At 34.6% G+C, this 144179-nt stretch overlaps 2 protein-coding genes, 3 non-coding genes and 1 pseudogene across 5 annotated transcripts; 3 read left to right on the top strand and 3 right to left on the bottom strand.

Moving 5' to 3' along the window:
- The first annotated feature begins 3065 nt into the window (after positions 1-3065).
- Positions 3066-4127, top strand: LOC127899351 (zinc finger BED domain-containing protein RICESLEEPER 2-like). The gene has a single exon (XM_052432707.1). It carries the CDS (start codon positions 3066-3068, stop codon positions 4125-4127), a length of 1062 nt encoding a protein of 353 aa, XP_052288667.1.
- Positions 4128-55304: 51177 nt separating this feature from the next.
- LOC127899350 (uncharacterized) lies at positions 55305-124273 on the bottom strand (annotated as a pseudogene).
- On the bottom strand, positions 62073-62178 carry LOC112495955 (small nucleolar RNA R71). The gene has a single exon (XR_003062371.2). It is a non-coding gene; the product is annotated as a small nucleolar RNA R71 (small nucleolar RNA).
- On the top strand, positions 102963-103066 carry LOC127899546 (small nucleolar RNA R71). Its single transcript, XR_008051424.1, has one exon. It is a non-coding gene; the product is annotated as a small nucleolar RNA R71 (small nucleolar RNA).
- LOC127899541 (small nucleolar RNA R71) lies at positions 113918-114021 on the top strand. The gene has a single exon (XR_008051418.1). It is a non-coding gene; the product is annotated as a small nucleolar RNA R71 (small nucleolar RNA).
- Positions 124274-129695: 5422 nt separating the features above from the next.
- On the bottom strand, positions 129696-130640 carry LOC127899349 (uncharacterized). Its single transcript, XM_052432706.1, has one exon. It carries the CDS (start codon positions 130638-130640, stop codon positions 129696-129698), a length of 945 nt encoding a protein of 314 aa, XP_052288666.1.
- Positions 130641-144179: the final 13539 nt, after the last annotated feature.

The raw sequence follows: 144179 nt of genomic DNA, 5'->3' as shown, positions 1-144179 counted from the left end.
TTTCTTCTAGTGTCTCCCACAATTTCTTTGCCGATATCTCCCTTATGACAGAGTATTTTTTATCTTTAGCCAAACATAGGCGAATAGTACCACATGTCTGTCTATTGATCTTTATCCATTCCTTGTGATCCATCATGTTAGGTTTTTCTTCAAGAGCAACGTCCAACTCTTGCTGACATAAGACATCCAACACCTCACATTGCCACCTACCAAATTATTGGTACCATCAAATTTCTCCATTTCAAACTTTGTATTAGTCACAGTAGTCCTCGCTGATGAAGACGACGACGATGCCTCTGCCATCCTCTTTATCTTAAATGATCAGTTTCTTCAACAACTATTTACACTTGAATAATAGCCTCTGTGATGTTTATTTCACGTGAATAAATGCATTAGGAAAGTTCCCAGGAGAATGGAGGGGTCACAACAGTCCCACTTAAAACCCAGACTCCTTAGGCTCTTATCGCCTTGTTAATAGAACTTTCCTAAACATGGAAAAATACATACTACTTACAATAGACTGTCTCCCAAGTATAAATGATCGTCTCTATCGTATCAATGAACAGTACCATATACGTGAACAGTACCATATACGTGAACAATACCATATCTGCGAACAATTCTGTATACGTAAATAGTGTCGTATACGTGAATAGTAATGTTTACCCCAAGCACAAACCTTATCCTCTAATATCAATTGTTACGGAAGCGCGAGGTTGAGCAATTACCAATATTAAGATGACAGTAACTTTTGGAGAAATATAAATGTGACAAACAAATGCAAAGAAAATAGGACACAATAATTTACGTGGTTCGGCGTAATGCTTACGCCACGGGCAAAGACTGGAAGATAATTTTACTAATAATGAGTAGGAGTGGGCAAAAAATGTTGATTAATCCAAAAACCAAACCGAACGGTTCGGTTCGATTTTTATGTGGTTTTTTTACATCCAAAAAATCGAAGGAGAAATATAATAAAAATAGTAAAACCATTCGGTTTGGTTTTCGATTTAAAAAAAAACTGAAAAACCGAACCGGAATTCAAACAAACCGAATGTCAAATAACAATCCCTAAAGTCTAAACTAAACACTTCTTCTGATCTTCAGCCGCTGGAATCTCATCCCCGCTGCTCGTTGCCGCCGCTGCAATCTCGTCGTCGCCACTGCTCGTCAGTCGTCACCGCTGCTCGTCAGTCGTCACCGCTGCTCGTCCTTCACGAATATGATTTGCCGCTGCTGCTCGTCGCTGAGTCTCCACAGCCGCTACCACCTGTTGCAGTCCCTGTCATCTGCTGCTGCTGCCACTGTCATAAAAAACTCTTTGCTGAACAAAAAATCGAACAAAAAATGTTCCATTTTTTATTTCTTTCTTGATGATTGTAATCCATGTCGTTTTTCTTGTTTTATGTTGATGATTAAAGTTGTGTGTGTATATATATATGCTGATGATTGAAGTTGTGTGTGTATATATAGAGAGTCCAATTAGTCCGGGTTTAATGGCCAATGATGGAGTTTTAGGGCACACGATCCTTTTTTTTTTTTGATGATTTAAGAGCAAATTATGCTCAATGTGTTTTAAGAAATTTAAGTTGTAAATCAATTCGTGTTGACATTGCTTACGTTGAGAATCACTATTGTAAAGTGTAAATTATTGGCATTCTTCTGAAATTGCAGTGGAAATCACATTGAGCTTGCCAACAGTTTCAATGTTTTGGTTTTCATTTATCAACAGTGAGATGGGTCAGAGCTCGAGTAAAGGACTTATATTAAACATCTAAATATTTTGTTCAAGTTAATTTCCATTCAAATTCTAGATAAAACTTCAAAAATTATTTCCTGTTACTAGTTATAGCTGCAGGCATGAACATGTTAGTGAAACTCAATTTGCAGACTCTAGACATTAAGCAGATACTCAATGACATTAAGAAACTACTCAAGTATTAATTATCATAAATGAAACAATTATAAAAGAATCCCGCAACATTTTGAAAGCTTGAAATCGAAAAGGAAATGAAATAAGAATGACCAAATAAATACAGGAGCCTGGATAGAACTATAGGTGAAAAAGATAAAACAAAAGAGAAACCTATACAATTTAATTGTATTCGACAAGCTAGTGGGTGCCAATCCAGAAGAGATAAGGAAAAGGATTGATAGTTTTGTTCAATCCATTCGTGTATATGTATCCTAGTAACATCAGATTGCCTTGTGGTTTTTGTACATAGCTTGAACCTGTGAAATATGTGGTTGTGCTTCAGTGCTTCTGTTTTGCATTAAACATGTTTGTTAAGTTGTTTGATTCTGGCTTTCAAGCATTTCAATTACAATCTGGAATTATGTAATGAACCTGCTTTTGTTTTCATGTTTTACCCTACCCTGATTTTTTATTTGTTGCTGCTGAGTGCTGATTTTTTATTTGCCACAATTTTGTACGAATGATTTTATCTTCTTTTGTTCTAATATGTCTATGTTATTGCATGTGTTTGTGTAGAACGGAAAATTATGATGAGGAGGAAGTGCAAGAGGTGGAGGTTGATGATGGGAAAAAAAGAAAAATACCTTTGAGATAAAATGTTTGGGCTCATTTTACCAAAGTACCTTGTGGAAACAAAGGAAAATGTCATCATTGCCGTGAAACCTTTGCAGCTAATAGAGGAAATACCACTAATTTGAAGAATCATTTGGATAGATGTAAGTCATATCAAGATGAGAAGGTTGAAGGGGATTCGAAGCAATAAGTACTTTTCCGTCAAAAGGGAAAAGATAAAGATGATGGAGTTGTTAAAGCTAGTGGCGGGTTTAGTCAAGAGGCTTGTAGAATGGCACTTGTGAAGATGATTGTCAAGGATGAATTACCTTTTAGCTTGGTGGAGGTCGAAGGGTTTTTAGAGTTTATGCAAACTTGTTGTCCAAGATTTGATGTGCCATCGCGAAGAACAATTACAAGGGATATTCTTGAATTGTATTAGCATGAAAAAGGGTTGTTAAAAAGTGTTTTGGGTGCAAGCAAGCAGAGGGTGTGTATTACCACAGATACGTGGACATTAATTCAAATGCCTAACTACATGGTCATTACTACTCATTTTATTGATGCAGAGTGGGTGTTGCACAAAAGGATTCTTAGTTTCACACTTATAGCTAATCATCAAGGAGATGGTATTAGGAAGCTAATTGAGGCATGTTTGATTGATTGGGGGATTGAGAGGTTGTTCACAATTACAGTGGACAATACAAGTGTCAATAAAGTTGCAATAACTTATGTGAAGAAGAAGTTAGCAAATTGGAGTGTGAATTCAATGGTTTTGAATGGTTTATATATGCATGTGAGGTGTTCGGCACACATAATAAATTTGATTGTGCAATATGGGTTTGAGGAGGTGAATCATTCAATAGCTAGTATTCACAATGTAGTAAAGTACGTTAGATCCTCTCCAGCAAGATTGCAAAAGTTTAAAATATGTGTTGATAGGGAGAAAATCTCATATGGAGCGCTTATGGTGTTGGATGTGCCTACTAGATGGAATTCAACATATTTGATGTTGCACAAAGCGGTTGTGTTTGAAAAAACATTTGATATGATGAAGGAAGATGATGGACATTATGTTAATTGGTTTGTTGAGGATAAGGGTGAAAAGAAGAGGGAGAGGCCACCGAGCGATGACGATTGGGCAAATGCAAGGAGGTTAGTCAACTTTTTATCGGTTTTTTATTATGTGACCTTGAAATTTAGTAGCTCTCTTGATGTCACTTCCAATGATTACTTAAATGAAATGGCAAAAGTTCTAATTCATTTGAAGTCACTTGCTACTTCTAGTGATGATTTGTTGAGGAAAACCGAAAAAATGGAGCAAAAGTTTGCTAAATATTGGGGTGATTCTTTTGATTACGTTAACATGTTATTATTTGTAGCAAATGTGCTTGATCCTAGATGTAAATTGGAGTTTGTTACATTTTGTTTTAGTAGCATGTATGAATCTAGGAAGGTTGAAGAATTGAAATCTAACATTAAGGAGTTGTTGATGAAGCTATATAATAGCTATATTGGTGAGAGTGAAGTGAGGAATAGTGGTGGTGTTTGTTTTGGTCAAATCCATGATGGTAGTAGTGGTGGTGGTGGTGGTTGTTGAGTGTTAGAAAATGTATATTTATATAGGAGAAAATCATCATTTTACACTTCAAGTTTTACTAACACCCTTACTTTTATATATTTAAGCTTCTTGTCATTTAAATATGTGTGTTGTATTACAATTAAGTATTTTATGTATCTTAGGGGCATCATAGTCATTTCACAATGAACGAGAGATCAGACGGCAAAACGGACATCACTTTTGAACTCAGGACGGTCGAAAACCTTAGAAGGAGCATAAAAGGCAAAATGACACTGTTCACATGTACGGTACTATTCACGACACTGTTTACGTAGACGGATCGATGACATGGCATTGATCGATGATGTGACATTGACTGATGAGGTGTCACGATCTTATTGGATTAAAATTCTTATGCATTGTTGATTGGTGACGTGGCAGTATGTTAATGGACCAAAAATTACACGTACGGTACATGCATATACACAAGATTATTTTCAACCAAACCGCGTTACTGTTCAAGCCGGGTCAAACCGTGTCACTGTTTAAACCACGTGGTCAAACCGCGTACTGTTGACTGATGACGTGGCGCAATCCTGAGCGTCCAAACTGTTTTTAATCCGATGGTCATGATTTACTCAATGTATCTATAAAAGAGGGCCTCCCCCCTAATTTGGCATCTCTGAATCTATTTTTGGGCTCCATTTTCTGTAATTTCTTCTCCATCTTGTATTTTCTACGTATTTTAATAAATTCCCATTTTGCCCCTAGTTCAATTATGAGTAGATAATTTTTTTTCAAGCTTGGGTTGAAGGTGAAGTCTCAACATGTGTCATGGGCTTTATTTGGTAAATTTATTTTCTTTTGCCCTCTAATTTTTGTGGATGATTTGACTTTTCGTCGACAAATAATAATAATCTTGTCTAGATATCGCCCTGGTTTCACCGGCTCCCTAGTACAAGGTTATTATTATTTGTCACGATAAGCCCTTAGCACCATATTGATTAGAGCATGGTTCATGAGGTGTGGAAACCCCTCTCATGATTTAATTGGCATTAATAAGGAGTATTTAGCTCATCGTGCATGTTGATACGGATCCAGATACCCAAGTACGTCATTTCAATAGATTTATCTTCAATTTATTCTCGTCATTTCAATTCTAATTTTAGAATAATCTAAGTCACTTTCACCAAAAATCCAAACATCCATTTAGAAAAATTAATTCTACACACAATTAGAATCAACTTCCTCGTGAGATCGACACTCGTCACCATTGATCTATTCTACAATAGATTCGTGCACTTGCGAGTTCAATAAACAAGTTTTTTTAATCTTATTAATTTAATTTTTAGTGAATTTATTTCACGAATTTTTTTTAGTGTGTTTTTTATAGAAAGGTTTTAACAGTGTAATAAGGTTAGTATTGTAATTTCTCCTTCTTCTTTATCTTTATTTGTTTTGTTCCTATTTATTTTGTGTTCTTTGCATGCATGGTCGAATGTCACTATTACCTAATCTTGAGCCTATAGACCTTAAATTAGAAAAAATACTGTGCACACACAAACACGTTAAAAATAAAATGGATTTGCAGCAATAAGCACCACCACAGGAGAGGCCATTTAAGGACTACCTCAGTCATTTAGCTAATTTGAACACATCATGCATAAGATACCCAAATGTAGCTGCTAGGAGTTTTGAACTAAAACCTAGTGTGCTAAATTATCTCCCAACATTCTATGGCCTAGAAAATGAGGACCCATATAATCATTTGAATGATTTTCATGCTGTTTGTCAAACATTTAAATATGAGAATTTTTCAGATGATGATGTTAAACTTAGACTATTCCCATTTTTTTTAAAGGATAGAGCTCGTTCATGGCTTAATACATTGCTTGCTAATAGTAACAAAATTTTTAAATAAATATTTCCCAGTGCATAAAACCAATGCTATTCGTAGGGAATTTTCAAAGTTTACCCAGAGAGAAGACGAGCAGTTTTTCGAAACATGGGAGCGATTCAATGGGCTACTCTTGAAGTGTCCACATCATGGGTACGAGAAATGGCACCAATGCTAATACTTTTTGGAGGGATTATTGCCGAATGTGCAAGAATGTCTAATGGCAACAAGTGGAGGAGAGCTAATTTCAAAAAGTGCATCATAGATTTGGGAATTCTTCCAGCGACAAGAGGATAATTCCCAACAACGGAGTCGATCACTCAGGAATACTAAAAGAGTTAAAGGAGTGAATGAGGTTCACATTGGCGAGTCAACTTCGGGAATCAAAGAAGTCAAGGAGATGGTTGAAGGTCTTTCTCGACAAATAGCATCATTAACGACTGCTAAATCAATAGAGCCACATGACCATAACTCATACTCAAATCAAGCCAATGCCATAGGTGTAATGAGAAAACTATCAAATTACAACCCATACTCCAACACATATAACTCTAGATGGAGAGACCACCCTAATTTTTCATGGTCTCAAGGATTCCAACAGAATGGACCAGCAGCTCCAGCTCCACCAATGCAACCAATTCCTCAAATTCCTCAATCCTCTCAGCCCCCATTTAGACCATTCAATCAGAACCAGAACTACTCTCAACCCAGACCATGGGAGGATTCACTCCAGAATTTCAAGAATATTACTCACTCCACGATCGAGCAACAGAACCACACCATTGATGAAATATGAAATTAGATGAGAGCAGGCTTCAACTCACAAGCCCAATCAGTTTCAAGCCTCGAGAAGATGGTGGGACAACTTGCTTCTTCAGTTCAGACCTTGGCAATGACTGTTGAGAAAGGTAAATTTCCAAGTCAACCAGTGCCTAATCCTAAAGGAGTGCATGAAGTAAGTACCAGTTCACCACAGTAGTATGGAGAGGTCAAAGCAGTCATGACCTTGCGAAAAAGAAAAGAAGTCGACAACAAGTGGAGATGCCGGTGACAAAAGCAAATCAAATTGTACTTGTAAATGCTGAGGACTCATCACCGGAGGAGAAAGAAGAAACCAACCCACGATAATACGTTCCCAAAGCTCCATTTCCTTAGAGGTTAGCTAAAGGAAAGAAAGAAAAGTCCACAGGTGAGATTCTTGAAATCTTCAAACAGGTAAGTGTTAACATCCCTTTGTTTGATGCTATAAAACAAGTTCCATTTTATGCCAAGTTTCTTAAAGACCTTTGTACTAAAAAGAGAAACATTCACGTTCAAAAGAAGGCATTTTTAACAGAAAATGTTAGTTCTATACTCCAACACAAAATTCCTCTAAAATACAAAGACCCAGGCTCCCCCACTATCTCATGTAGTATAGGGAACCACACATTTGAGAATGCTTTATTGGATTTAGGAGCAAGTGTAAATCTATTACCTTACTCAGTTTTCGTGAAACTTAGACTGGGAGAATTACACCCAACTCCAGTGGTGTTACAGCTTGCAGATCGGTCCACGAAAATACCTCGTGGTATTGTAGAGGACGTGCTTATCCAGGTAGACAAATTTTATTTTCCTGTTGATTTCATTGTAATTGACACTCAACCAATACAGGATTCAAGGAAGCATATTCCCATTATTCTAGGCCGACCTTTCTTGGCAACTGCGGATGCTCACATTTAATGCAGGACTGGAAATATACAGTTGTCCTTCGGCATCATGACTATGGAGCTGAACATTTTCAACATTGCCAAACAACCTCACAATGCAGATGATGAAATTGTTGATGTGGATTTAATTGAAGCATTAGTTGACGACACTTTTCTTTCAAACCTTAATGATGACCCTTTACAAACATGCTTAACTCACTTTGATTTGGATTTTGATATTGACAGATCAATCGATGAGGTCAACGCCCTACTTGACTCAGCACCATCCATGGACACTAATAAATGGAAGTCAAGAGTTGAACAACTAGCACCATCAGAGAAGAAACTCATCCCATCATCAGAATCACCACCGAAACTCGAGCTCAAACCATTACCCAACACATTGGAATATGCGTTTTTGGGAGAAGAAAGTACTCTGCCGGTAATCATCTCATTATCCCTATATGAAGAACAAAAAGGTAAGTTGTTGGATGTTTTAAAAGAGCGCAAAGAAGCATTAGGATGGACCATAGCAGACATAAAAGGTATAAACCCAGTGGACTGCATGCATTACATTCACCTTGATGAAAATGCTATAACTATTAGGGAAATGCAACGTCGGTTAAATCCTAACATGAAAGAAGTTATTAGAACTGAAGTCCTTAAGCTATTAGATGAAGGTATCATTTACCCCATTTATGATAGTTCATGGGTCAGTCCTGTACAAGTTGTCTCCAAAAAGTCAGGAATCACAGTAGTTACTAATAATGATAATGAATTGATACCTACTAAAGTAACTACAGGATGGCGTGTATGCATTGATTATAGAAAGTTGAATTCTTTCACACATAAAGACCATTTTCCTTTACCATTTATCGATCAAATGCTTGATAGATTAGCGGGCCATGAATTTTATTGCTTTCTAGATGGCTACTCAGGATACAATCAGATCCCCATAGTACCAAAAGATCAGGAGAAAACTACTTTCCTTGCCCCTTTGGCACATTTACATATAGAAGGATGCCATTTGGATTATGTAATGCACCTGCTACATTTCAACGATGCATGTTAAGTATTTTTTCTAATATGATTAAACGATTCCTTGAAGTTTTTATGGATGACTTTTCTATTTTTGGTGACTCATTTGATCAATGTTTACATCATTTAACACTAGTTCTGCAGAGATGTATCGAGAAGAACTTAGTCTTAAATTGGGAGAAGTGTCATTTTATGGTAAAACAAGGTATTGTTCTCGGTCACATCATTTCGAGCAAATGTATTAAGGTTGACAAAGCAAAGGTGGATCTCATTTCTAATCTTCCTCCACCTAAAATAGTCAGAGAAGTAAGATCTTTCCTTAGGCATGCCGGTTTTTATAGACGTTTCATTAAAGATTTTAGTAAAGTTTCTAGACCCTTATACAATTTACTTGCTAAGGATATACCTTTTGTCTTTGATGATTCATGTCTTGTGGCATTTGAAAAATTAAAGCAGTTGTTGACATCATCACCCATCATTCAGCCCCCAAATTGGAGCATCCATTCGAGCTCATGTGTGATGCATCTGATTATGCAGTAGGAGCAGTATTAGGACAAAGAGTTGATCGAATTCCCCATGTTATTTACTATGTTGGTATGACATTGAATGATGCATAGTTGAACTATTCAACTACTGAAAAAGAAATGCTAGTAGTAGTGTTTGCATTAGAAAAATTTCAATCTTATCTCATTGATTGTAAAATAATTGTATTCACAGATCATGCTACTCTTAAATATCTTCTCACAAAGAAATATGCAAAAGCTAGACTAATTCGTTGGGTGTTACTTTTGCAGGAATTCGACTTGGAATTTAAAGATAAGAAAGGCACAAAAAATGTTGTGGCAAACCATCTCTCTCGTCTCCATTTTGACACAATTATAGAGCCATTAAAATTGAATGAGTCATTTCCAGATGAACAATTAATGACTGTGGAAGTATTACATTGATATGCTGATATCGTTAATTATCTTGTTACAGGTCAACTTCCAGAGCATTGGACCAAGCAAGACAAGGCTAAATTTTTTACAGAAATAAAGAATTTCTTTTGGGATGACCCTTATTTGTGCAGATCAAATTGTTAGAAGATGTGTTCCCAGAAAATAAAATTCAGAATATTCTTTCATTCTGCTATGAACAAGCTTGTGGAGGTCATTTTAGTGATAAAAAAACAGCAACTAAAGTTTTACAATGTGGTTTTTATTGGCCAACTATATTTTAAGATGCTTACACTTTCTGTTCTTCATATGATAGGTGTCAACGAATGGGGAGCATTATACGAAGGAATATGATCCCACTAAATCCAATTTTAGTGGTTGAGATTTTTGATGTATGGGGTATCGACTTCATGGGACCATTTTCCCCTTCTTTTGGCCATCAATACATATTGGTTGTTGTTGATTACGTATCAAAATGGGTAGAAGCAATTCCATGCAGAACCAATAATCACAAGGTGGTGATAGTATTTTTGAAAAGCAACATTGTTTCGCGCTTTGGATTCCCTCGAACAATAATCAGTGATGGTAGTGCCCACTTTTGTAACAAAGCATTCAAAGCTCTTTTGACAAAGTATTCCATCACTCACAAAGTGGCGACCCTATATTATCCACAAACCAGTGGCCAAGTTGAGATCTCCAATCGAGAAATAAAGCACATATTAGAAAAGACGGTGAAGCCAGACAGAAAAGATTGGTCATTAAGACTTAATGATGCATTATGGGCATATAGAACGACTTTCAAGATCCCGATTGGGATGTCACCCTACAGGCTAGTGTATGTAAAAGCTTGCCACCTATCTGTAGAACTCGAGCATCGTGCATATTAGGCCATCAAGAAATTCAACTTTGACATGCAGTAGGCCAGCTTAGAAAGAATATTACAGCTGGCAGAACTTGAAGAAATTCGCAATGATGCATACAAAAATGCTAAGATTCACAAGCAATTAATGAAAGTCTTTCACGACAAGCAAATTATGAGAAAATCTTTCACTCCAGGTCAAAAAGTACTTTTATTCAACTCTCGCTTGCACCTAATCCCAGGTAAGTTACGCTCTCGATGGTCTGGCCCCTTTATTGTTCATACTGTTTTTCCACATGGGGAAATTGAAATTAAGGACCCAAAGAACGGTGTCACGTTTAAAGTTAACAGTCAAAGACTAAAGCCATATCTAGAGTACCAACCATATGGAGAGGACACCGATATAAATTTGAGTGACCCACCAGATTTGAATTGAGTTTTTTTTTTCTTTCTTTTTATTATTCTTTTGCTAATTGAAATTATTTTTGCATAAGTGTGTTTGTTTAACCATTAAGTTTTCTCTTATCATTGTTAATCATGAGTACCATAGCCAAACAGTTCCTCCTGAACATTCTTAAACCACTTCAACGTGTAAAATCTCATCTCAAAAGGCAGATTCGATTTTGTAAAACACATCGTATTTGGGCATTGCAACCACCAGAGTTAGCATCCTATGTTGAGGATTTAAAAAGCCAACTCAGAGACATTAAGAGAAGTGTCTACAACATCCAGTTGGAGCTTGAGGTAAATTTAATAAGAGGACGATTTTAATTTTCTTTGTGTGTTTTAATTTGTTTTTCTATTTGTGTGCTTTAGTTTGTTACCCCGGTGAACTGACGGATAATGGTACTCCGTGACAATCAAGTCGGTTACTTCAGTTTCCCATAATAACTTATATTTTGAGGCGAAGGTATGGACAGAAACGAGATTCTAGCAAAGCTTCGCAATCGATTCCCTTCACTTCCTCAGAATGCCCTCCTTACAATCTATAAAGCTCGGTCTGAATGCATGTGTTGGTTATTTTTTATAAGCAATTACTACCAATGCCAATGTGCAAGTATACACAACAAGTAATAAAGTGATAATTATTCAAGATCGTCTCCATAGGGATTGATGTTACTCGAAATACTAAAGCAATCACAATAGTGCAAATCAACTTAAGACCGAAACAATCAATTGTCAAGTAATACCTATCGTAATTAATGATTGTGAGAGATTTAAATAAAACAATACTGTAATGAAATAAACTAGGTTAAATGTGTCTAAGATTCAATTGAGATTATAGTAGTTGAATGATCAAACTCTCTTTATAGGGTGACTGTTGTTTATCAAGTTAGCACCAGTTGTTACAACAACTATTGCAACACTAGGCAAAATAAATCAGCATCCTCAACTATCGTATATTGGAAGTCTTATACCTTTAAATCTATTAACAATGACCAGTTGCTAATATATTTATGGTACGGCATTATAACCTTTAATCTCTCCACCCTACAAGGTGAACACCTATGTCTAGTGTGTCACAAATCTTAACTTCAAGTATTGCCCTTATGGGATTCAAGATAACTTAATCCAGGAAACTCGACTTAAGATCAAGTAGTACTCTAATAATATCCGCTAAGACATGCCCTTTTGCTGCTCTATCTTAACTGAAGCTATTAAATGGGTGGTCAACTGAAATAACAGTTATATTCATAAAAACTAGTAGAATAAAATGCTACAGCAAGGCTATAACAACATATAAGAATAGTCAAAACCCATTGGATTATTTGTCACTCAACTACAAGTAAATTTAGTTCATATTATGAATGAGAAAAATAAACATAAATATATGAATCACGGGATACATCAAAACAATTAAAGGAAGAAGAGAAATATAAGTTGAGCACGGTGAAAGACAAATCCAAATAAGTCTGCACGATTCTTCAATGTTGCCGAAACAGCACTCTCCAATTCTGATCTTCTTCTTTTTTCCTTGGAATTATTATGATGATAATTCCTTGCCGCCCTTCTATATGGTGCACGCCTCCCTTTTATATTGCAGGGTAAATGAAAGTCCATAAGCGTGCATGCGTTAAATTAGGAAACATGCAAATTACACTTCTGTGGCTGACCTGCGCCTAAGTTCTCTCCCCGCATTGTTCCCAGATTGCTACAGCACTGGTTGCTCTAACATCCGCAACAACACTGCATTATTCCCGATTGTGCTTTACTTCTTTTGTGGCCATCTTCTTTCCTCCTCTTGCTCTTCTAATGTCTCAACATCCCCTCATGAATTTAGACTTTCTGAAAACCTACGATTATGCACCTGTTTTTAGCACAAATGACTTTGATTCAAGCAAAACTTATTAAGACTCAACTAAAATGAATGTTTATTCAAAATGTAACCAAAATGTAATAAAAACACCTTATTTGTTCTCTAAGTGATCTTGATTCAAGTCTAGAATTGCTCATGAGGAATAACATACCTGCTGACATCCGTTGGTTAATCAAGGCTAAAGTACGATTGGCAGGTGAGTTACCTCCAAAATTTATTCCATACATGTCTGGTTGTGGTAAACAAAATTATGCAAAAAAACGAAGAGCTCGAAGAATTTTTGTTGCTTGTCATAAGTGTGCCAAAATGAGATGCGATAAAAAACCATGTTCTTTAGGAATGGTGTCTGATAACAGGGAAGATAAGATTTAATTCATTAGGGATGGCTTGAATGAGGAGTCATTGGATGATATCCTTTTGTCTCTTGAAACGCATCCAAGTGGATATGTGCAAGGAGCGATTCTCCAGTTATAGCCATTATTCCAGAAAGAGCATGCACGATATAGTTTCGGAAATTTGACTATAAACGACCATGTTTGTCAGTTTATAAGAAAACTGGACGGGAAGCTTATCCTCGACCCATAGAGGGCGTTCAAGCTGTTTCTGGACATAAAACCAGAGGAAGATGTGAACCACAGTCGCAACTTCCTATAAATATCCTTTTACTTCACTGTTATTTTATTTCACTGTTGTTTTATCATTTGCATTATTGTCTTTAATAATTTTATTTTGTCATTGTTTCTTTTTCTTTTTACTGTTTCCTTTTTGACTCGCGAGCCATGTGCTTTATGCGTTATTTGACACTGACATGCTACCTCATACACAGCTATGACCGACTGTCACCAAGATTATTAAATATAATTTTTTGTCAAGCACTCACAATTTGTTTTTGAGAAGTATCCCAATGGCAGCTACTCCCAATAGACAATTCAAGAACATTTGTGTGCTTTCCGGATTTAACTATGGTAAACATAAAGAGTTCGTTGAGGCAGCCATAAATCTTGGTCGAAGCATAGCAGAGAGAAAATTACACTTGGTGTATGGAGGAAGTAACCGAGGGTTATCAAAATTGGTCTCAGAAGCTACTTTTGTTAGAGGAAGTCAAGTGTTAGGCATCATCCCAAGAGCCCTAAAAACTTTGAGCAGTTTGTCTAACTCACCGACTGGAGAAGAGTTAGTTGTCTCAGGTATGCAAGAAATAATAACGGAAATGCTTAATAATGCTGATGCTTTTATTTTCCTTCCAGGAGATCTTGAAACACTAGAGGCACTTATCACACTAGCATCTTGGGCCCATCTGCACATTCACCAGAAACCCATCGGTTTGTTAAATGTCAATAACTTTTATGATGGCTTTATCGCATTTCTTAACCATGCAATAAAAAACTATTTCATTCCTCCCACAGCAAAAAAAGCTTTTTATTTGTGCTCACACTGCTAATTAGCTACTTGATCTGTTACAAGCTTATAAACCGGAGCCAGACCCCTAGACCTTTGTGTTGGAGTGTCCAAATAATGACGGTAACAATAGTCGCAGCAAGAAGTACAAATTAGATTTAACTCTCCGCTTGTAAATATTTTCTTCTGTGTTGCACCACCTAGGTAATGTCTTCTAAACTATACTTCTTTCCTTTAAAACATTGAGGACAATGTTTCATTCTGGTTGGGGGGAGGGAATAGTCGATAATTGTAGAATCTTGGTTAAGTTTTTACTAATTTTTTGTTGTAGAAACTAACTGTTGCTAACTTTTTTTGTTGAAGATGGCTGAATATGGAGTGTAGTTACTCTAGAAACGCATCTTCTTTGTTAAAAAAAAAATTCAGATATTTTCTTTTTCTTTATTAATTTTTTTTACAATCATTTTTCTTCTTCTTTCTAATTTCTCCTTTATAAATATACACTTTCAAATATTTTTGAGTCAAAGATGGCTGAATATGGAGCGTAGTGCCTCTAGAAATGCATCTTCTTAGTTAAAAAAAAACTATTTTTTTTCTATCATTTTAAGTGTAACTTTTCTAATTAGTTTTTCTGCATCATTTTTCACATTTCTGCATGCATATTTTCCTTTCATATTTAGAATAGGTTGGGGGGTAGAATGTTGTTTGAAAGAAAAAAAAATTGTGTGATTTGTTTTAACATTGGATGATATGATAAATTTCAAAATTTAGTATTTGTATTATCTTTGGTCTTAAGTGATATTACGCCATGTTTGCTACCCTACATGTTGATGTCGGAGACAAATACGAGTTGCTTGAAGGAATGAACATGTCATAATAAGTACCAAGTGAGTTTTTGAGCCTATCATTTTTCTTGGAGAGTAACCCTTTTGCCCATTCTTCATACAGCTTAGCAGTTTATTATCTTATACACGATCTCTAGATTTCTTTTGAGTTAACCCTCTAAAAAAAGGTTGTAAAAAAAAAGAAGAAAAAAATGTGTGTTGCTACATCTGGAGACCCATCTAACTAGTAGATATGGAAGATTATTTAGAGCCCTAAAAGACGATGGAAAGGCCATCTTTGATCAGTTTGAGCCTTTCTAGCCATCCCTTTTGTGAAATATCCATAGTTAACCCTTTTGAGCCTTAAAAAAAAAACATTGTCTTTGTCAAACTTATCATCTTGACCCACTCCGATTTGGAGTATTAACCGATATCTTACAAGTTCCATCACCTATTTATGTTTGAGAAAAATGTAAATAATTATTTTGTTCAGTGAAGTTGTGCCAAACAAAAGCAAAAAAAAAATGTTAAAAAAAACAATAATAGATGAAATCCACTTTGCAACTTCCAAAAAAAAAATCTCTACATTTTTTCTCAAACATACACTTTGTTTTCCTTATTTCCCCTCCTTTGTTAGCCATGTCCCTAACCTATGTTACGTCCTAATAAAAGTCCTTCTTGATTTTAGGGAACTATAGTCTGAAGTAGAAACTAGTTATATGGGCTAAAACGATGTAGTGGTGCATAAAAAATAAATAAATAAATTGGGTTAACTAGTATTTTTATTTGACTTGATATCGTATTATTTCTAAGTTGAGGGCATATTTCTTTCATCTTGGTGAGAGCATGTGATATCACTTCTTTATTATTTTCTCTCAATTACCATTCATTGGAGTGACTATTTTTATTGGGTTTATTTTCTTTGTGAGAGTGTCACTATTTCCAGTGAGATTTTGGGGTTTAACATATCATTTTTTAAAGTAGCTATAACAAACTCTACTGGGCTGATTCATGTGGATGGTTGATGTGGGTGTAATGTTTCTTTAGACTAGAGATAATGCTTATACTTTTATTTGATTTGAATAAACATAATTGTTAAAAAAAAAATCATTTTGGATTTGAATTTTGTTTTCACTTTATTTGCTAGGTACTAGCAATAAGCTGGTTGGGGGGTGTGTTGAGTGTTAGAAAATGTATGTTTATAAAGGAGAAAATCATCAGTTTACACTTCAAGTTTTACTAACACCCTTACTTTTATATATTTAAGTTTCTTGTCATTTAATTATGTGTGTTGTATTATAATTAAGTATTTTATGTATTTTGGGGGCATCATAGTCATTTCACAATGAACGAGAGATCAGACGGCAAAACGGACATCACTTTTGAACTCAGGATGGTCGAAAACCTTAGGAGGAGCATAAAAGGAAAAATGGCACTGTTCACATGTACGGTACTGTCTATGTTACTGTTCACGACACTATTCACATAGACGGATCGATGACGTGGCATTGACTGATGAGGTGTCACAATCTTGTTGAATTAAAATTCTTATGCATTGTTGATTGGTGACGTGGTAGCATGTTAATGGACCAAAAATTGCGCGTACGGTACATGCATATACACAGGATTATTTTAAAGCAAATCGCGTTACTGTTCAAGCCGGATCAAACTGTGCACTGTTCAAACTGTATGGTCAAACCATGTACTGTTGACTGATGACGTGGCGCAAACCTGAGCGTCCAAACTGTTTTTAATCCGTTGGCCATGATTTACTTAATGTATCTATAAAAAGGGGGCCTCCCCCCCTAATTTGGCATCTTTGAATCCATTTTTGGGCTCTATTTTCTGTAATTCCTTCTCCATCTTGTATTTTCTACGTATTTTAATAAATTTTTATTTTGCCCCTAGTTCAATTATGAGTAGCTAATTTTCTTTCAACCTTGGGTTGAAAGTGAAGTCTCAACATGTGTCATGGAATTTATTTGGTAAATTTATTTTCTTTTCCCCTCTAATTTTTGTGGATGACTTGACTTTTCGTCGACAAATAATAAAATCTTATCTAGATACCACCCTGGTTTCATCGGCTCCCTAGTACAAGGTTATTATTATTTGGCGCGATAAGCCCTTAGCACCATATTGATTAGAGCGTGGTTCATGAGGTGTGGAAACCTCTCTCATGATTTAATTGGCATTAATAAGGAATATTTAGCCCATGGTGCATGTTGATACGGATCCAGATACCCAAGTACGCCATTTCAATATATTTATCTTCAATTTATTCTCGTCATTTCAATTCCAATTTTAGAATAATCTAAGTCACTTTCACCACAAATCCAAACATCCATTTAGAAAAATTAATTCTACGCACAATTAGAATCAACCTGCTCGTGGGATCGACACTCGTCACCATTGATCTATTCTACAATAGATTCGTGCACTTGCGAGTTCAATAAAATTTGCACAACAGCGGTGGTGGTGGTGGTGCTAGTAGTAGTATAATGTCAATTGATCTTTTTTCATCTTTCAAAATGATGAAGCAAAGTTCAAATGATGACATTAGTTCGAAAAATGATGTTGAAAAGTACTTGACGAATGCTAATAAGAGTACTAGTAATGCCCATTTTGATATTTGGACTTGGTGGAAGTTGAATGGGCATAGGTATCCGATTTTGTCTCAGATTGCTAAGGATGTTTTGGCAATTCTAGTGTCTACTGTAGCTTAGGAATCGGCATTTAGCACAGGAGGGCGTGTTCTTGATCCTTTTAGAAGTTTGTTGACTCATAAAACTGTTGAGTCATTGATTTGCACTCAAAATTGGTTTCACTCAACTCTATTAGGAGAATGAATAATACAACCCACTCCTGAGGAAACTGAATTCTATGAAGTTATTAAAGCAGGTGATATGTTACTGTTGAGTGTTAGAAAATGTATATTTATAAAGGAGAAAATCGTCATTTTACACTTCAAGTTCCACTAACATTCCTACTTTTATGTATTTAAGTCTCTTGTCATTTAATTATGTGTGCTTTATTTTAATTAAGTATTTTATATATTTTAGGGGCATTATGGTCATTTCACAATGAACGAGAGATCAGACGGCAAAACGGACATCACTTTTGAACTCAAGACAGTCGAAAACCTTAGGAAGAGAATAAAAGGAAAAATGTCATTGTTCACATCATATCAGTGGACCAAAAATCACGCGTACGGTACATGTATATACACAGGATTATTTTTAACCAAACCGCGTCACTGTTCAAACCAGTTGACTGTTCAAACTGCGTGGTCAAACCGTGTCACTGTTCAAACCGTGTGGTAAAAGTGTGTACTGTTGACTGATGACGTGACGCAATCTTCAGCGTCCAAACTGTTTTTAATTCGATTGCCATGATTTACTCAATGTATCTATAAAAAAGGGAGCTCTCCCCCCTAATTTGGCATCTCTGAATCCATTTTTGGGCTCCATTTTCTGTAATTCCTTCTCCATCTTGTATTTTCTACGTATTTTAATAAATTCTCATTTTGCCCCTAGTTCAATTATGAGTAGCTAATTTTCTTTCAAGTTTGGGTTGAAGGTGAAGTCTCAACATGTGTCATGGGCTTTATTTGGTAATTTATTTTCTCTTCCCTTCTAATTTTTGTGGATGTTTTGACTTTTCGTCGACAAATAATAATAATCTTGTCTAGATACCGCCTTGGTTTCACCGGCTCCCTAGTACAAGGTTATTATTATTTGGCACGATAAACCTTTAGCACCATATTGATTAGAGCATGGTTCATGAAGTGTGGGATCCCCCCTCATGATTTAATTGGCATTAATAAGAAATATTTAGCCCATGGTGCATGTTGAGACGGATCCAGATACCCAAGTACATCATTTCAATAGATTTTTCTTCAATTTATTCTCGCCATTTCAATTTCAAATTTAGGATAATCTAAGTCACTTTCACCACAAATCCAACCACCCTCATACAAAATTAATTCTACATATAATTAAAATCCACCTCCTCATGGGATCGACACTCGTCACCATTAATCTATTCTACAATAGATTCGTGCACTTGCGAGTTCAATAAAATTTGCACAACAGTTACTACTATATTTTGATATGTTGTTTTGGTTATTTCACTCTTAACTAATCATTCTAATATTTTTGTTTAATTTGTTAATGTAGAATTTGGTAGGCCAATAGTAGCTCAACAAGAACAAGCAGTTGAGGAGTAATTGGGATTTGAGAGTTGATTGATGTTTATTGCTTTTGTAGTTTTGTTTAAGTTTAAAAGACTTTTTGCTTATTTATTTTGATTGAACTTGTTATTTGAACATGTTATGTGTTCTTAAACATACTTTGAGGCATATTTTGATTTTGTGTTTGTTAACTTTTTATGTTTGTGGTAGATTTATTAATTTAAAGTTTTAAATCTAAAAAAGCCCAAAATAGGTCCAATAGGCCCATAATCGAAATAATCAAACTGAATCGAATCGAATTATTTCAATTAATCGAGTATTTGATTATTTCGGTAATTTGATTAATCGCGATTATGATTTTAAAATAATCGTAATCGAAAGATTATAAAAAATTTAGTAAAAAACCAAACCGAACTGCACCCATCCCTAATAATGAGAATTTACAAAAGTGAGAAAAACTCACAAAACTCACAACCCCAATACACCCCCAAATGGAACCTCACTAGAATACTCAAGTGGAAGCTCTCTCAAAGAGCTCACTTGCAATTGCTCTCTACTTCTCTTAAATTGGGATGCATTCAAATGAACAAATGACTTGGTATTTATAGCCAAAGATCATGCGTGCATTTAATCTTTTGTTCCCAAAAGTCTTTAAAAAATGGCAACCAAAATTAACAATTTTAAAAAAATGGATTGGCTTCTAGAAAACCATCACATTTTTCTCCATGCAACTTTAAAAAAAATCGTGCCACCAACTTTGCCTTTTGAAATTGGCAAACCATTATTTGACCTTTCAACAACAACAAGGATAAAACTAAAATCTGATATGATACTTTCATATTATTCTCATTGTAGTTAGCCTTGTAATTATATTGTAGCTAATCTTTATCATATGTATTCTTTAGCTTGTATATAAGTGAAGTGTATATGATAGATCCTCATCAAACTAAGGCTTACAAAATTTGCCTTTTAAAGCTTTACTGTTTTACCTTTGAGTACCTTGCTTGGTATGTGCGTTTCAGTTATTAGTGTTATAGAAAATGCTAGCCTTGTTACACATAGTAGAGGTTTGTCAACGAGCTTTACATAATTCATATTATAATTATTTTTATACAGCATGCTTTTAGGTTTATTAAGTTATGATTTAATTATTTTACAGCTCCTAACTTACGTTTTTCTTGCAATTATATATTTACGTATATGTGTATGTAGAATATTTTGTAATATGAACTCCACTCATTGAGTGATTGCACATCCCTATTTTTTTTTAATATTTTCCCTTTGCACACCCCTTTTTTTAATATTTTCCCGCAGGTGGATCCGGGTTCAAGTAAATTGGTGCTGGTTATTTCGTAAGGTCGAGTGCAAAGGTTTTCATTAATTGATTTCCATTAAACGATTCATTTATGCTTTTGGGACGTCTAATTTGTTAAGTCCTATGTAGTAGTTTCCCAGAAATGTGATAAGTGGAATTTAGATAACTTGTTCGAATTGTTATAATTTTCCCTTAAATAAAGTGTTGAGGCACTATTCAGCAAGATTAGAGTACAGGACCTTCCTAGAGTTTTTGGGTCGGAAAAGCAACTGCTTGCCTAAGTCTCTCTCTCTCTCTCTCTCTCTCTCTCTATATATATATGCATATACAATGGTGTCTATAATTTCTAAATATTTGTAGATTTTCACAATTCAACGGGCAAGTCTTATGACAAAAGAGCTATTTTAATTACGTTGCCCATTGCCATATACTTTGAACTTTTGTAGTTAATTCCTTCATCATTAATCCTAAACACAGAAAATGTTTTATATAAATTTGGGAATAGGTTTGAAATTAGTTAATCTTGGTTTTAGTACCAATTACTGTATAATTTTTAATAGATTAACACGGTCAATTAAAATAAGAACAAATAACTTTAATTAATTAAAGCATGGCGGTGCGAGTTTTTGTGAATAAATGTATGGTCTTGTTGCATTTTTTTAAAATATATTTTCTATATAATGAACATATTTCGTGTAGATAGATCTGCTAACCTGAAAAATTTCACGATGAAATACTTTGTCCCTGTTGTGCAGTGGCAGAATCAAGTAGAAAAGGCGGTTTTTTTTTTCTTTCATTGCTGTTTTTGAGATTGTTCTTCATGGTTAATATTTTTTTTCTTTTTCTTTTCCTTGATTTCTTTGAATAAAATAGCTATTTACATGTCGGATCTTCATGTTTGTTCGTCATCTCAGCTCTAATCATGACCAAATTAAAGTTCTTTATTGGTTCAGTAGTTAAAATTATCTAAAACTAGTGTCTGGATGATTAGGTAGTGGAGATATATTGCACTCCATAATGAGGCTATGAGAATTTTAATGGCATTTTTAATTGGTTATTTGCTTATATGCTGATGATTGTGAATCTGGTGGAGTTGGCTAATTTTTAGGATGTTTCTCTATGTTTCTAAAGTAATGTTCACTTTGTTTTAGCTTTTTGTAATTTCTAAATAATGTTTGAGTGATTGGGGTCAAAATATTGTTTTGGTTTGAAGTTTGTAGTATATACTAACTTGTTAGCATTTGGATTATATTTGAAGTTCAACGGAAGTGATTAACACACTATGCATGAACTTTCACAACTTGATCATGATTGGGTCACATATGTTGTTAAGATACTTGTAGCATACAATAATCCGATTTATGTAACTGTGCTTGCTTCTAAATGTCCAAGACTTGGTATGTGTAGCATATTAATTGATTCAATATAGTGCGCTTGTAGGTGGGAAATCAATGACGTTCAAATGTAGAGGCACTGAGGATAATTTTGTTGCAAACATAGTGGTTGTGTTTGAGTTTCTTCTATTTAAGCCTTTGAGATACTTGAGTCTTTCAAACTATTTTGAGATATACTGAATTTTTATTTCTTTTAGCTCTTGTTTAAATGATGTATTTTGTTTAGATGATTATATTTGGGATGTCAGATTTGAGATATAAAATTAGTATTCAGTTTAATTTTGTCTTTGAATGACATCATTTGTTGATAATAACATAATAGCAATCTAAAATTAAAAGTTTGATGAAAATATGTAATCCGTGAGAGAATGGTTGACATAAAAAAATGTACCAAGAATTGCTAACACTACGGAATCATGATTCTTGTGATACTATAATAATAGTAATCACTGACATCATAATCATCACACTATAGATTGTATCAGTAGATTTTAACTATCAGATCAGTGACAGAATTAGCAAGTGACGTTAAAATTATTGGGATTATGTGCTCTTTTAAAGCATATTAATTTATTTTCTTATTAATAAAATATTTGAGACAATTTTCAGTTGCATAAATATTTTGAATAAGGTCCGTTTAATCATATTATATGTATTTATGTGATCATCATATGGATTCATAGAAGACATAAATACAAGTTATCTTATGATTAAATAAATTAAGTTCGCAGTTGATAAATAGAATTGGGCGCTCTATTTATGTTTAAACTATAATAAATTCATTGAATGATTTGTCTTAATCATGTATGAATTTATTGATGTAGTATGACTACATTGAACATGATTACATATGAGATTTAATTAACTTTATAATAACTATCAGACTTATTAAATCTTATAGGCATTGATTTTGCTGTAATCTTAATCTTGAGTTAGTTATGATTTCATGATTGTAATTATTATTCCATTTGAGTTACCAATGGGCACGACACACACTTGTAGTCAAGATTACATGGTATCTTGGTGGGAGCAATTATGAGTATTGTAGTTATAAATTAACAATATAGAATTTGTACAACACATCTCTTGATGGGTTTTCGGCACTTGATCATAAAATTCTCTGGCCAGAGTGTGTTAACATATTTAGTATGTTGAAAATGATCATTAGAGAAAACCAGTAAGTATCAAGGAACAAGATGTAATTAAATTAATTGGACAGTTGAGATATCGATTTAATTAACGATGTGATACAAATGATTATGCAGTAGAGAAATCAATGTGGTATGGGTCGAATTATTATTCGAGTACACTATCCTAGATAGCATACAATTATGGAGGTCAATTTCAATCTTTTAGTGGAGTAGATTTTGAATTAAATAATTGGGCTAGTTTAATTTCAGGTCTAATTATTGTAGCCACTATTGTATGTACCCATATGATCCCTAGGTTAGCTCATTTAATTGACTGCACCGCTACTGGATTAATAAGCAATATAACTAGTTATTTGGGTTAAAAGGCTAAATATATTATTTAGTGGGAGACTCTATATAATGTGCTTGTGTCTAAGGGATCTTGTGTTATTTTACAAGGTGGGCCCCTATGACAAGAAAAAGTAACGTTATTTTTTATTTTATTTTTTTTAATTTAAATCAAATTTGATTTAATAGAATTAAAAATATAAAATATGGAGTCTAGGGTTTCCATCAAGATAGAGATATAAAAGGGCTTATTTTCTCCGAAAAAGAAGACGAGAGCCACATTATACAAATGAGAGAAAAAAAAAATTTTCTCTCTTATTTTCAGAGAAATATTTTCTCTTGCTAGTTGCTTTTAGTAGTGATAAAGACGTCCACACGTCAAATACAGATCAAACTTGAGTCATAATCCGGAAGATTATTTGGTAACGGATCATGATCTAACCGGCTAGTGATCACAGATCATGATCTAACAGTGCGGTGGTGACAGATCGTGATCTAACAGGCATGGTGGTGATGAATCGTGATCTGGGTAGCCTTGATTAATTTCAATTGTTCATCTTCTCAGATTGTCAATGTATGATTTCTAGATTACGCATTTCTATATATTGTATAAGATTGGTCCTAAAAGTTTTTATAAAAATTTAAAAAAACTGATTTTTCTCCAACAAAAAGTACATAGATACCATTTTCAAATCAAAGATCAATCTTCTTGTAGTGATGTTGTAAAGAATAATCCACTCACTGAATAAATATACAAATAAAATAAACAATACAGTGATGTATCATCACCATGATATTATCAAAGAGAAGCTGAGTATCCCACAATTGAATGTAAACCCTATCAACTAATAACTTGGAAGTTTTTGCTCAATGGTTAAGTTTTTAGCTATTAAAATTTAAAACATGTAAGACATATAGAACAAAATGAAACTAGCTAGTTTCATAAGCCCAAAGGATCTGTATGTAAAGTGTTTTGACCATAGGAAGCCATGGGATCTTCTACGACCAGAAATTCTGCTGGGCAAACAATGTCCCAACTTGGTTTTAGGTCCGAAACTTAAACTTCAAAGGTTCTGTGGTTCGTTTATGGTTCTAGTAAGTTTTTCTTGGGGTTTATAAATCTCATATTGGTCCATAAAAGATGTTTCAAAATATAATGGTCCAATCTATTGTTTATTCTCCTTACATGCATACAGCAAAAATTATAACTTCGGTAAGATTTCGTGATATATCTCGATATCTCAATAGTATTCTAAGCTTACAACTTCTGTCTTCAATACAATTAAGTGTGTTAAGGGCCCTTAATAAGATTCGGGTGGAGTCATTTGAACTCTAAAATTTACTTTAAACACTCATAATTTAATTATTTTTTATATTACTAAATTAACATTAATGTAATTTACTATTAAGGATAATTTAATAAAACACAATTTAATAAATTTTTATCCAATAAATAGTCATATTTTATCTATTGTAAATCATAACAACAATGAAAAATTAAGTCAAGATCTTCACAACATCTTAGTTTCGTTGGAGGTGATGGCTCTTAAACAACCAAATACTAGTCTATTTGTTGGATTAAACAAGGGTCATGTTGTGACCAAGAAGGAACTACCGTGATGCCCAGCAGATGGGAAAGGGAAAACAAGCAAAATGGTCCACTTTGAGAGGAACGTGATAAGGCAAGGTACTGGCTTGCACTCTATGAGAAAATGATCACTAAGCTGTTGGGATTATGTGCTCTTTAAAGCATATTGATTTATTTATTTATTTTCTGATTTAATAAAATATTTTAGATATTTTTCAAAAATCTTAATTGCATAAATATTTTGAAAACAGTCCATTTAATCATATTATATGTATTTATGTGATCATTATATGGATTCACTGAAAACATAAATACAAGTTATCTTATGATTAAATAAATTAAATTCATAGTTGATAAATAGAGTTTGGCGCTTTATTTATGTTTAGATTGTAGTAAATTCATTAAATGATTTGTCTTAATCATGTATGAATTTACTAATGTAGTTTGACTATATTGAATTGGATCTCATATGAGATTTATTTAACCTTGAAATGACTGTCAAACTTATTAAATCTCATAGGCATTGATTTTATTGAATCTCAATCTTAAGTTAGTTATATTTTCATGTTTGTGATTGTCATTTCATTTGAGTTACAATGGGTGCGACATACATTTGTAGTCAAGATTACACGGTATCTTGGTGGAAGCAATTGTGAGCAGTGAGATTATAGATTAACAATATAGAATTTGTACAACACATCTCTTGATGGGTTTTCAGTACTTGATCATAGAATTCTCTAGCTAGAGTGTGTTAACATAATCAGTATGTTGACAATGATCATTAGAAAAAACTAGTAAGTGTCAAGGAACAAGATGTAATTAAATTGATTGGATGGTTGAGATTTAAATTTAATTAATGATGTGGTACAAAGAATTATTCAATAAAGAAATCAATGTAAAGAATTATTCAATAAAGAAATCAATGTGGCATGGGTCAAATTATTTTTCGAGAACACTATCCTAAATATCATTCAATTACGGAGGCCAGTTCCAATCTTTTAATGGAGTAGATTTGAAATTAAATAATTGGACTAGTTTAATTACAAGCCTAATTATTGTAGCCACTGTTATATGTACGTATATGATCCCGGGTTAGCTCATTTAATTGATTGCACTACTACTGGATTAATAAGTAAGATAACTAGCTATTTGGGTTAAAAGCCTAAATATATTATTTAGTGGGAGACTCCATTTAATATGCTTGTGTGTAAGGGGCCTTGTATTATTTTACAAGGTGAGCCCCTGATAACTCTATGAAATGAGAGTTACCATGATATTTTTTGGCTTAAATCAAGATTACTTATAGAGTAATTAATGTGTTTTAGTGCATTTTAATGATAGTTTGCTTTAACATCCATTTTAGTTTAAGTTTAATAAAAGTTTGTTTGATTTCGAATAAGCGTGTGCTTAAAACATATGCATAATTGCATGTAACCAAAAGTTCAAATTTCATGGGAAGGATGATGTAGCAATAAGCCTGCAAAAAGATGGAAAAGAACTTGGCTATAGAAGAAATGAAGTAAGTCTGAAACAATACAGATGCTGTAGCTGTTGCTGTAGCATCCATTGCTGTAGCAATCTTGGAACAACGACAGAAAAGATTCTGCGCGGGGCACTTATCAGATTGCGATCTGTAGTTTCCTCATCTAAAAGATGCGCGCCATAAACTTCCGTTTACCCTAATTTTCAGCTATAAAAGAAGGACACACGCAAAGGAAAAAATGAGGCCATCAACTAAGATAAAAAACTGAAAAGAAACAATGGAAAAATAGAATTCAAGAGCAAGAATCAAGGCTGCATCAGTGGAGAATTTGCGGGAATCAATTGGAATTCAGTCTTTCTTATTCTTTTCTTTTTTTTATTCTTTGATCATGAAGATGTATTTAATGGCTGAAACTTTTGATTACATTCCTTTCACAAACTATGAACTAAATTTACTCGTGGTTGAGTGATAAACAATCTTAATAGGTTCTTAACTGAGTTATATATTGCTGCATGTTTGCCATAGCATTTTGTTTTGGTAAAGCTTATTTCTATTTATTATTTCGGCTGACCACCAATTTAATGATATAAAGTAAGAAAGAGCTACAAAAGGGTCTATCTTAGTGGAACATATCAGAATAATACTTGGTTTTAGATTGGGTTTCCTGGATTGAATTTAACTTGATTCCAAAAAGGTCATGCTTAATCTAAAATTAGTGATGAACTGGACATAGGGATTCACTTTATAAGATAAATAGAACCTAAATGTGTAATGTTATATCTTATGTTGGCATAACAATTGGTCATTGTTAGGTTGCATAAATATATAAGATATCCAATATGCGACAATTGATGATACATAAGAATTCTGTCTAATATTGTAACAACTGAACTTAGAATTAGAAGAAATAGTCAAAATCATTAAGAGAGTTTAATTACTCAACTACGTCATTCCTATTGATTTTATCCTTTTGTGTGACGTGAAAGTTTGCATTCTACATATTCATTTATTGCATTTTATTACGTAGTTTATTAGTTTAATTGTTAACCTATTTTCATTTAAGGCAAATTGCGCTGTTAAGATTGCCATAGCAAGTTCAGTAAGATCATTCCCGGTAGAGACAATCTTGAATACTTATCATTATATTACTTATTGTGTACACTTGCACATTGACACCAATAGTATTTGAATTTATACCAACAGCCCTTATAATAAGAACAAGTAAGGCCACTTTTGGTTTTATTTTTTGAATTTAAATGAAATTTGATTTAATAGAATTAAACAAATATATAAATATGGAGCCTAGGGTTTCCACCAAATAGAGAAATAAAATGGTTTGCTTTCTCTACAAATAGATATAGGAGTCACAATATACAGATTAGAGAAAAAGAGTTTTTATCTCTAACTTTGAGAGGAATATTTTCTCTTGCTAGCTACTTTTAGTAGTGATAAAGGTGCCCACACGTCAAGTACAAATCAAACTTGATTCATAACCTAGAAGATCAATGGTGAAGGATTGTGATATAACAAGATTGGTGGCGACAGATCGTGATTTGGGAGTCTAAATTACTTTTACGAAACAATAAAGGTATGATTTCTAGATTATAGTAATTCTATATGTTGTATGAGAAATGCAATGCAAATATTTTCGTTGCAAAATATTTTTTAACCAACATGAGCTTCTTAAAGTCAGCAAGTACAAGAGCGCGCTGAAACTTGCAAAGCGAAAGCTCAGCACTCACAAGAGGGCAAAGATGAAGTCTGAGGAGATGTCTAGTGTCCTTCGAAGGATGAGGGCCACCTGAGGTGGAGAGAAGAAGAAGTGATGCATTATTTTGCTACATATCTTGTTCACCTGAACTCGGGTTATTAAATTAGTAGAGTATGTTTTAGCCTATGTTATTTGTTTTTTTTTCCAATTTAAAAACTTGTTATAAAAGGAAAATAAAAGGTAATAAAAATGGAAGAAAATTAGATATTTTGTTTGTGATGGTAAATACTTTATTGGGTGTAAAGAGGAAATAAGGTAATTAAATAAATGGGTAATGAGGATAATATAAGAATTTGGAAAAGTATTTCAAATAAAATTAATATTTTAAAATTATTAATTTTAGAGTGCAAATAGACCCAACCATATGATTAACATGATCTAATATTGTAATCAACTTAATTGCAAGTAATATAAAATTGGAGAAATATTTTTTTATTTAAAATGATAGTATATGTCTAGTTGTAATGTTTGCTAATTAAACAGGTTTCTCCACTCAATAATTCATTCTCATGATCCATTTCTTTTCAACAAAGAAAATTCATGTTCATATAACATTAAAGCATAAGTACATAAAACATAATTATAAATATATAAATAGCCTTATTTTTTTAATTTGGAAAGTTCAATTTAATGATAACTACAAAGCATACTTGTATGGATTATTTTATTAAATAAACTAAAAAAAGAGTACAAGGGAATCATATATATACTTCCTGTAATAGAGTTTCATTGTACGGATAATGTGTTGTTAATTTATAAGCAAAGTAATATAAATATTCAAGAAAATAATCAATAAATAAAAAAGAGCTAAAAGTGGCCGAATGAAATTACCCATAAAAATTGGTGTTTCAAAAAAAAAAAAATTGTTGAGAGAGATCTTTAATTTTTTTCAAGTGCTTTCAACCGATCAAGATTTTGTCATGATCTAAACTTCTTCTGAACAAATATGCACTTTAGTGGTTGGTGGTTGATTTAAAATAAAAGAAGTTAAATAGTTACCAAACATAATCACTAAAAGACTTTGCACCAATAACAGACCCGCACCTGGACTATTGTAGCCTGGTTCCAAAAAAAAATTAAAAGATACTAAAAATTAGCCTTATGTCATCCACAGGAGTTGGAGATACAACTGTGGAAGATGGTTTTACAGAATTCAAAATGAAGATTGGACTTGATGAGATTGATTTTTTGGGCCTTTACATCAAAGGTGGGCACAGCCTCGAGAAGAATGGCCAAACATGGACTTGCCACAAACATAGCTTGTCATCTCTCAAAGCCGATAGACCAGATCTCGAGGCATCACCTATTAACAATTGAATGGAAAGTGCTTGACCAGACAAGAAGTGAAGCGAGGACCACCCTAGCCAGGGGGACCGAAGATTTTGTTGTTGGCTTGTTGTTGCTGGATGGATGCAAAAGTGGAAAATAGAGAAATGTAAAGTGAAATTGGTAAGAATCATAGTGTATTTTAAATTTTTCACGATTCTCTCTCTCGTTTACAAGCATGGATCAAATCAAAGCATCTCTTTCTATGATTCTCTCTCTTGCAATAATTAGGTATAAAATATAAATAATTAAAAAAATATCAACAATTGGGATTTGAATAATAATTTTTTGATGATTGTTTATTTATTAGTTACTATGTAATTTTAATAGGTGGTTGGCATCTCTATATTAGAATGAGCAGATAATAAATTATCTAGTAAACAAATAAATTTATTTATTGTACTTCCCCATTTGATTAAATTAACTCAAATCTTACTATTTATCTATTAATTGTTTTGCTTATTATTCTAAGATTTTACAATTTTTTCAAAAATTTGATAGGCATGTGTATTAGTATTAACCATATATTGTATTGTATGAACTTTTAACATTGAGTTTTTGATTTTGTGACTTTAAATATATTTAAAATTAGTATAATATATAGTTTATAACAATTTTAATTGATTTTTTGACTCTTACACAATTACATGTTGTTTTAAGTTATAATTCTAAACAACAAAAAATCCAAACTGAGAAAAACTCTCCTTTCATTCCTTACTAAAATAGATTATGGTCAATTATCAAACGGGACAAGTTCTATCTGCAACATTGATGCCTCAAGCTCTCCACCTAAGTCTTAAAGAGCCGAATTACTGCATCTACTATTGACACTCCTTATTTAGAATGCGCTCCTGGATTATGTTTCTTAATAAGCACTTTTCCCTTGGACAAGCAGGACGATGTGTGGATGACGTATATAAATGTGGGACCATTTCAACTCGAGCTATAAAAGTAGTCATGGACTAAACATAGTATGCAAAGCCATCAATTTCAATTTTCTTAGTTCTTAAAATTTCCTTGACTTGAGTATTCCATATAGAAGACAAAGCATTTTGTTTTGTCCTTTTACTCAACATGAAGGAGGTCATGGCTCTTCTCACAATGATACCATGTCAAAAAGGAGCAATTTAAAGGATCCATGCAAACATATTGATAAGAAAATGACTGCACAATCTTAACAATAAGTTCTAGAGATTAGACTACAACTTAAAATCTCAATAGTGCCACCAAGTGGTTAACAAAACAAGAATGTGCTTTAGAGTTCAGATGAGTAGGTTAATTCTCTTAATCATGGCAATATTATTGAATTAATTAAATTGTTAGTAGCAATGAATGAGGCGATTGATAAAGTTGTATTCTAAAAGTGTCTAATACATAGCACCTAAGATTTAATAGGAGTTATTGAATATTATTACTAATAAAGTAAGGCACAAGATTCAAGAGTTATTTGGTGATGAAAACTTTTGTGTCCTAGTTGATGAGGCACTGGATGAATCTCATAAAAAACAAATAGCTATTAATTTATGATATGTTGATTGTGATGGGTTTACTCAAGAATGTTTCTTTGAAATTGTGAATTGATGAAACAAAGGCCTTGACTTTAAAAAATGAGATATGCAATCTACTTACTTGGTACAATCTTTTAGTTAAAACTTTAAGAGGTCAAAGGTATGATGGTTCTAGTAATATGGTGGGTGAATAGAATGAATTACAATCTTTATTTCTCAATGACTATCTGTATGCTTATTATGTACATTGTTTTCGCATCAACTACAACTCGTATTAGTTGCAGTGTTTAAAGAAGTGCATGAGGTATGGTTATCTTTTTTTAAAAAAAAAAAAGAAGTTGAGTCCTACTATTAACTTTGCTATTGCTTCTTTCAAACATTATTTTGAGTTAAAATTTGCTAGAGAAAAAGAAATTATAGATTTGATAGGTTCAGAAGAACTTGAGACTAGTACAGGGGCTAATCAAGTTAAAACTTTACAAAAGGCTGGAGATACACATTGTAGCTCATTTTACTTCAGTTAGTAGGGTTATTGACATATTTAATACAACTCTTGAAGCTTTAGAAAGATGATTAATGATGGATCTAGTTGACATATGCGTGGAGAAGCTAAAGGTGCATATAGAGAGATGAAATCCTTTGATGTTTTGCTTATTTTGCTTTTGTTGAATAAAGTGCTTGGAATTTATGATATTATTTGTCAAGCATTACAAAGAAAATCATTGGACATCTTAAATGCTTTGAATTATGCCTCAAGAATGAAAAGACTTTTGCAAGAGTTTCAAGTTAGTGGACGAGATGATTTTATTAGAAGAATACTTGATATGAGTGATTGTTATATGGAAGGTACAAGATATTTTTGTCAAGAAAAAGATTATGTTATAGTTGAACATCATTATCACATTGATGTATTTAATGTTGTAATAAATTTTCAATTGATTGAGTTAAATAGTAAATTCTCTTAGCAAACTGTGGAACTTCTTACTTTAAAATCAGCATTGGATCCAACTGATGAGTTCAATTCATTTGATATAGGCAATACTTATTCTCTTGCTGAGAAATTTTATTCTCATGATTTCACTCCAAATGAGATGCTTGCTTTGAGAAGAGAATTAGAACAATATAAAATCGATGCGCTTTCTCATTCATGATTTCAAAATATTGCCTTCCTTTTTGAGCTATGTTGATGATTCGTTGAAATAAAGAAGTCACAACAGTATTTTTTGATTGATTGATTAATTTGTTTGGTCTTTACTCTTCATGCTTCCACAGGCACAATAAAGCTTCCATTTTCAACCATGAAAATTATAAAGACATCACTTGGTAGTTAGATGGAAAGTGAGTTTTTCTCAAATTACTAATACTATTGACCTAGATTCTATAATTGATGATTTTTATAATTTGAAGACGTGAAAAGTACAACTTCAGTGGTAATTTTGTATTGGGATTGTATTTTTATTTTATACTACTTTTTAAAAATTATTTCTATTTATAGTATGAATTTTATGGGTAAGACTCTTAATGTCCCCTCGTTATTAGTTGTATTTTGTCATTTATATTTATGAAATTTCATATTCATTAATACAAATTTATTATTATTTTAATTTAGCTCAAGGTATTGTAAAGTTATGGATTCACCCCTGCATGGCAGTGTGGCAAAAAGTTCAAAAGCTTAGAATCTGCTTCCAACCTTTTATTTTAGGATGTGTTATTTGAGCACAAATAATCACGTGCTATTTATCGAGAAGCAAGTCAGTCACATTTTGACACTTGGCAAATGCAATTGTGATACCGACTTGCCAAATCATTAATGGATAGACATACACCTTATAAGTTATAACACAGTGATTTGATATGACCATTTTTTTAACTATTTTATTTATTATTATTTTTTTGTTTATTTAGTTCATTATTTCTTCTATGTTGCTCTTTCTATTGACTCTCTCAATTTATGAGTTTATGATACGGTTAATAGATTATCTTAGGGATGGCAAAATCCTCCATGGGTTTGGAGCCCTATGGGGCTCTACTCCAAATGTGGTGAATTTTAAATAATTTTTTGAGAAATGAGGTGGAGAATAAGGAAAAAATAATCTCCAAATTTTCAATAGGGTGGGGTTTGGTTTTGTACTCTCAACCCACCCCCACCCCATTCCCCATTATACATGAATATTTTTTAATTTTTTTTCAATAATTTTTATTTTATCAATTACAATGTTGGTTAACAAATTTTCTTTTTATTTTTACCTAATATAAATAGGTTATAACTAAAAGAAAACCTTAGATTATAATTCTTATTCAACCCTAAAATATTGTTATGTTTTCTTTTCTCTCTCAAGCTGCATCTTTCTTCAAATATTTTTTAGTTTTGATATTATTTCAAGATATGGTATTTATTTTAGGGAAAAAGCCCTTCTCATCCCTAGGGTTTTATGCAATAACTCATTTTATCCTTACTTTTTAAACAATAGCCCAAAACATCCTTCCGTTAACTCACCGTTAGTTGAATGTCGTTTGTTAATAATTCATTAAGGGTAAAAATGGATTTTCCATCAAAGACAAAATTAGAAAAATAAATAAAAGTTGACATATAACTAAAAATGATTTTATCTAATCCCATTAAATAGGAAATACTGAAAAAGATGAAAAACTTCTATTTCAAGCAATTCTTTTTTCACTTCTTTCTATTTTAGCGGCATGAAAACTCTATAAACCCTAAATCTAAGTACCAAAAATATCACAATTTTCTTATTCATATAAGTATACTCTCTAATTGGACTATAAAATTGCTTGAATTGAGTTGATGATAAAGAAGATATTCATCACATGCAAGCATATAAAAATTGGTGGTATTTTTGAGTTTTTCTTCCAATAATTTAAAGAATAAAGATTTTGTGTTAATTACAATTTGTTCCTTATGACAATTATTCAATCGCTATATCAAACTATATCATCATTGATTTCATTTAAGAAAAAGTTAATGAATTTTACATACTTTGTAGTGTTATTTAATTGTGTAAAAAATATATTTTAATATAGTTTGTATCACTTTAATAAAAAAATCTTATTTTGCCCTTAATGAATTACTAGTTAACAACTTTACACTAACGGTTAGTTAACAGAATGATATTTTAGGTTATTATTTGAAAAGTAGGGATGAAATGGGCTATTGCATTAAACCTTAGGGATGAAAAGAGTTTTTTCCCTTGATTTTATTTAAGTCTCTAATTTTTTATTTACTGAAATCATTTATCCATACCTATTATAAAATAAGTAAATGGGGAATGGGGTAGGGATGGAGAAATCATTCCCCACATGGCGATTCCCCATTCCCACTCCACTAAATTTATTGGGAGATTGGGTGGAGAATAGAGGTAAAATTTTTAATGAGATGGGGAATGGGGTAGGGCTTCCCACCCGTTATCCCACTCTATTGACATCATTATCTACTCATCTTACCTTTATTTGCTTTTTAAGAACCTTCCAATTAGTGGTGGAATCAGAATTTTAATTTGAGGGTAGTCAAAAAAATATATCGAAAAGTTAGGAATTTTAAGAAAGTTTGGAGTTGCCTTAAGGGTTATCTTGAAAACTCTTTACTTTTCACCTTATTTTTCAAAAGTTTCAGAAAGTTAGGGGTTGCCAAGCAAACCTAGGCGCAAAATTATTTCCTCCTCTGTCCTCAACATGTGTGCATTATCATTTACGTATGATTTAGTTGTATTAGCTTTTCTATCAACTACCAATCAATAAATTTCAAAAAGGCAAGCTGATGAAGGAAAAATAAGTACTTAGAGAATTTAAATTCGTTGCGCAAATAGCCTTCTTAAATTTATGACTTCTCTATTATTGCCACCGTAAAACCAAAATCTTAGTTTTGCCACTGAAAATTGAAACCATGACATTGGTATTTCTTTTCAAATTATTATGTGTTTTGACCTACACACACTGTTCAGTGCACAAAGCTTGTTAAACATTTTTGTTTCATTGCGGAGATCGCATTTTGTTCTATCAAAACAATAACTCTAATCAATAAATAAAAGCTCAATGTATTATCATTAACACAATATACAATCTGAAGGAAGTTGCACATTACAAATAATAAATGACAATGCTAAGACCTGTCAGGTCCAAACACAAGGAGCTAGCTTAGAGCTTCCCACTAACTCCGAATGTTCAAATTCAGCAACACGCCAACACCAAGCTTATATTGGGCTGGAACTTTATTTAACTGCATGCAATCATATGATATTCATTATCAACATATACAATGTTTCAAGGGCTGGTGGAAAATGTAGGTGGAGAGAAAATTGGGGGAAATGATGAGGAGATTGGGGGAATAGGAGGTAATCTGTACTCTGGATATGGAGTGATGGGCAAGATGGGAGTATCAAGCAAAGGGGGCAAATCCAGGCCGGGGATGGAGGGCAAACCGGAAGGAGTCTGCAAAAGGCGGCGAGCTCCTAGGGTTACATCGATGCTTGAGAAAGATAGTGTGATGAAGAAAGTTAAAATGACGAAATGGGAAGTAGCCATCACTTTCCAAAGAAAGAAGATGATTGCTTAGTAATGTATAAAAATAAAGAACTAATCTTTATGGTGTGAGAAAATGAGGACCTCGTCTTGATCTTTTATAGTATATTGAACTAATCTTTATTTAATGTTAAAGGACAGGTTTGGTGAGGGAACCGCGCGCGCCTCCGCCCCGCGCCCCCCCCCCCCCCTCCCCCCCAACCCTCCAACAGTTACTTTAGAGTAATAGAATTTAGTGATATTTTGAATTATAAATCTACAGGAATCTCTATTGGCTTTATGATAATGGTGTTTAGATATTTGGGTCCAGGAGCACCGAAGTTACAAGTAAAAATTTAGTCCAAAAATCATAGAGGTAAACATTAGGGCTAAAATATGAAAATAGTACATAAATATTGGGGTAAAATGTTAAGATATTAAAGCAATAGATGACAATTAAAAAAAAAGTAATTTTTTGGTAAAAATAATATAATATTTAGTATATAAAATAATTTTTTTTGGGATCTGGATTCAAAATATGTTGGAACGATTTCTTAATTAAGATTCATGTAATATATGGAGAGAGAACTTGAAAAATCTATACCCAGATAAATGGGAAAGGTGGTGGTTTATTATTAACCAATTTAGTATGTAGTTCCCATATTCAGTAAAAAAACAAATTTCCTACAGTTGAAAAAATCAGTTGTACATTTTTCTGTTTATAGCTAACGGTGGTTAATATGAATGTCTAGAGATGATGTTTTACATTTAGTGAATGTTTGTTTGGAAAAAAATGGGAGGAGAGAAGAGAAAAGGAAAGGAGAGAAAGGAAGAGAAAATGAGGGAAAAAAAGGGTCAATTTCAATCAAATTTGCTTAATTTGACATGGAATTATGTTATTATTCTCTTATTTATTTTATGTTTCTTCTTTATTCTCCTTCAATTTCTTCAAACCAAACATGTCATTATATACTAAATGATGGTTGTCGAAGCCAACAAAAATAAATTCCTACTCTAAATAAATTGTGTATAGTGATTGAGTAGGGTCGTGTCCACAGAGATCGATAATTATTTAAATCCTTTTGAAACGTAAAACGTAAAATGGGGGAATTGTTGACAATAATAAAAATCAAATTAAAATAACAAGAATGTAAATTAAAGTTGTAATTCAAATTAGAGAAAGCTCTGGTTGAAGGAATTAACTCAGCTTGATTCGACTACTGATCATTGATTCAAATATAGATTATTATTACTTATGAATAGACCGGTTATAGCTACTGAGACCCTCTAATAGCCAATCTCTCTTTAACTAGTCGATAACCAAGGTACGACCGTTGGTTATTTCCCTAATCAATAGACAACCCTAGATACGATCATAGGATTTAATCAATTGACAGCCTGAAAGACCAGAGAGACCCAAATCCTAATCAACACATATGATGATTCATTTAAATTAGATTGTTTATTCTCATAACACAACTCACTGCTATGTTATTTGTCACAAACATTAAAATCTTCATACGATGAATCCTTTAATTGACAATAGATTAAGTTGATAATTAAATAGTGGCCAATTACCTAATTAACAAACATAATCATGAAACTAATTCAGAGAATAAACAAATACCCAAAAAGCAATAAAACAATTAAAGCATAAGAAAAATCTCACAGTAGTGATGAATCAAAGCTTCATTATCCTTCAACCAGAAAAATAGGTTTAGTTCTTCATAGAGAGAAGAGAAAAGTTTAGATCTAGGGTTTCTTTATTTTCTCCAATCCAAAATCTCCATTTTTTCACAATAGATTCCTCCCTTCTATACTCTCTCTCTCTTCTCCTCTAGAATTCTATTTAAAATAAAATACTAATATATGAACTATTAAATTCGTAATTACAAAAATAACCAAAAATACAAAACACGTTAAACTAAAAACTGCAGGTTCGCAGTTGACAGCACGCGCCCACGCCTTATCAAAAAAGTTCTTTTGCCGCTCATAATTTCTCCAAGAGAACAATCATCCTTAAACATCGTCTTGTAGCTCAATTTTATCACTAATTAATAGAATTAGTGCACCTACAAAAGTAAAACACAAGTAAATCACTATTATTAAGTGCAAAACATTGATATTAAGAGAAGTAAACAATGCAAAACTAGTGCATAAATTGCACTCTAACACTAAAACCCATTTTTTTAAGCACTGATGAGTGATGATACTTAAAATGAAAATTATCTGTACACCGCCTTGGTTCATCTTTGTTTTTAAATTTGTATTAATTAATCATTTTGACACTAACATATAACTATTTACCCCTAAATGAATTAAAAGATCATTTTTCTATAGAATTTGAAAAATAAAATTATTACAATTAGAAGAAAGCATGAAATATTTAATAAAATGAAGAAATCTCAAAATCGATGATGTTATAATTTCATTTAAAAATTATCACGTTAATTTTTTGTAATTATAATATCATTTAATTTTTACAATCAAATTTATGTATAGAGAAGTTTACAAAAATTAACATGAAAATAAAAGTGGTTTATTAAAATTAAGAAACTATAATCAAAATTAAGAAACTTCCCTGTACTTAATTTAATTACAAAAATTAAATGAAATTATAATTACAAGAAATTAACATGATATTTTTTAAATGAAATTATAATTATAAAAAATTAGCATTGGATTTTGAAATTTATTTCTTGTATTAACCATTTCAAGGGTATTCTTGTAATTATAATATTTTTATTTTTAAAAATTTTATAGAATAAAATAGTCTTTTAATTCATTTAAGAATAAAATGTTCAATTATTAATGTTAAAGTGGTTGATTAATATAAGTTTAAAAATAAAGATAGTACAGAAAATATGTTAAAATTATGTGGTGATTAGATATTTATGTGAATTCAGAAATAATTCCCTTATCTAAAATGGTGGTTGGTCTGCGAAGGTTGCACAGCTCTCCATTTAATTTTGGTTTTAAATAGCTACAAATTTAGAACTGGCTCAGTCTTATGAGTGAATAAGGCTCTATCACATGCATACATTAGTCAAAATTTGATTGGTGACACGGCTGGTACTTTTTGCCGCCCATTAATGTGTTTTAAGCAATGTGGTTATGCAGTTGCATATCGTTTTCTGTGTTGTTAGATCAAAAAGAGCACGTATCTTTCAATCTTCAGGAATAGGGGCCAACTAGGGTGTGCTTGGTATTGCATTTCTATGGCATTTTTTAAATTTATTTCACAAAAAAAAAGTTCTTGATCGGAGTTTTTATATATTTGAAAAAGTATTCGTTAATTTGTTCTTAAGTACTACATGAAAACTTTTCAAAAAAAAAAAGTACTACATGAAAAGAAAATGGAAAAAACATGTTTAGTAATTTGTTTGGAAAAGCAGGTTTTCAATAATGTGTAGTTAATTTTTTTACTTAAAATGTATTTATTTATTTGAAAAATGTTCACTTATTTATATTTAATAAAAATTACTTAAATGAGGTTTTTTTTTTTTTTTATAAAATTTGACTAATAGGTATTCTAAATAAAATGATGTTCAAATCAAGAACTTTTAAGGCCCAAATAGCTCTACTCTAAAAAGAAATATATTATTTTTTCTCTTGAAGAGGTGAGGATATTTAAACTCAAAACTTCTCATTAAACTTACTTTTTCGATAGTTAAATGCCGCTTGGTGGCACGCAGGATGAATCCAGTTAAGTCCCTAGGAGGAGCCTCTTCTAGACAATTATATTTTCCTTTTAGTATGCCCTAATCCTCTTTTGAAAGATTTAAATAAAAAGAAATTGAACTTATTTCAAATAAATTAAAATGCTTATTTTTTTAATGGTAAGACTATCATTTAGTAACTTTGGGAACTTGGTTCAAATTTCAACAGCGACACAACTTTGTTGCTTTAGATATTAATACACATTTAAGAAAGAGAGAGACTATTGACACCACTTTAAATTTTTGATAAAACATCTCTTCTAAAAAAAGAAACTCATTAATTGATTATAAGAATTTGTTACTTATAATGACACTTACATTCTTCCAAAACTATCCTTAATTCAATCTTTTTCCAACTTCTTTCTTTATGAACAATTCCCTTTTTTTTTTCTTTTGAAAATTAATACTGCGTTAATGGAAAAGATCACAAGAAAACGGCAATTTGTTGAAGTGAATCCTCCAACCCAATACACAAAAAGCCATCATTTCAGATACATGACTTTGATTGAAATTCTTATTCATGTCGCCACCAAAGCACTAACAAAAAGCTCTTGAAGTACTAGATATTGCATGCGATAATAATTCATGCAGAAATGACACAATGATGGATTCATCAAGTAAATGTAGAAACTTTTGATTCAAATAGAATATCATTTAAAACTACTTTTGTTAATTTAATAATTGCTAGTTTATCGTTTCCATTTGGATTCAAATAGTTACGTCGTGGATGAAAATATAGAGCTTCTTCCTTCGAGTTACAAATTTCTGATCAACCTTTTCCCTTAACAAAAACAAGAGATTAATCACGTCTCTAGAAGCTGAGCCACCGACATCTACCAAGAAGTTAGCTGAGCCACCGACATTTGAAATTGAATATGCCTTGGAGGGGTGACTCTCTAATTAATTGGAGAATGCACTTTCAGAAATTGTAGTTTTTTTGTAATGTTTTTTTCTTTTCTTTTCTTTTTTTGTTTTTGAATGAAGTATTAATTTAAAAAAAACATGAATTCGTTCACTTAGAGAACGAATGTAGGGATGCTAACAAATAATGAATTCTTTATAATTAGGTAATGGATATATATATATATATATATATATATTTGGTTTTTAGAAGAGGGGTTTATTAGGACTTTAGAGAGGTGTCAATAGTCCAAAATCTTTCACAAATGTGGCTACGATAGCTTATTATTTAAAATAAATAATTTATCAAAGAATAGAATTTAAGATTTTAATACTTTAAATATATTTAAATAAACAATTAAAAAAATCAAACCCTTTAAATTGAATTAGAATTTTTTAAGCTAAGTCCCGTAAATTAAATGTTTGGGTCCACCACTAGCTGAACCAAGGGAACTGTACTTCAAAATATGAAGGGATGACACCTGATTAGCAAGTTAGCAACTAAGAAAATAAGAGATAGATGCCTAAACAAACGAAGCCACTTAATCCATAAAACGAACACAATAAAATAGAAAATGACATTCTCACCACAAATTGCACAACATATAGCACAAAACTGTGCGTTTTAATAAAGTAAAATTGGAAAAAAATACATAAATATTAAAAATTAATCATTTACACCCCCTATTGCAAATTTTAAGTTGATTGTTTTACCCAAAATGGTATTAGAGACAAGATTTTGGTTCAAAGATTTTGAAATATCATGATATATCGATAGGAAATCGGCGACACATATTTTGATGGTTAGTTGAATAAGAACTATATCAATTTTTATTGTTTGTATAACAAGTCATCTACTCAGGGGCAGACCCAAGAATTTATATTACCACAGGCTAAATTTAAAATTTTATATTTTGAAGTGAACATAAATATGCATAAGTAAAAAGAAGTACATCAAATAATGGGGACACGAAAAACTCTACGAATATATACTCTAAACAAAAATAATTGTAACAAAACACTAGAAAACAAAAGATAATTCAAATATAAAAATACTATTTTTTAATTATGGAATCTAACATTGCAACATATAATAACATCTAATTATATAAGAATTAATAAATCTATTAAGAATTTTAAATTAGAATAAATCAATACATGTAATTATAATCATTTAAAAAGTGCAAGTAGAACTTTATGTTTGAAAAATACTTAGTTACCAAGCTTAAATAAATTAAACAATTAAAATCTATTATTTATGAAATTATTAATAATTTTTATTATATATGTTTTTAGTATTTTTAATAATAGTGACGATGTTATATTACATTCGCATACTTTGTTAAATTAAAATTTTTAAAAACAAATTAAAGTAGTAATAACATTTTAAACCCCTAATGTTTTCAATCTATTCAATAAATATATAATTTAATTATTTTGTAAAATAAGTCATAAATACCAGTTGGGAAAAAAATATAATTGAGTTAAGGACATATTTGAAAATAAAGTAAAAACTCTATTATTCTATGAAATTTGATGAAAACATGATTGTAACTGAATTGGGGACTTATATAAAAATAAAATAAAAAGTCTATCCTTATGTAAAATGAATCAAAAGACAAGGGATTTAAATGATTTTTCTGGACTACACCGGGCTACAGCCCGGTCTAACCCAGCTATAGATCCGCCAATTTATCTACTAGATTATTTCAAAATCAGAAGTAAAGATGGACAGAACTAGACATATGTTGGTACGCGATGTGAGATATAATTTAATGTTAGATTATGATGCCATAATGAATAATATAAATACACAAATGCAGTACTATACATTAGAAATATATGGTTTAATTATTAAACAGTTAGTACAACTGTATCTATCACAAGCTCATGAATTTAGAGTTGGAGAACTCATAATAATAATAATAAAAACATATATTTAATTATAGATCCTATGCTACTAAGTAAAATCAGAAAAGAAGTTTCTAGAAATAATTTTTCATGGAGATAATGTAATATTAATTCTATTGATAAATATATTGATGAACCTCTAATAGATTACAATATAGATTCATATCTATTAATAAAGAGAAGAATATAATTAGAATAACAAAAGGATTAGAAGTAGAAAAATATCCTTCCAGTAATATGATGATTGGATATAGAGGATTAATCATGAGAAAACTCTGCCTTATACATAAGGGTTAGAGGAATTTCAAAGAAATATTTCATAGAATGTAATGAAATGCTATGCAGATAGAATAATGAATAAATTACTTGAGTGATTAGTAATTCCACAAAATATAGAAGCCAATAGGCAAAAAGAATTTATCTATGGAAGATTTCAACCTTTTGATCTAATAATTGATTCAGATATGTGGGAAATATTCAGTTAAATTGGATTTCTATATATTTATTAAATAGATTAGAAAACCCTAATTTGTTTGTAAATGATATAGAAAATGCAAATAAAATATTAGAAATTAAAAATCTTAATGATGAAAATATTAAGCAAATCAAAAGATTGGAAGATCAAATGAGTGAAGAATTTAATCAAGTTAAACAGTTAAAAATGGACTTCAAAATCAAAGATTAATATATAATAGAACAAGAAATCATTAATGTCATAAATAAAAATTCAATAGACATAAGGTTGAATAAGATAGAAATTCAATAAATAAAATAAAATAATTTGGTAAAAAGTTTGCAATAAATATAAATGGAAAGCTTCAAGGAAATTGAAGTACAAAAGATTAATAATAATATGGAAGAATTACTCATTGTAATTCAAGAACAGAATAAAATTCTACAAGATACAATATTTTACTTCAATGAGAAGAAAAATTATGAAATTCAGTCAATATCAAGACAAATATTTAATAAAATAGATGGGAACAAAAAATTAATAAGCCTGAAAATGTTAAGTGAAAACGCAAACAATAGATTAAAAGAATCATCTAATTCAGAGCTATTTGATAAAGATGAAAAATATGAAACTAGTGAAGAGGAAGATATATTTATAGATTTACAACATATTGAAAATAGAATTAAACGTTTTAAAGATGCATGAAGCAAAGCCAAGAGTTTATGAACAAGGAGAATCTAACAATAGAGCTTCTCATGCTAAAGAAGAGATACCAACTTATGAAAGACCACAAAGTCAAGTCAATATTTTAGGTCTAGCAAACCTAAAAAGGAATATAAAACTCCAGGAGAATATAAAGAAAGACTAATTGGTTATGATGAAGAATGACTAGATTTAGATTGTGTTAAAAATAAAGATAGATCAATACCGCTTGGGTTAAATTGATGAAAATTACTCTTGTATTTCACGAGTTTGATAGAAATAATGGTGTAGAATTTCTTAAAACTTCTTTTCATAGGAATAGTAGCACAATGGTACATGGGATTAAGAAAAGATAATGAAAATAAAATATTACATGGAAAAAATCCTAAACCAAATGAAACTCAAGAACAATCTTAAACAGTTTTGAAAATGAAATAAGAAAAGAACTTTTCGGAAAAAGAATAGAAATGTAATGAAACTAATTAGGCTTGAGATATGATATATGCCATCTAGAAGCATACACTTGTAGCTTCGAAGAATCATATTATAAATGTGAATTTGATAGTGATGATCAAACAATAGGATATTACAATGATTTATATTTTATGAAAATACCAAACCCATGGGGTAAAAAGTTTATACTAGAATATAGCAAAGAATATGGAGATAGTACAGACATTGATACACTTGGAAATAAAATCAAGTTTCCACAAAATCGAATAAATCAATGCTGTGGAGAGATAAGAGATACTATACTTATGAAAAAGCAAAATGAAGGATTATGGTCTTCTAAGTTAGAAGAACTACCAAGATTTGGATGCTCAAATAAAGCCTATAAAAATAGGAAAAAATTCAAAAGGAAGAAATTCTTTAGAATCAATAAGAAATATTACCAAAAAAACAAATACCAGAAGAAGTTCTTCAAAAGGAATAAACTTAAAAGAAAATCTAAAGTCAATGCACCCAAAAGGTGTAAATGTTGATTGTCTAATAAACAAGCGCATTATGTAAATGAATGTCCTAAAAAAAAAAAGAAGAGTAGGTATCAAAATATTTGAAGGTTTCAATGATTTAGAATTAATCACTGATAGTGAAGATGCTAGTGACAATGATATCATTTATTATCTATTTGATGAGACTCTAAGTAGCTCATATTCAGAATAAATATAGAGGAAATGGATAATAAAGATCTATATTAGAATAAAGAACTAGAAGAACCTTGTTCTTTTAATAGGAAATTAATCTTTGATAAAAAGTACCTTAAGATTAATAAAAAGGATTGGAAACATCTATGAGGTTTGTCAATAAGTTAGCACAAGAAATTACTAACATGATTAAGAGAAAAAAATAATGTATTTCAATGTGACGGTAAGAGAAGAACCAATCGAGAAAAGGCATGCTAGAGGAAATACAAAAATGCATTTGTTATTAAAATCATATATAGAAGATAAAATCAATAGGATAAGATCTAGTGATAGACCCAAGATTGGATATATTCATATTAGAGAATCCAAATTATAATAAAAGCTCATTTTAGAGAAGGAATAGATAATCCAGTAAATTTGGCTGTTCTTGATAATAGGATAAAAGATTAAAAAAAAATGCACTCTTTATAATAATACAAGGAAAACTAAGCTATAGAAAATTAACATTTAAAATATACCCAAATATTCTATCAGTCATAGAGATAGAAATATATTCTTAAGTCATGATTTTAAATACTTTGGTATAGCGCATGAGGGATCTTATCCATATAGCATAACATATGTCATATAATATGCTTTAACAAATTTGCTAATAGTAAAATGTTTGCTGATAAGGAATTTATAGAAATTGATAAACTTTTTAATAAAGTTGAAAAGTAAAATCTCTTGAGATTTTAAGAGTAATTGATTTACAAGAAGAATGGGTGATGGATTTGAGTAGTCTACCTAGTATGATTAGAGGAAATACTACTAAAACTATCAAACATACACTTGAGGGAAAAGTCATTATAGGAAGTAAAAAGTCATTCTCTATACCCAAAAAGAGTCATAATTAAGTAGAAAGCATAGTTTTACTAGATTTAGTCATCTTGTGATACCACCATCCTATGAATTATTAGCAACAGTTAGAAGTATTCAAAATTTAAAAATAAAAATTGACTATAATAGTGGAAGTCATGGCCATGAGACTTTTATTATCTTAGATGCAAGAGTTGCAAAATCTTATATTGATTCCAAATGATTAAATATTTAGAAAAAAGAGTTCTTGTGGAACCACATACATATGTAGGATACAATGGAGAAAGAAAGACGGTAAGTCAGTATTATGAAATTCCAGTAAGAATTAAGGGAATAAAATTTATGTTTCTTTTCTTTATAAAAACTAATTATGAAATAGAAATAAGTCTTTTGTTAGGGATAAACTTTTTTGAAAATTTTTCTCCTTGCCATATAAAAGATAGAGAAATAAGTATAACAATTGATAGGATAAAAAAAACAATATCAAAATATGCCTAATGCTTTTATACATGTAAAGAAGATTATAACATATTATAGGCATAAACTAGAATGGTTCCATGCTTTGATTGATATTGGTTCAGGAGTTAGCCTAGCTAATTCTAGGATTTATCCAAAATCTTATTAAAAATATTATAACCCCTTAATAGGATAAGGAATAAATGGTGAACAAATCTCCTTAGGAAAATATAGGATTAAAACTTTAATACAAATAGAGGATTATATTCTAAGTATACTTATATTATGGTCTTATGATCACATGGATGCAAACATATTTTTAGGAGTTAATTTTCTTCGTTAGTTCATTTATATAATGACTAATGAGACAATTACTTTTAAAACACCATGTAATTATTCAATTACAACACCAAGGGTTTATAATCCTATTAGGTGAACAACTCGAAAATTTCATTTTTAAAGTACCCAGTGTGGTGATTTCAATATAAAAATAAATTAATTATATCTGATTATGAAAAAAAACTAAAAAACTTGATAAAAATTTTGGTGAAAACCAATTCAATTATGGGAAACTGATAAAACTTATGCCAAAATAGAACTAAAAGATCCAGATGTCATGATAAAAGTCAAACTTATGAGATATGGGCAAGAACGTAGAGCAGAGTTTGATAAACAAATTAAAAAGTTACTAGAACTCAAGATCATTCGATAATCTAAGTGTCCACATAATAGCCCACCCTTATGGTTAGGAATCATGCAGAGATTAAACGAGGAGAAGCTCGTATGGTTATTAACTACAAATAATTAAATAAATATACCAAATTTGACAGGTACTTTTTACCTCATAAAGATACATTAATTATTTCTACAACTAATAAAAAGATATTATTAAGTTTGATTGCAAATTTGGATATTGACAAATCAAACTTAAAGGAGGAAGAATACCACTTGCTGCCTTTAGTACTTCTCAAGGATAATATGAATGGATTGTGATGTCTTTTGGACTAAAATATGCACCACAAGTATTTTGAAGACGGATGGATAAAATCTTCAAAGAATTTCATGAATTCTGCATTGTTTATGTAGATGATATATTAATATTTTCAAATAATAGATGAAACAAGAATTGATATTTCTGAAAAAATATATTTATTTTCAGATAAATTAGAATCTAAAGAACAGATTCAAAGAATTTTACGATGTCTTAATTATGGTGAAGGATTCATAGAAAACTTAGCTATTTGGTGGGGAATTATGGGTGCAGATGTGGACCAATGGTATGGTGACACCATGTAAAAAAGGGTCAAACAAGTGGAAGCAGATTGTTTGACTAGGACACTAGGATAACTCAAAGCATGCAAGGAGATAAGTTCATTGAAAATAAGGGTAGTTCCAGGAAAACACGTAATGTCAAAGGATATAATCGGAGTCTAGATTTTTGGTAGTTGGAGGTGCACATGAACAGTGCATGCCATTGTTTGTAAAATCAAAATATCTTACTTTTAGTTAAATGCAAAGAGCCAATGGAAAGAGAGATTCCTTGAATGGGTAATAAAGGGTTGCCACATCAGCTACCTCTTGTAGTGGTCCAAAAATTAGCAGGACCGCTAGCTGAAGAGAGGGCCACATGTAAGAGGTAAGGGGCAAAATGGTGGTTGATGGTTCTTTCGCCTCCTTTGTAGAGGCGTGTCACTATCTTAAGACCACAAGAGTAATCTCTAAAATACTCTCACCTGAGGCAGGGCAGCCAATCAACAAGCCCCATATGTTCAGAATTATGAAAAGACCCTTAGTCACACTCTACAGATGCTTGCCACACTTTCAAACGGTAAGCATCTTTCATCACTTAAAAACCTTGTTCTCATCTTTTTCCTCAAAAGTTCATAGAGTACATTCACCATTTTTGATAGCTTTAAGGTCCATTCTTAACCTTGAAGTAACTTTTTATTACTCAAAGTCTAGTGATGGAGTGTGGTCGCCGGCCACCACCAGCTCCACCTCTAACATCCACGATTGCTCTATTTTGCAGGATATGTCTTGCTCAAGGTTGGTGGTCTTGCTCAAGGTTGGTGGTCTTCGTCCTCGTTTTTCATCTCTTCTTTTTCTCTTTATCATTAAACACTTCACTCACACACCTAACCTCCATATCTTGTGACAAAACACCTCCAAACATAATAAGGCATTCTTTCTTTCTCCTACTCACCTTTTAAACCACTCTCTTATTGTTTTATTTGGGGTTATCCAAAATCCCACTAAAATAATTAGCACCATCTCGATTGCCGATTTTGGTAGGCAATCTCCCAATAAAGTGGTCTATATGCTCAATTTCCAAGTGGTGGATAATCTATTGGCCTATAGTGTTTTTTTGGGTCGACCATTTCTTGCTACCACTACAGCAACTATTCCTATGCACTACCTTTTTATGAAAATCCCAACTCTAAAATATGTGATCATTATCAAGAGAAATATCAATAGATTGCTCGTCAATGTTACACAACAACATCAAAGGTTAGTGTTGATTGATTTTTATAATCAATTATTATCAATGATAATGTGCAAGTATACACAATAAGTAATAAAGTGATGAGTATTCAAGATCGTCTCCACATGGATTGATGTTACTCAAAATACTAAAGTAATCACAATAGTGCAAATCAACTAAAGACTGAAACAACCAATTGTCAAATAATTCTATCGTAATTAATAATTGCGAGAGATGGAAATAAAACAATATTGTAATGAAATAAACTAAGTTAAATGTGTCTAAGATTCAATTGAGAATATAGTAGTTGAATGATCAAACTCTCCTAATGGGGTGACTGTTGTTTACCAAATTAGCACTAGTTGTTACAATAAGTGTTGTAGCATTGGGCAGAATAAATCTGCATCCTCAGCTATCGCATGTTGGAAGTCTCATACCTTTAAATCTACTAACAATGACCAATTGCTCATATATTTATGGTACGACATTATATCCTTTAATCTCTCTACCCTACAAGGTGAACACTTATGTCTAGAGTGTCACAAATCTTAACTTCAAGTATTGCCTTTATAGGATTCAAGATAACCTAATCCAGGAAACTTGACTTAAGAACAAGTAATACTCTAATAATGTCTGCAAAGACATGCCCTTTTCCTGCTCTATCTTAACTGAAACTATTAAATGGGTGGTCAATGTTGTGCAAATTTTATTGAACTCGCAAGTGCACGAATCTATTGTAGTATAGATCAACGGTGACAAGTGTCGATCCCACGAGGAGGTGGATTTTAATTGTGTGGAGAATTAATTTTGTAAATGGGTGATTGGATTTGTGATGGAAATAATTTGGAATATGCTAAAACTTAAATTAAAATGGCGAGAATAAATTCTAAAATTAGAATTGAAATGGCGAGAATAAATTGAAGAGAATTCTATTGAAATGACGTACTTGGGTATCTGGATCCATATCAACATGCATCATGGGCTAAATAATCCTTATTAATGCCAATTAAATCATGAGGGGGGAATCCACACCTCATGAACCACGCTCTAATCAATATAGTGCTAAGGACTTACTGTGCCAAATAATAATAACCTTGTATTAGGGAGTCGGTGAAACCAAGGCGGTACTAAAAAAGATTATTATTATTTGTTGACGAGAAGTCAAAACATCCACAAAAACTAGAGGGGAAGAGAAAATAAATTTACCAAATAAAGCCCATGACACATGTTGAGACTTCACCTTCAACCCAAACTTGAAAGAAAATTAGCTACTCATAATTGAACTAGGGGCAAAATGGGAATTTATTAAAATATGTAGAAAATACAAGATGGAGAGGGAATTACAGAAAATGGAGTCCAAAATGGATTCAGAGCTATCAAATTAGGGGGGAGAGGCCCCCTTTTTATAGATACATGGAGTAAATCATGGCCATTGGATTAAAAACAGTTTGGACGCTCAGGATTGCGCTATGTCATCAGTCAACAGTACGCGGTTTGACCACGTGGATGAACAGTAATACGGTTTGACCTGGGTTGAACAGTGATGCGGTTTGGTTGAAAATAATCTTGTATGATGCATGTACTGTACGCGAGATTTTTCGTCCACTGATATGTTGGCACGTCACTATCAACAGTACATAAGAATTTTAGCCCAACAGGATCGTGACACCTCATCAGTCAATGCCACATCATCGGTCAATGCCACATCATTAATCCGTCTACGTGAACAGTGTCATGAACAGTAACGTAGATAGTACCGTACACGTGAATAGTACCGTACATGTGAATAGTGCTATTTTTCTTTTTATGATCCTCCTAAGGTTTTAGACCGTCCTGAGTTCAAAAGTGATGTCCGTTTTGCCGTCTGATCCCTCGTTTATTGTGAAATAACCATGATGCCCCTAAAATACATAAAATACTTAATTAAAATAAAACACACATAATTAAATTACAAGAAGTTTAAATACATAAAAGTAAGGGTTGTTAGTAAGACTTGAAATGTAAAATGATGATTTTCTCCTTTATAAATATGCATTTTCTAACACTCAACAGTCAACCGAAATAACAGTTATATTCATAAAAACTACTAGAGTAAAATGCTACAGCAATACCATAACAACATATAAGAACAATCAAGAACCCATTGGATTATTTGTCACTCAACTACAAGTAAATTTAGTTCATAATCTGGATGAGAAAAATAAACATAAATATATTGATCTCAGAATACATCAAAACAATTAAAGGAAGAAGATAAATATAAGTTGAGCACGGTGAAAATCAAAGCCAAGTAATTCTGCACGATTCTCTAATGTTGCCGAAACAACTCTCTTCTTTTTCTGATCTTCTTTTTCGTTCCTTTTTAATTGTTCTAATGATAATTCCCCTTGCCGCCTTTCTTTGTAGTATTGCCTCCCTTTTATATTGCAAATTAAGGTAAACACAAGCCCATGAGCGTGCATGCATTAAATTAGGAAACATGTGCTGACCCGCAACTAAGTTTTCCCCCGCATTTACTTCCAGATTGCTACAGCACGAGTTGCTCTAACATCCGCAACAGCACTGCATTGCTCCTGATTGTGTGTTTCTTCTTTTATGGCCGTCTTCTTTCCTCCTCTTGCTCATCTAATGTCTCAACATCCCCTCATGAATTAAGACTTTCCAAGAACCTACAATTATGCATGTGTTTTTAGCACAAATTACTATGATTCAAGCAAAACTTATTAATACTCAACTAAAATGAATGCTTAAGCAAAATGTAATCAAAACACCTTATTTGTTCTCTAAATGATCTTGATTCAAGTCTAAAATTGATGTAATAACTCTCATTTCCTAGAGTTATCACACCCCCAAACTTAAACCATTACTTGCCCTCAAGTAATGACACATACTAACATTTCCCGCAAACAAACATGCACACAACTTTAGCTCTTTTATCAAATTTGCAAGGATTCTTCCACCTTCAGATCACAATCCCAATCATACAAAATGTCCATAGTAAATCAGTTCTAGACTGAAGCTTATTTCTGTCCATAGTGTGTGTGTGCTTCCTTTGATTGAATTCCAGATATGTTGTAACATCACCAAAGGACTGCATAAATTTCAGCAGTGATATACTTCATTCATAAATGGGGTAGCATAAATTTCACATACTCAAACTGTGATTGTTTTAACATTGATAAATTGAGGAGTAATCAACCTCCTCACTGTAACATTTATCTTTCATGTGAATGTCAATCACTTGTAATGATGACACCTAATTACTCAAACTATGTCCAGATCAGAGTTGCTGCAGCAATATCTGTGGTATAATCTTATCTAGAGGTATCTTTTACTCAACGCTGAACATGGGACTCATGAACAGACCTGGCTACTCAATGCCTTAGACAGAGGACTTCTTTTTCTTTTTCTTTTTTAATTTTTTTTATTTGCTACAGCATTGCTCATAACTCTCGCTACCTTTTTACACAATTCTGCATATGGGGTACATACTCAGATCTGGTTACTCAGCAACTTGAGCCATTGGAGCAGAGTTTTATTTCATAAATATCACAGTCAATCAACTTGCTTCTCCTTTCAATCTTAAGATATTTTCTATTCCTCTGGCTCTGCTCTAAAAGTCTCATAGAACTCAACCAAAGTCTAAGTGTTGGAACTGAATTTCACTTCTATCTATAACTATCTCTACTTGGCATTCTCATAAATACTGAATAACACTTAATTTATCTTCATTAGGTTTTCAAATCCATACACAAATAACAGATAACAGAGCTTCACACAACACAAACATAAACACATACATAAACACATGAATTCAGAAATGATACCCCCAAACTTGAGAGATGCAGTGTCCTCACAAGCATACATAACAAAGGCACATAAACTGTCAAGGATATGGAAGACCTCAGAAAATACCACACAAATTGACAAACAATTTTTTTTTTAAACATGAACTAGTAAGGAAAGAGTACTCCCTTGAGGTGGGGACTGCAGCAATGATAGGATGCTATCAGCGCTTCTTGGATGCACTGCGCAGCTTATCCTTTGGTGAAGCTTTTGGGGAAGTGGCTGACAATGTCTTTGTCTTTTTCACTGCGGGTCTGGTGAGAGGAGTTGTGGCTGGGGTTGCTATAGCAGTAACTGTAGACATACTGCCTTTTTGTTTGCTGGATTGTCGCAGACTGGTGCGAATAGGCTGGCTAAGAGTTTGCTGTGGAGGCTTTTGAGCTAATGAATCAGCTGCCTGACCTTCAGCTGTGATGGCAGCAATGACCGCAAATAGTTGCTTGGCTTGCTCAGGTGTAGGCATAGCTCTGGCTACTGCAGCAGCCAGCTCAGCATCGACTTGTTCCATCTCATCTTCAGAGGTTAGAGGTGTTGCCATTTTTGCTTTACCCTTGTCCTTTCTCTTGCTCGCAAGGACTGAAATAGACAACTCCTCTTCAAGGTCTTCCTCCCCCTCTTCTTGAATAATGCGTTTTTTTCTGGTTTTGGGCTGGGTTGGGATGGTTGGTTCCTCACGGTCTTTCTCCGAGTTGTCCTCTTCCTCTGCAGGTGACCTATCAGTCTCAGACTTGTCACCTTCTTCCTCAGGCTGGTCAGATGGTTCAGCATCTTCTGATTCTTCCTCTGCTTGTGGTTCGGCTGCAGCATCTTCTGCTGGTTCCTCTGTGGCAGTGGTTTCTGTACTAGCCTCTGTTGGAGCATCTGTGGTGTTGGTGTGTTTCATGTACAGAGAAAATTGGTGTAGTTGGTTGTCCAGGTGCTGGAGATAGCTCCAAAACCGATTGTTTTCCCGCTGCTGTGCTTCTGCACATTGAGTTATACTTGTGCTGAGTGCCTGGATGGTCTGTTCTAAGCCAATAACTCGTCTTGCTCCTATCACAGCAGCTGGTTTAGTGGTTGTTCCAGCACTCTCACCAGCAACTCTCTCAATGGTTCGTGCCGTAAAGGCACCATCATTCTTGACATGGTCATATCTGGCGTCAAGACGAACACCTGAAACTACACAAATGCTGGTGACGAGTGAGGGAAATAGCAAGGCAGCAGTTCGGTGATTCTTGACTGCACAATCTCGGATTTCTTTTGCAATGATGCTACCTACATCTATGAGAAGCCCTCGAACAATGACATATAACTGGACCAACCTCTCTTGCGAAACTGTAGTAGTGTGAGTGGTGGGCATAAGCCTAGATTTCAGAAATTTCACCCACACCTTAGCAATAGGTTTCAAATCTATCCTATTAACTACACACCCTTCCTCGTTAGCCCATGATGCCCCTTCGATTGTAAGAGTTGTGAAAATGGTGATCCACTTTATCGGGGTTAACTTATCATGCAACTTAGCATACTCACAAGTAATTTCAGCAGGTAAGTTATAAAAAGCATTGATAACACTGGAGTCTAATGGGACAAGTGTATTTCTTACACAAATATTGTGCTGATCAGGTTTTACCAAATTGGCGTAAAATTCTTTGACTACAGGTAATACAGGATCTCGAGGGTGGTTGCAAAACTCTAGCCATCCTCGATTTGCTACAGCATTATCAATTGTTTGCACAATTCCCGTGAGTTGGTCTGGAAATTGAAACCCTTTTTCTTCCAAAATCCTACGCGGCTCTATGAATTCTTCATATTTTTCTTCAGCGTGGTAACTCTGGAAACGTGACGGATCTTTGAGGCGGTTGGCTATTTTCTTATACCTCAGCATTGCTGTAGCAATAATAAATTAAGGCTACTGTTCCTGAGAGTAAAAAGAGAAGAAGAGGTTAAGAGTAATGAGAGTTGTATTTGCGAAGGGGATGGGGATTAGTGTCGTAGAGCACTAAGCACAATGACTCCTTTTTATAGTGGACTTTGAATTAGAGATAAATACGGTAACTAGAGATAAATGAGGGAAGAAAATATTTTTAAATTAATGTGCATATCCCAAAAATATCGGCTAGTAAAATTAAGGCATTAATTTCAGAAATTTATTCGCGATTGCTATCCACATCCAGGCCTCCATCTGTCATGAATTATCTCCAACGGCAAGTGAGAGGCTCCCTATTTTAATTTACTGTAACGGTAAAATTAGTTGCTGCAGCATCCATTTGCTTACTCTAGCAACGGTTACATGCTCCACACTAAAGCCTCTGACATGTGGCTCGCCTCTACACTCTGCCACCACACAACCTCACTTGTTAATATGGAATTCAATTGTCACACATACTTCCCACAAATTCAAATTAATTCTAACATTTAAAAATAAATAGATCAAATAATAGCAAAAGTAAATAATGCAATAATTTGAAAAGATAAAATTAAATAGCTAGAATGAAAGAACAAAATTAAATAAAATGGTAAAGAGGGAGAGCTGTCAACAAAACCAAAGGAGATCACAATTGGTTTGAAGTGGTTGTCTCCTCAATGGGCTGCCTCCCATGGAGCGCTTGATTTAAGGTCCTTCAGCCTGACATTCTTTCATTGTTCAATAGCTGGGTTCTTTAAGGAGTAACCCCTCCTTTGAACATTCTGCTGCTGGATGAATGTAATGCTTAACCCTATGTCCATTAACTTTGAATTTGTGGCCTGTTTGTTCATCTAGACGATCAACAGCTCCATGACGATAAGATTTTAACAGCTTAAACGGGCCATACCATCGTGATTTGAGCTTTCCCGGAAATAATCTTAGTCTTGTATTGTGGAGCAACACTAATTGACCAGGGTTGAATTTCCTGAGCTGAATATGCTTGTTGTGCCAATGTTTTGTCCTCTCTTTATAGATTCTTGCATTTTCATATGAAAATAGTCATAATTCATTAAGCTCACAAAGGTGAAGTTTCCTTTGCTTTGCTGCAGCATGCATATCCCAATTTAATTTCTTCAGTGCCCAATGTGCTTTATGCTCTAGCTCTAGTGGCAAATCACAAGCTTTGCCATAAATAATTCGGTAAGGAGACATGCTGAGTGGAGTTTTGTATACTGTTCTGTAGGCCCATAGAGAGTTATGCAAGTGTAAAGACCAATCATTCCTTGTTGGGTTCACCACTTTTTCTAAGATCTTTTTAATTTCTCTGTTGGACACTTCAGCCTAACCATTGGATTGTGGGTGATATGTTGTTGCTACCTTGTGTTTGAATCCATATTTTGCCATTGCTGCAGCAAAGATTTTGTTGCAAAAATGTGTACCCTCGTCACTAATAATTGCTCTAGGAGTGCCAAATCTGGAAAAAATATTTTTATGAAGAAAAGCCACCATTGTTTTAGCATCATTAGTAGGTAATGTTGCAGCTTCTACCCACTTGGAGACATAATCCACAGCAATAAGGATATATAAGTTCCCAAAGGATGGTGGGAAGGGTCCTATAAAATCTATTCCCCAGACATAAAAAACTTCCACTTCTAGAATGTTAGTCAATGGCATTTCCGGTCTTTTAGTCATGTTCCTTGTCCTTTGGCACCTGTCACAACATTTAACAAATTCATAAGCATCTTTAAAAATAGTTGGTCAGTAATAACCTGATTGCAGAACTTTGGCAGCTGTTTTGTGACCACCAAAATGTCCTCCATATGCTGCAGCATGACATGACTCCAGTATATGGGGAATCTCTCCTGCTGTAACACATCTTTTTATTACTTGATCTGAGCACAACTTATATAAATGTGGGTTATCCTTCTGATAACTTCTAACATCATGAAAAAATTTCTTTTTCTTTTGAAACTTCAGCTCAGGTGGTAGCAACCCACTTACTAAATAGTTAGCAAAATCTGCATACCATGGAGATTCTGATTGCTGCAACATTTGTGCTTGCTGTTCTACCAATAGCTGTTCATCAGGAAAAGTTTCAGTGATGTCTTTCCTGGTCAATGTGCTTGTGTTTGCATCCAGCCGTGACAGGTGGTCTGATACTTGATTCTTAGTCCCCTTTCTATATTTAATTTCCAGATCAAATTCTTGAAGCAATAAGATCCATCTAATTAATCTCGGCTTGGCATCCTTATTTGAAATTAAGTATTTGATTGCTGCATGGTTTGTATATACAGTCACTCTAGTGCCTACTAAGTAGGCTCTGAATTTGTCAAAAGCAAATACTACTGCTAGCAACTCTTTCTCTGTAGTGGTATAATTGATTTGAGTTTGAGTGAGAGTTTTGCTTGCATAGTAGATGGAGTGAAAACATTTATCCTTTCTTAGCCCTAATACTGCTCCCACAGAGTGATCACTAGCATCACACATCAATTCAAATGGTAAAGTCCACTCTAGAGATATAACTACTGGAGCAGTGATCAGAGCTTTCTTTAATTCTCCAAATGCTTGAAGGCAATCTTTGTCAAAGTGAAATGGCTTGTCATGCTCCAGCAATGAACACAGTGGTTTAGCTACTTTGGAAAAATCCTTAATGAATCTTCTGTAGAATCTAGCATGACCCAAAAAACTCCTAATACCCTTTACTGAAGTTGGAGGTGGCAGTTTATCTATTACCTCTATCTTGGCTTTATCTACCTCAATACCATCCTTGGATATCTTGTGACCCAGCACTATTCCTTCTTGCACCATGAAATGACACTTTTCCCAATTGAGTACTAAGTTGGTCATCTCACATCTTTTAAGAACTTCTTCCAAGTTGTGTAAACAATCAATGTATGTTTCTCCAAAAACTGAGAAGTCATCTATAAAAACTTCCAAAGTCTGTTCTACCATATCAGAAAATATAGAAATCATGCATCTCTGAAAAGTTGCTGGATCATTGCATAGCCCAAATGGCATTCTTCTGAAGTCAAATGTTCCATAGGGACAAGTAAATGTAGTCTTCTCTTAATCCTCTGGAGCTATAGCAATCTGGTTGTAGCTTGAATACCCATATAAGAAACAGTAGTACTGTTTTCCAACAAGTCTGTCCAACATCTGATCTATGAATGGAAGTGGGAAATGATCTTTCCTTATGGCTTTGTTGAGCTTTTTATAATCCATACATACTCTCCATCCAGTCACTGTCCTTGTAGGAATAAGTTTATTATTCTCATTAGTTATTACTGTTATCCCTCCTTTCTTTGGAACACATTGAACTGGGCTTACCCATGAACTGTCTGATATTGGGTATATGATTCCAGTATCCAACCATTTTATGATTTCCTTCTTCACCACTTCTTTCATAATAGGATTCAGCCTTCTCTGGTGCTCCACCGAATTGCTGGAACAATCTTCTAATAGGATTTTATGCATGCATATTGATAGGCTTATCCCCTTTATATTTGTCATAGTCCATCCAATTGCTCTTCTGTATTTTCCTAGCAAATCTACTAGACTCTGTTCTTGACTTGCATCCAAAGTAGAAGAAATGATTACAGGGAGTGTGTTGTTTTGACCAAGATAAGCATACTTCAAATGTGAAGGTAACCGTTTTAATTCAAAACTATGAGGTGATTCAATAGATGGTAAAGTTGTTTTTACTTCCCTGTCTGAAAGATTCAGGTGTTCAATAAACTTGTTGTGCCTATCAGATTGCTGTTTGTCCATCCAATCTGTCTGGATTGCTGCAACATCTTCCTCTTCGACATCCTCAAAGCTGGTGACTTTGTTAAGTGCATTACTGCAGCATTTGTCCATTCTGTCTGCTACAACAAAATCCACTACACTTAGGAAATTGCAATCTTCTACTTCATCTGGGTTCCTCATAGCCTCTAGTACATTAAATGTGACTTGCTGATCATTCACTCTCATGGTGAGCTCTCCTTTCTGCACATCTATCAGAGTCTTTTCAGTTACTAGAAAAGGTCTTCCAAGTATAATGGGTACTTCTTTATCAGCTTCAAAGTCCACTATAATGAAATCCACTGGAAAGATGAATTTGTCAACCTTCACCAATACATCCTTTATCTTTCCTTCAGGGTATGCATGAGATATGTCAGCTAATTGCAGAGTGACCGTTGTTGGTCTGCATTCCCCTACTCCCAGCTGCTTAAATACAGATAATGGCATCAAATTAATACTAGCTCCCAAGTCACAAAGTGCTCTGCAAGCATTCTAGTTCCTATAGAGCAGGGTATTGTAAAACTCCCTAGATCTTTCAATTTTGTGGGAATTTTACTCTGGAGCATATGACTGCTTTCCTGTGTTAAAGCAACAGTTTCAAACTCTCCCAGCCTTCTTTTTCATGCCAATATATCTTTTAGAAATTTCACATAATTTGACATTTGCTCCAAAGCTTCCACAAAAGGTATATTTATGTGCAGTTACTTCAGCACTTCCAGGAATTTGCTGAACTGCTTGTCTTGTTTTTGCTTTTGGAACCTTTGTGGGAAAGGTGGTGGATGTCTAAACTGTTGGGTAGCTTCAGGAGATATCAAACTCTGTTTGTTTGGTTTGGTGCAGGTTGTGACTACTGGTATTGCAACTTCATTTTTAGCATGCTTTGGTTGAATTTCCTCTGCAGTTGCTGTAGCTTGGCTCATGTAACCAGTGTCTTGAAGGGGAGGTTATTGTAACATGCTTCCATTTTGAGGTAATTTTTGTGCTCAAATGAATTCCATCTCATTTTTTGTTACAATTTTGACACCAACACCACAGGTGCTCCAACAGCAGCCAGTGAAGAAGCCACTGCCACAGATGAACCAACAAAAGAAGCTGCAGTCGAACCACAAGCAGAGGCAGAATCAAAAGATGTTGAACCATCTACTCCACATGAGGAAGAAGGTGACAAGTCTAAAACAGATAGCTCACCCACAGAGGCTCGGAAAAAGAACATGAAGAACCTTCCATCCCCACCCAGTCCAAAATCAGGAAAAAATACATTATTCAAGAAGAGGAGGAAGAGGACCTTGAAGAGGAACCGTCTATTCTAGTCCTTGCAAGCAAGGGAAAGGACAAGGGTAAAGAAAAAATGGCAACACCTCCAGCCTTTGAAGATGAAATGGAGCAAGTTGATGCCGAGCTGGCTGTTGTAGCAGCCAGAGTTACGCCTACACCTGCACAAGCCAATCAACTACTTGTTATCATTGCTGCCATCACGGCTGAGGCACAAGCTGCGCATATTTGTATATGGATTTGAAAACCTAATGAAGATAAATTGAGTGTTATTTAGTATTTATGAGAATACCAAGTAGAGATAGTTATAGATGAAAGTGAAATTCTGTCCCGACACTTAGACTTTGGTTGAATTGTATGAGACTGCTAAAGTAGAGCTAAAAGAATAAAAAAGATCCTAAGTTTTGGGGGAGAAGCAAGTTTGATTGACTGTGATATCTACGAAATACACTTTGTTCCAATGACTCAAGTTGTTGAGTAACCAGATCTGAGTATGTACCCCATATGTAGAATTGTGTTCAAAAGTAGCAAGAGTTATGAGCAATGTTGTAGCATATTTTTTTTTTTAAAAAAAAGTCATCTGTCTAAGGCATTGAGTAGCCAGGTCTGTTCATGAGCCCCATGTTCAGCCTTGAGTAAAAGATACCTCTAGATAAGATTACATTACAGATATTGCTGCAGCAACCCTGATCTGGGCATGGTTTGAGTAAATGGGTGTCATCATTACAATTGATTGACATTCACATGAAAGATAAATGTTACAGTGAGGAGGTTGAATATTCCTTAGTTTATCAATCTTAAAATCATCACAGTTTGAGTATGTGAAAGTTATGTTACCCCATTTATCAATGAAGTATTCTTACTACTGAAATTCATGCAGTCCCTTGGTGATGTTATAGCATCTCTGGAATTCAATCGAAGGAGCACACACACACTATGGACAGAAAGAAGCTTAAGTCTAGAAATAATTTACTATGGTCATCTTGCATGATTGGGATTGTGATCTGAAGGTGGAAGAATCCTTGCAAAGTTGATAAAAGAGCTAAAGTTGTGTGCATGATTGTTTGCGTGAAGTGTTAATATGTGTCATTACTTGAGGGCAAGTAATGGTTTAAGTTTGGGGGTGTGATAACTCTAGGAAATGAGAGTTATTACATCAATTCTAGACTTGAATCAAGATCACTTAGAGAACAAATAAGGTATTTTTATTACATTTTAGTTACATTTTGAATAAACATTCATTTTAGTAGAGTCTTAATAAGTTTTGCTTGAATAAAAGTAATTTGTGCTAAAAATATCTGCATAATCGTAGGTTTTCGGAAAGTCTAAATTCATGAGGGGATGTTGAGACATTAGAAGAGCAAGAGGAGGAAAAAAGATGGCCACAAAAGAAGTAAAGCACAATCGGGAATAATGCAGTGTTGCTGCGGATGTTAGAGCAACCAGTGCTGTAGCAATCTGGGAGTAATACGGGAGAGAACTTAGGCGCGGGTCAACGACAGAAGCGCAATCTGCATGTTTCCTAATTTAATGCATGCATGCTTATGGGCTTTCATTTACCCTAATTTGCAATATAAAAGAGAGGCGTGCAACACATAGAAGGGCGGCAAGGAATTACCATCAGAATAATTACCAAGGAAAGAAGAAGAAGATCAGAATTGGAGAGTGTTGTTTCGGCAACATTGAAGAATCGTGCAGACTTATTTGGATTTGTCTTTCACCGTGCTCAACTTATATTTCTCTTCTTCCTTTAATTGTTTTGATGTATCCCGTGATTAATATATTTATGTTTATTTTTCTCATTCAGAATATGAACTAAATTTACTTGTAGTTCAGTGAAAAATAATCCAATGGGTTCTTGACTGTTCTTATAATGTCGTACCATAAATATATTAGCAACTGGTCATTGTTAATAGATTTAAAGGTATGAGACTTCCAATATGTGATAGCTGAGGATGCAGATTTATTCTACCTAGTGCTGCAACACTTGTTGTAACAACTGGTGCTAACTTGATAAACAACAGTCACCCCATAAGGAGAGTTTGATCATTCAACTACTATAATCTCAATTGAATCTTAGACACATTTAACCTATTTTATTTCCTTACAGTATTGTTTTATTTAAATCTCTCACAATCATTAATTACGATAGGTATTACTTGACAATTGATTGTTACGGTCTTAAGTTGATTTGCACTATTGTGATTGCTTTAGCATTTCGAGTAACATCAATCCCTGTGGAGACGATCTTGAATACTCATCACTTAAATTACTTGTTGTGTATACTTGCACATTGGCATTGGTAGTAATTGCTTATAAAAACTAACCAACAAGTTTTTAGCGCCATTGTCGGGAATTGATTGTTTATTTTTTAAGTATGAAGTAAATCTTGATAGCGCCAAATTTGATTTGATTCATTATATTTATTGGCAGATCGGTACATGCATGCGCAATGACAGATCTGTGGTATCCAATTCTATCCTGAGATTGAAAGGACTGTCAGGAGACTGCGAAGAGAACAAAGGAATTCAAAAATTGTTTCAAGCATGAATAATTTGCAAGATGCGGGAAATTTGAATCCTCACGGGCCCTTACAACCAGTCAACATTCAAGAAGAGCAGAATGAACAAGCTAACGGGAGACAGCCAGGCAATAACAATATTATTTACATGGCTGATGACAGAGACAGAGCTATAAGAAATTATGTTGTGTTAACTCCTCAAGTTGTACACCCTGGCATCATCAGACCTGAAGTAGAAGCTGCAAATTTTGAGTTGAAGCCAGTGATGTTTCAAATGTTGCAAACAGTTGGTCAAGTCAATGGATTGCCAAATGAAGATCCTTATCTCCATCTTAAATTGTTCTTGGAAGTAAGTGATGCTTTCAAGATTGCTGGAGCAACACAAGATACCTTAAGGCTGAGACTCTTTCCTTATTCCTTAAGAGATCAAGCAAGAGCATAGTTAAATTCGTTACCATCTGATTCCATCACTACATAGAATGAATTGGCTGATAAATTCCTAATGAAATATTTCCCACCTACAAAAAATGCAAAGTTGTAGAATGAGATTACTTCCTTCCATCAACTTGAAGATGAGAGTTTGTACGAGGCTTGGGAAAGATTCAAAGAATTGCTCAGAAGGTGTCTTCATCATGGTATTCCCTGTTGCATTCAATTAAAAATTTTTTACAATGGGTTGAATCCGAGTACAAGGTTAACGGTGGATGCTTCAGCAAACGGAGCCCTGTTATCCAAATCTTACACTGAAGCTTATCAAATTCTGGAGAGAATTGCCAATAATAATTATCAGTGGCCTTCAGCCAGGCAACCAGCAGCAAGAGGATCAGCAGGGGTACATAACATAGATGCAATTACAACCTTATCAGCACAAGTAACCTCATTGACTAACATGGTAAAGGCCATGACATCTGCTCCAGTAACAGTAAAGCAAGTTGCTGAACTTTCTTGTGTATATTGTGGTGAAGAACATGACTTTGATAATTGTCCTGGAAATCCAGTTTCAGTAAACTATGTGGGTAATTTCAATCGACAACCTCAGAACAACCTATATTCAAATACTTACAACCCTGGCTAGAAGCGACACCCAAATCTCTCATGGAGTAGTCAGAATCGAAATGCTCCAGCATTAAATGGACAAAATAGAAACACACAACCACCTGGTTTTCATTAACAAAGTCAAGGGCAAAAGCATATCAGTCACGATACAATCATTTCACTAGAAGCACTGATTAAGGAGTAAATTGCAAAGAATGAAGCAATTGTGCAGAGTCAAGCTATATCCTTAAGAAACCTGGAAAACCAAATGGGACAACTAGCCACAGCAATGAGCAGCAGAACTCAAGGAAGCCTACGTAACAACACAGAAGACCCTAGAAGAGAGAGCAAAGAACACTGCAAGGCAATTAATTTGAGATCTGGAAAGAATGTTGATACCCCAGTTGATGTGACAAAAAATGAGACAAAATTCAATTCAGCACAAAAACCACCTCAAAATGGAAGCATGTTACAACAAGCCCCCCATCAAGACACTGATTACATGAGCCAAGCTACAGTAACTGCAGAGGAAAATCAACCAGAACATGCTGAAAAAGAAGTTCCAACACTAGTAGCCACAACCTGCACCTACCCAAACAAACAAGGTTCGCTACCCCTTGAAGCCACCCATCAGTTTAGACATCCACCACCTTTCTCACAAAGTTCTAGAAGCAAAAACAAGACAAGTAGTTCAGCAAATTCCTAGAAGTGCTGAAGTAATTACATATAAATATACCTTTTGTGGAAGTTTTGGAGCAAATGCCAAATTATGTGAAATTTCTAAAAGATATCTTGGCACGAAAAAGAAGGCTGGGAGAATTTGAAACTGTTGCTTTAACACAGGAAAGCAGTCATATGCTCCAAAGTAAGATTCCTCCAAAAGTGAAAGATCCAGAGAGTTTTACAATACCCCGCTCTATAGGAACTAGGTATGCTGGCAGAGCACTTTGTGACCTGGGAGCCAGTATTAGTTTGATGCAATTATCTGTATTTAAGCAACTAGGAGTAAGGGAATGTAGACTAACAACAGTCACTCTGCAATTAGCTGACAGATCTCATGCATACCCTGAAGGTAAAATAGAGGATGTACTGGTGAAGGTTGACAAATTCATATTTCTAGTGGATTTCATTGTACTGGACTTTGAAGCTGATAAAGAGGTACCCATTATACTTAGAAAACCTTTTCTAGTAACTAGAAAGACTTTGATAGATGTGCAGAAAGGAGAGCTCACCATGAGAGTGAATGATCAGCAAGTCACATTTAATGTACTAGAGGCTATAAGGAACCTTGATGAAGTAGAAGACTGTAATTTCCTAAGTGTAATGGATTTTGTTGTAGCAAACAGAATGGACAGATGCTACAGTAATGTATTTGACAAAGTCACTACCTTTGATGATGTAGAAGAGGAAAATGTTGCAGCAATTTAGACAGATTGGATGGAAAAAAAGCAATCTGATAGGCACAACAGGTTTATTAAACATCTGAATCTTTCAGACAGGGAAGTAAAAACAACTTTACCATCTATTGAATCACTTCCTAGTCTTGAATTAAAATTGTTACCTTCATATTTGAAGTATGCTTATCTTGGTCAAAACAACACACTTCCTGTAATCATTTCTTCTACTTTGGATGCAGGTCAAGAACAAAGTCTAATAGATTTGCTTGGAAAATACAGAAGAGCAATTGGATGGACCATGTCAGATATAAAAAGGATAAGCCCATCAATATACATGCATAAAATCCTGTTAGAAGATTGCTCCAGCAATTCGGTGGAACACGAGAGAAGGTTGAACCCTATTATGAAAGAAGTGGTGAAGAAGGAAATCATCAAATGATTGGATGCTGGAATCATATACCCAACATCAGATAGTTCATGGGTGAGCTCAGTTCAATGTGTTTTAAAGAAAGGAGGGATAACAGTAATAGCTAATGGGAAGAATGAACTTATTTCTACAAGGACAGTGACTGGTTGAAGAGTATGTATGGATTACAGGAAGCTAAACAAAGCCACAAGGAAGGACCACTTTTCACTGCTATTCATAGATCAGATCTTTGACAGACTTGCTGGAAAACAATATTATTGTTTCTTAGATGGGTATTCAGGCTACAACCAGATTGCTATAGCTCTAGAGGATCAGGAGAAAACTACATTTACTTGTCCTTATGGAACATTTGCTTTCAGAAGAATGCCCTTTGGGTTATGCAATGCTCCAGCAACTTTTCAGAGATGCATGATGTTTATATTTTTTGATATGGTAGAGAAAACAGGAGAAAAGTTTTCATGGATGACTTTGTTTTTGGAGAAACATACAATGATGGTTTATACAACTTAGAAGAAGTTCTTAAAAGATGTGCGATGACCAACTTAATACTCAATTAGGAAAAGTGCCATTTCATGGTGCAAGAAGGAATAGTATTGGGTCACAAGATATCAAAGAATGACATTGAGGTAGACAAAGCCAAGATAGAGGTAATAGATAAATTGCCACCTCCAACTTTAGTAAAGGGTATTAGGAGCTTTTTGGGTCATGCTGGATTTTACAGAAGATTCATTAAGGATTTTTCCAAAGTAGCTAAACCATTATGCTCATTGTTGGAACATGACAAGCCCTTTCACTTTGACAAAGAGTGTTATTAAGCATTTAGAGAATTAAAGAAAGCTCTGATCATTGCTCCAGTAATTATATCTCCATACTGGACTTCACCATTTAAGTTGATGTGTGATGCTAGTGATCATTCTGTGGGAGCAGTATTAGGGCAAAGAAAGGATAAGGTTTTTCACTCCATATACTATGCAAGCAAAACTCTTACTCAAACTCAAATCAACTACACCACTATAGTAAAAGAGTTGCTAGCCGTAGTATTTGGTTTTGACAAATTCAGAGCCTACTTGGTGGGCACTAGAGTGACTGTATATACAGACCATGCAGCCATCAGATACTTAATTTCAAAAACGGATGCCAAGCCAAGATTAATCAGATGGATCTTATTGCTACAAGAATTTGATCTGGAAATTAAAGATAGAAAGGGGACCGAGAATCAAGTAGCAGACCACCTGTCAGGGCTGGAAGCAGACACAAACACAATGACAAGGAAAGACATCACTGAAACTTTTCCTGATGAACAGCTGTTGGTGGTACAACAAGCACAAATGCTGCAGCAGTCAGATTCTCCATGGTATGCAGACTTTGCTAACTATTTAGTAAGTGGGTTGCTACCGCCTGAGCTGAAATTTCAAGAGAAAAATAAATTTATTCAGGATGTTAGAAGTTATCAGTGGGATGACCCACGTTTATACAAGCTGTGCTCAGATCAAGTAATACGAAGATGTGCTGCAGAATGAGAGATTCCCCACATACTGGAGTCATGTCATACTGCAGCATATGGAGGACATTTTGGTGGTCACAGAACAGCTGCTAAAGTACTGCAATCAGGTTATTACTGGCCCACTATTTTTAAAGATGCTTATGAATTTGTTAAATATTGTGACAGGTGTCAAAGGACAGGAAACATAACTAGGAGACATGAAATGCCATTGACTAACATTCTAGAAGTGGAAGTTTTTTATGTCTGGGGAATAGATTTTATGGGACCTTTCCCACTATCCTTTGGGAACTTATATATCCTTGTTGCTGTGGATTATGTCTCCAAGTGGGTAGAAGCTACAACATTGCCTACCAATGATGCTAAAACAGTAGTGGCTTTTCTTCAGAAAAATATTTTTTTCAGGTTTGGCACTCCTAAAGCAATTATTAGTGATGAGGGTACACATTTTTGTAACAAAGTCTTTGCTGCAGCAATGGTAAAATATGGAGTCAGACACAAGGTAGTAACAACATATCACCCACAGTCTAATGGTCAGGCTGAAGTGTCCAACAGAGAAATTAAAAAGATCTTAGAAAAAGTGGTGAACCCAACGAGGAAGGATTGGTCTTTACACTTATATGATTCACTATGGGCCTATAGAACATCATACAAAACTCCACTCAGCATGTCCCCTTACCGAATTGTTTATGGAAAGGCTTGTCATTTGCCACTAGAGCTAGAGTATAAAGCACATTGGGTACTGAAGAAATTAAATTGGGATATTCATGCTGCAGCAGAGCAAAGAAAGCTTCAACTTTGTGAGCTTGATGAATTACGGCTATTTTCATATGAAAATGCAAGAATCTATAAAGAGAGGACAAAACACTGGCACACAAGCATATTCAACACAGGCAATTCAACCCTGGTCAATTAGTGTTGCTCCACAACACAAGACTAAGATTATTTCCGGGAAAGCTCAAGTCACGATGGTCTGGCCCATTTAAGCTGTTAAAATTTTATCCTCATGGAGCTGTTGATCTTCAAGATGAACAAACAGGTCAAGAGGTCAAGGTTAATGGACACAGGGTTAAGCACTATATACATCCAGCGGCAGATTGTTCAAAGGAGGTGTTACTCCTTAAAGAACTCAGCTATTGAACAATGAAAGAAGGTTAGGCTGAAGGACCTTAAATCAAGCGCTCCATGGGAGGCAACCCATTATGGAGACAACCACTTCAAACCAACTTTGATCTCCTTTGGTTTTGTTGACAGCTCTCCCTCTTTACCATCTTATTTAATTTTGTTTTTCTATGCTAGCCATTTAATTTTATCCTTTCACATTATTGCATTCTTTACTTTGCTATCATTTGATCTATTTATTTTTAAATAATTTTAGAATTAATTTTAGTTTGTGGGAAGTATGTGTGACAATTAAATTTCATATTGACAAGTGAAAGTGTATGGTGGCAGAGTGCAGAGGTGAGCCACGTGTCAGAAGCTTTAGTGTGGAGTATGTATCCGTTGCAAGAGTAAGCGAATGGGTGCTGCAGCAACACATTTTACTGTTACAGTAAATTAAAAGATGGGGCCTCTCACTTACCGTTGGAGATAAAATCGTGACAGATGGATGCATGGATGTGGATAGAAATTGCAGAATAAAATCTCCGAAATTAATGCCTTAATTTCACTGGCCGATGTTTTTGGGATATTCACATTTAATTCAAAATATTTTCTTTCCTCAATTATCTCTAGTTACCGTATTTATCTTCAATGAAAGTCCACTATAAAAAGGAGTCACTGTGCTTAGTGCTACGACACTATTCCCTATCTCCTTCGCAAGTACAACTCTCCTAATTCTTATCCTCTTCTTCTCATTTTACTCTCAGGAACATTAGCTTCAATTTGTTACTGCTACAGCAATGCCGAGGTATAAGAAAACAGCCAGCCGCCTTAAAGATCCGTCAAGCTTCCAAAGTTACCACGCCGAAGAAAAATATGAAGAATTCATAGAGCCGCATAAGATTCTAGAAGAAAAAGGGTTTTAATTTCCAGAAAAACTCACTGGAATTGTGCAAACAATTCACAGTGCTGTAGCAAAGCGTGGATGGTTAGAGTTTTGCAACCACCCTCGAGATCTTGTGCTACCAATAGTCAAATAATTTTACGCCAATTTGGTAAGCCTTGATCAGCACAACATTTGGGTAAGAAACACACTTGTTCCATTAGACTCTCACGTTATAAATGCTTTTTATAATTTACCTGCTGAAATTAATTGTGAGTATGCCAAGTTGCTTGATAAATTGACCCCGAAAAAGTGGAACACCATTTTCACAACTCTTACAATCGAAGGAGCATCATGGGCTAACGAGGAAGGGCGTGTAGTTAATAAGATAGATTTGAAACCTATTGCTAAGGTATGGGTAAAATTTCTGAAATCTAGGCTTATGCCTACCACTCACAATACTACAGTTTCACAAGAGAGGTTGGTCTTGTTATATGTTATTGTTCGAGGGCTGCCCATAGATGTGGGTAGCATCATCGTAAAAGAAATTCAGGATTGTGCAGTTAAGACTCACCGAACTGCTGTCTTGCTATTCCCGTCACTCATCACCATCATTTGTGTAATTTCTGGTGTTCGTCTTAATGCTAGAGATGAACATGTCAAGAATGAAGGTGCCTTTACGGCACGTACCATTGAGAGAGTTGCTGGTGAGAGTGCTGGAACAACCACTGAACCAGCTGTTGTAACAGAAGTAAGACGAGCTATTAGCTTAGAACAGACGATCCAAGCACTCAACACCAGTATAACTCAATGTGTGGAAGCTCAGCAGAGGGAAAACGATCGGTTTCGGAGTTATCTACAACACCTAGACAACCAACTACACCAATTTGCTCTGTACATAAAACGTACTCACCGAAACTTCCCTGATTCCTTGCTCCAGCAGTATAATTTTGACACCAATACCATAGGTGCTCTAGCAGTAGCCAGTAAAGAAGCCACTGCCACAAATGAACCAGCAGAAGAAGCTGCAGTCGAACCACAAGCAGAGGCAGAATAAGAAGATCTGAACCATCTAATCCACCTGAAGAAGAAGGTGACAAGTCTGAAACAGATAGCTCACCCACAGAGGCAGAGGACAACTCGGAGAAAGAATGTGAAGAACCTTCCATCCCCACCCAGTCCAAAATCAGGAAAAAGCACATTATTCAAGAAGAAGAGGAGGAGGACCTTGAAGAGAAACCGTCTATTCCAGTCCTTGCAAGCAAGGGAAAGGACAAGGATAACGCAAAAATGGCAACACCTCCAGTCTTTGAAGATGAAATGGAGCAAGTTGATGCCGAGCTGGCTGCTGTAGCAGCTAGGGTTACGCCTACACCTACACAAGCCAAGCAACTACTTGCTATCATTACTGCTATCACGGCTGAAGGACAGGCAGCTGACGCATCAACTCCAATTCCTCTACAGCAAACTCCTAGCCAGCCTATTCGTACCAGTCCGCGACAATCCAGCAAGAGAAAAGGCAGTACGTCTAAAGGCACTGTTACAGTAACCCCAGCCACAACTCCTATCACCAGCCCCGTGAAGAAAAAGACAAAGACATTGCCAGCTACTTCCCCACAAGCTTCACCAAAGACAAGCTTCGCAGTGCATCCAAAAAGTGCTGATAGCAACCCGTCATGTACCGCAGTTCCCACCATAGGGGAGTTTTCTTTCTTTACTAGTTCCTTTCATTCTTAAAAAAATATATATGTTTGTCAAATTACGTGGTATTTTCTAAAGTCTTTCATATCCCTGTCAGCTCGTATGCCTTTGTTATGTCTGCTTGTGAGGACACAGAAACTCTCAAGTTTGGGGGGGTTGTGTTTCCAAATGCATTTTGTTTATGTTTGTGTTATGTGAAGCTCTGTTATCTAATATTTATGTATGGATTTAAAAACCTAATGAAGATAAATTGAGTGTTATTCAGTATTTATGAGAATACCAAGTAGAGATAATTATAGATGAAAGTGAAATTCTGTCCCGACACTTAAACTTTGGTTGAATTGTATGAGACTGCTAGAGTAGAGCCAAAAGAATAGAAAAGATCCTAAGTTTGGGGGGAGAAGCAAGTTTGATTGATTGTGATATCTATGAAATACACTCTGTTTTAATGACTCAAGTTGCTGAGTAACCAGATCTAAGTATGTACCTCATATGCAGAATTGTGTTCAAATGTAGCAAGAGTTATGAGCAATGCTGTAGCATATTTTTTTTAAAAAAAAGTCCTCTGTCTAAGGCATTGAGTAGGCAGGTCTGTTGCTGAGCCCCATGTTCAGCCTTGAGTAAAAAATACCTCTAAATAAGATTATATTACAGATATTACTGCATCAACTCTGATCTGGGCATGGTTTGAGTAATTGGGTGTCATCATTACAATTAATTGACATTCACATGAAAGATAAATATTACAGCGAGGAGGTTGAATATTCCCTAGTTTATCAATCTTCAAATCATCACAGTTTGAGTATGTGAAAGTTATGTTACCCATTTATGAATGAAGTATTCTCACTGCTGAAATTCATGTAGTCCCTTGGTGATGTTATAGCATCTCTGGAATTCAATCGAAGGAGCACACACACACTGTGGACAGAAAGAAGCTTAAGTCTAGAACTAATTTACTATGGTCATCTTGCATGATTGGGATTGTGATATGAAGGTGGAAGAATCCTTGCAAAGTTGATAAAAGAGCTAAAGTTGTGTGTATGATTGTTTGCGTGAAGTGTTAGTATGTGTCATTACTTGAGGGCAAGTAATGGTTTAAGTTTGGGGGTGTGATAACTCTAGGAAATGAGAGTTATTACATCATTTCTGAACTTGAATCAAGATCACTTAGAGAACAAATAAGGTGTTTTTATTACATTTTGAATAAACATTAATTTTAGTTGAGTTTTAATAAGTTTTGCTTGAATCAAAGTAATTTGTGCTAAAAACAGGTGCATAATCGTAGGTTTTCAGAAAGTCTAAATTCATGAGTGGATGTTGAGACATTAGAAGAGCAAGAGGAGGAAAGAAGATGGCCACAAAAGAAGTAAAGCACAATCGGGAATAATGCAGTATTGTTGCGGATGTTAGAGCAACCAGTGCTATAGCAATCTGGGAGCAATGCGGGAGAGAACTTAGGCGCGGGTCAGCCACAGAAGCGCAATATGCATGTTTCCTAATTTAACACATGCACGCTTATGGGCTTTCATTTACCCTAATTTGCAATATAAAAGGGAGGCGTGCACCACATAGAAGGGCGGCAAGAAATTGTCATCAGAATAATTATCAAGGAAAGAAGAAGAAGATCAGAATTGGATAGTACTGTTTCGGCAACATTGAAGAATCGTGCAGACTTATTTGGATTTGTCTTTCACCTTGCTCAACTTATATTTCTCTTCTTCCTTTAATTGTTTTGATGTATCCCGGGATTCATATATTTATGTTTATTTTTCTCATTCAGAATATGAACTAAATTTACTTGTAGTTACTTGTAGTAGAGTGACAAATAATCCAATGAGTTTTTGACTGTTCTTACATGTTGTTATAGCCTTGCTGTAGCATTTTACTCTAGTAGTTTTTATGAATATAACTGTTATTTTGGTTGACCACCCATTTAATAGCTTTAGTTAAGATAGAGCAGCAAAAGGGCATGTCTTTGCGGATATTATTAGAGTACTACTTGATCTTAAGTCGAGTTTCCTGGATTAAGTTATCTTGAATCCCATAAGGGCAATACTTGAAGTTAAGATTTGTGACACACTAGACATAGGTGTTCACCTTGTAGGGTGGAGAGATTAAAGGTTATAATGCCGTACCATAAATATATTAGCAACTGGTCATTGTTAATAGATTTAAAGGTATGAGACTTCCAATATGCGATAGCTGAGGATGCAGATTTATTTTGCCCAGTGCTGCAGCACTTATTGTAACAACTGGTACTAACTTGATAAACAACAGTCACCCCATAAGGAGAGTTTGATCATTCAACTACTATAATCTCAATTGAATCTTAGACACATTTAACCTATTTTATTTCATTACAATATTATTTTATTTAAATCTCTCACAATCATTAATTACGATAGGTATTACTTGACAATTGATTGTTTCGATCTTAAGTTGATTTGCACTATTGTTATTGCTTTAGTATTTTGAGTAACATCAATCCCTGTGGAGGCGATCTTGAATACTCATCACTTTATTACTTGTTGTGTATACTTGAACATTGGCATTGGTAGTAATTGCTTATAAAAAATAACCAACAAAGAGCAACTGATTACCTTCCTACGGGGGTTTAACGATGTATTGCTTGGATGCATAAAGTTATGCTAGGCATAGACACAGAGGTATCTTACCGTAGACTCAATGTTGACTTGCATCATAAGTCAATGAAACAGAAGAGAAAAGCCTTCAACCAAGAGAGGTATGAAGCAATCGAGGCAGAGATAGAAAGTCCCCATCCTTCTCAGCCATTAAAGTGAAAATCATCACTGATTTCTCAGTAGAATTCGCCAATGATTCAGGAGGAAAAGGAATCTAGAGGAGCTGAACGAGGAGGTAACCACCAAAACCTTATGAGTGTTGGGATGTCTATATATGTAGATCTTTGAATTCATATGGAAGTGAAGTTGGTTTGGTCATTGTAAGCCCTAGGGCAGTAAAGCTCTAGTATGCATTGCAGTTCTTCTTCAAAGCCTCTAATAATGAGGTTGATTATAGGACAATCATTACTGGTTAAGGATATACAAAGCTCTTAGGGTAAGAAGACTCATTATTGGGAGTAATTCTCAATCGGTGGTAAACCAAGTTGGCTTGAAATACCAGACCAAGTAGGAGAACATAAAAGCTTATCTGAAGAAGGCTAAGGAATTAATAATGGAGCTTAAAAAAGTGAAAGTAGAGTAAGTCCCAAGAGTCAAGAACAGTGAAGCTGACAACATAGCCAAAATGGCCTCATTAGGGACTACCCAATTACCAGAATAGGTGTTAGTGGAGTATATCCCTTCACTAAGCATTTCTCTCAATTGAAAAAAAAAAGAAGATAAACTCCAATGAGGTAAGCTCCATCGAATTGAAGGAATCTTAATTAATACCCATAATGAAGCTTTTGGAAAGAGCGGAACTCAGAACAACAATATATCAACACTATGTCTCTGAGTTATTCAACAAAAGGGTTTGCTCGTGAGCTTTTGAGAAAGGAGATCTAATGCTTAGGAGAATAACTTTGAACACTAAGGTAGCTTCAGAAGGAGTTCTTTGCGCCAACTAGGAAGATTATTATCGAATAGATAAGCCGGTTGGTTCAAGTACTTACATGCTACTGGACATGGATGGTACCACAGCCAAGCACCCAACAAATACAACTATGCTGAAGAAATATTATCAATAGACCACTCTGATCACTACTCTCTTTTACCTCTTATTTTTTATAAATTTATGTTTGCAATCTTATGTGCAGGCCTTGTGGACACCACATTGGTCCCCATAATGGTTAATTTTTCTTTTCAATTCTTAGAAATAGTTACAGCAAATCAAAAGGCTTATAAGTTTGCTTCCCTTAGGTTAACTCCTGCCATGTCATGTAATGACATGAAATCTCATTACCTAGAGAAAAGTTATTTATGAATGCATGTTTTTTTTTCATCTATAAATGTAGCTATCTCTTTATGATATGAATAAATGATTCATTGCTTTAAAGGTACATTTTCAAAACTGAATTACCCATATATACTTCACCCAAATTGATTACAGGCCATTCGACTAAAAGAAAAATGCAAGTGGCCATCATGATGGCTAGCTAAACGTGCATAAAGAAGTTAGCTTGCAAGCAGGCTAACCAAGAATACTACTGTGCCCACACCAGTGGTCAATTCAAATAATCGAAAAAACACTACCACGTCATGTACAAAGAAGCCTTAACCGTGAAATATAGAATTCAAATATTTGAGTTTCATCTAGTTGGCCATAACTTTTTGGTCAGATTAGATAACTCATCTTTTCCCAAAATTCTGGACTATAAGAACAAGACACTACTAGACAAACAGTTGCTCCATCTCAAAAATTGGTTTACCAGGTATGACTTCATAGTCCAGCATATAAAAGGAGACAAGAACCTGATCCCTGACCTTCTATCTAGACCTCCTAAATCAACTTCTAGTTCCTCATGCATTTTAGTCACCTCTCTATTAACCATTCCTGTCATAGTAACGGCACCATCCTTACCTTTTATAGCCCTTACCAAAAAATCTTTTCCATTCAATATAACCTTTCCTCACCACATCAAGTTCAAGACTTCGCAACTAAATTTGTTTTCTGATATTTCATGAACATCCATTAGCAAAAACCCTATAATTTCCTAAGTTTCAACCCAGACAAACTCTTCCTCACAAGCCTTACCATTGATCCATTTATTCATATCATAGAAGACGAACTTTGGTATCTCTGGTGTCTCACTGTCCTCTATGCCACAAAAATTGTCTTCCCAGTCCAATCTGTTCTTCGTCATCTCCTTGACCCTTCCCAAGCCTCCTCCCTCATTTGGACACTTTTTGAATGGTTTTCACCACTTTCTTAGTGGCATAAACAACTTCAGTGAATCTGTGATAAAAATAATCTTAACATTCTCCCAGAATCAGAAGGTGATTTGTTCACCATAGTTTTCATAGTCCATCGACCTTATTTCCAACATCCTGTGACAAAATTATTTTGGACTCAAGATCAAGCTTATGAATGGATAACTGTCCCACATCCATTTCCCATTTCTCATGATCCACAATTGGTTAATAATCTGAGATCCTTTCTTCTTGAACTTAACCATGTTCAACCTCCATCTCCTAACATTCAACATACCTCTCTTGGACCAAAACACAAAATTCTCCACATCCCAACCCATACCACAACCAACACTCCTCCAGCAATAGGTATTCTCATCAAAGAAGAAAAGTCTGACTACACTGATGTCCTATTTCAAGATTTCTAAGACCCTTGGGAAGATTTTACTTCTCTTCTCCAGACATTTGGTGAGTCCTCACAATCAAATCCTTCCCAAATAATGCCAACTCAACCACAAGGAAAAACACCGTCTCCTTCAGCACCCTCCAAAACTGACATTGACTATGAGAGCATGTATGCCAATCTCCATTGGTCAAAAGAGCCTTTTGCAGAAATTGATAGCGATGTTGACAATTTGTCGCCATCACACAACTTTTGATGCAGCCGCCCATGTGACTCCTGTGTGTCCCTTATCTTGTAAATATCAGCTTTGGATGCTTTGCTTTGTCTTATGTAAAAGTCTTAGTCGGTGTGCTTTACTTTCTAAAAGCATGTCCCCGTTTGTCGATTATAATTATTCAAGGGGTCCTGTCCTTGATGATTTTCTATATAAGGCACCTTATGTTTCAGTTGTAAGTAGAAGAGTTTTATGAAATAAAAATTTTCCTGTAAGATATTTTATCATGACCTTCTAAGTTTCTTCTAAGTTTTCTCTGTTAAGTTAGAAGAACTATAGACTTCCATAGCCGTTCATCTCTATCTATAACAAGTATGCTCTACACTCGCCTCTCTGAAGGATCTTGTGCATCAGAAAGTTCTCCTTAAGCCCAGTTCCAGACAGTTTAACGCAGTTCACTCTTTTCTCCCAGTGCCATGTTGGCATTCATGTCTGAGTGGTAAGTGTGCGACAGTCGTCCCTACTGGTCACCTAGCCGAATTTGTTTCTAAGTATATCGACTGGAAACCCAAGCATGCAAACTATTGGTCCAAAGGACAACTATGTTGTCATTGCTCTGGTATAACAACGCCACGTACTTGGTACACAGTTTGGTAAATTCCTAAGTCAGCCAGTACCCAATCCTAACGGAGTGCATGAAGTGAGTATAAGTTCACCCTAACAGCATGAAGAAGTCAAAGACATCATGATCTTAAGAAAAGGCAAAGTAGTGGACAACAAAGTAGAGATGCTGGTGAAAAAGACAAACTTCAGGCTCTAAGGCCTTATTACCAATGGAGAAAGAAGAAAGCAACCACGAGAATACATCCCTAAAGCTCCTTTTCCCCATAGGTTAGCTAAAGTAAAGAGGGGAAATTCCACAAGTGGGATTATGAAGATTTTTAAACAAGTATTAACATCCCTTTGCTTGATGCTATTAAATAAGTGCCTTCTTATGTCAAGTTTCTTTAAGACTTTTGCACTAAAAGAGAAACATTCATGTTCAAAACATTAGTTCTATACTCCAATATAAAATTCCTCAAAAATTGAGAATGCCTTGTTGGATTTAGGAGCAAGTGTAAATCTTTTACCTTACTTAGTGTTTGAGAAACTTGGATTATAAGAATTACACCTAACTCTAGTTGTGTTGTAGCACTTAGACCGATCCATGAAAATACCTCACGGTCTTATTTAGGTAGACAAGTTTCATTTTCCTATTGACTTTATTGTGATTGACACTCAACCAGTGCAAGATCCGAAGAAGCACATCCCTATTAATCGAGATAGACCTTTCTTGGCAACTATTGATGCACACATTCAATGCAGACTGGAAATATGTAGTTGTCCTTTGGAAACATGACTATAGAGTTAAATATCCTTAACATTGCTAAACAACATCAAAATAGTGATGATGGAATTGTTGATGTTGATTTAATTAAAAAATTAATTGATCATACTTTTCCTTCGAACCTAAATGATGATTCTTTACAAAAATATTTAACTCATTTTGGTATAGATTTTGATATTGATAGATCAATTGATGAGGTTAATGCCTTACTTGATTCATCACCATCCTTAGATACCAATAAATAGAAGGCAAGAATAGAGTAGCTGGCCCCATCAGGGAAAAAAGTTGGCCTATCATCAGAAGCACTATCGAAGCTCGAACTTAAACCATTGCTTGACACTTAGAAGTATGCATTCTTAGGAGATAAAAGTACTTTGCTAGTAATCATCTCATCCTCTCTTGATGAAAACCAAAAGAGTAAGTTGTCGAGTATTTTAAAAGAGCACAAAGAGCATTAAAATGGACCATCGCTGACATAAAAATTATAAACTTAATAGATTGCATGCATTATATTCATCTTGATGAAAATGGTAAACCTACTAGGAATGCAACGCTGACTAAATCCTAATATGAAAGAAGTTGTTAGAGCTAAAGTCCTTAAATTATTAGATACAAGCATCATTTACACTATTTCTGATAGTTTATGGATTAATCCGGTGCAAGTTGTCCCTAAAAAGTTAGGAGGCACAATAGTTACCAATGTTGACAATGAGTTAATAATTACTACAGTGGCTACAGGGTGGTGCGCATGCATTGATTGTAGGAAAGTGAATTCTGTCACATGAAAAGACCATTTTCCTTTATCGTTTATCGATCAAATGCTTGATAGATTAGCAGGTTAGAAATTGTATTGCCTTCTAGATGGATACTCAGGATATAATTTGATTCCCATAGAATTAAAAGACTAAGAGAGAAAACTACTTTCACTTTCCCTTTTGACACTTTTGCATATAGGAGAATGCAATTTAGATTATGCAATGCACCTGCCATATTTCAATGATGGATGTTAAGTAGTTTTTCTAATATTGTTGAATGTTTTATTGAAGTCTTTATGGTTGACTTTTTTATTTCTGGTGATTTATTTGATCAGTGTTTGCATCATCTAACACTAGTTCTACATAGATGTATAGAGAAGAATTTGGTCTTGAACAGGGAGAAGTGTTGTTTTATGGTAAAACAAGGTATAGTTCTCGGTCACATTATTTCGTACAAACATATTGAGGTTGACAAAGCCAAGGTGTATCTCATTTTCATCCTCCCTCCACTTAAAACGATCAAGGAAGTAAGATTTTTCCTTGGGCATGTTGTTCTTTTATCGACATTTTATTAAAGATTCTCTATCAAGATTTCTAGGCCCTTATGCAATTTACTTACTAAAGATCCTCATCATCCATTATTCAGCCTCCAAACTAGAACTTACCTTTTGAACTCATGTGTAATACATCTGATTATGTAGTAGAATAGTATTAGGCCAAAAAGTTGATCGAATTCCTCATGTCATTTACTACGCTAGTATGACATTAAATGATGCACAATTGAATTACTCAACCACTGATAAAGAAATGCTAGCAGTAGTGCTTGCATTAGAAAACTTTTGATCTTATCTAATAGGATGTAAAATAACTGCGTTCACAAATCATGATGCTCTTAAATATATTCTTATAAAAAAAGATGCAAAGGCTAGACTAATTCTAGGAGTGTTACTTTTGTAGGAATACGATCTTGAGTTCAAAGATAAGAAAGACATAAAAAGAAATGTGGTGCTAGATCATCTTTCTCATCTCAATTTTGACACAATTCCAGATCATTAACATTAAATAAATCATTCCTAGATGAACAACTAATAAGGGTAGAAGTACTACCATGGTATGCTAAAAACAAGTCAACTTCCAAAGTACTGGACTAAGCAAGACAAAACCAAATTCTTTGCAAAATGAAGAATTTCTTTTGGAATGACCAATATCTGTATTAAGTATTATGCGGCCAAATTATCAGACAATGTGTCATGAAGAGCAAATTTCAAAACATTCTTTCATTGTTAAGATGCCCTGAACAAGCTGTGAGGTCATTCTAGGGGAAAACTATTACTAAAGTTTTACAAGATGGTTTTTATTTACCAACTTTGTTTTGAGATGCTTATACTTTTTGTTCTTCATATGATATGTGCCAGCATATAGAAAGCATTATAGAAGACCTTTATTGGGATGTCAACCTGTAGACTAGTGTATGGGAAAGCTTATCACTTACCTGTGGAACTCGAGCATCATGCATACCGACTGAGCTATCAAGAAATTCAACGTTGACATGCAATAGGCTAATCGGAAAGAAGATTACAGCTGGCAGAACTTGAAGAAGATTACCTCTTAAATTTGTTGCTCACATGATTGGTTGCGGGAAAGGAAATTATGCAAGAAAATGAAGAGCTACACGACTCCTAATATCCTGTCATAAGTGTACTTGAATGGAATACAAAGGACGTCCATGTAATTCTTTAGGAATTGTGTCGATAACAATGAAAATAAAACTCAATTCACTAGGGATGACTTGAATAAAGAGTCATTGGATGATATCATTTTGACACTTAAAATGTATCCCAGTGGATGCGTATAGAGAGCAATTTTCTAGTTCTGGCCATTATTCCAAAAAAAAAGTGCACGTTATAGTCTTGAGAATGTGACTTTAAACAACTTGTTTGTTAGTTTATGAGAAAATTGGATGAGAAGCCTATCATCAATCCATAGAGGCCATTCAAGCCATTTCTGGATGTAAAACCAGAGGAAGATGTGAGCCACAATAACAACTACTAGTACATATCCATTTGATTTATGGTTTGCATTATTGCTTTTGATGGTGTGATTTCTATCTAATCATTGTTTTTCTTTTTTTACTGTTTGCTTTTGAATAATTGAGCCATGACCTTTACGCGTCATTTGACAAATCCATCAACCCATTGATAGTTGTATATCATTATATCTGGCACCAAAATCTTTAAAGACAAGCATTTTTTTAAGCATTCACAAATTATTTTTGAGATTTTCCCAATAGCAACCATTTCGAGCAAACAACTCAAAAATGTTTGTGTGCTTTCTGAGTTTCACTATGGCAAATATAAATAGTTCGTCATGGTGGCTAGAAATCATGGTCGTGTCATAGCCAAAATAAAACTACACTTGGTATATGGAAGAGGTGACCGAGGGTTATCAAAACTAGTATCAAAAGCTTCTTTTACTAAAGGAAGCCAAGTGGTAGGCATCATTCCAAAGGCCCTAAAACATCTGGGATGCCTATCCAGCCCATCAACTAGAGAGGAGTCAGTTGTCCTAGGTATTCAAGAAAGAATAACCAAAATGTTAAAACATGTTGACGTTTTCATTTTCTTGCCAAGAGATCTTGTAAATCTAGAGGTGCTGATTACATTTGCTTCTTAAGCCCATTTGAACATTCATTAGAAGCCCATCTTAATTTACACCGTGTAAAAATCTAGCCATAGTAGCCTCTCATTCTTCTTCAATGCTGGCTCGAATCATGATTATTTCCATCTCCTTGTGGTAATCTTCCACACTTTTGAAACCTTGTGTAAGACTTTGAAGCCTTTGGTGCAGCTCCCTATAATAATGACTAGGAACAAATCTCCTCCTCATGATGGCCTTCATGTCCTCCCAAGTGTTTATTGGCCTTCCACGATTTCATCTCCTACTCAAAACAAGTTGATCCCACCAGATTATAGCATAGTAAATTCAACAGCAGCTAGTTTGCCTTTTTCTCCTTAGAGTAGTTGTGGTAATCAAATACTAGCTCCACCTTTTTTTCCCACTCAAAATAAGTTTTCGGATAATTTTTACCTTGAAAAGAAGGAATTTTCAGTTTAATACTCCCCAAATCATGATTTATACTTCTTACCCTTTTATCAGTGGCTTGGTCTGAATTATCTAGGTAATCACCATCTTCTTCTCCCATGGCAGCACGCCTTTGATTACCCTTCTATCATATCTTCCACGCATCATCACCATCTTCTTACATTATGAGCTATTGGTTGTTGCCCCCTTTGTATTAATAATGGTGGGTTGGTGAAGATTTTTTTAAGCATTCTTTGACAAACCTATACTTAGAGGGTTTTCAAGTTTATTTTTAGAATCTTAGGTTTTTATTAGCTTATTTAAACTCAGCAACCTTGCTATGTAAAATAATTAGAGATAAATGTTATTTTGAATTTGAAAGACCATTCTTTCTTTGGTTCTTTCGAGAACTAGTGAACTTATCAAGAATTTGCATTCTTGTGGTGTTCCAAAATAGACTTATCACTCACCTTCTTATCTAAATCTTGATTGTGGCATCAATATCCTTCTCTATACCTTTGGTTCATGTTTTCTTAAACATTGGGTCAAGGTTTTGTTTCGCTTAAATCTGTTTAGAACTTTCTTGGGAAGTTGAAACTTCAAATTAAGTGTTGATTTCAAGGTTTGATTGTGGGGTTCGCATCAATAGGCAAGTTGATAAACATAAAACCACAATCGTCAAACTCTTTTCTTTTTATTTCTTGGGCCTTTGCATCAATGGGCCTCGCTTAATGCTGAATATACCCCAAGCATATAGTTCAAAGGAGCTGGATTGCTAGTAATGTTGTTCTATGCTTCATCATCTTTAAATTAATATATTGCTTTGACTTAATATTAATCAATTCTATTGTAGGAAAATTCTTTTTTATCAGGTATTTCTCGTATTCTGTGTCTATTCTCACAACTCTCTGGTATGCTTTGGCAACTAGTTATGTATCATACTTTTCCAATCATGATTAGCTCTTGATTGAATCAAGCAAGGAAGTCCCGGATCTGCTCATTTAGCCTTTGTTTTAAAGAGAACGCGGTTGATACAATTTCTACTATCTTTAGTTCTGGTAGTATTGTGCTATGAATTATGTACAAAGTTCTTTAAGGCTATGGATAGAATTTTGCTGCCCAAAGCTCCTTATGGCTAGAAGCCTCATTCGAATTAACATGTTGTTGTAGTTTCTAAGTTTAAAGTTGAGTATCTGTTGAAGTAATTTTTTTAGTTTAATATAGCCAGGTCAGAATGGTTGTCGGCTTTATCTTAATCAAGCATTAAATCATCCGTATAGTCCTCCATATTAGTTTGTAGAAATTTGGTTTTCCTTGGTTCTGCCATTTTCTTGACTATTGAAGATTAATATTATCAATTCCTAGTGACATTAAATGCATAATTTCAAGCGCAATTGCCATATTTCATGCTATAAATGATAGATGAGTATATATCTTAAATCCAGACATCAATTATACTTGTGTTTATTTGTATATTGTGGATTTAATACCCGCCATATCGTTTCATTACGAGATCTGAATTCAAATATAAAGATCTTAACTTAATACGAGTTGTTCGTTAGTTTAACTTCCTTCACCATTTTAAAAACATGAAAATTATTATCTATACATTAAGTCCTCTGAATTTGAAAGTAATTTGTGTGATGTACAAACTACAATCGATTATCACAATTTTACTATGTAATCAAGTTCAAACCAACAAACTTAATCAATATCGGTTTCATTGATGAACTCATTCATTTGAGTGTTTTATTAGTAAATTTTTACTAGATCCGAAGTATTTATCGTTTTTTACCAATTATCTTAAGATTTGATGGACTTAACAAATAAAATTCGTTTGTTAGTTCGATTTTTATTGTTTAATTGTCTGATCCCGGCAGAGAGGGCCAATTGAAGGCTAAAATAACCTTCAATGATCCAGATTCTTGTATATAAAGAAGAATCAAAATCAAATCTGTTCAATTAGCAAACTTCAATATCAATCCTTAGTTCTTAAGGATTTTTACAAATTAACTCAAGCGTGTACCTATAAAAGGCACTTTGATGGTTTTGTTAGCATTTGTGACTTGAGATTTTTAGATCTGGACTCTAAATTTCTCTTGACTTGAGCAAGGATTCTCCAAAAGATCATTTCTCGATTCTTTTGGCTTCCATTTATAGTCTAAGTAACACGAAATTGGCTGGAGATCTTCTTTTGGATCTAAGTCCCACCTGATGAGATTAAGGATAAAACTATCACAAGCACATGGGATGAGGCATAATCAGATCCTATTCAAGTTCCCGTCGGACCTGTTACAAGAGCTCGAGCAAAGAAATTCAAAGAAGCGCTTAATGGATTGATTCAAACAACTTGTGCTCAATCAAATTCGTGGAGGCCCGTTGAAGGAATCGCACATGATAAATGCATGATTCAGGCTCTTGAAGTTTCCAAATAGTCACTTCCATGAAATAAGGAGTTGGCTTGCACATTATGGCGGGAAAATATATTATTTTATTTTTTCAGATACTTTCTCATTTCTTGAGGAGGCTATTAGGGAAACAAATTAGTTATTTCTATTTTAATCGCCTAGTTTCCATTTAATTGATATAAGGCATTTAAGCCAATTAGGATCTTGATTTGATTTAGATTCTTTCTTATTTACTTATATTAGGATTCTGATTTGGTTTAAATTCTTACCTATTTACTTATATTAGGATTCTGATTTGATTTAGATTCTTTCCTATTAGGGAAGATTTAGATTCATATTTGATTTTTGGGTTAGGATTTATTTCCAAAAATTCTTTTAACCAACCCTATATAAAGTACTCGTATTCAATAAACATGGAAGAAGTTTTTCTGATGCAATTGGTGAGATAGTTAATTCTCTTTAGTTCTTTACGAACTCTTTGAACTTATTGGATTTCCGTGGGGTTCAAACTCTTGCCTTATCAATCAGATCATCCATAGCTGATTGTGGCGCCTTCGCATACCAAGGTTTGTGCTTTCAATAAGCATTGGGTCGAGGTTTCATTCCATTCCTGGTTTAGATTCGATCTTAGGAACTAAATTGATTAGGGTCGCGTCAGTTCTTGACGGGATTCATATCACCACCATCCATTTTATTTGTTTAATTTTATATCATCAGATTCGATAACTGTTTTGTCTGTATCTAAATTCCCTATACGTGATTTGGTTAGTAATCAAGTGCATTTTGTCGATATTTTGGGTTTAATCATTGACCATCTCTAATTTTTTTGTACAAGTTAGCTATGGCTTTTGATATTTATTTATAATGTTTATTGGATCCATGGTGTAGTGTAAGTGTATATACTTTTTGGCACTTATAATGGCAAAGATAAAAGTTACTCTTAAGGTGTCTTTAGTATTATTTTTTACCAACTATTTTTTGTTTTGCAAGAAAAAAATACTATTAAACTAATAATTTGTAAAAAAAGTTTTTCTTTCTCCAACTTTTGTGAAGAAAAATGAAATGAAATTTGGGTCCATTTGGTATTGTTTTTCAATTAGTGTTTTTAACACTTTTTTAAGAGAGAGAAAATAGCATTTTTGATTTGATGTTTTTGAAAGGAAAAACTTGTTTGATAGTTTATTTTAAAATAGTATATAAAAATAAAAACAGTAAAAATATATTTAGTTGTTTATCCTAAAGCAAGCGAAAAATAAAACTATGTTTGGTAATATGCTTTAATAAAATGTGTTTTTCTATTATTTATTAAGCAACAAATATACTTATTATTTCTTAAATTTTAACATTATAAATTTATTAGTTCAATAAAATGCAAATGAACAACTCCTGCAATTATTTATTTCTCTTTTACAACTTATAAGTTGTTCTTTAGACAAAAATAGTAAAAAATAAAAATCTGCATTTGTATATGAAATATCTGCATTTTATATTCTTTTATAAAAGAATATTATAAAAAATTATTTCTCCACCTCATGTTTGCATGTAAGATTGGATTTGACTGATTATTAGAATTAGATTGGACTAGATTAAAATAGATTAGATTGGATTAGCCTTTTGTTTGGTATAATATGACACAGAAATATGTTAAATTTAATTTAACATAGCGAAATAACTATTTAAATAGTATAAATTTTTGAAATTATATAATTTCTTGTAAATAAAATATTGAATTAAATTTTGATATTCTTTATTTAAATAAATTACAAAATTAATTTTATATTTGTTTATGTAAATGTTAATTTAAATAAAAATGAAAAGAGTAAAAAGTAAGATTTTATCCTTCTTAAACCTTAGTTGAAATAAGGATCAATAATCTTATTGCTTTTGGATTAAATTTTGGACTAATCAACTAATTCTGATGGTCAAACAAGCCTAGAATTGGATTAATTTGTTTCCTCCCAAAAATTTGTCCAATCCTACCTCTTATCCTAGCTTCCAAAGATGGTCCTAGTGTTCTCTTTTACGAGAATGAAAATTTTTGTTTTACAAATTCTTGGTTTATTGTAAAAAAAAAAAAAAAAGCCCCCTAAACATTTTTTTTTTTTTGTGTTTTGTTCTTACAAAATGGAAAACAGCTTCTCAAAGACAATGCCAAATACACATTTCGTCTTCCTTGCCCTCCAAAGCTCACCAGAGTTCGATCATCCTTTATAAATTTTTGCAAATTTCTTATATAAAAAATAAAATAGAAAATTTTTTTTCTCAAATTTTTGGTTGAAGAGCAAATAATAATAAGATCTGAAGTTGCTTCAAATGTGATTTGATAGTGAAATACTTAGGGCCTGTTTGGTATTGTTTCTGAATTTCTATTTTCTAAGAACAAAAATGAGAATGAAAATGATATTTTACAGTTGCTATATTTCAAATTTAAGTATGTGTTTGTTATCATTTTCTGCATCCTGTATTTTAAAATTGCAAATAGTAATATGCGTTTGGTAGACACAATTGAAAATAATAAAAATAGTAAATATGTGTTTGGTAGTACCATTTTCAAAAACAATTTTTACTAAACATTTAAGTCATAGTTATAGTTAGAAAATAATTGTTTAACTAATACATACATAAACATACCATAAATAATTTAAACAAAATAATTATAAAAAATTACACGATGATAAAGTTTTAGTATTAGCATTAATAAAAAAAAACAGTTTTACATTGTCATTGTTTCTACACTATAATTAAGATATATATTACAACACATATGATTTAAAGAAAATAATTATAAAAAATTACATGAAAGACATCATGCATTACACATGTAATCATGCCACATAGAAGTTGCAATTCTATCTCTTGTAGCATTCATCTCTGCAATACTTGCTGGAGATAAATCAATATTAGTAAATGGGCTACTAGAATCTCCTTCTTCATTGATAACCATATCTTGCACATCAAAGTCCTCAAATCAATATTAAAATTTAAATACTACTAAAAAAAATAACATATATAAAATATTAATCAAATTAAAGAAACTGCTCCTACACATACATAGCTTAAACTTTTGGAATTAATCAAATTCAACAAAGAATGAAAGACATTTTAGCAACATGTCATAGATTAAAAATTGAACATACCAAAATCAAATATATTCTACTACAAATTGACCAATTCAAATTAAGATCAAGCTCTTGCAATTTCAAAGTTTTACATCTTCTAAAATCACGAGTTCAAGTTTTAATTATTTACAACAGCATAAAGAAATTTAGTAACCTTGATTGATTGTTTGGGAAAGATACTGAGATGTATGAGTAGATAGATATGTAGACCTTCTATGAATACAAAACCAATACGTATAAAATGGGGAGGACTTAGAAAAATTGGATAGTTATTATCAAACATTATTCAGCTTATTTTTATCCGTTTATCTTTTTCGACTTAGTCAATGTAAATCCCACACACTTTATTCATCCATGGAGCACGTGGTTTAGATCCTTTGTTAGTTCTTCCTATTGCAAATTTTGATAGCTCAAAACAAGCTTTACAAACCATGTAATTTAATATTATATGGTTACAAGCCCTATATGCTTTTTTATTTATGTATTATTATTAAATGCATGTAAAATATATATATTCTTAATTAAGGCTTCAATATTGAATACAACTATCGATTGTGCAAATATTCAAACTACTGCATTTCTTAATAATACATTATTGTCTCTGTAATTACATACATAACTCTTGGGGTCACTGATGAGAACCATCAAGGGAATACCATTAAAGCTTCAAGTGATCCTTTGCACATTCATGGAAGCCCAATTACAAGAGCTAGACCCAAAAAGATGCAAGCTGCATTAAATGGATTAATTGAGAAAATATGGATTGAAAATGCAATTCAAGATGCAAGACATCATGAATTGGGCTTGGAGAGAAGACAAGGCATTGTGGGCATTATTCAAGCTATTGAGCAGCCAAATACACAATTTGGATCAAATGCAGAAAGGGAAAATTCGGAATAAATCTGGTATTGATTGAGCCAGAACTAATATACACGCTATATACTGTTGGAAAGATAATTAAGTTAGCTTTCCAATACATTTTACAGAGTTGGATTTGGAGTTCTCTAGAAGGAGTTATGATCAATTTATTACAACTTATTCAGGCTTGGGAATTCAAACGACTCCTTTGATTATTCAACTTCATTTATTTATTTTGTGTCAAGTTTATCAATGTGTTAGGTAAGTCTATCATTAATAATGGTGGGTTGGTGAAGGCTTTTAAAGCACCCTTTGACAAACCTATACTTAGAGGGTTGTTCCAATGTTTTCATTTGTATTTTTAAGATCTTGGGTTTCTTTTAGCCTATTTAAACTCAGCAACCTTGCTATGTAAAATAACTAAGAGATTAATGTTATTTGAATTTGAAAGATTATTCTTTCTTTGGTTCTTTTGAGAACTAGTGAACTTATCAAAAATTTGCTTTCTTGTGGCGTTCCAAATTTAGACTTATCACTCACCTTCTCATCTATTTCTTGAGTGTGGCATCAATATCTCTCTCTATACCTTTGGTTCATGATTTTCTTAAGCATTAGGTCAAGGTTTTGTTTGTCATAAATCTATTTAGAACTTTCTTGAGAAGTTGAAACTACAATTTAAGTGTGAGTTTCAAAGTTTCATTGTGGGGTTTCGTATCATTTGGTATCAGAGCTAGTTTCTAATCAGGTTTGAATGTCTTATTTATTTTGATTATAAAAAAAAAAAGAGATTACAAAAGGATTCAAGTATTTCTACTTTCATCAAATTGAATTTTAGTTATTCATTTTCCTTGACATTGTTTACACACAATATCAATTGTGTTGCTTCGCTTGCTTGCTTTCCTTTCTTCAATTTCCTTTTCATTCTTTGTGTTCTCTTAATTTCTTTTCTTTGTTAGTGTGCTGGATTGTCATATTTGGTGTGCCACTTCGGTTTTTTTTCTTGATTGTGTTTATTTAGTTCAATAAAGAACTGAAAGAGAGAATTAAGTGTGGTAAAAGGCAAAAGTTTGTGAGATCATTAGAGGGAAAAAGCCAATTTGTGTGTTAAACACGAGAGTTAAGTGACATCAAATTGAGTGAAACACGTGAGAGAGTGTTGTGAGGTCTTTTTGGTAACATTCTTTTCAGATTACAAATATGTCAAAAGATCAAGTGACCAATCAATTATGCTCAAGGCCATGCAACAACAATTTGAGCGCATGAATCTGATGTTTGGAGAGATTCATGTCAAATTGGAGAGGCAAGACACTGTCATAACCAATCTACAAAGGGGGCAACAACCAATAGCTCCTAATGTAAGAGGTAATCAAGGGCGTGCTGCCATAGGAGAAGAAGATGGTGATGACTTAGATAATTTTGATGACCAGGCCACTGTTGACATGCGTGGAAGATATGATAGAAGGGCAAGATGTATAGATCATGATTTGGGGAGTACCAAACTAAAAATTCCTTATTTTCAAGGTAAAAATGATCCGGAAGTTTATTTGGAGTGGGAAAAAAAGTGGAACTAGTATTTGATTGCCACAACTACTCTGAGGAGAAAAAGGTAAAACTAGCTGCTGTTGAATTTACTAATTATGCTATTATTTAGTGGGATCAACTTGTTTTGAGTAGGAGAAGAAATCGTGAAAGGCCTATAAACACTTGGGAGGAGATGAAGGCCATCATGAAGAGGAGATTTGTTCCTAGTCATTATTATAGGGAGCTGCACCAAAGGCTTCAAAGCCTTACACAAGGTTTCAGAACTGTGGAAGATTACCAAAAGGAGATGGAAATAATCATGATTCGAGCCAACATTGAAGAAGAACGAGAGGCCACTATGGCAAGATTTTTACATGGTTTAAATCAAGATATTGCTAATGTGGTTGACTTGCAGCACTATGTTGAGTTGGAAGACATGGTTCACATGGCCATGAAAATGGAACGACAACTGAAAAAGAAAGGTTCCACTAGAACCAATTTGGGTTCATCTTCCTCATTGAAGTCAAAATGGAGGAAAGATGAAAAGGCTATTTCAAAGCCTAAGATTGAGCCATTCAAGGATCATAAAGAGGGAGGCAACCAAAGCAAAGGTAAATCTGATTCCCAACACTCTAGAAATAGAGATATTAAGTGTTTTAAATGTTTGGGGACATGTCATATTGCATCTCAATGCCCAAATAAGAAAGTAATGATCTTGAGGGATGATGGAAATGTTGAAACAGAGAGTGAATCAGATGATGAACCTATGATGGTGTAGAGTATCATGTTGATGGTAAATTGATGGTTGTTAGGCATGCTCTCAACGTGCAAGTAAAAGAAGATGCAGAGGTACAACGTGATAACATCTTTCAAACTAGATGCCCCATCAAAGATAAGGTATGTAATATGATAATTGATGGTGGAAGTTGTACTAATGTGGCTAGCACTAGTTTAGTTTAGTTGAAAAATTGAATTTGAAAACTTTGAAACATCCTAGGCCATATAAGCTACAATGGCTGAATGATTGTAGGGAAGCCAAAGTAAATAAACAAGTGCTGGTTTCATTCTCAATTGGGAGATACAAGGATGAAGTTCTATGTGATGTAGTACCCATGCATGCTGGACACATTCTTTTGGGGCGACCTTGGCAATATGATAGGCGTGTGACACATGATGGTTACTTAAATAGATATTCTTTTGTAATGAATAAAAAGCAAATCACTCTTGCACCATTAACACCTAGGCAAGTGTATGAGGATCAAATGCCAATACAAAAAGAGAGTGATACAAAAAAAGAAAATGAGAGTACAAAAGAAAGAAAGATTGAGAGAAAAACAAGTGAAAAGATTGAAACAAATATTGTTGAGAGAAAAGAGAGGCAGCAAGTGAACTTGTTTGCAAAAGAGAGCGAGGTTAAGAGGGCTTTCTTTTCAAAACAACCTATCATTGTACTTTTGTGCAAAGAGGCTTGTTCACATACAAATGAGCTTAACTTTTCTTTGCCTAGTGCTATTGTGACTCTTTTGCAGGACTTTGATGATGTGTTTCCAAATGAAGTCCCTAATGGTTTGCCACCTATTAGGGGAAATGAGCATCAAATAGACTTAGTCCCTAGAGGTACCATTCCTAATAGACCCGCATATAGAAGTAACCATGAGGAGACAAAGGAGCTTCAAAGGAAAGTTGAAGAACTCTTGGCAAAGGGATATGTGAGGGAGAGCATGAGTCCATGTGCGGCACCAATTTTACTAGTGCCCAAAAAGGATGGCACATGGAGGATGTACATTGACTGTCGTGCAATTAATAAAATCATTGTAAAGTATCGACATCCTATTCCTAGACTTGATGACATGCTTGATGAATTGCATGGTTCTTGTAACACCCCAAATCTAACACATGCGAAGCACGTGAAGAAGGAGGTTACTCACAAATCATAATCTTTATTCATAAGTTTCAAACTGAAATACCTCCAATTCTTATTCAAATAAATCCACAAATTTAAAACGTCTAATACTAAATAATCTCTCCCGAGGACATAAAAATAATAACAAAAGTCTCAAACTCCAAATTACACGTTCATAATAGAAATAACTAAATAGAAACACGAGTTTATTGCTCCTCTTATTCAAATAGCAACGGAAACAGAAAATTACTAACTCCAAAGCTAAGCGCCCCTCTCAAAGAAACTCAATCTGCAAAAAGTAATGACGATGGGTGAGCCATCAATTCGGTAAGTAAAGCCATTTCTAACATACTAGGCCTATCGATACAAAAAAAAATATTGCAAGCCTTCTTTTGTTTAAAACATATATCATAATCCATAAATTTTATAAAACGATATATCACGATAACATAACATAAATTCTTAATAATTCAGAATATTCAAAAGCATATTTACTTACGAAGCAAATCATATAATACATATACAGAAAACAAAAGGTTAGCTCTTGTCACATAGTGTCACCTATAGTCCCGGTGACCCGGCCAGAAACAGAATCAGAATATCGTGTGCACACTCAAACAGAAACCCAGTACTGGTCCAGACAGATATATCGTATATTACGATCAGAATCAGAATCATAATCATAATAACTATGGACAATGAGCCAAAACATTAAGAATCTCATACAATCATCAATAATTGAAATCAAACATAGGTATAAAACATTTGTATCAGTTTCATAAAAGTTCATATCAATAATTTAGGCTTGCATAACATTTTAAAGATAACATCATAAAAGGTTGTCATGTCATAAAATCATTTACATATTAAAAAGCATTTATAAAATACTTTGTTAAAAAGAATTTAGGTTTGAAAACATTTACATAAAACTAATTTTGTTATCAAAATCAATTAATCCTTTAAGTAGTATCAAAACATTTATACTTATAATAATAATATCAAAATACTTATACATATCCAGTACATTAGGAATAAAGTTACTTACTTCGAAAAATGAATGAATAAACACACCTCTAAGCTTCTAAGAGCCTCAATCACCTTCAATACCTTAAACAAATACAAGATATGACAATCAATAACTTATTCTAAGAATCTGATTTTCTAATTCATACCCGTACAGGTCTGATTCTCAGAATTTTAACTCTTAATCTAAGACTCAGAATGATATAATATCCTATGGAACTATTATGATCCATGAGTACCCCATGTAAAATTTACAAGAGGATCCGATATCAAAAACATTTTAAAAACTATTTACTTCTCAGCAAATTCAAAACTGTTTTCACATAATCTAAACTAAACAGAACGAGTTTCGTGATTTTTATAAAATAAAATACTAATCCGAAAATTATGAAATTAAAACTGAGAATCCTAGACACATATATTAACATACATATAAACTTTCAGAATTTTCCAAGTTCATTTAGTGGTACAAATAGTCTTGTGAATCTGATGACAATCCTGGAATCGTAGTTTTCCAATGCAGTGGTTTCTATTTCCAAAATACTTATAAAATTGAAAACGAAGTCTAATTTAATGAAATAAAATTTAATCAAGAAGCCCTACATGTCTGGTTTCTAGAAATATAAATTTTATAAGAAAATTAGTTCAGAAAATATAGGTTTAAATTCGAGATACTCATGTTGTCCAGAATTATCCTGTGCTTAATACGTCAAGGATTGATTAACTAAACTCATAATAAATCAAATCCCTAAACAACGCCTAAATACATTCTAAATCTTGCATTATGATCTACAACCATCTAGAATCATGCCAATATAAACCCTAGCTAGATAGAGTGATTAGAAATCTGTTGAGAACATGCAGAATAACTTACCTGTCGCTTTGATTCTCTCCTAAACAAAGGTTTGAATCCTAAGATTTGGGTATAAGCGTAAAGAGTAGCAGAGAAGAAGAATAAACGTTGTGAACTTAGGGTTATGGAAGGGGAAAAAGTATGCATTTATAGGGGATCTTAAGAAACCCTATTTAATAAGGAAAAATAACCTTTTTCCAAAATTATCTCATAAATAACCTCTTAATAAGGGTTATAGGCCACCCTTAATTCTCAATGAAAGCCCAATTTCCATAATTTAATATATATGGGAATTTGTGGCGTTACAATTTCTCCCCTCCTATCAAAAATTTTGTCCTCGAAATTAAAAGGTTACCTTATGCATGGAAGAGTTAAGGATACTTCTCCAACATTTCTGCTTCTCGCTCCCATGTGGCTTCCTCAATAGAATGATTCATCCATCGTACCTTCACTAGGGGAATAACTCTATTCCTTAATACTTGTTCGTTTCGATCGACAATCTCAATAGGCTATTCCTCATACAACATGTCTTCAGTTATCTGAATCGGTTGGTAGTCTAGCACATGTGAAGGGTCTGCAATGTACTTTCTTAACACAGACACATGAAATACATTGTGAAGCCTAGACAGACTTGGTGGTAAAGCTATGCGATAGGCCACCGGACCAATTCTCTCTAAAATATCAAATGGTCCAATAAATCTAGGGCTAAGCTTCCCTTTCTTCCCGAACCGAAACACCCTTTTCCATGGCGATATTTTCAAGAAAACAAAATCTCCTTTTTCAAATTCCAACTCACGTCTATGACGATCTGCATAACTCTTCTGTCTGCTCTGAGCTGTTTGAAGACGTCCTCTAATCAACTTGATTTCATCAACAGTAATCTGTATTAATTCTGGACCCAAAAGTTTTCTTTCACCAACGTCATCCCAGCAGATTGGGGACCTACACTTTCTTCCATATAATGCCTCAAATGGTGCCATGCCAATACTCGAATGGAAGCTATTGTTATAAGCAAATTCAATCAACATTAGGTGCTTTTCCTAACCACCACTCAATCCTAGTACACAAGCTCGAAGCATATCCTCAAGGGTTTGAATAGTCCTTTCGGATTGTCCATCTGTCTGTGGATGGAAAGCAGTGCTAAATCTCAATTTCGTCCCCAACTCTTTATGTAAGCTAGTGTTGTGCAAATTTTAATGTACTCTCAAGTGCACGATGTGATTTAAATTATCCTAAAATTGGAATTGAGATGACGATAATAAATTCTAAAATTGGAATTGCAATGGCAAGAATAAATTGAAGCGAAATCTACTGAAATGACGTACTTGGGTATCTAGATCCGTGTCAACATGCATCATGGGCTAAATAATCCGTATTAATGCCAATTAAATCATGAGGGGGGAATCCACACCTCATGAACCACGCTCTAATCAATATGATGCTAAGGGCTTATCGTGCCAAATAATAATAACCTTGTACTAAAGGGCCGGTGAAACCAAGGCGGTACTAGACAAGAATATTATTATTTGTCGACGAGAAGTCAAAACATCCACAAAAACTAGAGGGGAAGAGAAAATAAATTTACCAAATTAAGCCCATGACACATGTTGAGACTTCACCTTCAACCCAAGCTTGAAAGAAAATTAGCCACTTATAATTGAACTAGGGGCAAAATGGAAATTTACTAAAATAAGAAGAAAATACAAGATGGAGAAGGAATTACAGAAAATGGATACCAAAAATGGATTCAGAGATATCAAATTAGGGGGGAGAGGCCCCTTTTTTATAGATACATGGAGTAAATCATGGCCATCGGATTAAAACCAGTTTGGACGCTCAGGATTGCGCCACGTCATCAGTCAACAGTACGCGGTTTGACCACGCGGATGAACAGTAACACGGTTTGACCCAGATGAATAATAACGCGGTTTGACCCGGATGAACAGTAACGCAGTTTGGTTGAAAATAATCCTGTGTGATGCATGTACCGTACGCGAGATTTTTCGTCCACTGATATGCTGCCACGTCACCATCAACAGTACATAAGAATTTTAGCCCAACAGAATCGTGACACCTCATCAGTCAATGCCACATCATCGGTCAATGCCACGTCATCGCCCGTCTATGTGAACAGTGTCGTGAACAGTAACATATACAGTACCGTACACATGAATAGTATCATACATGTGAACAGTGCTATTTTTCCTTTTATGCTCCTCCTAAGGTTTTTGACCGTCCTGAGTTCAAAAGTGATGTCCGTTTTGCCATCTGATCTCTCGTTTATTGTGAAATGACTATTATGCCCCTAAAATACATAAAATACTTAATTAAAATAAAACAAACGGAATTAAATCAAAAGAAGATTAAATTCATAAAAGTAAAGGTGTTAGTAAGACTTGAAATGTAAAATGACGGTTTTCTCCTTTATAAATATGCATTTTCTAACACTCAGCACACCCCCCAACCAGCTTATTGCTAGTCCCTAGCAAATGAAGCGAAAATAAAATTCAAATTCAAATTCAAAATGATTTTTTTTTTAAATTTAGAAACACTCGTGTTTATTCAATCAGATTAATGATAGCAATCAAATAAAAGTATAAGCATTATCTCCAGTCTAAAGCAACATCACACTCACATCAACCATCCACATGAATTAGCCCAGTAGACTTTGTTATATTTACTTTCAAGAATGACATGTCAAACCCCAAAATCTCACTGGAAGTAGTGACACTCTCGCAAATAAATTAAACCCACTAAAAATAGTCACTCCAATAAATGGTAATTGAGAGAGAAAATAATAAAGAAGTGATATCACATGCTCTCACCAAGATGAAATAAATATGCCCTCAGTTTAGAAATAATACGATCTCAAGTCAAACAAAAATGCTAGTCAACCCACTTTATTTATCTTTTTTTTTATTATGCATCACTACATCTTTTTAGCCCATATAACTAGCTTATACTTCAAACTATAGTTCCCTAAAATCAAGAAGGACTTTTATTAGGACGTAACGTAGGCTGGGGACATGGCTAACAAAGAAGGGAAATAAGGAAAACAAAGTGTATGTTTGAGAAAAATGCAGAGAATTTTTTTTTTTTGGAAGTTGCAAGGTGGATTTCACCTATTATTTTTATTTTTATTCTTTTGAAACAACAACTTTTGTTTTTTTTTTTTTTGGCATAACTTCACTGAACAAAATAATTATTTAAATTTTTCTCAAACATAAATAGGTGATGAAACTTATAAGACATCGGGTAATACTCCAAATCAGAGTGGGTCAAAATAATAAGTTGACAAAGAAAAGGTTTTTTTTATATTTTTTTTTAAAGGCTCAAAAGGGTTAACTATGGATATTTAATAAAAGGGATGGCTAGAAAGGCTCAAATGGATCAAAGATGGCCTTTCCATCGTCTTTTAGAGCTCTAAATAATCATTCATATCTACTAGTTAGATGGGCCTCCCAATGTAACAACACACATTTTTTTCATTTTTTTCTTTTTTTTATTTTACAATTTTTTTTAAGGGTTAACTCAAAAGCAATTTAGAGATCGTGTATAAAATAATAAACTGCTAAGTTGTATAAAGAGTGGGCAAAAGGGTTATTCTCCAAGAAAAATAATAGGCTCAAAAACTCACTTGGTACTTATTATGACATGTTCATTCCTTCAAACAACTCACATTTGTCTCCGACATCAACATGTAGAGTAGCAAACATAACGTAACGTCACTTAAGACCAAAGATAATACAAATATTAAAATTTGAAATTAATCATGTCATCCAATGTTAAAACAAATCACACAAATTTTTTTTTTCAAACAACATTCTACCCCCAACCTATTCTAAGCATGAAAGGAAAATATGCATGCAGAAATGTGAAAATGATGCATAAAAACTAATTAGAAAAGTTACACGTAAAATGATAGAAAACGAAAATGGTTTTTTTTTTTAAAAAAAAGATGCGTTTCTAGACGAACTACACTCCATATTCAGCCACCTTCGACTCAAAAGTTAGAAAATGTATATTTATAGAGGAGAAATTAAAAAGAAGAAGAAAAATAAACATCAAAACTTAATAAAGAAAAATAATTTTTTTTTAATTTTTTAATTAATTTTTTTTAATGTTTTTCTTAAATGATGAAGATGCGTTTCTAGAGTCACTACCCTCCATATTCAGCCATCTTCAACACAAAAAGTTAGCAACAGTTAGTTTCTACAACAAAAAATTAGTAAAAACTTAACCAAAATTCCACAATTGTCGACTATTCCCTCCCCCCAACCAGAACGAAACATTGTCCTCAATGTTTGAAAGGAAAGAAATAGAGTTTAGAAGACATCACCTGGGTGGTGCAACACAGAAAAAAAATATTTACAAGCGGAGAGTTAAATCTAATTTGTACTTCTTACTGCGGCTACTGTTACCATCATTATTTGGGCGCTCCAACACAAAGGTCCAGGGTCTGGCTCCAGTTTATAAGCTTGTAACATATCAAGTAGCTCATTAGCAGTGTGAGCACAAATAAAAAGTTTTTTCACATTAGAAGGAATGAAATAGTTTTTTATTGCATGGTTAAGAAATGCGATAAAGCCATCATAAAAGTTACTGACATTTAACAAACCGATGGATTTTTGGTGGATGTGCAGATGGGCCCAAGATGCTAGCGTGATAAGTGCCTCTAGTGTTGCAAGATCTCCTGGAAGGAAAATAAAAGCATCAGCATGATTAAGCATTTTAGTTATTCTTTCTTGCATACCTGAGATGACTAACTCATCTCCAGTTGATGAGTCAGATGAACTGCCTAATGGTTTTAGGATTCTTGGGATGATGCCTAACACTTGACTTCCTCTAATAAAAGCTGCTTCTGAGACCATTTTTGATAACCCTCGGTTACCTCCTCCATACACTAAATGTAATTTTCTTGCTGCTATGCTTCGACCAAGATCGATGGCTGCCTCAACGAACTCTTTATGTTTGCCATAGGTAAATCCAGAAAGCACACAAATGTTCTTGAATTGTCTATTTGGAGTAGCTACCATTTTGATACTTCTCAAAAAATAATTTGTGAGTGCTTGACAAAAAAAATCACATTTAAGAGTCTTGGTGACAGTGGGTCACAATTGTATATGAGGTAACATGTCAGTGTCAAATAACGCGCAAAGCACGTGGCTCGCGAGTCAAAAAGGAAACAGTAAAAAGGAAAAAGTAAACAGTAATAAAATTATTAAAGACAATAATGCACACAATAAAACAATAGTGAAATAAAATAACAGTAAAGTGAAAGGATATTTACAGGTAGTTGCAACTGTGGCTCACATCTTCCACTGGTTTTACGTTCAGAAACGGTTTGAACGCCCTCTATGGGTCGAGGATAGGCTTCCCATCCAGTTTTCTTATAAACTGGCAAACAGGGTCGTTTATAGTCAGATTTCCGAGACTATATCGTGCATGCTCTTTCTGAAATAATGGCCATAACTGGAGAATCGCTCCTTGCACATATCCACTAGGATGCGTTTCAAGAGACAAAAGGATATCATCCAATGACTCCTTATTCAAGCCATCTCTAATGAATTGAATCTTATCTTCCCTGTTATCAGACACCATTCCTAAAGAACATGGGTTTTTATTGCAACTCATTCTGGCACACTTATGACAAGCAACCGAAATTCTTCGAGCTCTTCGTTTTCTTGCATAATTTCCTTTACCACAACCAGGCATGTATGCAATAAAGTTTGGAGGTAACTCACCTGCCGATCGTACTTTCGCCTCAATTAACCAACGTATATCAGCAGGTATGTTATTCCTCATAAGCAATCACATTCGTTCGGACCGAGCTTTATAGATCGTAAGGAGGGCATTCTGAGGAAGTGAAGGGAATCGCTTGTGAAGCTTCGCTAGAATCTCATTTCTGTCCATACTTTCGCCTCAGAATATCAGTTATTATGGGAAACTGAAGTAACGGACTTGATTGTCATGGAGTACCGTTATCCGCCACTTCACCGGGGTAACAAACTAAAGCACACAAACAGAAAAACAAATTAAAACACACAAAGAAAATTAAAATCGTCCTCTTATTGAATTCACCTCAAGCTCCAACTGGATGTTGTAAACACTTCTCTCAATATCTAGACCCTCAACATAGGATACTAACTCTGGTGGTTGTAGAGCCCAAATGCGATGTGTTTTACAAAATTGAATCTGCCTTTTGAGATGAGTTTTGACACGTTGAAGTGGTTTAAGAATGTTTAGGAGGAACGGTCTAAGCAAGGTACTCATGATTAAAAATGATAAGAGAAAACTTAATAGTTAAACAAACACACTTATGCAAAAATAATTTCAATTAGCAAAAGAATAATATAACGAAAGAAAGAAAGAAAAAATCAAATCACCGAAAAGAAAAAAAATCAATTCAAATTTGGTGGGTCATTCAAATTTATTTCGATGTCTTCTCCATGTGGTTAGTATTCTAGATATGGCTTTAATCTTTGACCATTAACTTTAAACGTGACACCGTTCTTTGGGTCCTTAATTTCAATTGCCCCATGTGGAAAAACAATATGAACAATAAATGGGCCAGACCAACGAGAGCGTAACTTACCTGGGAATAGGTGCAAGCGAGAATTGAATAAAAGTACTTTCTGACCTGGAGTGAATGATTTTCTCATAATTTTCTTATCATGGAAGACTTTCATTCGTTGCTTGTAAATCTTGGCATTTTCATATGCATCCTTGCGAATTTCTTCAAGTTCTGCCAGTTGTAATCTTCTTTCTGAGCTGGCTTGCTGCATGTCAAAGTTGAATTTCTTGATGGCCCAATACGCATGATGCTCGAGTTCCACAGGTAGGTGGCAAGCTTTTCCATACACTAGCCTGTAGGGTGACATCCCAATCGGGGTCTTGAAAGCCATTCTGTATGCCCATAATGCATCATCAAGTCTTAATGACCAATCTTTCTTGTCTGGCCTCACCGTTTTTTCTAATATGTGCTTTATTTCTCGATTGGATATCTCAACTTGGCCACTGGTTTGCAGATGATACAGAGTCGCCACTTTGTGTGTGATTGAATACTTTGTCAAAAGAGCTTTGAATGCTTTGTTACAAAAGTGGGCACTACCATCACTGATTATTGCTCGAGGGAATCCAAAGCGTGAAACAATGTTGTTTTTCAAAAATCCTATCACCACCTTATGATCATTGGTTCTACATGGAATTGCTTTTACCCATTTCGATACATAGTCAACAGCAACCAATATGTATTGATGGCCAAAATAAGAGGGAAAGGGACCTATGAAGTCGATACCCCATACATCAAAAATCTCAACCACTATAATTAGATTTAGTGGCATCATGTTCCTTCGTGTACTGCTCCCCATTCGTTGACACCTATCACATGAAGAACAAAAAGTGTAAGCATCTCGAAATATAGTTGGCCAATAAAAACTACATTGTAAAACTTTAGTTGCTGTTTTCTTAGCACTGAAATGGCCTCCACAAGCTTGTTCATGGCAGAATGAAAGAATATTCTGAATTTCATTTTCTGAGACACATCGTCTAACAATTTGATCAGCACAATACTTGAAAAAATACAGGTCATCCCAAAAGAAATTCTTTATCTCTGCAAAGAATTTAGCCTTGTCTTGCTTGGTCCAATGCTCTGGAAGTTGACCTGTAACAAGATAATTAACTATATCAGCATACCATGGTAATACTTCCACACTCATTAATTGTTCACCTGGAAATGACTCATTTAATATTAATGGCTCTGTAATTGTGTCAAAATGGAGATGAGAGAGGTGGTCCGCCACAACATTTTCTGTCTCTTTCTTATCTTTGAATTCCAAGTCAAATTCCTACAAAAGTAACACCCAACGAATTAGTCTAGCTTTTGCATCTTTCTTTGTGAGAAGATATTTAAGAGCAGCATGATCTGTGAACACGATTATTTTACAACCAATGAGATAAGATTGAAATTTCTCTAATGCAAACACTACTGCTAGCATTTCTTTTTCAGTAGTTGAATAGTTCAACTGTGCATCATTCAATGTCATACTAACATAGTAAATAACGTGGGGAATTTGATCAACTCTTTGTCCTAATACTGCTCCTATTGCATAATCAGATGCATCACACATGAGCTCAAATTGTAAGCTCCAATTTAGGGCCTGAATGATGGGTGATGATGTCAACAATTGCTTTAGTTTTTCAAACACCATAAGACATGAATCAGTAAAGATAAAAGGTACATCCTTAACAAGTAGATTGCATAAGGGTCTAGAAACTTTGCTAAAATCTTTAATGAAACGTCTATAGAAACCAGCATGCCCAAGGAAAGATCTTAATTCTTTAACTGTTTTGGGTGGAGGAAGATTAGAAATGAGATCCACCTTGGCTTTGTCAACCTCAATACCTTTGCTCGAAATGATGTGACCGAGAACAATACCTTGTTTTACCATAAAATGGCATTTCTCCCAATTTAAGACCAAGTTCTTCTTGATACATCTCTGCAGAACTAGTGTTAGATGATGTAAACATTGATCAAACAAATCACCAAAGACAGAAAAGTCATCCATAAAGACTTCAAGGAATCGTTCAACCATATCAGAAAAAATGCTCAACATGCATCGTTGAAATATAGCAGGTGCATTACATAATCCAAATGGCATTCTCCTATATGCAAATGTGCCAAAAGGGCAAGTGAAAGTAGTTTTCTCCTGATCTTTTGGTGCTATGGGAATCTGATTATATCCTGAGTAGCCATCTAGAAAGCAATAAAATTCATGGCCTGCTAATCTATCAAGCATTTGATCAATAAATGGTAAAGGAAAATAGTCTTTACGTGTGACAGAATTTAACTTTCTATAATAAATGCATACACGCTATCTTGTAGTTACTCTAGTGGGTATCAATTCATTATCAACATTCGTAACTACTATGACTCCTGACTTTTTGGGGACAACTTGCACAGGACTGACCCATGAACTATCAGAAATTGGGTAAATGATACCTGCATCTAATAGCTTAAGGACTTCAGTTCTAACAACTTCTTTCATGTTAGGATTTAACCGACGTTGCATCTCCCTAGTAGTTTTAGCATTTTCATCAAGGTGAATGTAATGCATGCAGTCTACTGGGTTTATACCTTTAATGTCTGCTATGGTCCATACTAATGCTCCTTTGTGCTCTTTTAAAATATCCAACAACTTACCTTTTTGTTCGTCATTTAGGGATGATGAGATGATTACCGGCAGAGTACTTTCGTCTCCCAAAAATGCATATTCCAGAGTGTTGGGTAATGGTTTGAGCTCGAGTTTCGGTGGTGATTCTGATGATGGGATGAGTTTCTTCTCTGATGGTGCTAGTTGTTCAACTCTTGACTTCCATTTATTAGTGTCCATGGATGGTGCTGAGTCAAGTAGGGCATTGACCTCATCGACCGATCTGTCAATATCAAAATCAAAACCAAAGTGAGTTAAACATATTTGTAAAGAATCATCACTAAGGTTTGAAAGAAAAGTGTTATCAACTATTGTTTCAATTAAATCCACATCAATAATTCCATCATCTGCATTGTGAGGTTGTTTGGCAATGTTGAAGATGTTCAGCTCCATAGTCATGTTACGCCACTGGAGTTGGGTGTAATTCTCCCAGTCCAAGTTTCACGAATACTGAATAAGGCAACAGATTTACACTAGCTCCTAAATCCAACAAAGCATTCTCAATTGTGTGGTTCCCTATACTACATGAGATAGTGGGGGAGCCTGGGTCTTTGCATTTTAAAGAAATTTTATGTTGGAGTATAGAACTAACGTTTTCTGTTAAAAATGTCTTCTTTTGAACATGCATATTTATCTTTTTAGTACAAAGGTCTTTAAGAAACTTGGCATAAGATGGAACTTGTTTAATAGCATCAAGCAAAGGGATGTTAACACTTACCTGTTTGAAGATTTCGAGAATCTCACCTGTGGATTTTCCCTTTAGCTAACCTCTGAGGAAATGGAGCTTTGGGAATATATTCTTGTGGGTTGGTTTCTTCTTTCTCCTCCGGTGATGAGTCCTCAACACTCACAGGTACAATTTGATTTTCTTTTGTCACCGGCATCTCCACTTTGTTGTCGACTTCTTTTCCTTTTCGCAAGGTCATAACTGCTTTGACTTCTCCATGCTGCTGTGGTGAACTGGTACTTGCTTCATGCACTCCTTTAGGATTAGGCACTGGTTGACTTGGAAATTTGCCTTTGTCAACAGTCATTGCCAAGGTCTGAACTGAAGAAGCAAGTTGTCCCACCATCTTTTCGAGGCTTGAAACTGATTGGGCTTGTGAATTGAAGCCTGCCCTCAACTCATTTCGTAGTCCATCAATGGTGCAGTTTTGTTGCTCAATTGTGGAGTGAGTAACATTCTTGAAATTCTGGAATGCATCCTCCTATGGTCTGGGTTGAGAGTAGTTTTGGTTCTGATTGTATGGTCTAAATGGTGGCTGAGAGGCTTGAGGATTTTGTGGAATTTGTTACATTGGTGGAGCTAGAGCTGCTGGTCCATTCTGTTGGAATCCTTGAGACCATGAAAAATTGGGGTGGTCTCTCCATCCAGGGTTATATGTGTTGGAGTATAGGTTATAATTAGATAGTTTTCTCTTTACACCTATGGCATTGGCTTGATCGGAGTATGAGTCATGGTCATGTGGTTCTGTTGATTTAGCAGTCGATAACGATGCTATTTGTCGAGCAAGACCTTCAACCATCTCCTTGACTTCTTTGATTCCCGAAGTTGACTCGCCAATGTGAACCTCATTCACTCCTTTAATTCTTTTAGTATTCCTGAGTGATCGACTCCGTTGTTGGGAATTATCCGCTTGTCGCTGGAAGAATTCCCAAATTTTTGATGTACTTTTTGACATTAGCTCTCCTCCACTTGTTGCCATTAGCCATTCTTGCACATTCGGCAATAATCCCTCCAAAAAGTATTGGCATTGGTGCCATTTCTCGTACCCATGATGTGGACACTTCAAGAGTAGCTCATTGAATCGCTCCCATGTTTCAAAAAACTGTTTGTCCTCTCTCTGGGTAAACTCCGAGATTTCCCTGCGAATAGCGTTGGTTTTATGCACTGAGAAATATTTATTCAAAAATTTTGTTACCATTTGTTCCCATGATGAAATGCTATTAGCAGGTAAAGTATTTAACCATGAACGAGCTCTATCCTTTAAAGAAAATGGGAATAATCCGAGTTTAACATCATTGTCTGAAAAATTTTCATAGTTAAAAGTTTGACAAATTGCATGAAAATCATTCAGATGATTATATGGGTCCTCATTTTCTAGGCCATAAAATGTTGGGAGACAATTTAGCACACTGGGTTTTAATTCAAAACTCCTAGCAGCTACATTTGGATATCTTATGCATGATGTGCTCAAATTAGCTAAGGGACTAAAATAGTCCTTAAATGGCCTCTCCTGTTGTGCTTGTAAATCCATTTTATTTTTAACGTTCTTGTGCGTGCGAAGTGTTTCTTCTAGTTCAAGGTCTATAGGTTCAAGATTAGGTAATAATGACCTACGACCATGCATGCAAAACAAATAAAAAAAATAAATATGGGAACAAAACAAATAAAAATAAAGAAGAGGGAGAAATTATGATACTAACCTTATTGCGCTATTACAACCTTTCTATAAAAATACACAAAAACAAATACATGAAATTAACTAAAAATTAAATTAAAACTTAATAAAGAAAATTAAATTAAGATAAAACAAAAATTACAAAGAAAAATAACTTAAAAATTACTAACCTCTAAATGCATAATTGTAAAGAATAGAGAAAGAAAAGAAATACTAACCTCTAAATACAGATTCACTTTTTGTTTTCTTTTTTTTTCTTTTTTTTAAAAAAAAATACAAGATGTTGTGCAAATTTTAATGTACTCGCAAGCGCACGAATTTATTGTAGAATAGACTAATGGTGACGAGTGTCGATCCCACGAGTAGGTGGATTTTAATTGTGTAGAATTAATTTTGTAAATGGGTGATTGGATTTGTGGTGGAAATGATTTGGAATATGCTAAAACTTAAATTAAAATGGCGAGAATAAATTGAAGAGAATTCTATTAAAATGACGTACTTGGGTATCTGGATCCGTATCAACATGCATCATGGGCTAAATAATCCGTATTAATGCCAATTAAATCATGAGGGGGGAATCCATACCTCATGAACCATGCTCTAATCAATATGGTGCTAAGGGCTTATCGTGCCAAATAATAATAATCTTATACTAGAGAGCCAGTGTAACCAAGGCGGTATTTAGACAAGATTATTATTATTTGTCGACGAGAAGTCAAAACATCCACAAAAACTAGAGGGGGAGAGAAAATAAATTTACCAAATTAAGCTCATGACACATGTTGAGACTTCACCTTCAACCCAAGCTTGAAAGAAAATTAGCCACTCATAATTGAACTAGGGGCAAAATGGGAATTTATTAAAATACGAAGAAAATACAAGATGGAGAAGGAATTATAGAAAATGGATCCCAAAAATAGATTCAGAGATATCCAATTAGGGGGGAAAGGCCCCCTTTTTATAGATACATCAAGTAAATCATGGCCATCGGATTAAAAACAGTTTGGACGCTCAGGATTGCGCCACGTCATCAGTCAACAGTACGCGGTTTGACCACGCGGATGAACAGTAACACGGTTTGACCCGGATAAACAGTAACGCGGTTTGGTTGAAAATAATCCTATGTGATGCATGTACCGTACGCGAGATTTTTCATCCACTGATATGCTGCCACGTCACCATCAACAGTACATAAGAATTTTAGCCCAACAGGATCGTGACACCTCATCAGTCAATGCCACATCATCGGTCAATGCCACGTCATCGATCCGTCTATGTGAACAGTGTTGAGAACAGTAACGTAGATAGTACCGTACACGTGAATAGTACCATACATATGAATAGTGCCATTTTTCCTTTTATGCTCCTCTTAAGGTTTCGACCGTCCTGAGTTCAAAAGTGATGTCCGTTTTGCCGTCTGATCTCTCCTTTATTGTGCAATGACTATAATGCCCCTAAAATACATAAAATACTTAATTAAAATAAAACACATGTAATTAAATCACAAGAAGGTTAAATACATAAAAGTAAGGGTTGTTAGTAAGACTTGAAATGTAAAATGACGGTTTTCTCCTTTATAAATATGCATTTTCTAACACTCAACACACCCCCCAACCAGCTTATTGCTAGTCCCTAGCAAATAAAGAGAAAACAAAATTCAAATTCAAAATAATTATTTTTTTTAATAGAAACACTCGTATTTATTCCATCAAATTAATGATAGCAATCAAATAAAAGTATAAGCATTATCTCCAGTCTAAAGCAACATCACACCCACATCAACCATCCACATGAATCAGCCCAGTAGACTTTGTCATACCTACTTTCAAGAATGACATGTCAAACCCCAAAATCTCACTGGAAGTAGTGACACTCTCACAAAGAAATTAAAACTAATAAAAATAGTCACTCCAATGAATGGTAATTGAGAGAGAAAATAATAAAGAAGTGATATCACATGCTCTCACCAAGATGAAATAAATATGCCCTCAGCTTAGAAATAATACGAACTCAAGTCAAACAAAAATGCTAGTTAACCCACTTTATTTATCTTTTTTTTAATTATTATGCATCACTACATCTTTTTAGCCCATATAACTAGCTTCTATTTCAAACTATAGTTCCCTAAAATCAGGAAGGACTTTTATTAGGACGTAACGTAGGCTAGAGACATGGCTAACAAAGAAGGGAAATAAGGAAAACAAAGTGTATGTTTGAGAAAAATGCAGAGATTTTTTTTTTGAAGTTGCAAGGTGGATTTCACCTATTATTTTTATTTTTATTCTTTTGAAACAACAACTTTTGTATTTTTTTTCTCTTTTTTTTTTGGCATAACTTCACTGAAAAAAATAATTATTTACATTTTTCTCAAACATAAATAGGTAATGGAACTTATAAGACATCGGGTAATACTCCAAATCAGAGTGGGTCAAGATATAAGTTGACAAAGAAAAGGTTTTTTTTTTTTTAAAGGCTCAAAAGGGTTAACTATGGATATTTAATAAAAGGGATGGCTAGAAAGGCTCAAACGGATCAAAGATGGCCTTTTCCATCGTCTTTTAGGGCTCTAAATAATCATCCATACCTACTAGTTAGATGGGCCTCCCAATGTAACAACACACATTTTTTTCTCTTTTTTTTATTTTATAATTTTTTTTAAGGGTTAACTCAAAAGCAATTTAGAGATCGTGTGTAAAATAATAAACTGCTAAGCTGTATAAAGAGTAGGCAAAAGGGTTATTCTCCAAGAAAAATAATAGGCTCAAAAACTCACTTGGTACTTATTATGGCATGTTCATTCCTTCAAGCAACTTATATTTGTATCCGACATCAACATGTAGAGTAGCAAACATAATGTAACATCACTTAAGACCAAAGATAATACAAATACTAAAATTTAAAATTAATCATGTCATCCAATGTTAAAACAAATCACAAAATTTTTTTTTTAAACAACATTCTACCCCCCAACCTATTCTAAACATGAAAGGAAAATATGCATGCAGAAATGTGAAAATGATGCATAAAAACTAATTAGAAAAGTTACACGTAAAATGATAGAAAACGAAAATATTTTTTTTTTTAAAGAAGATGCGTTTCTACAGGAACTACACTCCATATTCACCCATCTTCGACTCACAAGTTGGAAAATGTATATTTATAGAGGAGAAATTAAAAAGAAGAAGAAAAATGAACATCAAAACTTAATAAAGAAAAAGATTTTTTTAAAATTTTTTAATTAATTTTTTTTTATTTTTTTTTAAACGATGAAGATGCGTTTCTAGAGTCACTACCCTCCATATTCAGCCATCTTCAATACAAAAAGTTAGCAACAGTTAGTTTCTACAACAAAAATCAGTAAAAACTTAACCAAAATTCCACAATTGTCGACTATTCCCTCCCCCCAACCAGAACGAAACATTTTCCTCAATGTTTGAAAGGAAAGAAGTAGAGTTTAGAAGACATCACCTGGGTGGTGCAACACAGAAAACAATATTTACAAGCGGAGAGTTAAATCTAATTTGTACTTCTTACTGCGGCTACTGTTACCATCATTATTTGGGCGCTCCAACACAAAGGTCCAGGGGTCTGGCTCCAGTTTATAAGCTTGTAACATATCAAGTAGCTCATTAGCAGTGTGAGTACAAATAAAAAGTTTTTTCACATTAGAAGGAATGAAATAGTTTTTTATTGCATGGTTAAGAAATGCGATAAAGCCATCATAAAAGTTATTGACATTTAACAAACCGATAGGTTTTTGGTGGATGTGCAGATGGGCCCAAGATGCTAGTGTGATAAGTGCCTCTAGGGTTGCAAGATCTCCTGGAAGGAAAATAAAAGCATCAGCATGATTAAGCATTTTAGTTATTCTTTCTTACATACCTGAGACGACTAACTCTTCTCCAGTTGATGAGTCAGACGAACTGCCCAATGGTTTTAAGACTCTTGGGATGATGCCTAACACTTGACTTCCCCTGATAAAAGCTGCTTCTGAGACCATTTTTGATAACCCTCGATTACCTCCTCCATACACCAAGTGTAATTTTCTCGCTGCTATGCTTCGACCAAGATCTATGGCTGCCTCAACGAACTCTTTATATTTGCCATATGTAAATCCAGAAAGCACACAAATGTTCTTGAATTATCTATTGGGAGTAGCTGACATTCTGATACTTCTCAAAAACAATTTGTGAGTGCTTGACAAAAAAGAAATCACATTTAAGAGCCTCGGTGATAGTGGGTCATGGTTGTGTATGAGGTAATATGTCAGTGTCAAATAACGCGTAAAGCACGTGGTTCGCAAGTCAAAAAGGAAAGAGTAAAAAGGAAAAAGTAAACAGTAATAAAATTATTAAAGACAATAATGCAAACAATAAGACAATAGTGAAATAAAATAACAATAAAGTAAAAGGATATTTACAGGTAGTTGCGACTGTGGCTCACATCTTCCTCTGGTTTTACGTCCAGAAACGGCTTGAACGCCCTCTATGGGTCGAGGATAGGCTTCCTATCCAGTTTTCTTATAAACTGGCAAACAGGGTCGTTTATAGTCAGATTCCCGAGACTATATCGTGCATGCTCTTTCTGAAATAATGGCCATAACTGGAGAATCGCTCCTTGCACATATCCACTGGGATGCGTTTCAAGAGACAAAAGGATATCATCCAATGACTCCTTATTCAAGCCATCCCTAATGAATTGAATCTTATCTTCCCTGTTATGAGACATCATTCCTAAAGAACATGGGTTTTTATTGCAACTCATTCTGGCACACTTATGACAAGCAACAGAAATTCTTCGAGCTCGTCGTTTTCTTGCATAATTTCCTTTACCACAACCAGGCATGTATGCAATAAATTTTGGAGGTAACTCACCTGCCGATCGTACTTTAGCCTCGATTAACCAACGAATGTCAGCAGGTATGTTATTCCTCATGAGTAATCGCATGCGTTCGGACCGAGCTTTATAGATCGTAAGGAGGGCATTCTGAGGAAGTGAAGGGAATCGCTTGTGAAGCTTCGCTAGAATCTCGTTTCTGTCCATACCTTCGCCTCAGAATATCAGTTATTATGGGAAACTGAAGTAACCGACTTGATTGTCACGGAGTACCGTTATCCGCCACTTCACCGGGGTAACAAACTAAAGCACACAAATAGAAAAACAAATAAAAACACACAATTAAAATCGTCCTCTTATTGAATTTACCTCAAGCTCCAATTGGATGTCGTAAACACTTCTCTCAATGTCTCTAAGTTGGCGTTCTAAACCCTCAACATAGGCTACTAACTCTGGTGGTTGTAGAGCCTAAATGCGTTGTGTTTTATAAAATTGAATCTGCCTTTTGAGATGAGTTTTGACACGTTGAAGTGGTTTAAGAATGTTCAGGAGGAACGGTCTAAGTATGAGACCCATGATTAAAAATGACAAGAGAAAACTTAATGGTAAAATAAACACACACTTATGCAAAAACAATTTCAATTAGCAAAAGAATAATAATAAAAAGAAAGAAAGAAAAATCAAATCAACGAAAAGAAAAAAAAATCAATTCAAATTTGGTGGGTCACTCAAATTTATTTCGGTGTCTTCGTCATGTGGTTGGTACTCTAGATATGGCTTTAATCTTTGACCATTAACTTTAAACATGACACCGTTCTTTGGGTCCTTAATTTCAGTTGCCCCATGTGGAAAAACAATATGAACAATAAAGGGACCAGACCAACGAGAGCGTAACTTACCTGGGAATAGGTGCAAGCAAGAATTGAATAAAAGCACTTTCTGACCTGGAGTGAACGATTTTCTCATAATTTGCTTATCATGGAAGACTTTCATTCGTTGCTTGTAAATCTTGGCATTTTCGTATGCATCATTGCGAATTTCTTCAAGTTCTGCCAGCTGTAATCTTCTTTCTGAGCTGGCTTGCTGCATGTCAAAATTGAATTTCTTGATGGCCCAATATGCACGATGCTCGAGTTCCACAGGTAGGTGGCAAGCTTTTCCATACACTAGTCTATAGGGTGACATCCCAATCGGGGTCTTGAAAGCCGTTCTATATGCCCATAATGTATCATCAAGTCTTAATGACCAATCTTTCTGTCTGGCCTCACCGTTTTTTCTAATATATGCTTTATTTCTCGATTGGATATCTCAACTTGGCCACTAGTTTGCGGATGATATGGGGTTGCCACTTTGTGTGTGATTGAATACTTTGTCAAAAGAGCTTTGAATGCTTTGTTACAAAAGTGGGCACCACCATCACTGATTATCGTGAAACAATGTTACTTTTCACAAAATGCTATCACCACCTTGTGATCATTGGTCCTACATGGAATTGCTTCTACCCATTTCGATATGTAGTCAACAGCAACCAATATGTATTGATGGCCAAAAGAAGGGAGAAAAGGTCCCATGAAGTCGATACCCCATACGTCAAAAATCTCAACCACTAAAATTGGATTTAGTGGCATCATGTTCCTTCGTGTAATGCTCTCCATTCGTTGACACCTATCACATGAAGAACAGAAAGTGTAAGCGTCTCGAAATATAATTGGCCAATAGAAACCACATTGTAAAACTTTAGTTGTTGTTTTCTTAGCACTGAAATAGCCTCCACAAGCTTGTTCATGGCAGAATGAAAGAATATTCTGAATTTCATTTTCTAGGACACATTGTCTAACAATTTGGTCTGCACAATACTTGAACAAATACGGGTCATCCCAAAAGAAATTCTTTATCTCTGCAAAGAATTTAGCCTTATCTTGCTTGGTCCAATGCTCTGGAAGTTGACCTGTAATAAGATAATTAACGATATCAGCATACCATGGTAATACTTCCACACTCATCAATTGTTCATCTGGAAATGACTCATTCAATGGTAATGATTCTATAATTGTGTCAAAATGGAGACGAGAGAGGTGGTCCGCCACAACATTTTTTGTACCTTTCTTATCTTTTAATTCCAAGTCAAATTCCTGAAAAAGTAACACCCAACGAATTAGTCTAGCTTTTGCATCTTTCTTTATGAGAAGATATTTAAGAGCAGCATGATCTGTGAATATAATTATTTTATAACTAATGAGATAAGATCGAAATTTTTTCAATGCAAACACTACTGCTAGCGTTTCTTTTTCAGTAGTTGAATAGTTCAACTGTGCATCATTTAATGTCATACTAGCATAATAAATAACATGGGGAATTCGATCAACTCTTTGTCCTAATACTGCTCCTACTGCATAATCAGATGCATCGCACATGAGTTCAAATGGTAAGCTCCAGTTTGGGGGCTGAATGATGGGTGATGATGTTAACAACTGCTTTAACTTTTCAAAAGCCACAAGACATGAATCATTAAAGATAAATTGTACATCCTTAGCAAGTAAATTGCATAAGGGTCTAGAAACTTTGCTAAAATCTTTAATGAAACGTCTATAGAAACCAGCATGCCCAAGGAAAGATCTTACTTCTCTGACTGTTTTGGGTGGAGGAAGATTAGAAATGAGATCCACCTTGGCTTTGTCAACCTCAATACCTTTGCTCGAAATGATGTGACCGAGAACAATACCTTGTTTTACCATAAATGGCATTTCTCCCAATTTAAGACTAAGTTCTTCTCGATACATCTCTGCAAAACTAGTGTTAGATGATGTAAACATTGATCAAACGAATCACCAAAGATAGAAAAGTCATCCATAAAGACTTCAAGGAATCGTTCAACCATATCAGAAAAAATGCTCAACATGCATCATTGAAATGTAGCAGGTGCATTACATAATCCAAATGGCATCCTCCTATATGCAAAAGTGCCAAAAGGGCAAGTGAAAGTAGTTTTCTCTTGATCTTTTGGTGCTATGGGAATCTGATTATATCCTGAGTAGCCATCTAGAAAGCAATAAAATTCATGGCCTGCTAATCTATCAAGCATTTGATCAATAAATGGTAAAGGAAATTGGTCTTTACGTGTGACAGAATTCAATTTTCTATAATCAATGCATACACGCCATCCTGTAGTTACTCTAGTGGGTATCAATTCATTATCAGAATTGGTAACTACTGCGACTCCTGGCTTTTTGGGGACGACTTGTACAGGACTGACCCATGAACTATCAGAAATTGGGTAAATGATACCTGCATCTAATAGCTTAAGGACTTCTGTTCTAACAACTTATTTCATATTAGGATTTAACCGACGTTGCATTTCCCTAGTAGATTTAGCATTTTCATCGAGGTGAATGTAATGCATGCAGTCTACTGGATTTATACCTTTTTATATCTGCTATCGTCCATCCTAATGCTCCTTTGTGATCTTTTAAAACATCCAACAACTTACCTTTTTTATCGTCATTTAGGGATGATGAGATGATTACCGGCAGAGTACTTTCTTTTCCCAAAAATGCATATTCCAAAGTGTTGGGCAATGGTTTGAGCTCGAGTTTCGGTGGTAATTCTGATGATGGAATGAGTTGCTTCTCTGATGGTACTAGTTGCTCAACTCTTGACTTCCATTTATTAGTGTCCATAGATGGTGCTGAGTCAAGCAGGGCGTTGACCTCATCGACCGATCTGTCAATATCAAAATCCAAACCAAAGTGAGTTAAACATGTTTGTAAAGGATCATCACTAAGGTTTGAAAGAAAAGTATCATCAACTAATGCTTCAATTAAATCCACATCAACAATTCCATCACCTGCACTGTGAGGTTGTTTGGCAATGTTGAAGATGTTCAGCTCCATAGTCATGTTGCCGAAGGACAACTGCATATTTCCGGTCCTGCATCGAATGTGAGCATCCGCAGTTGCCAAGAAAGGTCGGCCTAGAATAATGGGGATGTGCTTCCTTGAGTCCTGTATTGGTTGAATGTCAATTACAATGAAATCAACAGGAAAATAAAACTTGTCTACCTGGATAAGCACGTCCTCCACAATGCCACGAGGTATTTTCGTGAATCGATCTGCAAGCTGTAACACCACTGGAGTTGGGTGTAATTCTCCAAGTCCAAGTTTCACAAATACTGAATAAGGCAACAAATTTACACTAGCTCCTAAATCCAACAAAGCATTCTCAATTGTGTGGTTCCCTATGCTACATGAAATAGTAGGGGAGCCTGGGTCTTTACATTTTAAAGAAATTTTATGTTGGAGGATAGAACTAACGTTTTCTGTTAAAAATGCCTTCTTTTGAACATGCATATTTCTCTTTTTAGTACAAAGGTCTTTAAGAAACTTAGCATAAGATGGAACTTGTTTAATAACATCAAGTAAAGGGATGTTAACACTTACCTGTTTGAAAATTTCAAGAATCTCACCTGTGGATTTTCCCTTCTTGCCTTTAGCTAACCTCTGGGGGAATGGAGCTTTGGGAACGTATTCTCGTGGGTTGGTTTCTTCTTTCTCCTCTGGTGATGAGTCATCAACATTCACAGGTACAATTTGATTTTCTTTTGTCACCGGCATCTCCACTTTGTTGTCGACTTCCTTTCCTTTTCGCAAGGTCATGATTGCTTTGACCTCTCCATGCTGCTGTGGTGAACTAGTACTTGCTTCATGTACTCCTTTAGGATTAGGCACTGGTTGACTTGGAAATTTGCCTTTCTCAACAGTCATTGCCAAGGTTTGAACTGAAGAAGTAAGTTGTCCCACCATCTTCTCGAGGCTTGAAACTGATTGGGCTTGTGAGTTGAAGCCCGCTCTCAACTCATTTCGTAGTCCATCAATGGTGCGGTTCTGTTGCTCAATCGTGGAGTGAGTAACATTCCTGAAATTCTGGAATGCATCCTCCCATGGTCTAGGTTGAGAGTGGTTCTGGTTCTGATTGTATGGTCTAAATGGTGGCTGAGAGGCTTGAGGATTTTGTGGAATTGGTGGAGCTGGAGCTGCTGGTCCGTTTTGTTGGAATCCTTGAGACCATGAAAAATTGGGGTGGTCTCTCCATCCAGGGTTATATGTGTTGGAGTATGGGTTGTAATTCGATGGTTTTCTCATTACACTTATGGCATTGGTGTGATCTGAGTATGAGTCATGGTCATGTGGCTCGGTTGATTTAGCAGTCGATAATGACGCTATTTGTCGAGAGAGACCTTCAATTATCGCTTTGACTTCTTTAATTTCTGAACTTGATTCGCCAATGTGAACCTCATTTACTCCCTTAATTCTTCTAGTATTCCTGAGTGATCGACTCCGTTGTTAGGAATTATCCGCTTGTCGCTGGAAGAATTCCCAAATCTCTGATGCACTTTTTGATATTAGCTCTCCTCCACTTGTTGCCATTAACCATTCTTGCACATTCGGCAGTAATCCCTCCAAAAAGTATTGACATTGGTGCCATTTCTCGTACCCATGATGTGGACACTTCAAGAGTAGCCCATTGAATCGCTCCCATGTTTCGAAAAATTGCTCGTCCTCTCTCTGGGTAAACTCTGAGATTTCCCTGCGAATAGCATTGGTTTTATGCACTGGAAAATATTTATTCAAAAATTTTGTTACCATTTGTTCCCATGATGAAATGCTATTGGTAGGCAATGTATTAAGCCATGAACGAGCTCTATCCTTTAAAGAAAATGGGAATAATCTGAGTTTAACATCATCGTCTGAAAATTTCTCGTATTTAAAAGTTTGACAAATAGTATGAAAATCATTCAGATGATTATATGGGTCCTCATTTTCTAAGCCATAGAATGTGGGGAGACAATTTAGCACACTGGGTTTTAGTTCAAAGCTCCTAACAACTACATTTAGGTATCTTATGCATGATGTGCTCAAATTTGCTAAAGGACTGAAATAATCCTTAAATGGCCTCTCCTGTGGTGCTTGTAAATCCATTCCAAATTTATTTTTAATGTGCCTGTATGTGCGAAGTGTTTTTTCTAATTCAAGGTCTATAGGTTCAAGATTAGATAATAATGACCTACGACCATGTATGCAAAACAAAAAAAATAAAAATAAAGATGGGAACAAAACAAATAAAAATAAAAAAGAGGGAGAAATTACGATACTAACCTTATTGCGCTATTACAACCTTACTATAAAAATACACAAAAACAAATACGTGAAAGAAATTAACTAAAAAGAATTAGTAAGATAAACAAAAATTACAAAGAAAAAAAAATAACTTGAAAATTAAATTACAGAAATTTAAAGAAGAGAAAAAGAAAAGAAATACTAACCTTTAAATGTAGATTCACTCTTTTTTTTTTCTTTTTTTTATAACAAAAAAAATATACAAGAAAACAAATGAAAGAAATTATTCACAAAAATTAATTCTATTAATTAAAATTACTTACGTCCCCGGCAACGGCGCCAAAAACTTGTTGTGCAAATTTTAATGTACTCGCAAGCGCACGAATCTATTGTAGAATAGACTAATGGTAACAAGTGTCGATCCCACGAGGAGGTGGATTTTAATTGTGTAAAATTAATTTTGTAAATGGGTGATTGGATTTGTGGTGGAAATGATTTGGAATATGCTAAAACTTAAATTAAAATGGCGAGAATAAATTCTAAAGTTGGAATTGAAATGGCGAGAATAAATTGAAGAGAATTCTATTAAAATGACGTACTTGGGTATCTGGATCCGTATCAACATGCATCATGGGCTAAATAATCCGTATTAATGCCAATTAAATCATGAGCGGGGAATCCACGCCTCATGAACCACGCTCTAATCAATATGGTGCTAAGGGCTTATCGTGCCAAATAATAATAACCTTATACTAGAGAGCCGGTGTAACCAAGGCGGTATCTAGACAAGATTATTATTATTTGTCGACGAGAAGTCAAAACATCCACAAAAACTAGAGGGGGAGAGAAAATAAATTTACCAAATTAAGCCCATGACACATGTTGAGACTTCACTTTCAATCCAAGCTTGAAAGAAAATTAGCCACTCATAATTGAACTAGGGGCAAAATGGAAATTTATTAAAATAAGAAGAAAATACAAGATGGAGAAGGAATTACCGAAAATGGATCCCAAAAATGGATTCAGAGATATCAAATTAGGGGGGAGAGGTCCCATTTTTATAGATACATGCAGTAAATCATGGTCATCGGATAAAAAACAGTTTGGACGCTCAAGATTGCGCCACGTCATCAGTCAACAGTACGCGGTTTGACCACGTGGATGAACAGTAATACGGTTTGACCCGGATGAATAGTAACGCGGTTTGACCCGGATGAACAGTAACGCAGTTTGGTTGAAAATAATCCTGTGTGATGCATGTACCGTACGCGAGATTTTTCGTCCACTGATATGCTGCCACGTCACCATCAACAGTACATAAGAATTTTAGCCCAACAGGCTAGTGACACCTCATCAGTCAATGCCACATCATCGGTTAATGCCACGTTATCGTCCGTCTATGTGAACAGTGTCGTGAACAGTAACGTATACAGTACCGCACACGTGAATAGTACCGTATATGTGAACAGTGCTATTTTTCCTTTTATGCTCCTCTTAAGGTTCTTGACCGTCCTGAGTTCAAAAGTGATGTCCGTTTTGCCATCTGATCTCTCGTTTATTGTGAAATAACTATGATGCCCCTAAAATACATAAAATACTTAATTAAAATAAAAAAAAACGGAATTAAATCAAAAGAATGTTAAATTCATAAAAGTAAAGGTGTTAGTAAGACTTGAAATGTAAAATGACCGTTTTCTCCTTTATAAATATGCATTTTATAACACTCAACACACCCCCCAACCAGTTTATTGCTAGTCCCTAGCAAATGAAGCGAAAATAAAATTCAAATTCAAATTCAAAATGATTTTTTTTTAAATTTAGAAACACTCGTGTTTATTCAATCAGATTAATGATAGCAATCAAATAAAAGTATAAGCATTATCTCCAGTCTAAAGCAACATCACACTCACATCAACCATCCACATGAATTAGCCTAGTAGACTTTGTTATATCTACTTTCAAGAATGACATGTCAAACCCCAAAATCTCACTGGAAGTAGTGACACTCTCACAAATAAATTAAACCCACTAAAAATAGTCACTCCAATGAATGGTAATTGAGAGAGAAAATAATAAAGAAGTGATATCACATGCTCTCACCAAGATGAAATAAATATGCCCTCAGCTTAGAAATAATACGATCTCAAGTCAAACAAAAATGCTAGTCAACCCACTTTATTTATCTTTTTTTTTTATTATGCATCACTACATCTTTTTAGCCCATATAACTAGCTTCTACTTCAAACTATAGTTCCCTAAAATCAAGAAGGACTTTTATTAGGACGTAACGTAGGCTGGGACATGGCTAACAAAGAAGGGAAATAAGGAAAACAAAGTGTATGTTTGAGAAAAATACAGAGAATTTTTTTTTTTGGAAATTGCAAGGTGGATTTCACCTATTATTTTTATTTTTATTCTTTTGAAACAACAACTTTTGTTTTTTTTTTTTGGCATAACTTCACTGAACAAAATAATTATTTACATTTTTCTCAAACATAAATAAGTGATGGAACTTATAAGACATCGGGTAATACTCCAAATCAGAGTGGGTGAAGATGATAAGTTGACAAAGAAAGGTTTTTTTTTTTTTTAAAGGCTCAAAAGGGTTAACTATGGATATTTAATAAAAGGGATGGTTAGAAAGGCTCAAACGGATCAAAGATGGCCTTTCCATCGTCTGTTAGGGCTCTAAATAATCATCCATATTTACTAGTTAGATGGGCCTCCCAATGTAACAACACACATTTTTTTCTTTTTTTTATTTTACAATTTCTTTTAAGGGTTAACTCAAAAGCAATTTAGAGATCGTGTGTAAAATAATAAACTGCTAAGCTGTATAAAGAGTGGGCAAAAGGGTTATTCTGCAAGAAAAATAATAGGCTCAAAAACTCACTTGGTACTTATTATGACATGTTCATTCCTTCAAGCAACTCACATTTGTCTCCGACCTCAACATGTAGAATAGCAAACATAACGTAACATCACTTAAGACCAAAGATAATACAAATACTAAAATTTGAAATTAATCATGTCATCCAATGTTAAAACAAATCACACAATTTTTTTTTTTTTCAAACAACATTCTACCCCCAACCTATTCTAAGCATGAAAGGAAAATATGCATGCAGAAATGTGAAAATGGATGCATAAAAACTAATTAAGAAAGTTACACGTAAAATGATAGAAAATAAAAATGATTTTTTTTTAAAAGAAGATGCGTTTCTAGAGCAACTACACTCCATATTCAGCTATCTTTGACTCAAAAGTTAGAAAATGTATATTTATAGAGGAGAAATTAAAAAGAAGAAGAAAAATGAACATCAAAACTTAATAAAGAAAAAGATTTTTTTTAAAATTTTTTAATTAATTTTTTTTTATTTTTTTTAAACGATGAAGATGCGTTTCTAGAGTCACTACCCTCCATATTCAGCCATCTTCAATACAAAAAGTTAGCAACAGTTAGTTTCTATAACAAAAAATTAGTAAAAACTTAACTAAAATTCCACAATTGTCGACTATTCCCTCTCCCCAATCAGAACGAAACATTGTCCTCAATGTTTGAAAGGAAAGAAATAGAGTTTAGAAGACATCACCTGGGTGGTGCAACACAAAAAAAAAAATATTTACAAGCGGAGAGTTAAATCTAATTTGTACTTCTTACTGCGGCTACTGTTACCATCATTATTTGGGCGCTCCAACACAAAGGTCCAGGGGTCTGGCTCCGGTTTATAAGCTTGTAACAGATCAAGTAGCTCATTAGCAGTGTGAGGACAAATAAAAAGTTTTTTCACATTAGAAGGAATGAAATAGTTTTTTATTGCATGGTTAAGAAATGCGATAAAGCCATTATAAAAGTTACTGACATTTAACAAACCGATGGATTTTTGGTGGATGTGCAGATGGGCCCAAGATGGCAGTGTGATAAGTGCCTCTAGTGTTGCAAGATCTCCTGGAAGGAAAATAAAAGCATCAGCATGATTAAGCATTTTAGTTATTCTTTCTTGCATACCTGAGACGACTAACTCATCTCCAGTTGATGAGTCAGACGAACTACCCAATGGTTTTAGGACTCTTGGGATGATGCCTAACACTTGACTTCCTCTAATAAAAGCTGCTTCTGAGACCATTTTTGATAACCCTCGGTTACCTCCTCCATACACCAAATGTAATTTTCTTGCTGCTATGCTTCGACCAAGATCGATGGCTGCCTCAACGAACTCTTTATGTTTGCCATAGGTAAATTCAGAAAGCACACAAATGTTCTTGAATTGTCTATTTGGAGTAGCTGCCATTTTGATACTTCTCAAAAAATAATTTGTGAGTGCTTGACAAAAAAAATCACATTTAAGAGTCTTGGTGACAGTGGGTCACAGTTGTATATGAGGTAACATGTCAGTGTCAAATAACGCGTAAAGCACGTGGATCGCGAGTCAAAAAGGAAACAGTAAAAAGGAAATAGCAAACAGTAATAAAATTATTAAAGACAATAATGCACACAATAAAACAATAGTGTAATAAAATAACAGTAAAGTGAAAGGATATTTACAGGTAGTTGCGACTGTGGCTCACATCTTCCTCTGGTTTTACGTCCAGAAACGGCTTGAACGCCCTCTATGGGTCGAGGATAGGCTTCCCATCCAGTTTTCTTATAAACTGGCAAACAAGGTCGTTTATAGTCAGATTCCCGAGACTATATCGTGCATGCTCTTTCTGAAATAATGGCCATAACTGGAGAATTGCTCCTTGCACATATCCATTGGGATGCGTTTCAAGAGACAAAAGGATATCATCCAATGACTCCTTATTCAAGCCATCCCTAATGAATTGAATCTTATCTTTCCTGTTATCAGACACCATTCCTAAAGAACATGGGTTTTTATTGCAACTCATTCTGGCACACTTATGACAAGCAACCGAAATTCTTCGAGCTCTTCATTTTCTTGCATAATTTCCTTTACCACAACCAGTCATGTATGCAATAAATTTTGAAGGTAACTCACCTGCCGATCGTACTTTCGCCTCAATTAACCAACGAATATCAGCAGGTATGTTATTCCTCATGAGGAATCGCATGCGTTCGGACCGAGCTTTATAGATCTTAAGGAGGGCATTCTGAGGAAGTGAAGGGAATCGCTTGTGAAGCTTCACTAGAATCTCGTTTCTATCCATACTTTCGCCTCAGAATATCAGTTATTATGGGAAACTGAAGTAACCGACTTGATTGTCACGGAGTACCGTTATCCGTCACTTCACCGGGGTAACAAACTAAAGCACACAAACAGAAAAACAAATTAAAACACACAAAGAAAATTAAAATCGTCCTCTTATTGAATTCACCTCAAGCTCCAACTGGATGTCGTAAACACTTCTCTCAATATCTCTGAGTTGGCTTTCTAGACCCTCAACATAGGATACTAACTCTGGTGGTTGTAGAGCCCAAATGCGATGTGTTTTACAAAATTGAATCTGCCTTTTGAGATGAGTTTTGACACGTTGAAGTGGTTTAAGAATGTTCAGGAGGAACGGTCTAAGCAAGGTACTCATAATTTAAAAATGATAAGAGAAAACTTAATAGTTAAACAAACACACTTATGCAAAAATAATTTCAATTAGCAAAAGAATAATATAAAGAAAGAAAGAAAGAAAAAATCAAATCACCGAAAAGAAAAAAAATCAATTCAAATTTGGTGGGTAATTCAAATTTATTTCGATGTCTTCTCCATGTGGTTGGTATTCTAGATATGGCTTTAATCTTTGACCATTAACTTTAAACGTGACACCGTTCTTTAGGTCCTTAATTTCAATTGCCCTATGTGGAAAAACAGTATGAACAATAAATGGGCCAGACTAACGAGAGCGTAACTTACCTGGGAATAGGTGCAAGCGAGAATTAAATAAAAGTACTTTCTGACCTAGAGTGCACGATTTTCTCATAATTTGCTTATCATGGAAGACTTTCATTCGTTGCTTGTAAATCTTGGCATTTTCGTATGTATCATTGCGAATTTCTTCAAGTTCTGCTAGTTGTAATCTTCTTTCTGAGCTGGCTTGCTGCATGTCAAAGTTGAATTTCTTGATGGCCCAATACGCACGATGCTCGAGTTCCACAGGTAGGTGGCAAGCTTTTCCATACACTAGCCTGTAGGGTGACATCCCAATCGGGGTCTTGAAAGCCGTTCTGTATGCCCATAATGCATCATCAAGTCTTAATGACCAATCTTTCCTGTCTGGCCTCACCGTTTTTTCTAATATGTGCTTTATTTCTCGATTGGATATCTCAACTTGGCCACTGGTTTGCAGATGATATGGAGTCGCGACTTTGTGTGTGATTGAATACTTTGTCAAAAGAGCTTTGAATGCTTTTTACAAAAGTGGGCACCACCATCACTGATTATTGCTCGAGGGAATCCAAAGCGTGAAACAATGTTGCTTTTCAAAAATCCTATCACCACCTTGTGATCATTGGTTCTACATGGAATTGCTTCTACCCATTTCGATACATAGTCAACAGCAACCAATATGTATTGATGGCCAAAAGAAGGGGGAAAGGGTCCCATGAAGTCAATACCCCATACATAAAAAATCTCAACCACTATAATTAGATTTAGTGGCATCATGTTCCTTCGTGTACTGCTCCCCATTCGTTGACACCTGTCACATGAAGAACAAAATGTGTAAGCATCTCAAAATATAGTTGGCCAATAAAAACCACATTGTAAAACTTTAGTTCCTGTTTTCTTAGCACTGAAATGGCCTCCACAAGCTTGTTCATGGCAGAATGAAAGAATATTCTGAATTTCATTTTCTGGGACACATCGTCTAACAATTTGATCAGCACAATACTTGAACAAATACGGGTCATCCCAAAAGAAATTCTTTATCTCTGCAAAGAATTTAGCCTTGTCTTGCTTGGTCTAATGCTCTAGAAGTTGACCTGTAACAAGATAATTAACTATATCAGCATACCATGGTAATACTTCCACACTCATTAATTGTTCACCTGGAAATGACTCATTCAATATTAATGGCTCTGTAATTGTGTCAAAATGGAGACGAGAGAGGTGGTCCGCCACAACATTTTCTGTCTCTTTCTTATCCTTGAATTCCAAGTCAAATTCCTGCAAAAGTAACACCCAACGAATTAGTCTAGCTTTTGCATCTTTCTTTTTGAGAAGATATTTAAGAGCAGCATGATCTGTGAACACGATTATTTTACAACCAATGAGATAAGATCGAAATTTCTCTAATGCAAACACTACTGCTAGCATTTCTTTTTCAGTAGTTGAATAGTTCAACTGTGCATCATTCAATGTCATACTAGCATAGTAAATAACGTGGGGAATTCAATCAACTCTTTGTCCTAATACTGCTCCTACTGTATAATCAGATGCATCACACATGAGCTCAAATGGTAAGCTCCAATTTGGGGCCTGAATGATGGGTGATGATGTCAATAATTGCTTTAGTTTTTCAAACGCCATAAGATATGAATCAGTAAAGATAAAAGGTACATCCTTAGCAAGTAGATTGCATAAGGGTCTAGAAACTTTGCTAAAATCTTTAATGAAACGTCTATAGAAACCAGCATGCCCAAGGAAAGATCTTGCTTCTCTGACTGTTTTAGGTGGAGGAAGATTAGAAATGAGATCCACCTTGGCTTTGTGAACCTCAATACCTTTGCTCGAAATGATGTGACCGAGAACAATACCTTGTTTTACCATAAAATGGCATTTCTCCCAATTTAAGACCAAGTTCTTCTCGATACATCTCTGCAGAACTAGTGTTAAATAATGTAAACATTGATCAAATGAATCACCAAAGACAGAAAAGTCATCTATAAAGACTTCAAGGAATCGTTCAACCATATCAGAAAAAATGCTCAACATGCATCGTTGAAATGTAGCAGGTGCATTACATAATCCAAATGGCATTCTCCTATATGCAAATGTGCCAAAAGGGCAAGTGAAAGTAGTTTTCTCCTGATCTTTTGGTGCTATGAGAATCTGATTATATCCTGAGTAGCCATCTAGAAAGCAATAAAATTCATGGCCTGCTAATCTATCAAGCATTTGATCAATAAATGGTAAAGGAAAATGATATTTACGTGTGACAGAATTCAACTTTCTATAATCAATGCATACACGCCATCCTGTAGTTACTCTAGTGGGTATCAATTCATTATCAGCATTCGTAACTATTGTGACTCCTGACTTTTTGGGGACAACTTGCACAGGAATGACCCATGAACTATCAGAAATTAGGTAAATGATACATGCATCTAATAGCTTAAGGACTTTAGTTCTAACAACTTATTTCATGTTAGGATTTAACCGACGTTGCATCTCCCTAGTAGTTTTAGCATTTTCATCAAGGTGAATGTAATGCATGCAGTCTACTGGGTTTATACCTTTAATGTCTGCTATGGTCCATACTAATGCTCCTTTGTGCTCTTTTAAAATATCCACAACTTACCTTTTTGTTCGTCATTTAGGGATGATGAGATGATTACCGGCAGAGTACTTTCTTCTCCCAAAAATGCATTTTCCAGAGTGTTGGGTAATGGTTTGAGCTCGAGTTTCGGTCGTGATTCTGATGATGGGATGAGTCTCTTCTCTGATGGTGCTAGTTGTTCAACTCTTGACTTCAATTTATTAGTGTCCATGGATGATGCTGAGTCAAGTAGGGCATTGACCTCATCGACCGATCTGTCAATATCAAAATCAAAACCAAAGTGAGTTAAACATGTTTGTAAAGGATCATCACTAAGGTTTGAAAAAAAAGTGTTATCAACTATTGTTTCAATTAAATCCACATCAACAATTCCATCATCTGCATTGTGAGGTTGTTTGGCAATATTGAAGATGTTCAGCTCCATAGTCATGTTGCCGAAGGACAACTGCATATTTCCAGTCCTGCATTTAATGTGAGCATTTGCAGTTGCCAAGAAAGGTCGGCCTAGAATAATGGGGATGTGCTTCCTTGAATCCTGTATTGGTTGAGTGTCAATTACAATGAAATCAACAGGAAAATAAAACTTGTCTACCTGGATAAGCACGTCCTCCACAATACCACGAGGTATTTTCGTGGACCGATCTGTAAGCTGTAACACCACTGGAGTTGGGTGTAATTCTCTCATTCCAAGTTTCACGAATACTGAATAAGGCAACAGATTTACACTAGCTACTTAATCCAACAAAGCATTCTCAATTGTGTGGTTCCCTATACTACATGAGATAGTGGGGGAGCCTGGGTCTTTGCATTTTAAAGGAATTTTATGTTGGAGTATAGAACTAACGTTTTCTGTTAAAACTGCCTTCTTTTGAACATGCATATTTCTCTTTTTAGTACAAAGGTCTTTAAGAAACTTGGCATAAGATGGAACTTGTTTAATAGCATCAAGCAAAGGGATGTTAACACTTACCTGTTTGAAGATTTCGAGAATCTCACCTGTGGATTTTCCCTTTTTTCCTTTAGCTAACCTCTGAGGAAATGGAGCTTTGGGAATATATTCTCGTGGGTTGGTTTCTTCTTTCTCCTCCGGTGATGAGTCCTCAACACTCACAGGTACAATTTGATTTTCTTTTGTCACCGGCATCTCCACTTTGTTGTCGACTTCTTTTCCTTTTCACAAGGTCATAACTGCTTTGACTTCTCCATGTTGCTGTGGTGAACTGGTACTTGCTTCATGCACTCCTTTAGGATTAGGCACTGGTTGACTTGGAAATTTACCTTTGTCAACAGTCATTGCCAAGGTCTGAACTGAAGAAGCAAGTTGTCCCACCATCTTTTCGAGGCTTGAAACTGATTGGGCTTGTGAATTGAAGCCTGCTCCCAACTCATTTCGTAGTCCATCAATGGTGTGGTTTTGTTGCTCAATTGTGGAGTGAGTAACATTCTTGAAATTCTGGAATGCATCCTCCCATGGTCTGGGTTGAGAGAAGTTTTGGTTCTGATTGTATGGTCTAAATGGTGGCTGAGAGGCTTGAGGATTTTGTGGAATTTGTTGCATTGGTGGAGCTGGAGCTGCTGGTCCATTCTGTTGGAATCCTTGAGACCATGAAAAATTGGGGTGGTCTCTCCATCCAGGGTTATATGTGTTGGGGTATGGGCTATAATTCGATGGTTTTCTCTTTACACCTATGGCATTGGCTTGATCGGAGTATGAGTCATGGTCATGTGGTTCTGTTGATTTAGCAGTCGATAACGATGCTATTTGTCGAGCAAGACCTTCAACCATCTCCTTGACTTCTTTGATTCCCGAAGTTGACTCGCCAATGTGAACCTCATTCACTCCTTTAATTCTTTTAGTATTCCTGAGTGATCGACTCCATTATTGGGAATTATCCGCTTGTCGCTGGAAGAATTCCTAAATTTCTGATGCACTTTTTGACATTAGCTCTCCTCCACTTGTTGCCATTAGCCATTCTTGCACATTTGGCAATAATCCCTCCAAAAAGTATTGGCATTAGTGCCATTTCTCGTACCCATGATGTGGACACTTCAAGAGTAGCCCATTGAATCGCTCCCATATTTCAAAAAACTGCTCGTCCTCTCTTTGGGTAAGCTCTGAGATTTCCCTGCGAATAACGTTGGTTTTATGCACTGGGAAATATTTATTCAAAAATTTAGTTACCATTTGTTCCCATGATGAAATGCTATTAGCAAGTAAAGTATTTAACCATGAACGAGCTCTATCCTTTAAAGAAAATGGGAATAATCTGAGTTTAATATCATCGTCTGAAAAATTTTCATATTTAAAAGTTTGACAAATTGCATAAAAATCATTCAGATGATTATATGGGTCCTCATTTTCTAGGCCATAAAATGTTGGGAGACAATTTAGCACACTGGGTTGTAATTCAAAACTCCTAGTAGCTAAATTTGGGTATCTTATGCATGATGTGCTCAAATTAGCTAAGGGACTAAAATAGTCCTTAAATGGCCTCTCCTGTGGTGCTTGTAAATCCATTTTATTTTTAACGTTCTTGTGCGTGTGAAGTGTTTTTTCTAGTTCAAGGTCTATAGGTTCAAGATTAGGTAATAATGACCTACGACCATGCATGCAAAACAAATAAAAAAAAATAAAGATGGGAACAAAACAAATAAAAATAAAGAAGCGGGAGAAATTATGATACTAACCTTATTGCGCTATTACAACCTTTTTATAAAAATACACAAAAACAAATACGTGAAATTAACTAAAAATTAAATTAAAACTTAATAAAGAAAATTAAATTAAGATAAACAAAAATTACAAAGAAAAATAACTTAAAAATTAAATTGCATAATTGTAAAGAATAGAGAAAGAAAAGAAATACTAACCTCTAAATGCAGATTCACTTTTTTTTTTCTTTTTCTTTTTTTTTTAAAAAATACAAGACAACAATTTAAAAGAAATTATTCACACAAATTAATTCTATGAATTAAAATTACTTACCTCCCCGGCAACGGCGCCAAAAACTTGTTGTGTAAATTTTAATGTACTCGCAAGCGCACGAATCTATTGTAGTATAGATCAATGGTAACGAGTGTCGATCCCACGAGGAGGTGGATTTTAATTATATGTAGAATTAATTTTGTAAATGGGTGGTTGAAATTGCGGTGGAAGTGATTTAAATTATCCTAAAATTGGAATTGAGATGGCGATAATAAATTCTAAAATTGGAATTGCAATGGCGAGAATAAATTGAAGCGAAATCTATTGAAATGACGTACTTGGGTATTTGGATCCGTATCAACATGCATCATGGGCTAAATAATCCGTATTAATGCCAATTAAATCATGAGGGGGGAATCCACACCTCATGAACCACGCTCTAATCAATATGGTGCTAAGGGCTTATCGTGCCAAATAATAATAACCTTGTACTCGAGGGCCGGTGAAACCAAGGCGGTACTAGACAAGAATATTATTATTTATCGACGAGAAGTAAAAACATCCACAAAAACGAGAGGGGAAGAGAAAATAAATTTATCAAATTAAGCCCATGACACATGTTGAGACTTCACCTTCAACCCAAGCTTGAAAGAAAATTAGCCACTCATAATTGAACTAGGGGCAAAATGGAAATTTATTAAAATAAGTAGAAAATACAAGATGGAGAAGGAATTACAGAAAATGGATCCCAAAAATGGATTCAGAGATATCAAATTAGGGGGGAGAGACCTCCTTTTTATAGATACATGGAGTAAATCATGGCCATCGGATTAAAAACAGTTTGGACGCTCAGGATTGCGCCACGTCATCAGTCAGCAGTACGCGGTTTGACCACGCGGATGAACAGTATCACGGTTTGACCCGGATGAATAGTAACACGGTTTGACCCGGATGAACAATAACGCAGTTTGGTTGAAAATAATCCTGTGTGATGCATGTACCGTACGCGAGATTTTTCGTCCACTGATATGCTGCCACATCACCATCAACAGTACATAAGAATTTTAGCCCAACAGGATCGTGACACCTCATTAGTTAATGCCACATCATCGGTCAATGCCACGTCATCATCCGTCTATGTGAACAGTGTCGTGAACAGTAACGTATACAGTACCGTACACGTGAATAGTAACGTACATGTGAACAATGCTATTTTTCCTTTTATGCTCCTCCTAAGGTTTTTGACCGTCATGAGTTCAAAAGTGATGTCTGTTTTGCCATCTGATCTCTCGTTTATTATGAAATGACTATGATGCCCCTAAAATACATAAAATACTTAATTAAAATAAAACAAACGGAATTAAATCAAAAGAAGGTTAAATTCATAAAAGTAAAGGTGTTAGTAAGACTTGAAATGTAAAATGACGGTTTTCTCCTTTATAAATATGCATTTTCTAACACTGAACAGTTAGCCCAAAATCTTGAAGTGAACAATGGATCTCTATCAGACACTATTGACACTGGAACTCCATGAAGCCTCACTATCTCCTTAATGAACAACTTAGCTAGTTGCCCTACATTGTCTGTACTCTTCCTTGCCAAGAAATGAGCTGATTTCGTCAATCGATCAACAATTACCCAAATGCAATCACATCCCCTCCTAGAACGAGGTAATCCAGAAACGAAATCCATTGTTATGTGTTCCCATTTCCACTGAGGAATATGAAGCGTTTGTAAAGTTCCTGCTGGTCTTTGATGTTCAATCTTTACTTGTTGGCAGACTAAACACCGAGACACAAAAGCAGCAATATCTCTCTTCATATTCCTCCACCAAAAACTTTGCTTTAGATCACGATACATCTTAGTACTACCAGGATGCATACTGTAAGATGATTCATGCGCTTCTCTTAAGATCTCTGCCTTCAACTCTTCCTCTGCTGGCACGCATAGTCTTTGCCCCAACCATAATGCATCTCCATTATCAAGTCTAAATCTGGGCTTATGTCCTTTGCTCACATCTTCATGGATTTTATTGAGTTCTATGTCGTTCTTTTGAGCTACCTTAACTTTATCAATTAAAGTGGGTTGGACTATTAAATGTGCTAACACGTCTGCTTGCCCATGAGTAACTACCTCAATCCCACATCTCCTCAAGTCCTTTACCAAAGGTGATTACATGGTGATAAGATGAGCCATGCAACCAGATGATTTCCTACTCAAGGCATCTGCTACCACGTTTGCCTTACCTGGACGGTAATTAATAGAACAATCAAAATCCTTTACCAACTTCAACCATCTTCTCTGCCTCAAATTCAATTCCTTTTGAGTAAACAAGTACTTCAAACTCTTATGATCGGTGAAGATCTCACAAGTCTCCTCATACAAATAGTGTCTCCAGATTTTTAGAGCAAACACTATAGCAGCCAATTCCAAATCGTGAGTTGGATAGTTTTGTTCATGATTCTTTAGCTGCCTAGAAGCATATGCTATAACCTTACCATGTTGCATTAAAACGCAACCCAAACCTTTTCTAGAAGCATTACTGTAAATTATAAAACCTCTACCTTCAGAAGGAAGAGTTGAAATGGGAGCAGTCACCAAATGACTCTTAAGCTCTTGGAAGCTCTTTTTACATGCCTCATCCCAATTGAACTTCACATTCTTCTTAGTCAAATTAGTCAATGGTGCTGCTATGCTAGAAAATCCTTTGACAAAGCACCTATAATAACCTGCCAATCCTAAGAAACTCCTTACTTCAGTCACACTAGAAGGCCTTTCCCAATTCACAATTACCTCCTCTTTGGCTGGATCTGCTGAAATACCATCCTTCGTCACTATATGTCCCAAAAACATCACACGATCAAGCCAAAACTCACATTTCTTAAATTTTCCATACAACTTCTTCTCCCGCAATGTTTCTAATACAACCCTCAGGTGCGTCTCATGCTCCTCCTTATTCTTAGAGTAAATCAATATGTCATCAATAAAGACGATGACAAACTGGTCAAGATAAGGTTGGAAGATCCTATTCATCAAATCCATGAACGCTGCAGGAGCATTAGTTATTCCAAAAGGCATAACTAACTAAGAACTCATAGTGTCCATAACGAGTTCGAAAAGCTGTCTTCGATACATCCTCACTTCTTATTTTCAATTGATGGTAGCCAGATCTAAATCAATTTTAGAGAATACCGCTGCACCTCATAATTGATCAAAGAGGTCATCAATTCGAGGAAGAGGGTATTTATTCTTGACAGTAACCATATTTAACTGCCGGTAATCAATACACAACCTCATTGAACCATCTTTCTTCTTTACGAACAAAATGAGAGCACCCCAAGGCGACACACTAGGACGGATGAAACCCTTATCTAGCAACTCTTGTAGCTGGACCTTTAGTTCTTTTAACTCAATGGGTGCCATCCGATATGGCGCCCTGGATGTAGGTGTAATACCGGGGACTAATTCTATAGTAAACTCAACCTCTTGATCTGGGGGTAGTCCAGGAAGATCTTCAGGAAATACATCAATAAACTCCCTTACAATAGGTATGTCTTCAAGGCACGCCCCATCGGGATGATCAGCAACTATATACGCTAAAAATCCTTCACACCTCTTCTTTAGCATTTTCATTGCCTTAACCATAGAAATCAAAGCTTTATGACTCTTATGATTCCCTTGAAAATGAAATTCTTCCTCGCCAGGTAGGCGAAAAATAATTTCCTTAGCAAAACAAGCTCCAGTTTTCCAATGGCATTCACCAGGGTGCCTCCTTTCACAATGTCAACAAATGGGTAGTTCTCCGAGCAGTGTCATCAGGAACACCCTTGTTATCCCAATTGTTACCTCCACCATTATACTTCTGGGAGTGAGGGCCCTGCCTATAAGAACTTCCATTTTGCGGTCCACCTTGTCGATTCTTCTTATTTCTCTGATCTCTTGTAACTTGAGCTTCAAGAACATCCTTCTCCGCAAGAATTGCTCGATCCACCAAATCGGCATAATTGTTAATCTTAAGGATGGTCAATCGCCCTTTAATGTTAAAACGTAACCCTTCCAGGAACTTTCTACACTTACTACCCTCATTAGCAACCAAGGTAGGAGCAAAACGAGAGAGTGCAGTAAATTGTTCCTCATACTCCACAACAGACTTTGTTCCTTGAGTCAACCTTAGGAAATCAGCCTCCATCTGATGTTGAACTCGTTTAGGAAAATACTTTTCATGAAAAGCCTCCAGAAATAACTCCCAAGTAATGGGTGCATCTTGCAAGCCAGCCCTTAAAAGACGAGATTTGGCATCCCACCAGTGGTCTGCCTCACCCTGAAGGACAAATAAGGCTAATATTACCCTTTGATCATCATTACAACCCATAGCCACAAATATCTTCTCCATCTGTTTTAGCCATGCCTCTGCAACCATGGGATCAGCAGTCCCCTGAAAGGTAAGTGGTCCCAATTTCTTAAATCGTTCTAAGTTCACCATAGCCCCATGATCTCTTGCGCCACCTTGCCTTTCAACTGGCACATTCTCTTGTGCCCCAACTCTGCCTCTAGCCATATCTTGAATTAACTTACTTTGTTGTTCCATCAATCTAAGCATTGCGCGCATAATAGGATTTCCTTCGTTAGCCATCTCGTGCAAGGTTGGGTCAGCGTCGTCAGCGATACCTAAAACATCTCTCGAGCTAGAGGCATGCCTAGCACCTCCCCTACGTGACATCTTTTGACTATAACATGGAGAATAAATAAATAAATAAAAGGGTAAATAATTCATAGCTAAAGGTCGTGCAAGCGCGCAGAGTACTGAATAAGTAGTATAACTAAGAAAATTTGTTATTGTAAACAAGAGCAAAAAGTAGTATAACTAAGATCTTTGACAAGAACTCCTCCTAAGATAAATTGTTCGATCCTGTCAATTTCTGTCCATCTCTTATTCTTAACACTTTTCATACCCATATTGTCCTTCTTCATGTCTACAAAACAAATGTAATCGATTTTATTAGACAATCTAATGAAATTGTAAAAGAAAGTCTACAGAATCCCAACCTAGTTGCTCTGATACCATAATTGTAACACCCTAAATCTAACACATGCGGAGCACGTGAAGAAAGAGGTTACTCACAAATCATAATCTTTATTCATAAGTTTCAAACTGAAATACCTCCAATTCTTATTCAAATAAATCCACAAATTCAAAACGTCTAATACTAAATAATCTCTCCCGAGGACATAAAAATAATAACAAAAGTCTCAAACTCCAAATTACATGTTCATAATAGAAATAACTAAATAGAAACACGAGTTTATTCCTCCTCTTATTCGAATAGCAACGGAAACAGAAAATTACTAACTCCAAAGCTAAGCGCCCCTCTCAAAGAAACTTAATCTACAAAAAGTAATGATGAGGGGTGAGCCGTCAATTCGGTAAGTAAAGCCATTTCTAACATACTAGGCCTATCGATACAAAAAAAATATTGCAAGCCTTCTTTTGTTAAAACATATATCATAATCCATAAATTTCATAAAACGATATATCACGATAACATAACATAAATTCTTAATAATTCAGAATATTCAAAAGCATATTTACTTACGAAGCAAATCATATAATACGTATACATAAAATAAAAGGTTAGCTCTTGTCACATAGTGTCACCTATAGTCCCGGTGACCCGGCCAGAAACAGAATCAGAATATCGTGTGCACACTCAAACAGAAACCCAGTACTGGTCCAGACAGATATATCGTATATTACGATCAGAAATCAGAATCAGAATCAGAATAACTATGGACAATGAGCCAAAACATTAAAAATCTCATACAATCATCAATAATTGAAATCAAACATAGGCACAAAACATTCGTATCAGTTTCATAAAAGTTCATATCAATAATTTAGGCTTGCATAACATTTTAAAGATAACATCATAAAAGGTTGTCATGTCATAAAATCATTTACATATTAAAAAGCATTTATAAAATACTTTGTTAAAAAGAATTTAGGTTTGAAAACATTTACATAAAACTAATTTTGTTATCAAAATCAATTAATCCTTTAAGTAGTATCAAAACATTTATACTTATAATAATAATATCAAAATACTTATACATATCCAGTACATTAGGAATGAAGTTACTTACCTCAAAAAATGAATGAATAAACACACCTCTAAGCTTCTAAGAGCCTCAATCACCTTCAATACCTTAAACAAATACAAGATATGACAATCAATAACTTATTCTAAGAATCTGATTTTCTAATTCATACCCGTACAGGTCTGATTCTCAGAATTTTAACTCTTAATTTAAGACTCAGAATGATATAATATCCTATGAAACTATTCTGGACATCCATGAGTACCCCATGTAAAATTTACAAGAGGATCCGATATCAAAAACATTTTAAAAACTATTTACTTCTCAGCAAATTCGAAACTGTTTTCACATAATCTAAACTAAACAGAACGGTTTCCGTGATTTGTATAAAATAAAATACTAATCAGAAAATTATAAAATTAAAATTGGGAATCCTAGACACATATATTAACATACATATAAACTTTCAGAATTTTCCAAGTTCATTTGGTGGTACAAATAGTGTTGTGAATCTGATGACAATACTGGAATCGCAGTTTTCCAGTGCAGTGGTTTCTATTTCCAAAATACGTTAAAATTGAATGAAATAAAATTTAATCAAGAAGCCCTACATGTCTAGTTTCCAGAAATTAAAATTTTATAAGAAAATTCATTCAGAAAATATAGGTTTAAATTCGAGATACTCATGCTGTCCAGAATTATCCTGTGCTTAATACGTCAAGGATTGATTAACTAAACTCATAATAAATCAAAACCCTAAACAACGCCTAAATACATTCTAAATCTTGCATTATGATCTACAACCATCTAGAATTGTGCCAATATAAGCCCTAGCTAGATAGAGTGATTAGAAATCTGTTGAGAACATGGAGAATAACTTACTTGTCACTTTGATTCTCTCCTAAACAAAGGTTTGAATCCTAAGATTTGGGTAGGAGCGTAAAGAGCAGCAGAGAAGAAGAATAAACGTTGTGAACTTAGGGTTATGGAAGGGGAAAAAGTATGCATTTATAGGGGATCTTAAGAAACCCTATTTAATAAGGACAAATAACCCTTTTCCAAAATTATCTCATAAATAACCTCTTAATAAGGGTTATAGGCCACCCATAATTCTCAATAAAAGCCCAATTTCCATAATTTAATATATATGGGCATTTGTGGCGTTACAGTTCTTGTGTGTTTAGTAAAATTGATCTTAAAAGTGGATATCATCAAATTATGATTAGAGAGGGAGATGAGTGGAAAACTGTCTTTAAAACAAAATATGGTTTATATGAGTGGTTAGTGATGCCATTTGGGTTATCTAATGTACCTAGCACTTTTATGAGGTTAATGAACCATGTTTTGTGTGCTTTTATTGGTACATTCGTAGTTGTTTATTTTTATGATTATTTGATCTATAGCAAAGGCTTAGATGAACACATTGAACATTTGCAAAGTGTATTGATTGTTTTAAGGAAGGAAAAGTTATATGCTAATTTGAAGAAGTGTTCCTTTTGTACAAATCAGATTGTTTTTCTTAGTTACGTTGTAAGTGCTAAAGGAATTGAGGTTGATGAAGAGAAGGTAAAGGCTATTAAAGAGGTAAGAAGTTTTCATGGTTTGGCTAGTTTTTATAGAAGATTTGTGAAAGATTTTAGCACCCTTGCTGCACCATTGACTGAAATTGAGAAGAAACATGTGGGATTTAAGTGGGGTAGTGAACAAGAAAGGGCATTTAATCTAATTAAGGAGAAATTGGTTTCTGCACCATTACTCACTTTATCCGATTTTGCTAAAACTTTTGAAATTGAGTGTGATGCTTCATGTATAGGTATTGGAGCTGTTTTGATGCAAGAAGGGCGTCCAATTGCTTATTTTAGTGAGAAATTGAGTGGAGCAGCCCTAAACTATTCTACATATGACAAGGAGATGTATTCATTGGTGAGAGCATTAGAAACTTGGCAACACTATCTTATACCTAAAGAGTTTGTTATACACACTGATCACGAGTCCTTGAAGCATTTGAAAGGGCAAGGTAAGTTGCATAAGAGACATGCCAAATGGGTTGAATTTATTGAGCCATTTCCCTATGTGATCAAAAACAAACAAGGTAAGGAGAATGTGGTGGCTGATGCATTATCTAGAAGATATGCACTTATCTCTACATTAAATGCAAAGTTGTTAGGATTTGAGTACATTAAAGAATTATATGTTAATGATCCTGATTTTGCTAATGTATTTAATGCTTGTGAGAAAGTTTCATTCGGTAAGTTCTATAGGCATGATGGGTTCTTATTTAGAGAAAATAAATTGTGTGTGCCCAATAGTTCTTTGCGTGAATTGCTTGTGTGTGAAACTCATAGGGGGAGGTTTAATGGGACATTTTGGCATTGCAAAGACTTTAGATATTTTAAAAGAACACTTCTTTTGGCCACATATGAAACGTGATGTTGAAAGAATATGTGAGAAGTATATCACTTGTAAACATGCTAAGTGTAGAGTTTTACCCCATGGATTGTATAACCCTATACCCATACCTAGTGAACCTTGGGTTGATATTTCTATGGACTTTGTTTTGGGTTTACCTAGGTCAAAAAGGGGAAAGGATTCTGTTTTTGTTGTTGTGGATAGGTTTTCAAAGATGGCACATTTCATTCCATGTCACAAAACTGATGATGCAACAAACATAGCTAATTTATTTTTCAAAGAAATAGTCAGATTGCATGGAGTACCAAGGAGCATAGTTTCAGATCGAGATGCTAAGTTCTTGAGACTGATGGACAAACTGAGGTTGTAAATAGAACTCTGTCTACTTTGTTGCGAGCCATTATTCAAAAGAACTTGAAAACTTGGGAAGAATGTTTGCCACATGTTGAATTTGCTTACAATAGAACTGTCCATTCAGCTACTAAATTTTCACCATTTGAGATTGTATATGGTTTTAATCCATCAACTCCTTTGGATTTATTACCTTTACCTATTGATGAGCGTGCTAGTATGGATGGTAAAAAGAAAGCTAAATTTGTCAAGCAATTGCATGAGAGAACGCGACAACACATAGAAAAGAGAACTGAACAATATGCTACTCAAGCCAACAAAGGACGTAAGTAAGTGGTTTTTCAGCCTGGAGATTGGGTGTGGGTGCATATGAGAAAGGAGAGGTTCTCGCACAAAGGCGTTCCAAGTTGCTTCCAAGGGGAGATGGTCCATTTCAAGTGGTTGCACGGATCAATGACAATGCCTACAAATTGGATCTTCCTGGTGGGTATAATGTAAGTGCTACTTTTAATGTTTCTGATCTTTTTCCTTTCGATGTAGGTGAAGATTCGAGGATGAATCCTTTTGAAGAGAGGGGGAATGATGAGAACCATCAAGGGAATACCATTAAAGCTTCAAGTGATCCTTTGCACATTCATGGAGGCCCAATTACAAGAGCTAGACCCAAAAAGATGCAAGTTCCATTAAATGGATTAATTGAGAAAATATGGATTGAAAATGCAATTCAAGATGCAAGACATCATCAATTGGGCTTGGAGAGAAGACAAGGCATTGTAGGCATTATTCAAGCTATTGGGAAGCCAAATACACAATTTGGATCAAATGCAGAAAGGGCAAATTCGGAATAAATCTGGTATTGATTGAGCCAGAATTAATATGCAAGCTATATACCGTTGGAAAGATAATTAAGTTAGCTTTCCAATGCATTTTACCGAGCTGGATTTGGAGTTCTCTAGAAGGAGTTATGATCAATTGATTACAACTTATTTAGGCTTGGGAATTCAAACAACTCCTTTGATTATTCAACTTCATTTATTTGTTTTGTGTCAAGTTTATCAATGTGTTAGGTAAGTCTATCATTAATAATAGTGGGTTGGTGAAGGCTTTTAAAGCACCCTTTGACAAATCTATACTTGGAGGGTTGTTCCAATGTTTCCGTTTGTATTTTTAGGATCTTGGGTTTCTTTTAGCCTATTTAAACTCAGCAACCTTGCTATGTAAAATAATTAAGAGATTAATGTTATTTGAATTTGAAAGATTATTCTTTCTTTGGTTCTTTTGAGAACTAGTGAACTTATCAAGAATTTGCATTCTTGTGGCATTACAAATTTAGACTTATCACTCACCTTCTCATTTATTTCTTGAATGTGGCGTCAATATCATTCTCTATACCTTTGGTTCATGTTTTTCTTAAGCATTGGATCAAGGTATTGTTTGTCATAAATCTGTTTAGAACTTTCTTGGGAAGTTGAAACTACAATTTAAGTGTGAGTTTCAAAGTTTCATTGTGGGGTTTCGTATCAGTCACTGGATAATAAGCAAAGACAGAAATATGGACAATATTATTGTAGCTAGCCAGTGTTGACTAGCCTCGAATATAAGCATATGAGCATATATATCATCATCAATGTGTAATGCAAATACCATATCTAACCCAAAATCTCACACCATACTTTCAATCAAGATTTACTCAAATAAAAAAAATAAAAAGATCTAACAACTCACACAATAGTATAAACAGAGCCGAGAGAGTAGCAGCGGTCAAGACAATTGAGACGGAGCAATAGTAGGGCCGAGATGAAGCGGCGGCGCCGGCAAAGATAGAGTACAGCAGTCGATTTGGGCACACTAAGAGAGAGTAAGAACCGTGAATAGATCGGGAGAGATAAGGAGAGAGAGTCAAAAAGATAAGGATGAAGAGGTCAAAGAGATAAGGATGAAGAGAGAGTTGTTGGAGTTTGCTTTTTCAATTTATTTTTTGAGTTTAGTTTTGTAATATGAGGAGAACATGGTAAACATGTTTTCACTTTGATAATTATGAAAGTGAATCTTAAATTTACAAATTCAGCCACCGAACACGTATTAACTTAGATCTATAAAAGGAAAATGAAAACAAAGCCTATAAAATGTTACCGAACATGCCCTTATTTTTTTAAGTTCATTTGTATTTTAGTTTAATTAGTTGTATGAACGCCAGCTAACTGAGTTGATAAAACCTCTTATCTTAAAATAAGAGATTTGATATTTGAATCTCACTCACATAAATAGGAAGAAATTGAGTTTTGATTAGATTAAATTAAAAAATGTATATTTTTTATTAAATTTACAATAATAAAAAATAAATTATAAAACTGACAAATATTTATTCCATTACAAACAATTAAGAAACACATGTTATAAAAAAATTTCCAGCAAAAACATTATTATTTTTTAATTTTTCAGACAAATGAGTAAATGCATTTCCACATTATTCATTTTTATATACCAGTTGAAAAGTAAACCAGCAACGCATCTTTTTTTTTTAACGCACACATTGACCAATTCATCTCTTTTGCTTGGGGTTGGACAATAAAGCACAACACAAACTCACTCCCAACTTCGTGAGTGTCAGAAGGCAACAAATTTTGTTGTGTTTACAAAGCAAAATTTTTTACTTTAATTTGGGGCCATGGAGAGCATCGTAAATAAGCTGAGGAATTTAGACGTGTACCCCAAAATTAACAAGGATTTCTATAGTCGTACTCTCTCTAGTGGCGTTATCACTTTGCTTTCCTCTCTTTTTATGCTCGTCTTTTTATTCTCTGAATTAAGTATGAACCTCTTTCTTTTTCCTTTTTCCTTTTTTATTGTGAAATGAAAATTATTTATTTCTATTATTTATTATTAGGCCTAATTTTTGGAGTAGCCCTAACTGAAGACATCGATAGTTTCAACATTGCATCTTCATTTTTGCAGGATTTTACCCCCACACTATTACTGAATAGAAGCTTTTAGTGGATACTTTTAGAGGCGAAACCCTGCATATTAATGTAATCGTGAAGTAATTTTGTTATTTGTTCAAATGTTAAAATACGACTCTGTTTATTATCATTGTTCGTAACTGTAGCTTTTAAAAAGTAGCTTTACAAAGTCAAGTTTCCCAAATGCTATCAACTTTTATTTCACACCAGTTGCCGCTAGAATAACACACTATCAAATAGAGCATATCCTTTTGATTTGATGGTTTTAATTGTTTTTAAACCGCTTTTCTACATGTTATTCTCATCTTCAAAGATTTACTCTCTCAATTTTTATCTTTTACTTAAGATACTTTCTTTTCCCATATAAGCAATAACTAATGGCGATATATTGATTAGCCTCATCTTTGTTGGATAATGCAGTTTCATATCACTTTTCCTGTCATTCCATGTTCATTACTCAGTGTTGATGCTATGGATATCAGCAGAGAGCAACATCTTGATATAGTATCCACAACAAACAATAATTAATTTATTGACTAAGTTATATTCAGTTTTGTTCCCCTTGTACTATAAGGAATAATGAATTGTCTATACTGTAGATTTTATTCAATCATATTGCTTTTGAGAAGTTTTCAGTGAATTTCATGTTTCTTTTGTTTTGACTTTACAGTTTTCTCTTGTAGAGACATGATATATTCAAGAAAATGATTGATGCTCATGCTAATTATTGTGCAAATTTTATTGAACTCGCAAGTGCACAAATCTATTGTAGAATAGATCAACGGTGACGAGTGTCGATCTCACGAGGAGGTGGATTTTAATTGCATGTAAAGTTAATTTTCTAAGTGGGTGGTTGGAATTGTGGTGAAAGTGATTTAGACTATCCTAAAATTTAAATTAGAATGGCGGGAATAAATTAAAGTGAAACTATTGAAATGAAGTGCTTGGGTCTCTGAATCTACACTCAACATGCACCATGAGCTTAATATTCCTTATTAGTGCCAATTAAATCATGAGGGAGGTTTCCACTCCTCATGAACCTTACTCCAATAAATATGGTGCTAAGTGCTCATCGTGCCAAATAGTAATAACCTTACACTAAGGAGACGGTTATACCAGTACAATATCTAGACAAGATTATTACTATCTGTCTACTAGATTTGCAAAAAGAAAGGTCATTTTGCCAAAGATTGCCCAGTTAAACCTCAGAAAGCAATCAAGCTTATCCAACACCTAGAATCCACTACATATTTTTCCCCAACCACAGACCAAATTAAACACTTGTTTTCTAAACAAAAAGAGCCAACTGATGATATAGTCTTTGCCTTACTAGTAGAATCCAGTGATTCAGACAGTTCTGATTTTGATACCATCTACACAGTCCAACCTTCCTCCATTCTCATTTATGACCATCTACAAATCCATGATTAAGCCCTTCACCAGCATTCTAAAGATCTATTCTTTAGCCAATTCACCACCCTCATACCAAGCCATTATAGATCAAATCCTCAAATTTTGCCCTAAAAACCATAGCCTTTTTACCCATCCAAACCCGTTGTGGAAAAACCCAAAGTTCTTCATATCCTTACATTTTAAACTAAATGAAGATAGCAACCCAACAAAAACTACCCATACAGGCATGACCCCAGAAGACCTTATTTTGGCCCAACAAGAATGTGCCCAATTGCTAAAACAAGGCCTCATTAAACCCATTTAGCTTATAATAAAGCAAAGACATCCGCTTGTAGTGATAATGAAGATCTTTTGTGTTGAGGGAACAACATTTCATGTTAAGATAATCATGCCTTACGGCTTCAAAAATAGCACTTGGTTCTCCAATAAATTGATCATAGAGAATGGCTAAAGCCTGAGAGACATCAAAAATCTAGATGAACTGATGTTGTCTATATTGTCCAAGACTATCAAACCAATATCGAAGAGAACTTGTAAACTGAGTACTGAATTCTCGTAGAACAGATTGGGTTGTTGCATTTGGAGCTAGCATCTGGAGATCAATCCAAGCAGACAACTCTTGTAGCCTTTCCCTCTACTTTGTGGGAGGAATATCATTAAAAGTAAACCATGGTCCATTTGAGGGTTTGGAGACTTTTGGCTAAGGTGGAATTGACTTAGAAGATTCACCAGTTTCACTAGTTTCATGATTTTCTTCATCAGTGTCAACAGGTTCAGTTCTTAGGCCAGTGTCAGTGGCACCAGACTATTCAGTAGGTTCTGCCATGAGAAGTCTGGAAATATCAACTAGATTTGAATCAGAAGTGTCTGAATCAGACAAATCAGATAACTCAATGGATGATGATTCTGATTGTGAAGGAGAATTTTCAGTAGAAGAATCTAGAGATGGAGAATGGGAAATTTGATGAACAGAATATTGGTACATGGGTTGTTTTTCTAGGGAAATAGAAGTTTGGAATGGCAATGGTTGAGTAGATTCGATTCAGGTAAAGAAATTGGTGATAAAGAGGGTGATGGTTCAAATCTGGATGTCTGAGGATTGTGCTGGGGAGTGGGTTTTGGAACTGGGATTGATTTTGGTATTTTCTTCGGTTTTGATTGAGGTCGGGGATTAGGAGGAAACAGCGTATGGGTCATGCCAAAAATTTTCAAAGGTTCATATGTTCGGGAAGAAGTTGATGGTAAGAAAGGATGATAGGTAGGATTAATTACTGGTAATGGAGCAGAACTCATAAAAATGGTAGGCTAGACCTTTTCTGAATCAATCCTGGCAATTTTACCTTTCAAAGTTCTTATCTCAGCTTCTTTTTTATCAAAATCAGGACTATAGACTCGTTGAGCAATCATAGCCCGTAGTTCAGAGTCAAGTTGAGTAACTCTGTTATGAAGATTTTGATAAATCTGACTTAACTTATCTGAGATAGTATCAACCTTTTTCTCAACCTGGTTAGTTTTGTGAGTAATGTTGTCTACCTTATGATGCAAGGTAGTGAGTGCTTGGTTCTGTGCAACAGCATTTTGAGTTTGCCAGTTTAAAACTGCCTCAAAAGAACGAGATTCTTCTAAATGGCCAGCAGGAGTTACTGCAGATGGGACTAGGGATGGCAAAACCCCAAACCGGGTCCGAGTATTGCAATGACCGGACCCTGCCCGGATGCCACCGGTCCGAGTCCCAATCCGGCCGAGTTTTAATCCGGGTACCCGAATTTTATATTTTTTAATATTATATGTGCATATATTTTTTTATTTTTTGGTAATTTTATAAGTTTTAAATTTATTTCAATAAAATTTGACATGAAAATATAAACTTTAAGTGCTTAAAACTTTATATATGTATAATAAATGAGTCAAATAAATATAAATATTTAAAATAATATATATTTTATAATTTTTTTTAATAAAATCCGGGTTCCGGGTTTATCAAGTGATGCCCAAGACCAACCTGGCTTCATACCCGGGCCGGATAATACCTGACCCACAACGCCCAGGTACGGTCCGGGTCTAGACCGGGCAGGTATTTTTGCCACCTTTAAATGGGACAAATGGTTTGGAGACGAAACTTTTTTGTTGGTCAATTTGTTTTTGCAAAGGTGGAAACTGGGCTTGGTATTCTGTAGATGTTGATGGGGGAAAACATTATACAGGGTTGTATTTTAGGAACGGGGATTAACAGGGGTGGTTTCATAGGTTGATTGTGTTTTGCAATTGAGCAAAGCGGGTTCATGTTTTCGGATCCAAGCAAGACCTTTGTTGTAGATGGGTAAAGATGCTCGAGAATCAGACTCAGGTGGATCTTCAGGATGAGTAGCATGGTATCGGCAAGCTGGAAAAATAATCTTTTTAGACTTGCGCTTGCGTCTTCTGGGTTCGTCATCATTTTCTTAAATATCTTCCCAACAAGGACAACCTGCATCACTGTTGCCTGAGGCTGGGACATCCCACAAGAAATGTCCATGGAGTTTTGCTGGGTATATGGGAAAATCTTGATCATTAAAGGCTTGAATGGGTAGGTTTTCTTGTTTTATGTGGACAGAAGTGATCATTGAAGAATAGGTAAAAGATAATCTGGGTGGTTTTGAAGACGAACTGGGTGGTGGTTTAAAAGTAAGAAGAATAGTTCCATCTGAATTTTTCTAAAAATGACTTTCAGAAGTTTGTATGGGTTCAAAATTTTGATGAAATTGTTCATAATTGGACAACCATTCTAAAGGCATGAGTTTGATCAATTCGTGTCGAGGAATTTGCATTGGTATTTGAATAATGGTTGGGATCTCATCAGATTCTGCAAGAATCATAAGAGCTTCTGAATTTGGAGCCTGTGGAGTTGGCAAATCCAAAACATGATTTTGCAGCCTATAAACAAGCTGATGGTGCAGGGTAGCTATTTTAGCTGAGGTTATTTGTTCCTTGGAGCTGGATCTAGACTTTTAAAGTAGTGGCATGATTGGAATCAAGAAGTGAAAGATTAAAATTGGGATAAAAGGTAAGTAAAGCACTTCCGGCATGGAGAGTGGTGAGAACTGTGCCAATGATGGCATGCTGATATTGCTTAATCCTAGTGTCAAGTAAAGCAATTCTAGCCGTAACAGGTAAGCCTTTCCAGCCACGAAAAGTGAGGATAAGGCGGACACCTCCAAGGTGAAGATGTGTATAGCCTTCACATTTCCATGTAGAGATCAATTTTGAGGGGATCTCAAGAGTGACATATTGTTCAGCTGTAGTAGCTTGCAAAGCACATTGATTGAGTCGGGATGACTAGATGTATTCTTTAGGATGAGGTCGTTTGGTGGAAATCAGGGTCTTGATACTTCTGGTAAAAGAAGGCTTTTTATACAGGTGATATGGACTGATGAGAGGTAAAGAAGATTCATTGATTTGAATAGATTCAGGAACATAGGAATATTCAACAAGATTCTCTATTTTACTGGCGGTTTGCTTAGTACAAGATTTAGGTAAAGAGAGAGTAGAAGAAAGAGTTACTGGAGAAGATAAAGAAGTAGGAGTAGCTGAGGATGAAGATGAAGCCATGAGATGAAGATTTTCTATTCTTCAATGCTTTGATTCCTAAGGTATTGAACTCTTATAACCTATACCAAAATCTGGGAATGGAGTTTATGGCTCTTATACCAAATGGAGTTATCTAAGTAACCCAACCAAAGCTACCCATACAGGCATGACCCAACAAGACCTTATTTTGGCCCAACAAGAATGTGCCCAATTGCTAAAACAAGGCCTCATTGAACCCACAAATTCTCAATGGGCTTGTCAAGCTTTCTATGTTGAAAAAAGGTTTGAAATTCTTTGTGGCAAAAAACGATTAGTCATTGACTATCAGCCACTCAACAATTTCCTCAAAGATAAAAAATTTCCATTACCCAACAGACATACCCTTTTTGTCCACTTTAAAAATTCTCGAATCTTTTCAAAATTCGACTTAAAAATATACCTTCTAGAGAACTCTAAATCTAGCTCTGCAAATTGCATTAAAAAGCTAACTTAATTATCTTTCCAATGGTATATAGCTTGCACATTAGTTCGAGTTCAATCAATACCAGTGTTATTTTGAATTTACCCTTTATGCATTTGACCTAAATTGTGCATTTGGCTGCCCAACAACTTGAATAATGCCCACAATGCTTTGTCTTCTCTCCAAGCTCAATTCATCATGTCTTGCATCTTTAATTGCATTTTCACTCCATATTTTCTCAATTAATCCATTTAAAGCAACGTACATCTTTTTGGCTCTACCTCTTGTAATTGAGCCTCCGTGAATGCTCAAAGGATTGGTTGAAGCTTTAATGGTATTACCTAGTATCACCATTATGCATAAAGATCAACACTTATTGTTTTGTACCATTATGCACTCATGGCCCCATAAGAATCTTAGAAGGTCGGTTCTCTCTTGTCAATGAACAAATTGATTATTACCTGGATGAAATATATAAAATAAAAATATCCATGGTTGTAGTGAGAAACATAGAACCAAGGGTTAACTTGTCGATCATTGCTTCTATGACATTGTTTTGTAATCCTACATTTTAACACTATGAGGGAACAAATTTTCAAATTTAATTATGTTCAATGTTGCAGCTTGTATGAATGAAAGTTAACGACATCCATGTGAGCACTGATTACAATGCAGGTGAATATGCACTGACATTTTTTATGGTTCTGTTTAGAGAGTCTTGATCTGTGTTCTTGAATGTGGAGCTTTAGAAGTTTCTATTTCTAGATTTACATCTCGGCTAAGTTTCCAATGTGAGTGCGAAAGAGAAGGCTTCATCGAGAAGATAAAAGTTAAAGAAGGAGAGGGATGTCACATATGTGGATTTCCACCAGTCTAATTTTAATTTCCATGATTTGCTTGCTTTTCATAATGATAATTATAACATAAGACTGCTTGGTTTTGAAATTCATTCGATATGATTTAAAATACTTTCTTGTACAGGTTTAACAAAGTTAGAAACATC

This window comes from Citrus sinensis, chromosome 8 (assembly GCF_022201045.2).
Source record: "Citrus sinensis cultivar Valencia sweet orange chromosome 8, DVS_A1.0, whole genome shotgun sequence".
NCBI lineage: Eukaryota > Viridiplantae > Streptophyta > Magnoliopsida > Sapindales > Rutaceae > Citrus > Citrus sinensis.
Note: the sequence above shows the minus strand (reverse complement) of the source record. Positions and strands in the feature narration are given on the sequence as shown.

Coding starts and splice junctions, on each gene's coding strand:
- LOC127899351 (XM_052432707.1), top strand. CDS start 3,066: ATGGTCATTACTACTCATTTTATTGATGCAGAGTGGGTGTTGCACAAA.
- LOC127899349 (XM_052432706.1), bottom strand. CDS start 130,640: ATGTCACGTAGGGGAGGTGCTAGGCATGCCTCTAGCTCGAGAGATGTT.